The 144,179-nt window shown below is 43.2% G+C and overlaps 2 protein-coding genes, 1 long non-coding RNA gene and 1 other non-coding gene across 5 annotated transcripts; 1 reads left to right on the top strand and 3 right to left on the bottom strand.

Annotated features, from left to right (window-relative positions):
• Positions 1-33,072: 33,072 nt before the first annotated feature.
• HSPA8 (heat shock protein family A (Hsp70) member 8) lies at positions 33,073-37,772 on the bottom strand. The gene is made up of 9 exons (XM_058544978.1): positions 37,670-37,772; positions 36,730-36,939; positions 36,158-36,363; positions 35,738-35,890; positions 35,091-35,646; positions 34,668-34,870; positions 34,242-34,440; positions 33,785-34,017; positions 33,073-33,493 (listed from the first exon to the last, which is right to left on the bottom strand). The coding sequence occupies exons 2-9, from the start codon at positions 36,932-36,934 to the stop codon at positions 33,308-33,310; spliced, it is 1,941 nt and encodes a 646-aa protein (XP_058400961.1). The 5' UTR covers positions 36,935-36,939; positions 37,670-37,772; the 3' UTR covers positions 33,073-33,307.
• LOC131409193 (small nucleolar RNA SNORD14) lies at positions 34,524-34,609 on the bottom strand. The gene has a single exon (XR_009220872.1). It is a non-coding gene; the product is annotated as a small nucleolar RNA SNORD14 (small nucleolar RNA).
• Positions 37,773-42,971: 5,199 nt separating the features above from the next.
• CLMP (CXADR like membrane protein) lies at positions 42,972-127,249 on the bottom strand. Of its 2 annotated transcripts, none has more exons than XM_058544977.1 (7): positions 126,903-127,249; positions 60,095-60,252; positions 46,713-46,914; positions 45,843-46,010; positions 45,251-45,373; positions 44,544-44,685; positions 42,972-43,699 (listed from the first exon to the last, which is right to left on the bottom strand). In XM_058544977.1, exons 1-7 carry the CDS (start codon positions 126,928-126,930, stop codon positions 43,399-43,401), a joined length of 1,122 nt encoding a protein of 373 aa, XP_058400960.1. In that variant the 5' UTR covers positions 126,931-127,249; the 3' UTR covers positions 42,972-43,398. The 2 variants fall into 2 exon arrangements, with proteins under 2 accessions (XP_058400960.1, XP_058400959.1); XM_058544976.1 differs by lacking the exon at positions 126,903-127,249 and adding an exon at positions 66,136-66,232.
• A 499-nt stretch (positions 127,250-127,748) lies between these two features.
• On the top strand, positions 127,749-137,096 carry LOC131407886 (uncharacterized). Its single transcript, XR_009220681.1, has 4 exons — positions 127,749-127,964; positions 128,402-128,527; positions 129,495-129,645; positions 136,080-137,096. It is a non-coding gene; the product is annotated as an uncharacterized LOC131407886 (long non-coding RNA).
• The last annotated feature ends 7,083 nt before the right edge of the window (positions 137,097-144,179 follow it).

Raw genomic sequence — 144,179 nt, 5'->3', positions numbered from 1 at the left:
CTCCTAATCTCATTTAATTGTTTGTCTGTGTTGTCTCGTATTTCGTTGAGTGTTTTTATGATAGCTATTTTGAAATCTCTGTCATTTAGTTTATGGATTTCTGTGTCTTCGGGGTTGATTTCTGGGTGCTTGTCATTTTGTTTCTGGTCTGGTGATTTCATATATTTTTGCATTGTGGTTCCTGTGTTGGTTTTGATTTTCCTCATCCTGGAAGTCTCTGGTTGCAATTTCCACCTGCCGCCACTGTCTGGTGGTAAAGGGCTGTGTAGTCTAAGCCCCCTGCGCTCTGCCCCAGTTTTTCTGCTGCGATCCGCAGTTTTGTTTTGTTTTGTTTTGTTTCTTTTCCCCACTGCGATCCACGGGTCCAGTCCAGTTTATTCAGGTCTGCCTCAGACCGCTAGATCTGGTCGAGCTGCAGACTCCGGGTTGCGGGGAGGGGGGAGCTCTCTCTTTTGCCCTCTGGGTCCCTGACGTGGGAGGCTTCTCGTTTGCCCCTCTTTATCCGCTCTCTGGGTTGCTCAGATGTTGATGGTAGCCCTGTGGCTCCTCTGAGCCCTCTGTGCGGGAGTTTCCCACTGGCTGAGAGCGCCCGAAGAGCTACAGTTTCCCGCCGAGGGCCGCCCCACCCCCCTCTCTGGCATCCGCGCGGACCGGATCGCTGATCTGATGGGGAGGGAGCGGAGTTCTCCTTACCTCTCCCCACTTCCTCCGGGGACCCAGCACGTTCCGCTCTCAGATGTGCGGCAGTGTGGATCCCTCCGCTCCAGCTTTTGACTGTCTGGGATTCCGTTGTTGGTCTGTGGCTGTTACTTTTGTTGTATTTTGTGGGGGAAGAATTCACGGGAAAGCTCACTCCGCCATGATGCTGACGTCACTCGTGGCTGGTATATTATAAGCACTCCAGACATGTTAGCTGTAACTGTACTAACCGGCACCAAAAAGGCCACAAACCCCAAACGCCATCCACCACCTGCTGGCTGGTGCCTACACTCTGCATGGTTAAGAGTGTGGGCTGGGGAGCCAGACGGCCTTGGTTCAGACCTGCTCCTCTACTCACTAGTAGTGTAGCTTTGGGTAAGCTCCTAAACCTGAGACTGTATTTCCTCATCTTTAAAATAGGGAAGATGCCAGGCTAGCCCCAGTGGCCTAGTGGTTAAGTTCAGTGTGCTCCGCTCCGGGGGCCTGGGTTTGGTTCCTGGGTGTGGACCTACACCACTTGTCAGTGGCCATGCTGTGGCAGCAGCTCACACACAAAAAGAGGAAGATTGGTACAGATGTTAGCTCAGGGCGAATCTTCCTCAGCCAAAAAAAAAAAAAAAAAAAAAAAACGGGGAGATGCTGATAATGTACTCTCTCTTAAGGACGTTGAGGATCAGATAAGTGGATACATGTAAACTGCTTAGGATGGTGCCTGCTACACAGTAAATGCTCAGTAAATATTAGTATTAATGGTATAGCCACCACAGCTTCATCATATTGCCAAAAGTTTTGTCCATTTGTTCACACCAGGGTGGAGAGAACCTATTTGTTCTGGTCTGTCATTTACCCCACAGTGATAATGACTCTTCAGCTCCACCCTATTAGATAAGTATAGCAGGAATCTGAAGCAAAGCTGACTAAGATGTGATTCCTGTCCTCCAGGAACATTCGATCTGGTCCCGTGGGTCTGGTCCATAACGGCTAATAACTATGTAGCAACTCACAGTTTACAAAGTACTTTCTCATTTACCAGTCTGTGCTTGTTCACAAATCTGGAAGACAGACGTTATCAGTCTATTTTGAAATTGAGGAAATAGATTTGTTTAGTATAAGTGACTCACAAAGGTCACACAGCTAGTGAGTGCCTGAGTCAGAATTAGAACGTGTGCCCTCTCCACAAGGGATGCTTGCAGCCTCCAGAGAATGGATTTTGACAGCTGGGAGGAGACCAAGGACCCCGGATTCCTGAGTGAGCTCAGAGGCAGCTCAGAGAGTGGAGGAAAGAGAGAGCAGGATGCGAGTAACAAGTTTCTCCTACTTCATCTGCTGGCAGTGGAAGGCAAGTGACTCTTTTCATATAAATAGCCTCCAGGCAGATGCTGGGGGAGCATGCGGGAGAGGCCTTGTCTGCAGGATTCCCCTCCTTTGATTATTGGCCTCCCCCTCCTTCCTGTCTACCCCATTCCAGTTTTATCAAAGGGCAATTAAGCCCCTCTCTCCTAACGTCTGAGGAGCCTGCATTTGTCATTCAGGTCTTTTAATTTCAGGTCTGCATTCTCCTCCCTTGTTTAGCGGCTGATGAGTCCTCCCCTAATTAGAGTTTTACAGTCACCTATAATTAGGCCTCTTTAGTGCTTTTGAATAGGATACTTTTAACCTATTTCGCCTTGTAATTGAGGGCATCCATCCAGGTGTACACACATAGGAAGCAGACACAGGTGAGGGTAAAGGGGCTAGGTCAAAGGCACACACGCACATATATAAATAAGTATTATATATACATATATATATATACATAGACACACACACACACACACACACACACGTTGATACATGGGACTGCCTGCTTGTTGGTACATGCGTGGGGATGTGTGTGAGTACAGCAGATGCACAGCTGCCTTTGTGCACATACTCGGGCTGTGAGGTTGTAAGCGAGAGCATTTGGCTATATGTTTACTGTTCAAGTGTACATGTAGAGAGTTCTAGTTGTGTGTGAGTGTGGTAAGGGAAGGGAGTAGGGAAGCAGAAAATTGTTGGGGAGCTCCTACTATCTTTTTCCAAGAAAGGAATTTATTTTTAATAGATAATACATGTACATGATTAAAAAGGTACAAAAGACATACAGTGAAAAGAGATCTCCCTCCCACCCCTGCCCCCAACCATCCAATTCTCTTCCCAAAAGGCAATCTTTTACCAGAGATATCTTTTTTTGTAACAGAGTGATAGCTAACTGTACACATTGCTCTTTTCATTTAAAAATAGACCTATCTTCTGTTATTGTTAACAATCTTGGTATTCAAAAAGATGCTGCTAAGACCTATGACCAAGAGTGTGCTGCCTATGTTTTCTTCTGGGATTTTTATGGTTTCAGGTCTTACATGCAAGTCTTTAATCCATTTGAGTTAATTTTTGTGTATGGTGTAAGATAATGGTCTACTTTCATTCTTCTGCATGTGGCTGTCTAGTTTTCCCAACACCATTTATTGAAGAGACTTTCCTTTCTCCATTGTGTGTTCTTGGGTCCCTTGTCAAAAATTAGCTGTCCAGAGATGTGTGGGTTTATTTCTGGGCTCTTAATTCTTTTCCATTGATCTGTGTCTGTTTTTGTGCCAATACCATGCTGTTTTGGTTACTATAGCTTTGTAGTATATTTTGAAGTCAGGGAATGTGATACCTCCAGCTTTGTTCTTTTTGCACTGCTATGTTCATTGCAGTATTATTCACAAAAGCTAAGACTTAAAGTGCCTATCAATGGATGAGTGGATAAAGATGTGATGTATATATATATACATACATACATACACACACATAATGGAATACTACTAAGCCATAAAAAAGATGAAATCTTGCCATTTGTGACAACATGCATGGACCTTGATGGTATTATGCTAAGCGAAATGTCACATGGAGAAAGTCAAATACCATATGAGTATGATTTCACTCCTAAGTGGAAGATAAAAACAACAAGAATAACAAACAAACACATGGATATAGAGATTAGATTGGTGGTTACCAGAGGGGATGGGGGGAGAGGGAGACAAAAGGAATAAAAGGGTACATGTGTACAGTGACAGATGGTAATTAGTCTTTGGGTGGTGAACATGAAGTAGTCTACACAGAAATAAAAATATAATGACATACACCTGAAACTTACATAATGTTATAAACTAATGTTGCCTCAAAAAAACAAAGCAAAACCATGTGACATAAAAAAACAAAACAATCTTGGTCAGCGTTCTACATTTATATATAGAGTGCTTTTTTCTATCTCATTAATGACTATATAGTATTTTATTTTTATACCATTATCACTCAATTAACAATACTCTTGTGAAGTAAGTAGGTTTCTTCCCATTTTAAAAAACACATTTTTCTGGGCTGGCCCCATGGCTTAGCGGTTAAGTGCACGCGCTCTGCTGCTGGCGGCCCGGGTTCGGATCCCGGGCGCGCACCGGTGCACCACTTGTCCGGCCATGCTGAGGCCGAGTCCCACATACAGCAACTAGAAGGATGTGCAGCTATGACATACAACTATCTACTGGGGCTTTGGGGGAAAAAATAAATAAATAAATAAAATTAAAAAAAAAAAAACAATAAAACACATTTTTCTTTCATCTTCCTCCTAAAGAAGCTTAGTTTGCTCTTATGCATGCTCACCAGAGCAACGCAGGCAACTCTAGACCCTGAGAACACAAGGCAGGACTTCCAACTAGCGGCTGGCGGGAGGGCAGGGGAATTGGGCAAAAGACCCAGAGGACCTGCCTTAGGGAGTGTGAGGCTTCCTGCATGGTCTGGATTCTGCAATGCCAGAGGTCAAAGGGGCCTGAAATACCCCTGCTCGGTTTAGTGCCCCAGGGTAGCCAATCAAGCCCCAGACGTTCACTGAGCACTTACTCTATTAGTGACCTATGGCTGCATAACACGCTACCCCAAAACTTAGTGGCTTACAACAATGACAATCATTTCTTTTCTCTCATGATTTCTGTGAGTCAGGAATCCAGGAGCAGCTTGGTTGGGTGGTTCTGACTCAGGATCTCTTGTGAGGCTGCAGTCGGGTTGTTGTCCTGGGCTGCATCATCTGAAGGCTGGACTGGGGCTGGAAGATCCACACCTGAGATGGCTCACCACATGGTTGGCAAGTGGGCACTGGCTTTTACCCAGGAGCCTTAGTTCCTCTCCATGTGGGTCTCTCCACAGTGCTGGTTGAGTGCCTATACAAGATTTTTCTTGCTACATAACAAATTACCACAAACTAAGTATCTTAAAACAGTACCCATTTATTATCTCACAGTTCTGTGGTCAAAAGTCTAGTCAGGTTCAACTGGGTTCTCTGCTTAAGGTCTTATAAGGCCAAAATCAAGGTGTCAGCTGGTCTGGGCTGCTACTTGGAGGCTCTGGGGAAGAATCTGCTTCCAACCTTGTTCAGGTTGTTGGCAGAATCGTTCCTGGCAGTTATATAGGATTGAGCTCCCCATTATCTTGCTGGCTGTCAGCTGAGGGCTGCTCCCGATTTCTGGAGGCCACTTTCAGGCCCAGTTAAGGCAGCAACGATACATGAAGTCCTTCTCATATTTGAATCTCTCTGATGCCCTCTTCTGCCATCAGCTAAAGAAAACTCTCTGCTTTTGAAGGACTCATGATTAAATTGACCCATTCAGATAATCTCCCTGTCTTAAAGTCAGATGATTAGTAATCGTAGTTACATCTGCAAAATCCCTCTTTCCGTGCAACATGAGATAATGATGGAAAACCACTAAAGGAAAAGTTATGGGGGCCAGCAGAGTACGAGAGTTGCTCCACATATTCCCTAACACTTGGTATTGTCTGTCTTTTTTATTTTCATTATTCTAGTTTCTATTTAATACTATTCATTCAGCAAACAATTATCGAGTCCTCACTACTATGTGCTAAGTGTAGCACCTAAAATCATGCCCAGCACAGAGTAGGAACTCAGAAAATATTTGTTAATGGTTTTCCAGATGATAGAGATACAAAACAAAATTAGAGATGAATTCTGCCTTCAAGGAGCTTAAAAATGTATATAGAGAAGCACTGACAACCAGCATGTAAATAACCACAACACTGTAAAAAAGCAATCAGGGCCATGAAGAGGGTACATTAGAACATTAGAACAATTCAGAGGAAAGAGAAAATGTTTTCCAATTTATAGAGAGATAAATGAAGGGAAAATTCCTGGAGTAAGTGGTATTTGAGTGGGTTTTGTAGGAAGGAATTAGGATTTAGACATGCAGAGGTGATGGAGAACGATGGTGATAGCTAATGTTCCAAGCAGACAGAAGAGCATGAGCAAATTACAGAGTATTCACAGAACCTCAGACCTAGAATAAACCTTAGTGATGAAGTGTCTCTAGTCCATGAACTGCAAACTGGCAGCTTTCTGGACACATTCAATGCCCAGACAGATTTTGTTTGGTCTACTCAATGTTTTTTAAAAGTTTAAATTTGAATGCATTTTGGTAGGGCATGTGCTTTCCAATTCTAGTTTAGTCAATACAACTTCCTGTTGTCTTAAACCACTCGTCAGCCTCTTCATAGATTTACATTGCCCCCTGGCTCCTGAGAGATTTGTGTTTGAGACCATGAAGTTCAATAATCCCTTCATTTTACACATAAGAAAACCAAAGTCCAGGAAAATTAAGAGATCCCTTAAGAAGTCACTGATAGTGGTGGCACTTCAATATAATTTCCAGCCTCTTGATGTCCTATCTGAGCTTCCTTTGCAGAACGGCTGATAGACCAAGGAGCTCAGTCACACTTATCGTGAAGGCCCCCTGGCAGGTAAACCCATTATGGTTGTCAACAAACTTGTACGTTTTTCCATGGAGTAAGTTTTAATGAAAGGCAAAGGGAAGGAGCCCAAGGTTTCTAGGCAAAGATGAGGACAGAGGCTAAACTGTACTTCTTTTGTCATTTTGCTGAGAGCTGAGCTGAAGACCTAAACGGCAAGAAATTTCTCAACTAAATTAAAAATAACTAGAATGTCTCTTCCCTTCTTAGAAATGCAATGGCTTCCCAAAGCCAACCTAAACCACTTTTAAAATGGGACTGCAGTGGACTCTGAGGCGCCACCTGGTGGCCTCTTTCAGCCCAAGAGAAAGGAAAAGGAAAGGAATTAAGATGTTTGATCCAGGTAGTAATGATGTTTGGATAGAAAACTCCCACAGATGAAGGCGGTATTACAGGTGTAAAAGGGTTTTACTTGGGCTGAGGCTAAAGCAGTGGGGAGTTCAGTGGAGGTGGCCTAGACTGAAATTCAAGACTTTTAAAGCACTCATGAGAATTTCTTCCCAGAGCACTAAAGAAACAGGTGATACAGGAGCAGAGAAGGGTATTGGAGAAAGGAGCAGGGTGGGAAGGGATCAGGGTTCGAATCTCCCTACAGGCTGTGGAGTACCTAGCCCAGGAATATTTCTCCAGAAATAAACAATTCCATACACGTGGTATTTTTCAAAATATTTTTACAAATCTTATTCACTTTTAAAAACATGTATTAACTATAACAAATTAATAACATAACCACAGTAAAGAGTGTGAGGAAAAAAAGAACTAACCTAGGTAACTTTGGATAGTAATTTAAACTATATACTCTAGGGCTAAAGAGTACACAGTATTGTACTCAATTAGTAAACTTGTTTTTCGAATAGGTTATAGGTGAGCAATCCTGAGACTGCTTTATGTGTAATCTAGGGTTGAGTAAAAAGTAAATACATCGTTAATAATAAGCACCAGGCTTTTACTGTCCAAGAAAGGAATTACAAATAAGAAAGGGAAAGGACAGAACGACGTCTGAGTGTTGGAATGGAATTGGAGGTATCAGCATAAAGTCATGGTTTTTAATAGACAGACAGATATGGAAATAAGTAGAGATGTGTGTATATGTCACACATGCATATATTTCCTAGCTCTGTCCACTAAGTGAAGAAACAATGACACTCCAGTAGCCATGAGCACCTAGTGTCCAGATCTTTGCTTCTAAACGTTATTCTCAAAAAGGAACCAGGTCTGCTTAAAGAGATGGCTGATTACATGACTGGGGCAGGGAAAGTACAGAGTGAATCTGGAACATCTGCGGTACCAGCAAGTAAGGAAGTGCTCAAAAAATGATGGGGACATATTGAAATGATACAAGCTAACTTGACGGGGCTCTGAAATCTGGTACAATTTGGGCAACAAAATAAGAAATGATAATGATGAATTATAATCCATAGACTAAAACAAATATTCACGAGTCTATATTGATATAAATAAATGATTGAATAAATAATTAGGTAGATAGATAAATGGATGAAAAGGGAAAGTTCTTTCTTACTGTAGCACTCCAATTAATGATGGGATGATAGAAATAAAAAATCACCAATTGCAAACCCCACAGTAATAACTGTTTCAAGGAAGTATCATCAATGAATGCTAAAATTTGTGGGTAAAAATATGACCAGAAACAGAATTCTTACACAGTCTCAAAGTATCTCTCCAAAAGATGCTTATCTGTTACAGGGAGAATGTGATAACTTCACAGTGAAAAATCCTGGCAGATATCTCCTTAACCAAGTGGTCAAAGTTAATGTCACCAGTAATGAAACACAGGGACATTATGTGCCTCCTGATATGACGTGCTGACAAGGACACAGCAGCACTTATGTGGTATCCGTACCAAAACACACAGCCTGAATTTAATCATGAGAAAACTCGTACAAACTCAAATTGAGGGATAGTCTACAGTTTAATTGACCAGTGCTGAAAAACCGAGACCCTGTCTCAATTTAAAACAGACTAAGGAGACATGACAAATAATGTAAAGTGTAATTCTGGCTTGGATCCTGGACCATAAACAAGACTTTAGTGGGACACAACGAAAATCAAGTAAGAACTATAATTAGTTAATAGTATATTAGCAATATTAATTTCCTGGTTTTATCATTGTATTGTGGTTATGTAATATGTTAACATTTGAGGACATTAGGTAAAGTATATTGTAATTCTTTGTACTATTTTTGTAATTTTTTGTAAATCTTACATTAATTGAAAATGAAAAGTTAAAATAAAATTAGATAAGGATTATTGATTATTTACTATGTATAAGGCACTTTACCAGAACATAAGTTCTCGAGACATGTAACTTGCAAATTAGAGATCTTTTAACATAATATCAAATAATTAACAGAGCACTGTTCTACTAGCTAGAAACCCGAAAACTCTTTTCTTGTATGTCTCACATATCTGATCTTAATTAATTAATTGCTTTGTTCAGTTATCCATTTTTTTTTAAATTAATGGACTATGGACTAAGCCTTGTGCTGGGAACACAAGAATGAATAAGCCCAACACAATCCTTACTTTCAATGAACTAAAAGTCACATGGAGATATAAGTAAACAGCCAATTACAATATAGTATAATAAGTGCTGTGATGTGTTAAGCACTATGAGAGGAGAATTTTTTTAACACCTTTATTGAGATATAATTCACATACATACAATTCACCTAATTAAAGTGTACAATTCAATGACTTTTAGTATAGTCAGAGTTGTGCATCCATCATCACAATTTTAGAACATTTTTGTCACCTCAAAACAAAACCCCATACCCGTTAGCAGTCATTCTACATTTCTCCCCAAACCTCTTCCTCAGAGTCCCTCCACCCAGCCCTAGACGACCAACAGTCTACTTTCTGTCTCTATGGATTTGCCTATTCTGGACATTTCATAAAAATAGAATTATATAATAAGTGGTCTTTTGTGACAGGCTTTTTTCACTTAGCACAATGTGTTCAAGGTTCACCTATGTTTTAGCATATATCAATACTTCATTGCTTTTTGTGGGTGAAGAATATTCCCTTGTGTGGATATACCATATTTTATTTATCCACTCATCAGTTGATGGACAGCTGGGTTGTTGACACTTTTTGGCTATTATGAATAATACTGCTATGAATATTTGTGTACAAGTTTTTGTGTAGACATGTGTTTTCATTTCTCTTGGGTATATAAACAAGAGTGGAGTTCCTGAGTTATATGGTACCTCTATGTTTAACTTTTTGAGGAACTGCCAGACTGTTTCTATAGCAGCGGCACCATTTTACATTCACACAAGCAGTGTATGAGGGTTCCAATTTTCCAACATCCTAGTCAGTATGAAATAGTATCTTGTGGTTTGGAGTTGCAGTTTTCTGATGGCTAATGGTGTTGAGCATCTTTCCATGTGTTTCTTGGACATTTGTATATCTTCTTTGAAGAAATGTCTATTCAGATCTTTTCCCCATATTTAAATTGGGTTATTTTTTTTTTATCATTATGTTTTAAGAGTTCTTTATGTATTCTAGATACAAATCTCTTATCATATATATAGTTTGCAAAATTTGTCTCCCATTGTTTTGGTTGTCTTTCACTTTCTTGATGATATCTTTTGACATGCAAAAGCTTTTAATTTTGATGATGTCCTGCTTATCATATTTTTTCTTGTTGCTTTTGTTTTTGGTGTTATATCTAAGAAACCATTGACCAAACCCAAGGTCACAAAGATTTATACCCAAGTTTTTTCCTAAGGGTTTTATAGTTTTATCAATTACATTTAGGTCTTTGATCAATTTTGAGTTAATTTTTGTACATGTGTGAAGTAGGGGTCTAAATTTATTATTTTGCATATGGATATCCAGTTTGCCTGTGGGTATCCAGTACCCACCTTGATGGGATTTTGATAGGAATTGTGTTGAAACTGCTCCCAAGAAAAGTGGGAAATGGAATCCAGGAAGGAACCCTGAGCGACACTATTAGTTAGGGAACAGCAAAGAAAAGCTGTTATGTCAAAGAGTTTGGGAAGTGGGCAGACAGAACAGAGACAGTCCAGGAGAGTATGGTGTCAGAGAATCCAGGGGAAGAAAAAGTTTTGTAGACAGGGAGAAGTCAACAATGTCAAAATTCTCAAAGAGTTCAAGCAAAATAAGAAGTGAGAGTATCCGTTGAATGTAACGACCAGCTGGTCATTGGCAATAGGGAGAGAGCAGTGTTAGTGGATAGGTGGGAGTTCACACCAGAGTCAAGAGCGAAGGAGATAGGGAAGTAAAGATGGCAAAAGTAGGTAAGTCTTTGAAGTAGTTTGACTATGATGGATATTATGAAAGCCTGAAGTAGAGCAACTAATATTTATCATGCATCTGCTATGTGTCAAGAGCTTGCATAAATATTCCATCATTTATTCTCTTAACTACCCTATTATGTCAAGACTTCCTGTGTCTGGAGCACTTCCCTGTTTGATAACAGTCAGAATGAAATTATACCTCATTCTTAGTGACCCACTATCTTTTCTCAAAGGTTCACCAAACATTTTTATCATAATTTATTCTGGAACCTGGCCATGATCAATTTCAACATTGTTGGTCTATACATTCCAGAATTTACCTTTCTCCTTCCATATTTACCTGTCTTTTTTTTTCTGGCACCGATTTTCTTCATAGTTCTTTAGCCAGGATTTCCATGATTAAGTGGATTCAAGTGTCTGGTTTCAGAAATACACAAGACCTAGAAATAAATACCCCTCTGTCCTTCTTTCTTTACTTCTCACCCTCTGTGAATTCCCACTGCCTCCATCAGCTTAAAGAACACAAATGTCACTTTACTGACAACTCTTGTAGAGACTCCTCAACTTCTCCTTCCTAACATTAAACACTGCTTGACATGAAAGCCAAACCAAGAGAAACTGGGCAAATTTTGTTACTCAATTTTATCCATTACCCACGTTCCCGTTTCCTTGAGGCCCACTGCCTGGTTTTTAAATGGGGTCAACTCTGATTAATTTTAGGCATATGGGGCCAGGGCTGATTTTCCGACTTGTTTTCAGCACAATAGGGCATTCTCATTTCAAACAAAAAAACCCCATCAAGCTTTCTTCACCTGCTCAAAGATGCAGCCCCACCATCCCCATCTCCCTAAAAGCTTTCTGCAGCCCACTAAAAATATCCAATGTTGACAGATGCAAGCTATCAATACAGAGACTCAAGATCCCAGGGTGAGAAGTGGCCAGAGGCGAAGTCTTGATAAACAGCTCAAATTGGCTCTTACTCCACAGGTGACGCCTAGTTTATCTGGGTAATTGTAAAGGGCATTTTACAGCAAATCAATTAAATGAAAATCTTTTAAACCCTTTTTAAATGGGGGCGATGGGGGAGGGTGGAAAGGGCCAACCTTTGTAAGCTAACAGGTGATTTTAATTGGAACCAGCAGTGTTATACCACGTTTTTGACCCATTCGGTAAAGGCAGAAAAAGAAATCAATAAATTTCCATCAGCATTTGCCCTCCTGGAGTCTTATAAGTAGAATGGAGACACGAACCCCAGTTAATGGCTTCATCAAGCACCTCACTGATTCTCTAACAGAATTAAATAGGTTGCAGGTCTCTCACCGTTTTCCTCTACTGTTGAGAGTCAAAATACCCCAGTGCACTGGGTGCTGCTAGGTGACACGTCGGGTACCATCCTCGTCTTTATAAGCATGGGCTCCCCTGCCCTCCCCTAGGCCCCATCATGACAGAACCAACTGAAGCAGTCCTATGTCAGCGATGTGAATCCACCCACAGATGCTTTATTAAAAGCAAAACACAGGAGCTCCAAGTTTCACTCCTGGGAATAGATCCATATAGAATCCACAGGGCCTAACAGTCTGTCAGCTTGACTTCAGCCACATATTAGCTGTGTAACCTTGGGTAAATTACTTAACATCTCTAATCTGCCATTTTCTCATCCTTATAAGGGGGAGGAATGATACCAACCCCTACCTCATTAGGTTTTTGTGAGATTAAAGGTTGTTTTATGCTAGTATACTTGCAAGTCCATGCAAAGATTTGAACAGGCAGAAAAAATTAAAACAGCCATCTCACACATGAGAAGATGCTCTACCTCACTCATAATATAAGAGCAATGCAAAATAAAAGTATATTGAGATGCTACTTTTCATCTATCAGATTGGCAAAAATCCCAAAGTTCGAGAGACTATACTCTTGAAGTGGTGGAGAAATAGACACTCATTCATTGTTGTTGGGGACTCAAAAAGGCATCACTCTATTCGATGGAGATTTGTGAATATTTAGAAAAATATGTGCATTTACCCGTTAACCCAGAAGCCTCACTTCTACGAATCTATCCCAAAGATATGCTAGCAAACATTCAAAATGACTTATACACAAAGTTAATCTTTGCGGCATTATTTGTAACTGCAAATGATTGGAAACAATTCAAATATCCGTCAACGACTAGTTGAATAAGTATGGTATATTCCATGCAATAGAATACTCCGAGGCTGTATAAAGTAATGAGATAGAATTGTATATGCCGACGTAGAGTGATCGCTAGGATATATTAGGAGGACAAAGCAAGATGCGGAACTTATATGTGAATAGAATGCCATCTTTTGTGTAAAAAAGGGGGAAACGTGCAAATATACGTATATGTATCTGCTTATATTTGCAAAAAGAAACCCCGGAAAAATAGATCAAAAGCTCATAAAAGTGAGGGGAGATTGGGAGGATCATAGTTGGAAGCAAGATTTATTTAAATACACCTTATATAAATTTGACTTTGGAAACATGTTTTATGTATTCAAAAATAGTATTGTATAAAAAAGCAATCTCTAAAAATTAAAAATGAGCAAAAATAACTATAAATCAATTAGGTGAATAAACAGTCAGAGAAAATAATTATTCCAAGTGACTTCAGACCACAGTAATAGAGGAATGTATTCTAAAGACAAATAAGGCTGGAGAGAAACTTTAAACTTCATTTGGTAGTCTAATTGTTAGTAATAATATTAGTTTGATTATTTTAAAACTATTTTATATATTATAGAATAATGCTAATAGGTAATTATATACTAATGTTGTCAGGAACCAAGATTTTCAATGTAAGAAAAAAATGTAAAGGATAAATTTTAAAAAGCTAACAAAGGTCTTGGCAAATAGAAAGAGATTATGCAATAAATCCTAATTTCTTTACTGCAAAAAAATTTTGGAAAGAGATCCTCCACCTAGGGAGGGTGTGGACCAAGGGGTCCAGAATACACTGAGTTTTTTCCTTTGTTTGGAGTTCTCTTACACTGAGTATTCATTACAAGCAACAGCAATACACTCCGGCTGCCTTGAGGGGGAAAATGACTTCTTAGGAGGATAGTCACAGGATCAAAGGAAGGGCTGACCCATCACACTTGGGAGAGCTCTTGGAGCAGAGCAGTCTGGGGGCTGTTTCATTTCTCTACTGCAGCATAACAAACCACCACAAAACTTAGTGGCTTAAAACAACAACAACATTATTTCTCACAATTTTGGGGGTTGGCTGGAAATTCTTCTGTTGGTTTCTCCTGGACTTACTTGCATAACAACATCCAGCTGCTGGATAGACTGGGGGCTGGGAGCAGCTGGGAAGCCTGTGAAAACTGGGCCTCTCTCTCCCTGTGGTCTTTTATCCTCAAGGAGGATGACGCTGGCTTCTTCACACAGCGATGGGAAATGTTCCAGGGCGAGAGTGGAGCTCCAAGGCCTATTTTGCAGTCGTACATCACTTCTGCTATGTTCTGATGGTCAAAGAACATCACCAGGATGTCCCAGATTCCAGAGCTGAGGAAACAGACTCCACCTCTGGGAAGAAGCCACAAATAATTTGTGTCTACTTTTAATCTGCCAAAGTCCATCCTCTGGCCACAATTATTTGCAGCTCCTCGCATCAAGAAATGGAGTCTATGTCTCTACCCCTTGACTCTGAACTGGCCTTGCAACATGGTTTGAATGGTAGAATGCCAGAGAAGAACTGGGCTATAGTGTCCTAGCAAGGTCTTGCCTTTCCCTCTTGGAACACTGTCTGCCATGTGAAGAAGCCTGGCCTGGACTCCACGAGGATGCAAAACCACCTGAAAAGAAAGCCATCCCGGGCTCCCAGCTGAGCTCAGTTCCCAGTCAATCTGTCAACTGAATGCAGCTGCGTGAGTGGGCCCAAGCAACTCACAGAATCATGAGCAATAATAAATTGTTGTTTTAAGCCACTATATTTTGGGGTAGTTTGTTACACAGCAGTGGATAACTGCTACAGAGGCTCTCTGCAGCAGGAGCTGTGCAAAGTCTCTCTGAGGTGTCATTAACACGACTGCTCCAACGTCTGGCGTCCAAGTCTCTTGACTCTGAGTTTGAATGAGGAGTCTACTTCTGAATCAACCAGCTATGGCAGGGAGGTGAGAGGCCAAGTCTCCCAGCACAGGCCGTGGTCCTAGGAGTCACCCACATTGATATTTCCTGTCACCTTCATGCTGTGTCCAAAGAAGTTTGCTCTCTCTGCTTTTAACCTTCAAAGCCCAGCCCAGGTAGGATGATTTTCCTTCCTTGCTTCTCTTTAACACAGCTGAAAAATGCTGAAACTTAAAAAAATATATATTGCCAAGACTTCAAGAGGAACAAAAGAGACTGAAATAAAGGAAAACAAGAAGTATTAAATAGGGGCTGGCCTGGGCGTAGTGGTTAAGTTCATGCCCTCTGCTTCGGTGGCCCAGGGTTCGCAGGTTCGGATCCCGGGTGTGGACCGATGTACCACTCATCAAGCCATGCTATGGTGGTGTCCCATATAAAGCAGAGGAAGATGGGCACAGATGTTGGCTCAGGGCCAATCTTCCTTAGCAAAAAGAGGAAGATTGGCAACGGATGTTAGCTCATGGCCAAGCTTCCTCACACACACACAAAAGAAGTATAAAATAATCTAAATAACAAGGGTTCTGATGTGTGCTGTCTAGACAGTGATGACAGACACGATGAATTATATCAGTACTTACCTCTTATATGTTGAGAATAATTTTGTTCCTGTTGCAGATATGACAGCATATCAACATCTTGACCACACAATACACATGTCTGTAGAACATGGGTCTGTTCTGGGAACTTTCCATTTACAAATTCCACTAGGGGATGTTTTATTTGGGGAGAGAGTACTGCACAGTGTTTAATGTTATGAATTAAAAGATCAGACAGAGTAGTCTGCTTATTTGTAGATAGGAATTAAATGTAAGACCTAACTCCTAAGGTTATGGTGAGGATTAAATGAAAAAAGCAAGTATGGTATTTAGCATAGTTGGCAAATAGTAAGTGCTCAATAAATGTTTATTGTTAGTAATAAACTGAGAACAGCTTTGAGCACATGGGCATGGTTCATTCACCTTTGTACCCTCAGAATCCGTCATGCTGCCCAGCACATATTAGGGATTCAATAAATGTTCACTGAGTGAGTCACTATATCTGGGGGTCAGGGAGCATGAGGACACCTAGCAATAAGGTCATTTGCCCAGGGTCACTATGCCACACTGCCATTTCAGAGCAGAACTTACGAATCTCTACAGGGTGGGTTTCCCTTTAAGTCTCTTGCTTCCTAAGTGTTTAGATCGTACCTGACTGAGCATAAGTCTTGGGGAAAAAGATTCAATCAAAGTTCCAAGTCTGATTCTATTCCAGCCAGAGCTGAGTAAGTGTCTGTCTCTCCTTTTCCCTGGACCTGTGACAATCACAACAAATAGGCTTTTAAATTAAGTAGTGATTTGGAATGTAAGTGAGTGCATTTAAGATGATAAGAGACAGAGAGATCCTAATGGCTGAAATATTTGTCATATCACAAGTAAACGGAGTGTTTCGGGGAGTCACTAATATAGCTAATTTTTTCCAAATCCTCCTCTGCTCTGTGTGAGAAGATGAGGTCAGTGCAGGTTGAGCCAGCCCGCCGTGAGCAGCTGTCGGGGGACTGAAAAGAATACTGATGGATGGCTGAGGCGTCCGGACTGTTTTCCTCGGGAAACCAGAGCCCAATTGTTCAAATTAAGCTGTGGCTGTCCAACAACCAGTGGCAGGTTGCTGCAAATGAAAAGGTGGGGAAATGAATGTGCAGCCCAGCCTGCCTCTCCCCAGAGAGTAGAGATGTGCGGGTGGTTTGGGCTTGGCCCTGCACTGGGGGTGTCTGCAGGGAAGTTGGACATAATCTAACGCAACTCCCTCTTCCCCATTCCCACCCCCAGTTCCTTTTTTTTTTTTTTAATTTTATTTATTTATTTTTCCCCCAAAGCCCCAGTAGGTAGTTGTATGTCATAGCTGCACATCCTTCTAGTTACTGTATGTGGGACGCAGCCTCAGCATGGCTGGAGAAGCGGTGCGTCAGTGCACGCCCATGATCCAAACCCGAGCCACCAGCAGAGGAGCAAGTGCACTCAACCACTAAGCCACGGGGCCGGCCCCACCCCCAGTTCTTGAATCTCCTCTGCAGCAAACCCAAATCGTGTCAGTCAAACCTCCTCTTGACGGCTCCCAGAGCCTGAAATCTCACTACTTCCAAAGCAGTCCATTTCCATTAGCATGCTCAGTAGAACCCAGAGGCCTCCTCTGTGGCAGCCATATTAACATTGTCTGAGCAGTGAACTGAAAGGTGGACGGCCTGGTCCCTGGGCTTGCTGCTGGGAGAGTTTAGGCTTACAGCCAAAAACCTGAGTTCAAATCTTGACCCCACCACAGAATTTGTTCTCATATCTTCAGCTAGGAACAATACTCGCTGAGACTCTTCTGGTTTGTAAAAACAGGGATGATGTCTGCCCCATGGCCTTTCACAATGGGAAGCGTTGGCGGAGAGGGAGAAATCGTTATTTCACCTGAACCTCCTGTTAATGAGGGGCCTCAAATTTAGATTTTGACATTATCTCAAAATAAATCTACATTCAGCCACAGAGAAATAGTAACAAGATTGAAAGGAGATGTGTATCATCCAATTTGAAACTTATGTGTTGTTTTTGGACCACACCTTCTGCCGTACACTCTAAGGAATTTTTAAAATAAATTTTGTCTAGGACAAGTATATGGCATTGCATTTTTTGAAGCATTTAATCATTCAATGTAAAATTTTAAATATGCCACAATTTTTGTAATCTCGATTTGGCATTTCTTAATATCTTAAAGGCCAAAAAAAGTGGAAATAGTCTGGGCCACTCTCTAAAAGGCTCTGTCTTGCCTGCTTATAAGATTATTGTAATACGATTAATAATATAAAATTACTTTGTTAGAAAAAGGTTTTATTTATTACATGAGGTATCTAGAATAGTCAAACTCTTAGAAACAAAAAGTAGAATGGTAGTTACCAGTGGCTGGTGGGAGGGGGAAATGGGGAGCTGTTGTCTCATGGATACAGAGTTTCAGTTTTGCAAGATGGAAAAGTTCTGGAGATTGGTTGCACAACAATGTGAACATACTTACTGCTGAACTATACACTTAAAAATGGCCAAGATGGGGGCCGGCCCCGTGGCTTAGCGGTTGGGTGCGCGCGCTCCGCTGCTGGCAGCCTGGGTTCGGATCCCAGGCGTGCACCGACGCACCGCTTCTCTGGCCATGCTGAGGCTGTGTCCCACATACAGCAACTAGAAGGATGTGCAGCTATGACATACAACTATCTACTGGGGCTTTGGGGGGAAAATAAATAAATAAATAAAAATTATTAAAAAAAAAAAATGGCCAAGATGGGGGCCAGCCCGGTGGCGTAGCAGTTAAGTTCACATGTTCCACTTCAGCAGCCCAGGGTTCTCTGGTTCGGATCCTGGGCGAGGACCTACTCACTGCTCATCAAGCCATGCTGAGGCAGCCTCCCACATAGAAGAGCTACAACTCTACAACTATGATACACAACTATGTGCTAGGGCTTTGGGAAGAAAAAAAGAAAAAAGAGGAAGATTGGCAACAGATGTTAGCACAGGGCCAATCTTCCTCAAAAAAAAAAAATGGTTAAGATGGTAAAGTTTATGTTATACATATTTAACCACAACTAAAAATATTTTCAATCTTAAAAACCTTTATTTTTAGAGTTTAATATAAATATTTGGTGTGGCTGCTACTAATAATACTAACAGTAATTATATACTCAGTCTTTCTTTAAATATATAGTGAGTATCTACTCTGCACAGTGCCAGACCCTGGGCAAGGCTCTAGAGAACTTTTAACTATAGATGCTGAATAAATATAACATAGAATTTTTTGAGGTAAGTAACAGAAGTTTACAAAAATGCAATAGAAATTAGCATCTGCATGTTGGGAGGCTCAGCAAATGGTAATCTTGTCTACAGTGGCAATCTGCCTTACCATCAGCGTGGCAGTAGGAGAATGCAAGCATCAGTTGTCTAAACTCTAGTCGGGGCACTGCTGCTAGTTCACAGCAACACAGAGAAAATGGGTACAAGTAGGAACTGAAGCCAGAAGTCTTTTGCCCAAATCTCAGCTCTGCAATTTACTATCTGTGTGACCTTGGGCAAGTTACTTAACCTCTCTGTATCACAGTTTCCTACCCTAGAAAAGGGGGAATAATAATAGTACCTACCTGAGAACGTTGCTATGGTTTAAATGAGCTATTTATCATAGTGTTCAGAACAGTGTCTCCCATATAGGAAATGCTATATACATGTGTTAAGTGAAATAGCATACTTTTCAGTAAGCCAGTTAATTTTCTGGGCTTTGGTAAAATAATGGGGTGTGATAAAAGATTTCTAAGGATACTTTCAGGTCTATAAATTCTGTGATTCCATACTTTTAGAGATGAAAACTTTGTAACCTCCCAAATCATGCATTTAGTTTTTAACCAATCTAATTGGTTATAATAAGAGCTTTCTTGATAGTAATTACGTCAAGGTCCAGTTAAGAAACCAGAAACCGCACTAGGGTCTCAACGCAGAGAATCTCCTGTAAGAACTGGCTAAACAGGTAGAAACTGACAAAGCTCGGGGTGGACACTGAGATGATAACTTCAGGAACAGTCACCCACTCTATGGCCGGGGCGCGAAGGGAAGAGGAGGGGGCTACTGGAGCCTGGAAGCTTGGAGGAGGGGTCCATAGGCTGCAACCCAGACCTCCAAGGACGGGCACTCCTCGGTTGTTGCTGGTGCCTCAGGAGCTTAGAGGAGAGCGTCACAGAGCAGGACTCAGACCTCTGAGGAGGTGGTTTCACCTAGTACTGATAACCTCTGAAGGGGCACAGTGATATTTGTTCTGGGTGTGCTGGAAATAAGCTGGAAACTAGAAGCAGCTGCAACCGTCATGGTGGAGGGCCGTTGTGGGGTGATGCTATCAGTAACGGCAAACAGGAAGCTAGAAGTCCCCTACCCTTCCTCCTGCTTTCCAGTCTCCCTTTGATGCCCTCTAACAGGGGAACTAAACAGCGATCCACTCGGCATGGAGAAATGTGGTTTTCAGAGTCCCGGGCCCAACATAAAAAGCAGACTCTAAAAGAGTAGGTTTGGAGCTAGAGATAATAGCTTAATAACTGGCATAATAATAGTCCCCAAATTGCTTCTTGTTACTTCAACTCAGCCATGGATGCTGGTTCTGACCTCCAGAGAAATACTAATATATTCATACTCTTCAACTATTCAAAAATAGCTATCCTAACCCCCTCGTGCTCTCCTTTTCCAGCCTGACAGAACATTTTGTTGATTTCTCTCCTGTGGGCTCCTTGGGACAGGGAGTCTGTCAGACTCATTTCGTGCCCCTCTCGATTCCGTATAACGCCATGGAAACACAGGGGCTTTATCAGTGTTGATGTGAATTGCCAGATTGCTCTAAAAGTTACAAAATTAGTCTTTGTATTGAGCCCAAAAGAAGTGGCCTATCCAATTCAGCCAACCACCTCACCCACTCCAGGCCTCATTTTCCCTGGTATGATTACAGTTCCGGCATTCTCCAGATGAGAACTCTCAATCCCACACTCAAGGGAGTGGGTTGAGAAGGAAATGCAGAAGGGATTGGTGGGATGGTCTGCGTGCCCTTTGCCCCTTTTCCTCTCACTTGGCCTAACTGCCCTTTCCTCCTCAGATCGTGTCAGCATTCTGGAGAGTCAGCCAGTGGAGACGCTTTACAAGAGTGATGAGCTTTCAGGAGGGATTAAATCTTGGCAAGTTGCAGGGACAGTATCTCACAGTGAGTCAGTGTAGTGTGGAGGGTAACCAAACAGGCTTGGGAGTCAGACTTCCGTGTTCAGATGTCGGCCATGTCACTTCCTATGTGACCTTGGGCAAGTCACTTGGGACTCATTTACTCAACTGAAAATCAGAGTTAATAATGGCACTGAACTCAGAGGGTTGTTACTATTCATGACAAATAATAAATGTTCAATATATCTTAGCTATTTCTGAGTGCTAGGTACTTGACACTGTGCTAAGTGTCATTTACTACCTGTCATTTAAGCCTTTACACACCATGTGACTGGGTATATCAACCCCTTTTATAGGTGAACAAGCTGAAAGTTAAGTGGCCACAGAGACAAAAGAGGGGCAGTGCCAGGGTTTTCGAACCCAGGGCTAACTCCAGAATCAGGGATCAGGCGTGGTACTACCCCCAAAAGGACCCTTAGAAAATTCGGGGGAACATTTTTAGTTGTTGCGGTGATTGGAGGCACCAGTGGCCTTTAGTGCTTGGGAGAGAGGGATGCTTGATATCTTGCAAAATGCAGGTCAGTTCTACACATCAAAATTTCCACATCTCAAGTGATTCCTGAATATCTTCCAGATATTCATGTAGGTGAAAAAAGTTTCCATAATTAACCATGTTGTACAAAAATAACAAAGTATTTTTTGCACAATTTTAAAATACACTGAATTTTCCAAGAATGTAAATACCATGTAAAATGAGAGATAAATGTCCTTTGTTTCATTTGGGACAAGACAAAAATTTATTCACCATTTCAGAAAAGCATGTTTTGATTGCAATGCCACTGATGTCTGAGCCACTGAAGCATTGGCCTGCATCAGTCTGCATTTGTAACATGCTTTCACCAAGTTTCTGCAGAAGGACTGAGCATCTTGCTAGTTATTTATGTCTTCCAGTTTAACTGAACTTGAACATTTATCTATTGAAACACATGTTATTTTTATTGTAAGTTGTTTTTCTTTAATTTTGCTTCAGATTTATAATTAGAACATTATATGGAATATTTTGGTTATCTGTGAATTTCATTCCAGGATAGTAAAGAGGATGTCACAAAATATTTGTTATAAAAAAGAGGTTTGAGCTCTAATAGGGCTGGGAACCCCACTGTGTTACAATATACACTTTCCAGAGCCTGGTGGGATTTCACTAATCAAGTTTCCACTCAAATTCACATCCTGGTTTCAGTGATCGTGCAAGATTGTCCCTTTGTTCATCTCTAGGCCACACCTTTCTTCCAATACAAAATTGTGTCCCTTCATTCAATAATATGCACTAGGTCCCAACCCAAAAAAGAACAGGTAGCAGCTACCTCTAGGATTGGTATTATTATTCCTTTTTTATTGATGAGAAAACTGAGTCTCTGAGAAGTAAGTAACAACCTTGGTACAAGTTCTTAGATGAGAATATATTTTAAAGAAAAGCATTTTCAGAGGGAAAACTTGTTGAGGTTTGCACAGCTGAGGGAATATGGTACACAAACCCTAGAGCTCTGACTCTGCTCCATGATTCCCAGAGAGGCAGGGCCTAGATGAGGGGGATATATGAAAATGAAGAAGCCACAGTCCCTGCCTCAGAGGATCCCACTGTCCAGGGGGGAGACAGCCAGGTATACAGACATCTCCAAAATGTGAGAAAAGTGCTATACTTTACAAGTGCAAAGGGTGTAGGGAGCACTGAGTGTGGGAGTCACTAGCTTTGCCTAGGAGAGATCCAGAGAGGGAAGAATTCAGCTGGCTTTTTTTTTTTTTTTTTTTTGCTGAGGAAGATTCCTCCTGAGCTAACATCTTTGCCAATCTTCCTCTACTTTATATGTGGGTCACCAGCACAGCATGGCTGATAAGTGATGTAGATCCACGCCCAGGATCTGGAGCAAGCCAAACTTAACCGCTATGCCATGGGGCCAGCCCCTCAGCTGGCTTTTGAAAAGTGAATAGCTCACCAGGTGGACAGGAAGAAGGAAGCCACTCTAAGCCCACAAGTCCCATCCTGAGGATTTTATTCTCTCTTGGCTCTATCTACCTCCATTCTTCCAGGTTATCTCCAATAGCTACGTCTTGCAACAATTCTTGCTGCTTCAGTTTCAATCATTTCCTGTGATTGAGTACCTATGTTTACCTGCATTAGTCCTCTTTCTCCATCCTGTTCTCTGCTGGCAGTCTTGTCATGGATAGGTTGCCATGCTTAACAAATTTACCCTTAATATAAGCATGATACCAAACCCCAATTTGTTAAAGAATATCTATCAAAAACCCAAAGTTAGCATCATACTTAATGGTGAAATATTAAATGCTTTCCTCCTAAGATCAGAAACAAGGCAAGGATGTCCACTCTCACTATTCTATTCAACATTTTACTGGAGGTTCTAGACAAAGCACTAAGGAAAGAAAAAGAAGTAAAAGGCATACAGACTGGAAAGGAAGAAATAAACCATCTTTACTCACAGATAATACGATTGCTTATGGAAAAAATCTTAAAGAACTCTTCAAAACCATTACTAGAATTAATAAGTGAATTTAGCAAGATCAAACAATACATGGTCAATATTTAAGTTCAACTGTATTTCTACAAAGTAAGAGCAATTAATTGGAAAATGAAATTTAAAAACATTTCTAGTTGCAATAGCATAAAAAATGTAACTAGGAATCAATTTAACAAAAGACAAAAGATTTCTTCATTCTCAACTACAAAACATGGCTGACAGAAATTAAAGACCTAAATAAATGGAGAGCTATACCATGTTCATGGATTGGTATTCAATATTGTTAAGATGTCAACTTTACCCAATTTAATCTATAGAGTCATTAAAATCCAATTATAATTCAAGCAGACTATTTTTTTTGTAGAAATTGAGTTGATTTTCCAAATTTACATGGGAAAGCAAAAGATCTAGAAAAGTCAAAACAAACTTGAAAAAGCAAACAAAATTGTAGAGATTCATACTACCTGATTTTAAGACTTACTATAAAGCTATAGTAATCAAACTTAAACACAAACTTAACCAAATCTAACCATTCCAATTGTCTGTCACTATGTAACAAATCACCCTTAAACAATAGCAATCATTTATTTTGCTCATGAACCTGGGGGTGGACTGGGCTCAGCTGACCAATTCTCACTCTCTGCATGAAGGTGTAGTCAGTTGATGGCTGGGGCTGGAGTTGTCTCCAAGGCTTCTTCACTCACATGTCTGGTGCCCAGACTAGGACCGCTCAACAGCTGAGGCTCCTCAAGCACCTCTCTTTCTATGTGGTCTTTCCATATAGAGGCCACAGGGAAGCAGACTTTCTACAGGGCAGCTGAAGGCTCCTACAGTGAATGTCCAGAGAACCAGGTGGAAGTAGCATGGTTCTAATAATCTAGACTTGAAAGTTACTCAGAGTTACTTTCTCCACATTCTATCAATTAGAAGTCAGTCCCTGAGGCCAGCATGTATTCAAGGGGAGAGGAATTAGATTCCATACCTTGATGACAGGAGTGTCAAAAAAAAAATTGCAGACATTTTTAAAACCCCATATGAACCAAACAAGAGGAGGGCATGAAATAAAAATCTCTTGGCCTAAAAGAAAGTATGGTAGAAATAAGAATGCATTTGATAAAATTATGGGAAATGCCACCTGGGACTCTGAGCTTTGCCAAGGCTTCTGATGAGATTCATCAGCAATGGCAGGTGGGTACAAGACAAGAAACTGGGGTGGGGAGGGATTTTTTCCCCACCTCATACAAAATGTTGGCCTTACTGAATAGATGAGGTCCCCCAAATTTCATGTGCAGAAGGCTCTCTTTCACTTCCAGGCCTTTTAAATATGCTGTTGCCCCTGACTAGTATGCCCTTCCTCTTTCCTATGACTATCTCTCACACATTCTTCAGGTTTAGTTTAGGCATTTGCCCCTCCAGGAAGCTCTCCTTGACCCCTAAGCCTGGGTCAAGTCTCCTTCCATGGGGTGCCATAACTCTCTGTCCTTTGCCCCTTCTCAATGCTCAATAGTGTCTTGTTGCTATCTCTTTATTTATTGATCCCTCTACCCCTTACTAGAGTTGAAGTTTCCAGAGGGCACAGGCAGTGTTTTGTACTCCTCTGTATCCACAGCACCCCAGGAAGGTTAATGAATGACTTAAATGAGGGTGTGGAATATTCCTGAGCTACAACGGGACTCAAAGTCACACAACAAAGTGGCTGCAAGATCTCTCGCTTTGTCCCAAGGTATTATGCATCCTTTCCCTGCACAAGCCAACTAGAACTGGGCAGAGCAGAACTGATGGAGTGATTAGCTAGTCCCTTAGTGTGAATAACCAACACTGCAATCTGCTCAACCGTGGCCTCCCCTTCAGCCTCCCCAAATCAGCCAACTCCCCTTCCCAGCTCCTCTCTGAGAGTAGATCGACCTGCTTCCCACAAAAACCATAGACGCGATAATAGGAGAAAAAAAAAAAAAAGAGTTGAGGGTAGGACAATTGGTGGCAACGAGATGAACACAGATTAATGATGTAGACCTCGCCCTGGCCACCCCAGCCTGGGCTGGGGAAGGTTCATAGTTGATACCCATTAAAGGGCTTAATGAAATAATTATAATTCACACCCCAGAGCATCAAAGAATCAATACTGGGGAACTTTGGGCCGCTCTGGGGGTGGCATCCCACTGGCTTCACAGTTCAGCGCAGCAGGCAGAGCTGGTGGAAGTAAATGCAGTTGACACGGAAGTTGCATTAAAAGAGGGCAATAATAGATTAAAAGCTGCCGGGATCCTGGTGACTGGCTGTCGATATCCTTTATTCCCTACCTCGCCCCAATTCTGCCCCCTCCATGCACTATTAGCCCAAATCAATGGGCTGTCAATTGACATCACCAGCTCCAGCATTAATGCGAGCTCACAAAAGAAGCCGGGCCCTATATTATCGCTTCTCTCGCTTCCAAATTACCACATAATGCAGGCCACGGGCAGCTTGTGACATGTTAACACTATACACGATTTGTTGGGATTGGACTAAACATTTCATGGCTAAAGATTTCATCAGAGACTTGATGACAGAAATAAACTGCTGCCCATGGGGAAATCACTGGAAATAATAGAATTAGGCATTGTCTGGGAATCCGGAGAGATGATGGGCTGGTAAGGGGATAGAGAGGAGCACTGCCCACAGCTGGTGGCCTGCGGTGGGACCTGCTGCAGGGAAAGAGACTGTAATAAAAGGTCTATTTGTTGGTCCCACGGAAGACCAGGTATTTGGATTTTGTCTAGGGCTTACTTCCTATTTTTGTGCAAAAGCTGGAGAAGGGATTTCTCTTCTGTGATAACAGGGAATGTGATTGTTATGGGTTGAATTGTGTCCCCCTCCCAAAAAAATATAGTCAAGTTCCAATCCCCACTACCTCAGAATGTGATCTTATTTGAAAATAGGGTCTTTACAGAGGTAATCAAGTTAAAAAAGGAGGTCGTTAGGGTGGGCCCTAATCCAATATGACTGGTGTCCTTATAGAAAGGGGAAATTTGGACACAGAAACAGATGCTCACAGAGGGAAGACAATGTGAAAACATACAGGGAGAAGACAGCCATGTGCCCGGAGTGATGCACCTATAAGCCAAAGAACACATAAGGCTACCAGAAGCTAGGAGAGGGGCCTGGGACAGTTCCTTCCCTATTGCATTCAGAGAGAGCATGGCCCTGCCAACACTGTGATTTCAGAGTGCCAGCCTCCAGAACACTGAGAAAAAACATTTCTGTTGTTTTAAGCCACACAGTTTTTGGTACTTTGTTATGGCAGCCTTAGGAAATGTTAACAATAATTACTATTTAATTAATAATAGTAATAATAGTCCTTACTGAGCACTTATTCTATGAGTCAGGCACAGAGCTCAATGCTCCACATATACTGGCTCACTTAATCCTCATAACAAACCTAAAGGTTATGATAATCCGCATTTCATAGGTAAAGATACTCAACTTCAGAAAGAATAATTTGCTTAAGGTCACACACCTAGTAAATGGCAGAGCTGGTCTCAGAGAGAAACATGAGAAACACTAAATCAACAACCAAATACAAAGGTTTCTGGTGAATACTTCCCATGTCTTTTCAAGAGGTTACTTGCTTGCAGCCTGCTTTCTTTTCAGTCCAATCTAATTTTTTTCAACTCCTGGGTGTGGAACCTGTATCTACGTGGTTTGAGAGTCCACAACATCTTGAATGGAAGTGTAGACACGAGAAAACAACAGCACAGGGGGATGGAGGAATGGAGCAATGTTAGTCAAAGGGTACAAAGTTCCAGTTATAAGACGAATATGTTCTGCGGACCTAATGTACAGCATGGTGACTATAGTTAACCACAGTGTATTATATTCTTGAAAGTTGCTAAGAGAGTAGATCTTAAATGTTCTCACTACAAAAAAGGAAATGGTAATTATGTGATGTGATGGAAGTGTTAACTAACCCTACTGTGGTAATCATTTCACAATATGTAAGTGTATTAAATCAACATGTCGCATACCTTAAACTTACACAATGCTATGTCAATAAAGCTGAGGAAAAAAAGGAAAACAACAGCAGAGCCATGATTACTTAATTCCTTGAGAGTAAGAACGTTATCTCATATTTCTACTAGTCCTCCTCCTCCATCTTCCCAATTACCACGGCAGGACACACATGCACATTTGCAGTGCTCTCTCTCTCTCTCCCCTTCTCCCCTTGGGGATGCCAGCTCTGCAGCCTCTTTCTCTTCTTTTTTAAGTTAAAAAAGAATCATAAAACTGTTTTATTGACATATAATTCATATTCTACACAATTCATCCATTTTAGTGTACAATTCAATATTTGTAGTATATTCACAGAATTGTGTAATCATTACCACAATCAATTTAGAATGATTTCATCATCCCGAAACAAAACCCCATACTCATTTGAATAACTCTGCATTTCTCCCTAGCCCTCGGCAACCACCAATCTACTTTCTGTCTCAGAAGATTTGTCTATTCTGGACATTTCATATAATCATACAAAATGTGGTCTTTTGTGACTGCCGTTTTCAAGGATCATCCATGTTGTGGCATGTATCAGTACTTCATTCCTTTTTATGGCTAAATAATATTCCATTGTTTGGCTATACCATATTTTATCCATTCATCAGTTGATGGACATTTGGGTTATCGTCACTTTTTGGCTATTATGAATAATACTGCTACAAACATTTGTGTACAAGTTTTTGTGTGGATGTTTTTCATTTCTCTTGGGTATATAACTAGGAGTGCAATGCCTGGGTCATATGGTAATTCTATGTTTAACTTTTTGAGGAACTGCCAGACTATTTTCTAAAGTGGCTATGCCATTTTACATTCACACCACCAGTGTGTGAGGGTTCCACATCCTTGCCAACTTACTATCATTGGTTTTTTTGATTATAGACATCCTAGAGGTGTGAAGTTCTCATTGTGGTTTTGTGTTGCATTTCACTGACGGCTAATGATGTTGAGCACCTTTTCATGTGCTTATTAGCTATTTGTATATCTTCTTTGGAGAAATATCTATTCAGATCTTTTGTCCATTGTAAAAACTGGTTTGCCTTTTTTATTATGGAGTTGTAAGAGCTTTTTTCTATATTCTGGATACCAGTTCTGTATTAGATACATGATTTGCAAATACTTTCTCCAATTCTGTCGGTTGTCTTTCTTCACTTTCTTAATGATGTCTTTGAACCACACAAGTTTTTAATTTTTATGAAATCCAATATATCCATTTTTTCTTTTGTTTCTTGTGCTTCTGGTGTCATATCTAAGAAACTCTTGCCTAATCCAAGGTCAAGAAGATTTGCAGCCTTTCTCTTAGGGCTCTGGGGCTGGCTGCATCCTCTGCATCTTCCAAACTGTGGTCCAGCTTCTTAAGACAGACCCTGTTCTTCCAGGCAGGCTCTGTCTGACTGTCCTCTCATATTGCAAAGACTAGCTGTGTGGCCTCTGCTCAGCCTACTCACTCCACATACTGCCCAGATCTCAGGGGCGACCTAAAGTCATCAGGTGGTCCTTTACGCCAAACATTTTGGCAGTTCTATTATTGCCAACTTCCATTTGGCTAGAGCTACTCTATGCTTGATCATTTCCAACTCATCTCATGTAGCCCTGATATCAGCTCCCCAACTCTGCAAGGAACAACTGTAGCAAAGATCTGTAGGGAGCCTGAGCTCAGCCAGCCAGTCACCCTCTCACCACTCCAAGAGCCATGGCCATGACCACACCATTATAAAGCCCAAAGGGAGCACATCCTACCACTAACCTCTTGGGTGCCTGCTCCATCCCTTTTTTATTCATTTGATGAATATTATATGCTTATAATGTGCTAGACACTGGGAATATAGAAGTGCGTGGATATTCTTGCATTCTCGCGTTTGAGTTTGGTGGCGAGTTCAAGCATTTCATACAAGTGTCATGAGAGTCTCAGGAGTGGAAGTTCAGGGGTGATGAGAGAAGTGATATAGGGGCTTAAACTAGGAAGAGTGGATCAAGAAAGTCTATTTTCTCTTCCCATTGAGATTTGTCTTTTTTCCCTCCATATTGCAAAGCTCTGTCTGTACCCACCCCCGCCAAATGCCCTGAGATCTCAACTCAAAGCCACACCCCCAAGCAGGGCACTTGCTCAACTTACTCAGCTGAGAATGCTTTGCCTGGAATGTGAATATGAAAATTTGGGGCTGACTTTCTTCCTCAGCATTTGCTATGCTTCTAGTTAAGTAATGTGTGAAACAAACAAAAAGCACAACCCTTAGTGAAAATGTTCCAGAAGCTTCTCCCAGCTACTCTTGTAATTATTTTCTAAATAGTTACTGCCATCTAGCGGACAAAGATGTCCTTACATCCATAGGGAGACCACAGAAGTGAAAATTCTCAACCTTTCCTATTTATGTCCTACCAATCACCCCCATTCCACCTTAACAGAATCCCAAAGGCTATTTTTCCTACAAAAGCATAGGACCTGAACTATATAGTTACTCAAATATTGTTTGAGCAAAGGGTTGTTTGCAGGCCATTATCATTTTCTTTTTATTTTAACTACATAAGTATTGCAGTAATACTGTTGAGAGTAAATGTATTGCTGTAGCTTTAAAGACAAAATTATTCCCTTCGTTTAAAAGTGCAAAATTACTGTTAAGTAAAACTTGAGCTACAGTAATAAAAACATTTTAAAACACAACCATGTTATCGCTGAATAAGTTCAGCTGAAACCAGCATGTAACTCAAAGTTGGTTATGGAGATTGAGGGACAGTGAACTTTCTGCTCCCTCTTCCCAACCCAGTGGTGCCCCATGCAAAATTTAAGAACCAGCCGTTCAGGGCCACAATATTCCTGTTCACAACCACAACATCCTTACAGTAGTTCACGCAAAAGTAAATTGCTTTTGCCACCCTATATAACATTTATGCATGCACAGCTTGGCCATCTAGCCATCCTCACCTAAGTTGTTAGGAGAACCAAATCAAGTAAGAGAAGTGGAAGCCATTTCTTAACACTAAACTGAATGGAAAGTGGTAGATATTGCTATTTCCTACGGCAGCCTTCTCTGCATCTTCCTCTAAGCTTTCTGTAATAAACAACTGACTTATAATAAATACTTCTTGCCCAAGTTTTCCCACACTAAGTATGCCATTTTGTACTTTTTTGTTTTGTGAGCAAGATCAGCCCTGAGCTAACTTCCATGCCAATTCTCCTCTTTTTTGCTAAGATTGGCCCTGGGCTAACATCTGTGCCCATCTTCCTCCACTTTATGTGGGACGCCGCCAGAGCACGGCCTGACAAGTGGTGCCTTAGTGTGCACCCAGGATCCGAACCCAGGTCACCAGCAGCGGAGCGCGCTCGCTTAACTGCTAAGCCACCGGGCTCGCCCCCATTTCGTATTTTCTAATGTCACTTTGGAATTGTCCTCAATTCATCTTGTGATGTATTTCCTGCTACCCTATAGACAAATATAAGGCTGGAACACATCTTTACCAGCTTTTGTTTATCTACTGCGGCAATCACAGCTTAGCTCACAGCAGCAATATAATTAAAAACAAAATATAGCAAAGTAAAAGAGTTGATTTGAGTCTTTGAGATCCTCAAATCCCCAGATTGCTTAGAATTCTGCTTGCAAAGGATAAATTCGTCCTGAAGACAGTGAACTCAAACAACAGGGAATTATCAAACATCGGGACCAAGTTATTAAGTACATAATTGCCTGTGTTTTGAGCAAAATTACAAAACTCCTTTAATTAAAAAAAAAATTCCTTCCAGTAAGCATTGAATCCTAGATGCTCTGTATTGATGAGCTGACGCTTTGTAAATCACAACACTGTGACATAGGGGCAAAAATACAGGTTTTAGAGTAGTCTACCAGAATCCGAATCCACTGTGCAACTTGAAGTTACTCAATCTCTCTGAACCTCATTGTCCTCATCTGCATTCTTATTCAGATTAACTTGGAGAAAACCTAGCAAATAGTTAATTCCCACCCTCCTCCCAAACCCCAATTATTTATTACACAGGCCTAGCAATGTATTGCTTCTCCTATCTGTGTAAGGGATACATTTCCCATTTTCTCTCCAAATTTTTCACTGATAAAATTTATACATCATTAATCTGAAGTTCAATAATTTGGAATAGTTACCACTGATAACCTTCGATGGGGCTAGGTCTTGTGCTGTTTTTCACTATCACATTTGACCCCCACCCTGGCCCTGTTTTCTTACCAAGATCTCACATGACTTCAGAGATAAAAAAGGAATGTTGTACACATTCCTTTTCAGCTGAGTGGTCTCAAAATCAAACGGTTTGCTCCAGTTCATAAAGGACACAGTAACAAAAATAATTAAAACCCACATCAGATTCTTAGTTACCAAAAATAAAGGTGGAAAAAAACATGCTAATTATACACTCACACCTGGGCATTCCCCAAGGATCATGCATTGTTCTCAAATTTCACTTGTGACCCTTGGAGAAAATACGGGAAAACAAACAAATAAAAACCAAGTATAGTGGTATAAGCCCCTGGAGACTCCAAACATTACAATACTGATACACACTTAAGACACTAAATTTAGTCAATGTAATAATGTATTAACCTTTTAAAGGAGAATTAAGTTTACCTGTTTTGTGAGTGACAGCCTCTCTGCCATGCTCACTAAACCAAACTACGGTAATGCAATAAGAACTGTGTAGTCCTTGGGGCAGGTTCTTATACTATGTAATACCAGTTGAGTCAGGCAAGAATGAACAGTTCCATGAAGACAGAGAAAGGAGGGCTCACGAGGTTAAGCTTGGGCCACTTTGCTGTGAGTATCAATTTTAAGACATCTCACCATGTCAGGATTCAGCGATTCTTCTAAATTGACCACCAGGTGGCAGACTGCCAAGCACTGTGAATAAACTTAGCAATCAGCTGCAACCCATTTCCCTGCTTCAACCTTGAGGAAAGAGGCCCATCAGCGCTGACTCACAACTGATTTTACAGGATTCAGATTCCAAGGTGGAGTACCTTTGGCATACAGCCCAACACCATTTCCTATGTAAGACTTGATTCTGAACTCAAGTTCTTTTCTAACACATTGATAACCCAGTGAACAAAGAAGCACCGAAGCCAATCAAGACCTTTGCTCTTAAGGCAGACTGACTTGACAGTCCACCATGAACAGATTTGGTAAAAAGAACTATTTTCAAATTCACCTTCTTTCTAGCCTCTCACTTGAAGATTAGGTTGGAGGTGATTAAGTCAGATGAAAGCAGAATTCAATGCCCAATGTCTTTCCTTTTTTTGAAGTTTTGATTCTAAGGTGAAGAAAGGACCCTTACCACGTCAACTTTACAGCCAGCTCCACAAGTTACCACCAGCCCTTTGACTCAAGCTGAGAAAAAAAACAGTAAAACTTTGCCATGGAGAACAGAGAGCTTCAGAAGGAACACACCTTAACAGTCACCTCTACACACTCCACTTCAATTGAGTTCTTGTCCAAATTTTTTCCTCAAGACTTTGAGCCCTCAAAAGGTTAACTTCAGAATTTGTTCAGTGAAACAGATAGACTACCCAAACATTTAAGATTCTTTCCTCCAATTTTCCCAACCTTCCTTTCCCATCAACCACCTATCCAAAACTGGAAAAGCACAATTACTGGTATCTGCAATTCAAACTGCTTTCAAGTTTGCACTACATGTTATGTAATAGCTATGAACCTAGCTGATACCTAGCTGATGACAAAAGGCCCACATTACAAGTTCTCCCCATGTTTTACCCTAAGTCAAAATCTTCCTTAGGCGTTTGCTTAAGCTGAACAATCTTTGACAAGCCAGATACTGTTGTGTGAATTGTAACACTTAGGCCAGAGAAATCCAACCCCAAAACCAAACGCTGCCTGGTGCCCTAGCAAATATGGAAGACAACTATATGGTGCCAATTTTAAATACAGTTTTATTTAAGACATTGCATTTTCCACGTACAATACAGTGCTTATAAAGTGCAATGTTATTTTTCGTTCCCTGTGCATATATTCCATATTCAAGTATCAAGAATGCCCAGTTATTTACTATAGCAGTTCAACTTTAAAACTGCCATGGAATTTGCTACAAATTTGGGTCCTTCAATTGTTTTGTGTGGAAGAATGCTAAATCTATGCTCAGGTTGGCTTAATCAACCTCTTCAATGGTGGGTCCAGAGGAGGCACCACCAGATGGAGGAGCTCCACCACCAGGGAAACCCCCAGGCATTCCTCCTGGCATGCCTCCTGCACTCTGGTACAGCTTGGTAATGATGGGGTTGCAGACTTTCTCCAGCTCTTTCTGCTGATGTTCAAATTCTTCCTTCTCTGCAGTCTGAGAAGAGAAACAAATTATATTAGTCCTTAAGCCTGATATAATCTGGTTCACGTGAAGACACTAGACACAGAAGCAACCTACTGTCACCAAATAACTATATTGGCTATATGTGAAATATTGGGTCACTCAGACATCCAAGGAAGCTAACTGCCAACATATGGAATTCTGGTGGAAACTGCGAATGTTTGGACCATTCATCACTGTGACCCTATAAATTTGGAAACCCATCTAAAACTTGTGCTTAAACCTTACACCCACTTCACCCTCAATTTAGTAGAAATTACAAACCTGGTTCTTGTCAAGCCAGTTGATGATTTCATTACACTTGTCCAGAATCTTCTGTTTGTCCTCATCATTGATCTTGCCTTGAAGTTTTTCATCTTCAACAGTTGCTTTCATGTTGAACGCATAGGACTCAAGAGAATTCTTGGAAGATACCTTGTCCCGCTGCTTTTCATCTTCAGCTTTGTACTTCTCAGCTTCCTGGACCATGCGCTCAATGTCTTCCTTGCTCAAACGACCTGTGAAGTTAAAATGTTTTAGGCATGGCTTCAAGACTGAACATTCAGTTATCCATCATGTCTATGACCTACAACCCTGCAACTCCCTTAGCAATTAAGAGTGATTAGGGAGCTTTCGGTTAAATGCTTTCAGGTAGTATAACACTTGGCCAACAACTATCACCCAAAACCCTATCTGTTTAAGACCAGATGGCAGTGCCACTCAAAATTGTGCCCAAACTTACCCTTGTCGTTAGTGATGGTAATCTTGTTCTCTTTTCCTGTACTCTTATCCACAGCAGAGACATTGAGGATGCCATTGGCATCAATATCAAAAGTGACTTCAATCTGGGGAACACCACGGGGGGCAGGAGGTATGCCTGTGAGTTCAAACTTGCCCAGCAGGTTGTTATCCTTGGTCATGGCACGCTCACCTTCATAAACCTTGAAAGAAAATAGAAATTACTAAATTACAAAGGTTACTGTATTAGTTTTACATTCATTTAAATTAAATTAGGGAAGACTGATCGCTCAGACATCCAAGGAAGGAATTGGCCAACACAAAACTTCTGGTGGAAACTACGAATGGTTCTGGAATCCATCATCACAGCGGAACAAGTCTTTCCCTACAGGACCTCAGTGAGCCAGCCCAAGACAGTACAGAAACATACCTGAATGAGCACACCAGGCTGGTTGTCAGAGTAGGTAGTGAAGGTCTGTGTCTGCTTGGTAGGAATGGTAGTATTGCGCTTTATGAGGACAGTCATGACTCCACCAGCAGTTTCAATTCCAAGGGAAAGAGGGGTGACATCCAACAGCAGCAAATCTTGAACATTCTCCGATTTGTCTCCAGACAGGATGGCTGCCTGGACAGCTAGATTAAAAGGGAGTTAGTTTTGAAAAATGCAGTGCAACTCATTATATCCCATTAACAAATCTCAGTCGCTCAGACATCCAAGGAAGTTGGGCCATCATTAGCTAAACTTTTGGTGGAAACTACGAATGTTTAAGGATCACTCATCACAGCGAGTCAATTAGCTTGCGCCTCCTGAGAGACTACCCATTTGACCTGTTTAACTAGAACAGTAGATTACCTGCACCATAAGCAACAGCCTCATCAGGGTTGATGCTCTTATTCAGTTCTTTTCCATTGAAGAAATCCTGTAGAAGCTTCTGAATCTTGGGGATACGGGTAGAACCACCCACCAGGACAATATCATGGATCTGGGACTTGTCTAGCTTGGCATCCCGAAGAGCTTTCTCTACAGGGTCCAGGGTGCCACGGAATAGGTCAGCATTCAATTCTTCAAATCGGGCACGGGTAATAGAGGTATAGAAGTCGATTCCTTCATAGAGTGAATCAATCTCAATACTGGCCTGGGTGCTGGAAGAAAGAGTACGCTTAGCACGTTCACAAGCAGTGCGCAGGCGACGGACAGCCCTCTTGTTCTCACTGATGTCCTTCTTATGCTTGCGCTTGAACTCTGCAATAAAATGGTTGACCATCCGGTTATCAAAGTCTTCTCCACCCAAGTGGGTGTCTCCAGCTGTAGATTTAACCTCGAAGATTCCATCTTCAATAGTGAGAATTGACACATCAAAAGTGCCACCTCCTAAGTCAAAGATCAGCACATTTCTTTCAGCTCCAACCTGCAATTCAAATACAAATTACTCTTGTTATCTAAATTTCTGATGGCTCAAAACCATCTTAAAATAGATGTGCATCACAGATGGTACATACCTTTTTGTCTAAGCCATAAGCAATAGCAGCAGCAGTTGGCTCATTGATGATTCTAAGCACATTGAGACCAGCAATAGTTCCAGCATCTTTGGTAGCCTGACGCTGAGAGTCATTAAAGTACGCAGGTACTGTGACAACAGCATTGGTAACAGTCTGGAAATACAAAGCAGAAAAAAGATTAAAGTCAAACTATTACATTCTGTTCATAAAAAATGTCAGCAGTCCCACGACCACCGTCTACTTGGGCATGCACTCAACATACAGCAGCAAATTACAGCAATGGTATCCTCAACCAATTTGAGAGCCGCTTACTATGTATTCTTGGTCATTCAAAACCCCACCTTATTCCTCAGGGAACCTGGTGCCTAATGTTTCAATCTCCAGCTATATCTTCTCTCTGGGATACTATGTACTACTCACCTTCCCAAGGTAAGCTTCTGCGATTTCCTTCATCTTTGTCAAAACCATAGAAGACACCTCCTCTGGATAGAAGCTTTTTGTCTCTCCCTTGTATTCTACTTGGACTTTGGGCCTGCCTGCATCATTCACCACCACAAACGGCCAATGCTTCATATCAGATTGGACAACAGCATCATCAAATCTGCGTCCAATCAGGCGTTTGGCATCTGTAAGAGATTATCAAACGCAATGTCTTACTTTGAGTTGCATTATATACTAAACCCTTCCCGGAAGGATTCTCACCCAAGATTACTCAAGAACAAAAACCACATGCCCATTCAAAGTCCACAGCAGTAAATGGATTCAATTCTTGTAGAGCCAAAACCTCATCCGAGTTTTCTCCCTGATACGAAGACACCTCAGACTTTTTAGCCCAAACAATTCCGAGAATCAAAGCTCTTTAAAAATAGCTTTTCCTGTTCGCAGGGCTTTCATGGCTGCCTCATCTTTGACAAACTCCTCCAAGTTTCTCAAGTTACACGCTGCCTAAACTCCTTAAATGTAAGCTGTATTATTTAAAGTTAGAGGCTTACCAAAAACTGTGTTGGTGGGGTTCATTGCAACTTGGTTCTTTGCAGCGTCACCGATCAATCGTTCGGTGTCAGTAAAGGCGACATAGCTTGGGGTGGTTCGGTTTCCTTGATCATTGGCTATTATTTCCACTTTTCCGTGCTGAAAAACACCCACACAAGAGTAGGTGGTGCCAAGATCAATGCCAACTGCAGGTCCCTTAGACATGGTTGCTGAAAAAAAAAAGAATCCCAGGGGTTTGAAAAACCGATTTTAAGCACTAGAAACGTTTACCCCCAGACATCAGGTACGACTGCGGCAAAGAAAATTGTATTTGGCAGTTCCCCGAGAAACACCGCCATTGTCTGAGATAACCACGCGGCAGGGTCAGAATAAGCAATGCTGCAGCGAACTTGCCGTGCCAGCCGCAGCCGAGCCCGCCCCTGGCTGAAGCACGCACCTGCCCGGAGGTCTGCGACATTCCGGAGCACGTGGTATCGAGCTCGGACCCGAACCTTATCCCTCCCACTCCCCCACACCCTGCGCTCCAGGAGCAACGAGACGCCTGCCTCGAAGCGCTCGGAAGCCCCCTCCCCCAACCTGGGCGCGTGCCAATAATGGTTTCCTCCTTTAAGAAAGGCCAGCCTGAACAGCGAGCCCGGAAACGGACAGCTCCAAGGCGCTAGCTTCACCTCTCGGGCCCCGACAGAGGACGCGGCCCCTCACCCTCCCGCGGGCGCCGCCCTGCCTGCCCTCCACGCCCTGCCCTTCCGCCCCGCCTGCAGCCCAGGGCCGCCGCCGCCGCCCGCCTGGAATAGAGCTCACATCCAGGCAGAAGGCTCCCCGCACGCTGCCCACACGCAACGCTCAGGAACCTCCAAGCCACAGCTAGTCCGCGCTCCCGGGCCCAGGCTGCACGCTTCTCTGACACACGAACACGTCTTACAAGAGTAGAGGCCTTACCTTCAGCGTAGGCTCAGCTCAAGTTACGAAGAAATCAGAAATCTAAAAAGCTACCACCCAGTTCAATGAGACCGGATTTCGCCCCCCACCCGGTCTCTTATACACTGCCTCAGAACCTTCCAGAAAGGGCCCGCCCCTGCCGGCTGCCCGTCATGGCTTCCTCGGCCAATGGGCGTGCGGCTACCTCTCCTAGCCCCAATGACTAACCGGCTCTACCCCTCTGGCCTCGCCCCTTCCCACCCCATCCCGCCCCGCCTCGCGATGACGCACTCACCGCAGCGTTCTGGAACTTTCATTCTCGCCCCCGCTCTCTGAACAGCTCTCGGGAAAGGGAGGGTGGGGCCGAGAGAGCCCGCGCGCGGGAGTCCTCAGTCACCCCCGGCGGGGGTCGGGAGCGTCCGCCTCTGCGCATGCGCCGCCCAGAGCGCGCAGGCGGGAGAGGACGGAAGGAGGTGGAGGAAGAGGGGCGGGCGAACTTGTAACCGGCCAATGACAGCAGCTCTAGTCACGCTCTGGCTCGGTGGGGAACCGGGGGAGGAAGAGCGCAGGGCCTGAAGGGCGGGGTCCGGAGCCGGCAGCCCGGGAGAGAAGACGGAAGTGGAGCGAGGACAAAATGGCCGCGAAGGTTGTTGCGCCCCTCCCCCACCCGGGTCCTCATTCTCCTCCCCCCAACTGCCACCCGGCATTGTAGACAGGCCTCTAGGCCCTGCCAGGGTCCACGTGCCCTCATTTCGTAGTTAGCCTGAGTTTGGGTGAGGGGTGGCACCGAGGGGCGGGGGGAAAAGTTCCGACCCCAGGGCGCTGCTAGCTAGGGGAACTTGCCCGGGGGCGCGCGGCCGCCGCGGGGTGAGACACGTTAGCCGGCCAGATCCCCGGAACCCTCAGTTCCCTGTGGTAGCTGGAGGCCGGCAGCCCCCGACGCGGAGGTTTGAGGGTCCGACCTCTCAACCCCCAGGGCCTGATGTTGTGTCTGGACCCTCAGCGAAATAAGTGGCCACACTCGCCTCCCTGAGCCCGGCTGCCGCCCGCCGACCACAGATTCGGCTTCCTGGCCCACCCGTCCTCCCCGCGCCTCTCACTTATTTGTAAAAGGGAAAACGGGAGCGGGCTTTTCCTTTGTACGTGGACCGGGCGTTAGAACCTCGGTTCCGGTAGCCCGTGTCCTTGATTCACACTTCCTGAGTCTCCTTTATTTTCAGTAACATGAGGTCGTATCTTTCCTGTCTTGACTTATTATCAAGAACTAAACGAGACCCCATGCAGAGACGCCTTGAAAACGTTACTGAACAACTGCACAAAAGAGTGGTACCTAGAATTTTAAATTGCATGGTGGCAGGTATTTGGCGCCTTGTCATTCTAAGAGCCTTTCTCAGTACCTTGAATGCTTTCTTTCAAACAGGCAGAGCAGCTAATATTCGTATTTAATAGATAAGTGGGCACAGATAGGTGAAAAGGTGTTTTGAGAATACCTAACAACTTTTAGTGGGGTGGCTGGAATTAGAAACGTCTGCAGACTGCGGAAAAGCCTGTCAGAAAAGTGAGGACACCTTTTCCTTGTCAAAGCCAGTAGAGCCTGGAGAGAGATTCAAACATAAAGAATTTTCTTTCTATATTTGCGTTTTGGTGGGAAATGTTGGCTTGAGTCCATGGGGCTATATACTTCTCCCCACCTCCCAAGAGGTTAATTTTATCTGATACCTTTACGACGTATAAAGTGCTTTCATTTGTTATCTCATTTAACCATCAGAACAATTCTCTGAGATATACCTCGTTCATCTCTGGGTTAGGGGAAAAATGAGGTTCGGAGACGTAATTTGTGGGAAGATAAACAGCTGGCTGAACTGCAGTCGAACCTAGCTCTTTTGATTCCAGATTTTTTGGTCTTTTTTATTAGTTACACTATAGTGTAATTTCCTTTCTAGAAACACATGTAACTCCAACTTCAGGAAGAGAAAAGTGTACTGTGGGAGGCTCCTTTCAATTTTCCTTCGTATCTGGAAAATCTTTTCCCATTCAACTTATCAAATACAATCACCCTACATTTTGCAGCTTTTGTAACTAACCTTTGAACTACCTACAACATTTTAACCATTGAACCAGTGGAAAATAGAACTGGGGCCCAAATCCACAGGTTTGGGGTATCCCACCTAATAGCAGTGATTAAAGAAAGCGGAACAGGCAACTTCTGTTTCTGTTCACTCTCAAAGTGTGTTCTAGGACTCAGACTGTGCTCTTATTAAATAGAATGAGTCAGTTTATATGTTTGAAGTTCAGAATGGGATGAATATCCTGTCTCCACCTCTTTAAATGAACAGGGTTTCAAACACATTCAGGATGAAAAATTAAAGTCTGGGTGCATGGGACTGCAGTGGAGGAGTCTGAGGCTTAGAGTTTCTGGGGAATAGGGTCATGAGTAACATTTTTTAGTGCTTGTCACATGCCAAGCACTGTCCTAAGTACTTTGCATAAATTACCCCATTTAATTCTGTGAAGTGTTTATTTGGGATTTATTTGGATCTCTTAGTGTTTACTTTTCTGTTGCTACTTCATCTTGGCATGCAATACTTGCTTAGTAAATATTGTTATTTTGATCAAGTCCTTAAGGGCAGGAACTCTATCATGAACTAGATCATCATTTGCTATCTCCAATGCTACTTAGCATCTTGCCTTGTGAGAAGAAAGTACTTGGTATATTTGTGACTGAAATCAATAAATAATAGATTATACTCAGTCTGAGTTGTGTTCTTCACTTGGCAGCAAGCTAATAAACCAATGTCCGGTGCAGGTTATATGAGCTTCAGCCTCTCCTACAGTATCACCTTTACTTATTTTTTAATTGCTGATACAGATGCATCTGTAATAAATATTTGGTTTTTGTGATCAAACAGTCCCAATTACAAGGCAACTTAGAAGTTAAAATTGAAATATAAACAGCTTAACACCAAAAATGAAGCAAAATTAGGTCTTTATGCAACAGCAATTCTGAAATTATTTTTATACAGTGTAACAAGAAAGGCATCAACTTCATTATTTTACAATTTTAAGTTTGGTTTATATATTTTATTGAAATGGTTATTCTCTAAACATCCACATCATTCCATCTGTATTTTCTTCCTATAAACATTTTTTCTTCCATCATTTAGTTATCTTATCCCTTTTGTTTGTTTCATATTAAAGAATCAAACTTATTTGATTTGCAAGTTAATGGAATATGATTTGAAACCATTGGTGGCCCAAACTTTATCTTGAGCCCTGAACCTGTCATATCTGAACCTGAAAGCCTGACTCGAAGAGAAGTGCGCTCTCATTGCTAAGACTTTAGCACCTCAGATCTTCAATTCCTAGAATTTCTCAGATTTTAGGTAGTAATCTGTTTTGTGACTTTTTTGTAGATTTCCAATGTGAATAGATTTCCAAATAATCTGGATATTCAACTGGTATTTTAGTTTTCTAATAACTAACATGTTTAAATATCTAAACCTCCTTTTCATGCAAAGTGAACTGTTTCCTGCTTGCAAAGCATAGGCAGGAAACCTTAGATTCAATGGTAGTAAAGAATGGTAAGAGCAAATTGCTAGTGACGGGACAGCTGCAGCCTCCATAGTGTACTTGTTTGGCTCAGGTACTCTAGGAATGAGAATTCTCAGAATTACATAGAAGTGATACGTTGCCTGGATACCACACTATCAGAGGAATAAAAAACTAGAGTAAGGGGTTTTATATCGTATGATGAGGCAGTTGGTATAAGAAGCATTCCAAATATGCCAGCTCTCTTAAATTGAACTAAATTACTTCCTTAATGTCGCTTATTTTCCACCTTTTTTTTTAGAGGAAGACAAAACTCAGATGAAAACTTTCACCCAAGGATAAATCTCTGTTTCTTAAAGGACTTTTAGAAGGAAATGCATTTGCACTATTGAGGGCAGTATTGTGAGAATTAAATGTAGAAATGGAAAACTAGAGAAATGGGGCAAAATTCCAGATCAGCCATTTCCCTTTAAGCATCTGATTTCTATTTTAGAAACAATGCTTTCATCATCATATTCAGCATTACTTTTTCTTTCCTATAGCCTGCTGCCCCTTTAATAATAATAAGTATTTTGCTCTCCCAGTGGTGGTCTGTTGACATTTGCACTAGGGTCCTTGAAGGGTTATTTCAGGTTTAGCATTCTTGCCATAGGATGCATTTGACTAGCACAGTAGTCAAAACTATTAAGAAGGCAAGTTATTGGAGGCTGCCGTTTTCTTTTTATTTCTCAGACACCTTTCTTCTCCCGTGAATCACCTCTTCCGAGAGCTATCCTGGTGAATCATTTCTGCTGATTCTTTCCAAGGTGCAGATAATTAAAATGCTAGTGGGCATTAACCCAGCCCTCTTCAGCCACCCACTAGTTATCCTCACCATCTCTTCCCTAAGTGTTAATTCCCTTTCCTTCCAGCCCAGAGCTAGGCTGCCTTAGAGGCTAAGCTGGGAAAATACCAAATTTCTCCGTGCCTCACCCTCTCAGGTGGGTATGATTATGACATATGATGCCATTAGGAAACGTTGGCAGTCCTGATCTTTTTGATAATTTAAGGCCTAGAATCATCAAAAGTGCCGGGTTTACATCCTTCTACGATGAAAAAAATGGGGGAAGCTCCAAATTTGTGCAATACTAAACTTCCTTATACCACTCATTGACATATTAAGAGAAAACTGATCTAATCTCCCCTTTTAGTCTAGTCAGTCTTGAAATTCTGATTTCATATGTTCTCAGAAAGAAGAGAATATAATGGTATGTCAGATGATCTTTCAGCATCTTTAAAAGATTTCTTTTCCTCTAGAAGACTTCTTTCTAAGGACATTGTTAAATGACATGTAGTGAATGTTTTCTTGCTCCAGAGATACCCAGCAGGAAAGTCCTTAGAGACATCTGATTTGAGGGAAAATCCACAATTATTCCAGTATATATTTCTGATATTTGTTAGTGAACCTCTGAACATCATTAAGATGGAAAGTTTTTCACAGTCCCTTGTCACACATTTTGGATTCCTTTTTTAGTTCTTTTATGGTTCAGTGTAAGTAGGAAGATTAGTAGTGGATAGAGTGGGAGAAAATCATTCTTCTCCATCTCCCAGTATTTCAACTTCTCTTGAAATTAATATTCAAACCTTATGGTAAATGAAGTCAAGTCAGAATAGAAGAGATATGTCTCCTTTTGGGAGTTTCTCAGAAGCGGTAAGCCCAGTACGTGGTGCAGATAGGTGTAATATGAGGCTGTGGGTTCTCCTTGACTCTGAATAATCACAGTAATCCAGTAGGTTTGCAGAAATGCATAGAAAATTTATGAACAACACCTTATTTCTTCTTGACAATGGTGAATCGAAGTATTGATACAAAACATCTCAGGTGAGAAGTTTTAAGTGTGTTCACTTCCCCTTTCCCCGGCCTTTCTCACCACAGGTCTTGGTCAACAAATGCACAGATTTGGACTTCTGCTTTCCCCCACTGTACTCTAAAGGCATGATGTGATGCCTTTTTGGAGATGATCGGCTTACATCCTTTTCCTTGTTTCGTGTCATATAAGGAAAGTGCTCATTTGAATCTGTCCCATGCAATGCTCACTGCTACTTAAATGACCTCTCATCTGGTTTGAGGGGGTTGTGTGCCTGGTGACTGCGCTTCAATAACTAGAAGAGTCCTAAGATCCTGACTCCTAGGAAAGCATGAGAGTCAAGTCCACTCTAATTCAGACAGTTTGGAAGGCTCTGCTCTGGTTGGGAATCATGCTGGGTGTGGTTTCTGCTTTGGTCAGGGTAGCATGGTGGACTTTCTTTGGTTCCAAACCTCTCACCTCTGGCCTCACTAGGCTGTATGCATGGGTGGCCAGCCCTGGCTGGGGTGCTGCTTCAGTTGACAATGTCCGCTGGCTGCGTGAGGCACTATTTGCTGTGGAGCGAGTGGAAGAAGAACCGGAGCGTGAGCTCCGAGAGCCTGAGGAAGAGGAACTAGGCTTCACGAGGCGAGCTTTCGGGGCTTCGGCATCTTCTCTGAGGAGAAAAAATAGCAAAGATAAATTTTAATACTGGCAGGACTGTATTGCTTCCACTATGGCTGCTTCCTTCTGAGGTTTCCTAATAAATTCCTCAAGCTGTAAAACCTCAGATAATACTATTGGAAGGCAGCCATTTAGGGAAATAGGGACTTTCCCATTTCTTGAGACTTAATGGTTGGCTTAGGCCAATGTATGTTTTCTTAGCCCAGAGGGCAACCCTGTTACTCTGGGAGAATACCAACTCACCATTGAGATGGTCTAGACAGCACTCTCCTTGATTTGGGGTTTGTCTACGGAAACCCTTTTGTGGCCCATAGGCTATGCCCAGTCTTTATTGTATGTACTTTATAAGTGCAAGTGAATCAGAAGTACTGTAAAGTTGATCTTTTAAGTCTCTGTGAGGATAGTTTCACAATGAAATCAAGGTAAACCAGACCTTCTATCCCTAGGCTGGAACTCCTTACCTACCAGAATAATCCTTTTTTTCTCTCTTTTTTTTTTTGGTATCCATTGTCAATCTTCCTCTTTTTGCTGAGGAAGATTAGCCCTGAGCTAACATCTGTGCCCCTCTTCCTCTATTTTGTATGTGGGATGCCGCCACAGCATGGCTTGATGAGCAGTGCATAGGTCCCACACCCGGGATCCAAACCTGCAAACCCTGGGCTGCCGAAGCAGAGCACACAAACTTAACCACTATGCCACCGGGCTGGCCCCAGAATAATCCTTTTAACAGATTGATGGTTAAGAGGAAACAGGACATTTATGTTGGCTGGTCATTATGGAGCTGGCCCTAGAAAGGAAGCCTAGTAGAAGAGGGGATTTTGGAGGGAGGTTTTTACCGAATTTCATTAGGTCTGTCTTCTTCCTCATATCTTTCTTTGTCTTTCTTTCGGATTAGCAGCCACACCAAGAGGAAAATCAGCAGGGCCCCAGCCACCATGCCTGTTACTGCTCCTGCAACCATGCCGATACTTTGTACATCTATTTTCTCAGAAACAAAAGCAGAAGTAAAACCAAACATAAGCTAGGAAATACATGAACTTAAAAAACATAAGCCCTGGACAGGATGAGTATTTTTCCAGGTCTTTATATCTAGCTTCCTGAGTTCTCTGTTTACCCTCTCTTGGTATATGATTATCCATCTTGATTTTGAAAAGTAACAGAATATGCCACCTCAAAATATGCCTCTTTGCTATTAGGATTATTTTAAGCTGAGTATTTTTGAAAAACAGACACAGAAGAAGTTCTGAAAACAGTGGAAGTAACCCTTTTGTAAGGGAAATTTACATTTATAAAGGAAATCTCCATTTGGTCCCTTCCTGGATGTAATAAATTTCTTTAGGGGACTGGTAGATTCACACATATATGTAAATATAGAGTTAGTTACAACTGTTGAATGGTCTTTGCAACTACTGAATTTATTTTAGTGATAGTCATGTCCTTCTGGAAATAAAGATTTTGACCTTGACCTTGCACTAACTCGTGATTAAAAATGTTTTACACTGAACCACAATGCAGAAACAAAACAAACCTTTTGGATACTTACACTGTACGGTCACTCGCACCACACAGCTTTCCTTCCCAGCCTCATTGCCTGCTGTGCACTGGTAGAGTCCAGAGGAGGACATAGTGAGATTCTGCAGCAGAACGCGTCCAGGGTTGTTGTAGTCTACACAAGCAGAAAGAATGACTGTAGTCCTCTTAGTGACATGGTCTATATTGTTTACTTTATTGCATCATTGACTTAAGATTCTTTAATAAAATTTGGTAAGGATGAGATGATAGAATAGATCCCTTTTTGGAATGTGGGAAGAAAGGTGAACATTCTTTTAAATTGTAGTGTATCCTCAAAAATTACAAAATATTGTGAACATTTAAGGGATACCAAACATGATAATTAGATAACAATGGATTTATATAATACATTTCTTCCTAATCTCTTTTACCACCTTTGAGTGCCATTTGAGGAAAGAAAAGATAGATTTTTCTGTCCCAGTTGACACATGAAAAATGGGAGTTCAAAGAAGTTCAGCAGTGTATTCAAGGTCACCTGGTGAGTTGGTGACAAAACCAAATTTAGAATTCATAGATAGAGTACTGTCCTCTTGACTCAATAGACTGGTAGAAAGATGACTTACCAATCCTAGATTTGGGAGGCAGATGTTCATCCTCTCCCTCCTTCTCTGGGATTCGCTGCCAGTAATATACAATGGGCTTTGTGCCAGAGGATGACTCACACTGCAAAGTCAGGTCACTTCCTTCCGTCAGCTCTCCTTCCATTTCACACTTGGGCTTTGATGGTCTCACTGGCAAAAAAAAACAAAGAAATATTCAAAGATCCCAAACACTAAATTCCATGGAAGAACTATGTCCTGTTAAATTGTTTCTCCAGCCATCCCTTATGGTCAACTTGTTGGGATTCAGTAGCCTTTTGCTACCTAGCCATGCTTTACATCACCCACAGAAACACACCCACCTCCATCCCCTGCACACATACACACCCAATTCCAGCTGCTTCCAGTGGTGCTGTTGTAATTTTCAGGGGCTGCCTCAGAAACCCCCTCATCACTTCCCAAAGAATAGACACTTTTTTAATTGGAAATTTTAGGAAAGTTGAAGGTGGTTTTACTAATACTGAAACAGGGATAGAAGTTCATTTACTTGGAAGCAATTAAGTAGAGCTTAGTAGCTCTTGCTGTCAAAAAACAAATGGATTTGAATCATATCTGAGAGATTTAAGTTAAATACAAGGATACCATTTAAATATTAGAGGATATTTAAATTTTGTAATAGGCTACCATGGAAAATTGTAATTATTTTTTCTTCTTTCATTATGGCTAAAATACAGAACATATACACTTCTTACCAGGGAACTGGACTAGGTGACATCTGAATATGTGATGCAAAGTATTGAACAGGAAGTTTTGTACCACCATGATGCATTTGGCTATCCCTTGCAGAGATCTTATTAATAAGATATAGGCATTTACCATGGCATTCCATCTTACCTAAGACTTTTAAGATGACGTAGCTCCACACATAGCGCCCTGAATTCTTCACTTTGCAGGTGTATCGGCCCTCATCACTGGGCTTCAGAGGCTCAATCTGCAGGGAAGCATCTCCTGCCAGGAAATTGGAAGCAAAGGCCACTCGGCCCTTGTGTTCCTCAGAAAAGTTATTGTAGACATGACGGCTGGAGTAAGTGATCACCTATGGGACAGACCAAGGCAGGGTCAAGCAGTGTGGCTCTCAGCCTTCCTCTCCTGCTGATGTCAAGATGAGTTAAGGAATACTCCTAATGGAACAAAGTAGTCAAGCCTGGGGCTGATTCTAAGGGTCTAAGAGACCTCTGTTCTAAATAAAGTTACAAGTACAATATGTTTGTCTAGGCCTTGCTTCTCCTTCTAGAAATTGTAGCATTTTAATTATAAAGTAGTAATTATTTCATTAAATGCTCAGAACCATTCCATTTTATAGGTAAGGAATTTTAAGTTTGAGTTACATGCTCAAGGTCACACAGCTAAGTCAAGGAAAGAAGGAAACGCACAATAAATGCACATAATGGTATCATGAGTTAACTCTGAGGAGAATTGAGAGAATAGAGGATAAGGATGGGGAGGAGACTCACCTTTCCCCTGCATACCCTTTCTAACTTTTGCATTTTCTACCACTTGCATGTGATCTGTTTAAAGTACACTACACTCTTTGTGCTAGGTGCTTGCTTTTACATCTCGTTTGTTTCTCACACAATTTTTCCAAGTAGTCATTATCCCCATTACACAGACAGGTAGCAGAACCAGGATTTGAACATATCTGTCTAAAGCCATCTAGTTCATTGTTCTGTATACCACAGTTATCTCTCTCCTGCTTCCTTTTCCCACCTACATTCATTTCACTGCTCATTAACTGCTCTTCCAGAAAGTCTGGAAATGAAGGAGAAAAAGTGAAACTAAAAAATCAATTTGTTTTGTTCTTAAAAAGTTTCGAGTCCAGCTGAAGGGATTGGAGGAGTTAAATAGTAGAAGTTAATACTTAAAATTCAAGTCTGATACTGAGGACTTCATTGTTTGGCTTTCCTTCTTGTTTGGCTTCCCTGCGGATTAGTAAGAGGAAACTGTGTCTTTTGCTTTCATAAAATACACGTGAGCTTCAGGTCTTTGTTTTCCCAGGTAGGGAGACTAATGTTTAGATTTCCCCAATGGAAAAAAAAATCTTAATTTTTACTGAATTTTCATCAGCCTGCACCACAACCTCTGTTCTTGAACCTTTCTCTGGTTCTTTTAGTCTGTTGTCTCATTCTTTGTCTCACTTCTCTTAGTCCATTGTCTCACTCCTGTTAGTCATGAAAACCATGCTAATCTAGTCCACCATGGCTTCAAGCTATATAACTCCAGTTTTGTCCTCCCTGCCACTTAGCAATCATATCTTAAACTCATTTGATTTAAATGTCAGCAAACATTTATGGAATGACTGCTTCCCATTGGGTCAGGAGGAGACTATTCAGATGGGTAAGACCCTTTGCTTGTCTTCAAGTAATTTATAATCTAATGGGATTAACAAGGAGAGAAGTATAAACATAGAAACAGGAATGATTAACTTGAAATAGTATCAGAGAAAATGTCCCAGAAAAGTTAGTGGCATTTGAGTTAGGCTTTGAAAGATGAGTAGACTAAGATGATAGAGGCAGGGAGAAGAGGGCTGGAGGGAGCATTCCAGATGCACAAAATGGCTCTAAAAAAAGGCATGCAAGCATATGGGAGTCTCCTGAGCACATTTCTGGCTGCAGCTGTTCCAAATTGTTTCACTCTGCTTAAGCCCTTAACCCTATCCTCAATCACATGATACTCTGCAACTCATCAAATGCTTTCCTGAAAAGATTTGAGGCCATCCAATAAAATGTCCATCAGTTCTCTCTCCACTATATCAAAACTCTTCAGTATCATCTAGTTTGCCCTTACCACCTCTCTGAGAAAAGTGTTTTCTCCTTTCTCTGCATATTTTTTTCTTCAGCAAGTATTTATGGAGCTCACATGCCAGGTACTGTGCCAGGTGCTGGAAAACAAGCAGGAATAAGACACAATTCCTACCCTGAGGACCTCATAGTCTTGTGGGGAAAAAAATGGGGGAGAAGCAAGTAAGAAAATTAAGGAAAATACAGTAATAATATAACTTAAAACATTTTCAGTATTTAATTTTGCCCCCTCATTTCAACCAACACCACTATTGTGATAATTCTCGTATCCTTATCTCTAGCCCCAACATATTTTTGAGCTCCAGTTTTATATTTCCAGGTGCATGGCTGCTGTATGTTGCTGTCCTCTCCAATCTACTCTACATAATAATGGAAGTTAATGCTAAGTTAATATTGATGTAAAACTCACATTAGCTCTTTTCCAGCTCAAAAACCTTTAATAGCTTCCCATCACCTCTGAATGATGACCAGATTCAGTCTGGGGTTCTCAAAATGACCTCTGCATTATCTTCCCGATCTCGTTTCCTATTTAGTCCACCTTACATACCTGGGTGCAATCAGATTACATTGTTTCTCTTTCTTTAATAGAGGTTGTGCTTTCTTTGTACTCATATGCCTTTGCCCACTGCATTTTCCCACTTAGAAACTCCCTTTTTTCCATCTCGCCACAAAAAGAATCCCTATTCATTCTTTCCAATCCAAAATCAATGTTGGGGCCAGCCCGTGGCTTAGTGGTTAAGTGTGCACACTCTGCTACTGGCGGCCCAGGTTCAGATCCCAGGCGCTCACCGACGCACTGCTTCTCTGGCCATGCGGAGGCCGCGTCCCACATACAGCAACTAGAAGGATGCGCAACTATGACATACAACTATCTGCTGGGTTTTGGTGGGGGGGGGGGGAAGGAGGAGGATTGGCAATAGATGTTAGCTCAGAGCCGGTCTTCCTTAGCAAAAAGAGGAGGATTAGCATGATTGTTAGCTCAGGGCTGATCTTCCTCACAAAAAAAAAAAAAATCAATGTTAACTCCATGAAACCTTCCTTTGTATGACACTTGGACTAAGAATAGTCTCTTCTCTTTCCTCTCATCCATAGCATTTCTTTGCATCATTTTTGTGAGGAGAAATTGTGACTGGGCAAATAGGTAGCTGTGTCCCCTTTCTATAATGCTGGGCATTGTCCAGGAGATCCTTTGGGCATTCTAATTTTATTTGTTTCTTGCCCTTGATTGTCTTTGGCTAGGCTATTTTGCAATTCTGCAGTCCTTTATTCAATAAACATTTACTGAAAACATACTCTGTGCTTGGCGCTGTGCTAGAGAGGATAACAGTACAAAGAAATGAGGTTTTCTGTGTTTTTTTTTTTCTGAGGAAGATTCGCCCTGAGCCTACATCTGTTGCCAGTCTTCCTTTTTGCTTGAGGAAGAGTCACCCTAAGCTAACATCTGTTGCCAATCTTTCTCTGTTTTATATGTGGGCCGCTGCCACAGCATGGCCACTGACGAGTGGTATAGGACCATGCCTGGGAACTGAACCTGGGCCACTGAAGTGGAGCGTGCCAAACTTAACAACTAGGCCACTGGGGCTGGCCCAAGAAATGAGTTAAAGTGTCGTTGGGGACCAGGACATGCCACCCCAGAATCTGCCACTTTGCATGTGCATAAGAATTAATTTCATCTGAAGGCATATGAGCTCCTGAAATCCCTTATCTGCCTAAAAGCAGAGCCTCCCAGAAGACTTTAAGTGTCATAAATTCCCTCTCCTGGAATAACTCTAATATTCTCTTCTGGGAGACCAGAAATCGGCACCACACCCAGATAGACATTGTCACAAACTAGCATGTCTCGCATCTGTTCTAAAGGCCCATTTACCTTTCCAAAAAGTCATTTGCTTTCCCATGAGTGCCCGTTCTCCCTCTCCCTTTCCCCAACTAAGTTAGGTACATAAGCCTAAATCCTAACTACCCCTTTGAGTTACTCATCATTGCGTACTCCCATGTGTTATGTACACAATGCATGCCTTAATAAACTTCTGTTTGTTTTTCTCTTGTTAATCTATCTTTGTCAATCTAATTTACAGTGCCCCAGCCTGAGAACCTAGGAGAGTAGAGGGAAAAAGATATTTTTTTCCTCCTCTATAGTTTTAAAAGACAACTTTTTTAAAAAAAAGGTAAAATGATGACTTTCATATACATAGAAAAGAAACATGTGTCACAGATTTTATTTAACTCACTAATTAATGATGGAACTAGAAAGATATTACAACAGGGTCAAATAAGAATTGGACTACAAAGATTTATATTCTTTGGACAAAATTCATTTGCATCTCTAAGGATAGGAAACATGGGCATCACCATCAGCATTCTACAAGTTAACTTCTATTTCTGTGGAAATTAATACATGAGGAAAATTAGACTGTAATTCATCTCCAGAAAACTTGGACTCTAAGCGTGAAGATGATGTTCAGGAGGCACCTCCCTATGGTATTTGTGCGGGGTAGGGGCAAGTTTTCAGCCTAGGGTAGGGAGAGATCCTCTACTAGTACGATAATGAGGGGAATTAGATCTCTTGAAGGTTATGTCCCCTGTCCCCACTGGTCTACTGTCTCCTCCCTTAGCATGTGGTCTCCTGGTTCAACTCACTGAGTCTCTGTGTTAGAGTCCTTGAAGGGCTACTGGGAAGAGTCCTGGGGGAGAGTGTTTCTTTCTGGCTGGGATGGGGGTGGAGGGGGCTGGGAGTAGCTTTACCAGGACAGCATCATCAGGCTGCTCCTGAAGGCTAAGGTGAACTTTTCAAAGACTTTTGTCAGCAAATTGGTAAGCATGACCAATTAGAGAATATTTAGGAGACAGAAGAGTGGGCAAGAGGAAGAGGAGTTGTCATCCAGAGGTAAGGCTGGAAATGTGAGCAAAGGCTGGACTTGAATGTTAAGCTAAAGAGATCCAAGATGATAGTTGTTTTACCCTAGATGGTGGTATTTTACTCTGAGTTCTCATTTTTGTGTTGAGATATCCACTATTTGGGTAGCTTCATTTTCCCTTCTCTTTTCTTGGTCTCTGTATTCATGCTCTCATTGATCTAATCCAGTCTCATGGCTTTAAATACCGTCCACATGCTTATAATTCCCAAATGTATATTTCCAGCCCAGGCCTCACCCCTGAACGTTAGACTCATATATATGTAACTGCTTACTCAACACCTTCTTTGTGTGTCTAATAGGTGTCTGAACTGTGGTAAGTCCAAAAGTAAACCTCTGATTCTTCTCCTCGCCCTACACACTCTGACTCCAAACCTGCCCTGTCTAGTCTTCCCCCTCTCAGTTGATAGCAATTCTCTGGTTTCACAGGCTTGTGCCAAAAACCTGGGAGTAGTCCTTGACTCCTCTCTTTTTCTCATACCACAAGTATACATTTAAATAAGGTGGTCAGTCTATTGGGAAATCCAGTTGGTTCTGTATTCTCTGAATGTATTTTATTCAGAATCTGATCACTTCCACTGCTACCATCCTGGAGGCAGCACATCTCTCGCCTGGATCTTTACTACAATAGCCCCTTGACTGGTTTTTCTGTTTCCACTCTTGGCCTCCTACAGCCTGTTCTCAAAACATAAATCAGTCATGATACTCTTCTGCTCAGAACGCTCTAATAGACCCCAATATCCTTCAGAGTAAAAGCCATCATCTTTACAATGGACCATGAGGCCCTACATGATCTGCCCCCTCCGCCTGACCTCATCTACTGTTCTGGCTCACTCCAGCTACCTGGCCTCTTTGCTGTTCCTCAAACATGCCAGGCACCCTTCTACCTTAGGGCCTTTGCTTTGGCTCTTTCCTTGGCCTAGAACTCTCCTTCCCTTAGATAGCTCTAAGGCTGGTTCCACATCTCCTTCAAGCGTTTGCTCTAATGTCACCTTCTAGTGAGGTCTACCTTGACTACCTTATTTAGATTGCAATCTGTTCCCTGGCCCACCATCCCCCTTCCCTGCTCTGTTATTTTCATAGTATTTCATGCTGTCAAATGTACTATATAATGTTTTTCTATGTCTGTTTTCCACCACTAGAATATATGCTCCTCAAGGGCTGGGATTTTTACATGTTGAGTTCATTGGTATCTCCCAAGCACCTACAACAGGTGCTGGCACATGGTGGAGGCTCAGAATTTGTTGAATAAATGATGTCATCTTGGATCTATTTAGTGTAACATTCAAGTCCAACCTTTGCTCACATTTCCAGCCTTACCTCTGATGACAACTCCTCTTCCTCCTATACTCTCTTCTGTAGAGCCTCAGTGAGTTGAGCTCAGTGAACTGTCAGTGAGACCACATGCTAAGGGAGGAGGCAGTAGAGGAGTGGGGGCAGAGGGAACAGCCTTCAAGAGATCTAATTCCCTTCATTATCATACCAATAGAGGATCTCTCCCTACCTGAGCCTGAAAACTTGCCCCTGTCCCCCCATACTCCATAGGGAGGTGCCTCCTGAACATCATCTTTATGCTAAGGAATATTCTGGAAAGTACAGGAAATGCATGATTTCAGTCAAATGTCCAGTGTTTATTCCCAGACAGATGTTTTGTCTTGAATTTCTACATTCTTTTCAATAGAAGCTGTAAGTTATGGGGGGAAGGGACAGAGGGAAGGAAAGGGATTTAGCTCTAGGAATCTTGGGTTCAGATCCTAGCTCTGAAATCCATCTTGGGCAAGGGTCTTCACCTTTTAAAGTCTAAAAGGTTTAAAGTCCAAGTTTTCTGGAGATGAATTAAGGTCTAATTTTCCTCAAATATTAAAGGAAAATTACTATAACAATTCTTATCCTACTAACTTCATAGGCTTGCAGTAAGTATTTTAAGAGACACTGCCTGTGAAAGGGCATTGTTCCTTCACTCAGTGACCATTTAGCGACAATTTTGTGCCAAGCACAGTGCTTGGCTCTGGGCTAAGAAATGTAAATTAGATGTAGAAATGAAAGTCCATCAACAAAATGCAATACATTCAGTCAGGGATTTTTGTTTCTATTTAACAAACATTTATATGGTATTTATTTTGTGCTAGGCACTGTTCTAAATGCTTTACAAATATTAACTCCTTGCATTCGAGAAAAAAATGGCAGCATGATGCAGTGAAAAGTTTAAGACAATTAAGGAGATTAAGGAAATTAGTCTCTCCAATAAACTGCTTAGATTTAAGGCCATTCTTTTGTTTCATAAATATTTGTAGAGTGCCTTCTATGAGGTGGGTGCATATATCTTAAACTGGGGTAGCTGCAGTGTAATCCTGCTGGAATGGGGGAGTTCTTTTGGGCCCTCCGGTATTCACTGATTAATAACTGCATTTCCCATTGAGGCTGGACACCCCAGGGAGGAGTTCTTGAGCCAGGGAGAGGTTCCTATCTTATTCTGATCCCTTAAAATGCAACCAACCTCATTTGCCAGGCTGTGGCCGGCATCATTTCTGAGTAATTTCTTAGTTCCACCTCATTGCTTTTTGTTTTTCTCCCAATCAGATAAAACCTATGAACTCTGACCCAGAAAAAAGGTACATAACATAATAATCCAGAGCATTCCTAGCATTAAAGTAAAGCCTTGTGCTTCAGACTCAGACCAGGAAGAACTAGGATCACAGCCCTTCTCCCCACATGGTACTTGTTTGTTTTAAATGTTTGCAGGGCGTTGTTGGCCCCACATCCTGTTGCACTTCATAAGAAGGATATGTTTCGGGGCCGGCCCCAGGGCTTAGTGGTTAAGTGCGCACACTCCGCTGCTGGCGGCCCGGGTTCAGATCCTCGGTGCGCACCGACGCACCGCTTCTCCGGCCATGCTGAGGCCGCGTCCCACGTACAGCAACTAGAAGGACGTGCGACTATGACATACAACTATCTACTGAGGCTTTGGGGGAAAAAATAAATAAATAAATAAAATTATTAAAAAAAGGATATGTTTCTTGTGGGGTGGAAGGAGCTGCCATAGAAATGCCAAGCTGGTGGGACAACCGGGAGAGGAGGAAATACATTAGCAACAGGAAAAACTGGAAGCTTTAGAGCTTATCTCCACTCTAAGGCTGAAAGTAGAGGGCTGATTTTGGAGATAGGACAAGTAAGCTTGGAACACTTAATAGGCATTCAATTAATGTTGTTTTCTTTTTTTCTTTCTGTGTTTTTTGGTGAGGAAGATTGTCCCTGAGCTAACATCTATGCCCATCTTCCTCTATTTTGTATGTGGGACGCCACCACAGCATGGCTTGAGAGCACTATGTAGGTCCGCACCCGGGATCCAAACCTGGGAACCCAGGGCCACTGAAACAGAGTGCGCGAATTTAACCACTGTGCCACCAGGCTGGCCCCTAACGTTATTTCCCTTCTTTCTGATTTTTCTGTATTTTCCCCAGGTGTATAGTCACCTATAAGGAAGTCAGTTTGTGCTTCTTTGGAAGAATGAAGAGATTCTAAACCTAAAAATCAGTAAAGACCTGGGTAATTTTTAGGAACTTTTGGGGTTTTCAGGCTTTCAGACGTTGGTGACCCTTTTTGGTCTGGGGGATTTCTTTCTTGTTCATGTTAATATTTGGACTGACATTTGGAAATACCTTTGTCTTGAAAGGTACATTTGACTTTAGAGAGCCTTAGTAGGTGTGGACCAGAGTAGAATCTGGCTGCTTTGGACAGCTGGAAGTACACTACTGTAGGAGTTTTCAAACTTTTTTGAGCAGATTCATAGTAAGAAATACATTTTTCTTCCTGACCCAGCACACACACAGCATACACATATATAACTGAAACATAAGTTTCATGAAAGAGTGTATGTGCAATACACTCTGATATTTTCTAGTCTATGTTAAAACGAAATGAAACAAAAACAAAATGTCTGGTCGCTTAGGATCCACTACTAAGTCCTAATTTTTAAAAATGCTGCACCAGGGCACAGTGATTGAGAGAGCTGGCTGGGAAATCCACTTTTATTAGGCTGATTCTGGGTTCAAGAAAGCCTCTAAGGTTTCCAAAATTGTTCAGCCCAGTACCCCAAGAATATTAATCAGTCCCTACATTTGTATAGTAAAAATCTCCTTGGCTAAAAGCCTCCATCTGGTTTCCCATCACCTGTGCACACTGTGGACTAAAACTTGGCCCTCTGAATGTGGCACCTAAGGCCACTGCAGCCTGGACCATGCCTCATCTTTGGCCCTTGCCCTCACATCTCTGAATAGCCTAGTCCCCAAACTCGATGTCCCTTGATTCTGAACAAATAATGTCTTCTGATGTGTCTTTGTCTTTGATCATGCAGTCTTCTTCTGAAATGCCTCTCCCTCTTTCCTTTTTGCCTAAACAACACTGACACTGGCCTCAAGATCAAGTTCAAGTGCACCTTCAGTGTATACAGCCTTTCCTGGCTCCCCAGTTAGAATCATGGACTCCCTCCTGCGAGCTTCAGCCTAAGGGCACATCTCTACCATAGCACTTGAGTACATTCAGGAAGGGCTGACTCGTTTGCTTGTCTCTCCCCCAATCCTGTCCCAATACTTAATGAAGAAAAAAGGGATAACTAAGATAAATGTTTAACATCTTTGGAAAGCAGACATTATACAACTCCAAAATAATCTTAATATAATTAAATAACCATTACTTAATATGAGAATTTCACACACACTTCTGACATGGATTCGGGCTCATTTCCATCCTTGCAATTTGGCTGTTTTTTTCAGACATACATTGAATCTGAGATGCTTGTGTGTCTCTTTGTTTTATTTTGTTTTTAATCTCAGAAATGTAGTGCTGAGACTAAGCCGTTGATGGGGTGTGATGGGAGAACAATGAACATAAATTCTTTTGCAAACAAATAGGATATTAAATATATGAATTGCAGCTGCTGTAGGGCTGTTTGTCTTATGACATTCCTGATGGACCTGTTCCAGATGCAGTTTTAGCAAGAGGAGGCAGGACAATTTGTTAGGCCTCGGTATGGAACAGATAGATCAGCTCAACTTTCTGGCAATTGCTTTGCTGTGCCATATCCTGTGTAGCAATTGTGAAACTGCTTTGAAGGAGATGGGTGTAGGCCCCTCTCTCTATGTTTTAGATCAGGATTTTTTCTTGGTCAAAGCCAAAGAGAAAGGGGAAAAGGTGAAGGGAGGGCCAAGAGGCTTGTCATGGGAATTGGAACATCTCTGTCCTAATTTCTCCATCTGGAAATAGAGGGGAAAGGTTTCTGTGGTGTGTTCCTGACTGACCTTGGAGGAGGTGATCACTCTTACTTTGGAAAGTCTAGTGTGTTTCCATCCCTAGAACCACGAGGAAAGCTCCAATGTTCTAGTGGCCATGCTATCTAGGCTGAAGTTCAGGTATTCCTGAGACTGCCTACCCACTCCCAAATGTTTCCTGCATATCTGAGCATCCTACACAAAAGGATGAAAACATTTTCTCCTCAGATCGAAATGCAAAGCTAAACTTGGGATCTAGGTCACTGGTTAGCCTACTTTAAGCACTGCATCCATTCCAGCCCTTTCAGTCACCCTCACTCTCATTCGCAACACCCTGGCAATTAAAAACCTTTGGCAACTTTACCCACTAAATTTTTATTATCCCTTCTTGGTATCCTACTGTCTGTGAGTGTAGTTTAAGCCCTTATTGTATAGCCTGAAATTATTCAACTGGTCCTGCTGCTACTCAAGTCCCCCTTCAATCAGTGTGCTACACAGTGCCAGAGCGATTGCTCTAAAATGCAAATATGTCCCTTTCACTCTTAAAATCCGTTAAGAACTCCATAACATTACAGGAAACATTCTAATCACCCTAGTGTGGCATGCAAGACTTTCCATGTTCTGGTTCTGCAACCTCGCAGGCTCACATTTTGCCCTCCACCTATTACTAGCTGCTTATGATCTCCCAGAATTTTCCAGCCTTTGTTTCTGTGCTCTTGTGATTTCCTCAGGGCAGTGCCTTCCATCAACACTCAGATCAGCTGTGCCTTCTTATAGGAAGCTGTCCTTGACCTCTCCCCTCCTCCAACTACTCTTGGCCAATGGCTCCTCCTTTGTATTCATCTAGAACACTCTGCTTATCACTATCATGATATTTGTCACTTAGTTCTTAGTTCTCTTTAGGAATTTATCTTTTCACCATAGGGCGTGTGTATAGTGGGAATCCAAGAAATAGTTATTAAATTTAACTAAATTGATTTTGATCTTTTAGAACTTCCAATAGTGTCAAGCTTTTTCCTGCATCAAGGTCTTTGCATAATTAGTTCTGCCTGGAATAATCTTCTCCCCACATTCTCCTTATTTCCTACATAGCACATACTACAATTTCAAAATATTTATGAAGGTAATATAACTAGTGGTTAACAGCCCAGGCACTGATATCAGATTGCCTAATTTCAAAATGCAAAATGGGTAATCTTAAGCAATTTTCTCACTTTGTGTGTGTATATGTACATGCCTCAGTTCCTTATTTGTAAAATGGGGCTAATAATCCTGGTTATGAGGATTAAGTTAAATAAGATAATATGTGCTAAACAGACTTGTGCCTGGCATGTAGCTAACAGTTATTGCTCTCTACTTTTTCTTTTTGTGAGGAAGATCAGCCCTGAGCTAACATCCATGCCAATCCTCCTCTTTTTACTGAGGAAAACTGGCCCTGGGCTAACATCTGTGCCCATCTTCCTCTACTTTATATGGGACGCAGCCACAGCACTGCCTGACAAGCAGTGCATCGCTGCGCGCCCGGGATCCGAACCCCGGGCCGCCAACAGCGGAGCGCGAGCACTTAACTGCTACGCCATGGGGCCGGCCCCTATTGCTCTCTACTTTTAAAACATTTAAAAAATTTTTTGAATGTCATTTCACTGTAAACTCCAAGAAGGCAGGGGCTCTGATATTGTCTTCACTATTGTATCCCGGTGCCTAGCATGGCATACAGTAAGTGCAAAATAAATTCGTGTGACTAAATAAATAAATCTGAATGACTGAATAAATGATGACCCTTACTTTAAAGTATTAACTGAAGATAAGTAGGGAACTGTGACTGCTTATCAGAGTGTTCAGAAGCCATACCAGTCACCTTCTTTAATCAACAATTAACTTCCTAACTCTTGTATTCACTTGGCTACATAACCAAGCAACTCTTTTTTTCTTTAGTTTAAATGAAAACACTGGGGTGAAAGATGAGTGGAGTCATTCTTGGCTTTTCATTAACAGAACATGGGCTCTTATTTACTTCATTCAGAACTGAGAGTATCATGTCTAGGACTGACTAAGAAGTTGTTGGAATAAATATGCTCAGGTTAAGGTGACCTTGTTCTACAGAGAACAGAGAGAGTCTTAGGATGACGTACTATGAGAACAAAATGACAAACAGTATCAAAATAACAAGGCAATGTAGGCAGTTATTTAAGCAGGTTAACCTCCAAAATGATCCTGAAATTTATTTTCAGTGAAAACCTTAGCTTCCTCCAGCACAAACCATCTTATAAAATCAGTGGTATAGACAGAGGAGAGGAAAGGAGAACTTTTCACTTTTTAGTAGGGAAAGAAGTAAAGCTCTGAAAAAGAAGGAAAGTCTAAAGTCAGCTTCCCTAAGTTATAGATTTTTTAAAATCACAAAACTTTGAACAAAAAGTTAAAAAAAAAATAAGTCAGTGGGTAAAGGGAGTGAAAATACTTATGCTAGAAAACGTGCGTTGAAGAAAGTTACAGTGGCTGAAAGCAGCCAAGGCAGAAAAGATGATAACCGTAGATTACTTAGTTCTCACTCTCTAATAAAGGCCAGCCCAGTGGATCATCAGGAGCAGCATGCTACAAGTTCTGTTCACACTGCCAAAAGCTTATAAAAACCAGTGGACTATCATGGTGGCCCTCCCTAACCTGAACACTGAAGACCCAGGGACAGCTCCTTTATTTTCCAACTCTAGAACTAGTATCAGTTCTTTTGCTGGCCAATTATATATGTGTTAAACATTCATTCATGTCCTGTACTTGTTCCTTTGTATCATATGTTTATCATATTACACAATCTTAAAGCTCGGAAGTCATGGCTTTGTGCAAAGCTTAAGCATAGGCATACGGTAATGGTTTCAGAGGAGAAGGAGGGGCAGGCTTCCTAGTATAGGTATAGTTCTGGCTACTGGACTAGAGAATCAAGCTACTGCATCTTAGTCCTCTTCTTTGGAAAGACACTAATCATGCAGATTCCCGCCATGGGCAAATGATAGATGGCTTTCTAGTAGTTCTTGCTTACCCAAAGAACACAGAATCTCTTATCCTCACAACCCAAATACCCTTTCTTTACAGTTTTGTATGTAGAGTCTTTCAGCTATAAGCTGGATGAGAAAGCAATTCTAGCCCTTTCTGACCCAACAAGAAAGAATGGAGGACTGAGGAAAGGCAAATGCAGGAGGCCAAGAAGAGAGGAGGAGGGGGGCTCTAGCCCGGTGTGTACTTACCACATTTTGTTTTCCTTCATTATCGGTGAGCAGCCATTCAATATCCAGCGTGTCTTTTTCTGGAAGCCCCAGTTGATGGTGACAGGGCAAAGTGACCTTTTCTTCTGCCACTCTCTTGATCTCAGTGTGAGTCCCCAAGGTTCCAACATAGTAGGAAACTGGAAGAGGAAAACCTCTAATGAGTAATGCAGTGTGTGGAAAGCAAATATTACAACTAATAGTTATTGGATGTTCCTGCAGGCAAGGGGTAAGTCAAGGTGTTGGAAGAAGCCTAGACAAGCAGTGCCAGAAGTCCCAGGGTCTCACTCTGGCTCCTCCATTAAACTGAATTAATCATGTCTTCCTTAACCCTCTGAATTACACTCCTACTAATGCCTGTCTTTCCTACCTTGCTGAGTTTTTATGAACCATGAAATCACTCAGGTCAACAACAACTGTCTTTTGATCTTTCTGTCTCCCACTAACAGAGGCTTCTAAAAGGATGGAAACCAAAAGGGAAGGCAGGGCTTGGCATCCTCCCCAGAACAGGCTCCAGATACCAGTTTACTCCTTAGAGCCTTCTTAGAGATAGGTTTCCCTCCCAGACCTCTGAGTAAGTGCAGGAATGCCTCCAGGAACAAGGGGGCTCATATAGGCATTTTCTGCTTCCCTTAGGGATACACATTCTCTTATCTCCCCAACTTCTATCTCTCATTCTTTATAGTTTTATATCATATGGCTTTAAAATTTGCAGTAGCTCTTTCTATCAAAAACGAAATTCTGAGTTACCACATTTGGATCCTGTCTCTCCATCCATCTGTTATCCCTTTGACCAATAGGAATTCTGTTCCACTTTTGGCTTTCTTTACCTCTAACTTTCATCTTTTTCCAGGAATGGTATTCTGTCAGCAACTTTGGACTCCAAGCTCACCCTCTCTCCTTCCTATTAATCTCTCTTCATTTCTGACTAAGGCTCTGACATTGTTGACTGTTAAATCTACAGTAGTGATGACTGATGAACTGATGAAACTTCACTGGATTCTAGGGATGATGTATCTGGCATTCAAGGTGTGCGTTAGCTCTGGATCCTCCTTTATTTCCTTACACAGTAATAAAGAGGCTCAGCATGAAAATGATCTCTTTCAAGCCATTCACGAGGTAACAGAGTCATACAATCTCCAGGTTGGAAGAGCCCCAAGTGTCAGGGCTTGTGTGAAGTCCTCTCTCCTGGAGAGAACTCACTCTGCCACTTCAGAGGGTGTTAAGCAGGGAAGACCAAGGATCATGACTAACAGAAGCATATAAGCCACCTCTTTTATTCCCTGTTCATTTCCCAAAAGTGAATAGCAGCAAGTCTGTGGGAAGGAAAAGGGCCTGTATTCTTGCCTGCAGGGAAATGAAAGGAGGAAGAAGGGAGCAGGGGAGACTGTGGTTCTCTCTGCAGGGGGGCTGATTGGGCTGAAACTGCAGGGTTAGAGCCCTCAGAGGCATCCACCCTAAGAGAAGCAGCAGGTGGATTCCCAAGCTCCCTGGCAAAGAAAGGAGACTAGAGAAATCTGCTTGCCTAAGGAGGGGCCTTCACAGCCAACAGGATAAACCCCTTGTAGGGTCTTAACTGACATTCTCAAGAAAGTTTCTGTTATTTCTGTTTAGAACTTGAAACTGCAATGGGAGTGGCCACCATTTAGTTACCACTTCCTGTAGTTTGGCTCTTCACTGAGCACTTAACCCTATGAGGAAAGGATTATTATCCAGATTTATTGAGGAACTTTAAAGAGGAGATTAGTAACTTGCCCAAGATCACAAAACTCGGAAGTGACAGAGCAGGGACTCCACCCACATCTGTCTCACTGCAAAGCTCACACTCTGACAGGCATGCTATGCTGCTCATGCCCTGTGTTTTATGTGGCTTCCCAGATGTCTAGTTCTCCCATTAGCCTGTGAACTCCTCAAGATTAGGTGTCATTCACCACTGCATTCCCAAAGCACTCAGCCCAGTGTCTTACACACTGCAGGTGCCCAATAAATATTTGTTGGATTGATTTGAATCTAACCCATACACTCATTTTACCAACAAGCAAACTGAGGCCCAGGGATAAAAGAGCCAGCCTATGGTCCTACCACTCATTTAGTGGCTGAAATAACCTATATAAAATCCATTCTCCCTCAGTCCCCATAAAGCAACTATAGAGCAGCAGGGAAATTAGGAGTTTGCGCTGAACTAAGCTAAGCGTATAAGAAGGAGCTCTGGCTTCTCTCTCTGATCACTTTCCACTGGACACAACAATGCTCAAATGAAACCAGTTCTCCAGACCCCAAGCAAAGCTAGCAAACCCAGCACCAATTTGATGCTTACAGTAGGCACTTAACTACACATTGAATAAATAAAAACAAAGAATCAGCTATGAAAGTTGCCGATTTGAGCCACTAGAGGGAATCAAAGCCTCAGATTTGGTTGCTATCCCAAAAGGAAAGGAACACAGTGGTGGGTGGTGTGCTTTGCCAGAGCACCAAGTTCTATTTATACCACATTCAGAATTAAATACAGCATTGCAGGGAGGGGGGCACTCAATGAATAAAAATGACTTCACTGAAGCAGGGAGCCTCAAGATCAGAGTGCATGCACCTCTAGTCTTCCTTGAACCTTAGCCCCCTAGACTGCAGGAGGCCATGGGGATCCCAGCAGATTTCTCAGGTCCTTCTGTGCTTTTTTTGCCCACACCCGTGTTCCATAGCCTAAGCGGACAGGGGCCTTGGCTCTTTGTATAACTCCCAGGCTTGGCAGTGCGTGTGGGGGCTGCTGAGCATGTGTCTGCCGCCTGGCGGGTGAGTGAAAGGGGCAATCCAAACACTCAGTGGCTAGCCCTGGGTTCCCTGGGTATTGAAGGAGTCATCTTCCTTAAGAAAGACCTTAGAGATCCCCACAATTTAACTTACGAGGAAACTGCAGCCTGGAGAATTGAAATGTCAATCACAAGCTAGTTAGTGGCAGAACTGCAAGTAAGGGAATAGTCTCCCCTGGGTGTCTGGGACTCTTACAGCATTTGACAATGAGGAGAGGTGCTGGAAGGTGCCAGTGGTGAGGACCGCCTCCGTGTGCGTGTGCAAAATGCAGTCATGGAAGCCTAGGGCTCTCCGGAAGTGGAGGCTTCCGCATGCAACTCAGGCACTTAACAAAGGACCTTTGGGAGCTTGGGAGAATTACCCTCTCTGAGATTTAGTGTTCTCATCTGCAAAATGGGAATTAAGTGAGACACTGAGGTAAAGCGCCTAGTGATGGCACATAGGAGTCTCCCCCTAAAATGCTCTTCTGTACTAGAAGAAGGGGCTTTTTCTGAGATCACTGCTGTCTACATTCAGTTAAGATTAGTTTGTGGTGGGGCCGGCCTGGTGGCGCAGCAGCTGTGTGCGTGCACTCCGCTTCAGTGGCCCGTGGGTTCGCAGGTTTGGATCCCAGGTGCATCCCGGGTGTGCACCGATGCACCGCTTGTCAAGCCATGCTGTGGTGGCGTCCTATATAAAGTAGAGGAAGATGGGCACGGATATTAGCTCAGGGCCAATCTTCCTCAGCAAACAGAGGAGGATCGGCATCAGATGTTAGCTCAGGGCTGATCTTCCTCACACACACAAACAAAAAGTTTGTGGTTTTATTTTCTAAAGGGCATTTACATTTATTAAAGATTCTCATGAACCTTCAAGCCCTCCTGCAAAGAGATGGGTTAGAGGTAACTTTTTTCCCAACGTGAATACTTTTATATAACTGAGGGAAACTAAGCCACATATTTTGAAGATGAATCTATTGAGAAGATAATAGTAAAATTTTTAAAGGCAATTTCTATGACCAATTGACTATTCATTGACATTAAAACACTCACAATTGAAGTCTTTTTAAAAAATTTTATGTACAAAGCCAGGCGTAACTTTTAATAGAAACTAGGATGTTGCATTTAAAATATCTATTTGTCTCTTATTTCCCCGACAGAGAATTCTTCTGCGTCTCAAATACTTACTGAAGGCCTACAGGGCACAGGCTGCCTGGGATCTCATAGTTAAGTCTGCATGCTTACTCTCCAAAGAGATCCAAAGAATGGATCCTCCAGTGCTACCTCCATCAACACAGGCACACAACATTCCCCAAGGCCCCATCTAGGAGAGGCCACAGTGCTTGGTGCACAGGTTGAGAACAAGTGGGTTCTTCCTTTACAATTGAGTTGTTGGTTACCAGGCTGTGTAGACATGCAGTTTAAAAGTAACAAAGTTAGAGAGCTATAGTAGTGAGTGTCCCATGTTAGGTTCAGGAGCCGTGCCATTGACACTTTTTAAGGTACAGCAGGGCACCCGCTAATGGGCAGTTGAGGCATGCAGGCACCTTCTTCTACTCAGTGATTGTGCTTTTCTCAATGGACTTGTTCTCTTACCTGAATGGGAAGAGAATTTTCTTGTTTTGCTTTACACAGAATATTTGAGAAAGTGTCGGGGAAATCAAAATCACTGAATGTCAGTCAGAAAAATAAAAAGGACTTTGGAAATTTTAAATCAACTTCTCTCACTTTATGGATCAAGAAATTGAGGCTGAGAGAGAAGTGACTCACCCAACGGCCTCCTGATTTCTATGCTAACATATATAAAATTCTGTAGAGGTGTGTGGGTGTGTGTGTGTGCAGGCATGTACCTTCCAGACTGTTTCTGGAATACTGTATGCAATTCAAGATACAGCATGATGGATGCAATGGAAAGAGCATGGACTTTGGTGTCAGATAGATATGGATTTAAGTAGTGGCCACAAGACCAACTAATTCCCTGACCACTCTGAGTCTTTTTTCTTCTCTCTAAAATGAGCATAAAAACATCAACCGTGAGAGATTGTTGTAAGGATTATATATGATATATGTAAAATGCCTGGCACTGGCACATGGTATACAGTACATACGCAACAAATGGTAATTACTATTAATAATAATTGTACACACTGTACTTTGAAAAACAAGGAAAACCAGAAAAACATGCTGAGGAGGTGAAGCAGAATTGTGAGGAGTTTGGAAGTCATTTTGCTTGATAACTGTTAATATTTGGCCATATTTGCTTTGTCTCTTTCTCCGTATATATATTTTTTGCTGCACTCGTTAAAAGTAAGTTGCAGATAGCGCGACATTTTACCTCTAAATGTTTCAGCAAGCACCTCTTAAAAATAAGGATGTTCTACACAATCACAATGTCATTATCACACCTAAGAAAATTAATACTATTGTATGGAAGATGATTTCTGACAGGAATGGTTAAGGAAGACTCCGATGAGTAAGTGGAATTGAGCTAGTTCTAGAAAGACAGACAGGCTTTTCTTGCACAGACTTGAGGGAAGGAACAAAGCTTTCCTGGTGAAGGGAGCAGCTTGAGCAAATGGCAGCACCTATCCTCTCCTATCAGCTTCCTTCAAGCTCCCTCACTGTGAACTAGGGAAGTTTCTCTTCTGTATATTTTGTCTTCTCAACCCCATACCCAGCCCAACCCCAGAATCTCTCCAGCCAGCTCACTTTATGAGGTCTTTGGAAAAGGAAAACCGCATTCACTATGAGCTGCTAAATGGCTGATATATTTTAATATCTTCTCAAATACAAACGTGTATTTGATATTTAGAGAAAGCCTAAAGCTAAAGGAATGAAGCTTGCAGGTTATCAGTAGACTTGCAGACATCTGGAAATCAGTGTGGTGCCTTCTTATTTTTTCCTCACAGGAGGTGAGTATTTGTTTCTGGAGTCCCTAAAATTAGTGGTGTAGGTGCAAGGACCTAGGCAGCAGCCTGAGCTGTGGGCTTCAGCGCGGAGAGGGGAGGCAGATTTTGAGCTTCCTCCCCCTTCCCAGTCTGTAGGTTGGTTTTAGAGGAGGAGAGGGAGTGGAGAAGGGAGGAAGAAGATGGAGTAGGGGAGGAGGCTGAGCCAAGTAAGAGAGCAGAGCGGAGCTAGAGGTAGGAGGAGAGAAGAGGGAAAAAGGGAGAGCCTTGTACTGACAGAAGATAGTTGAAGTTTTCAGACTAAACACAGGCTGATTAAAAATGATCCACTCACCTCCCATGCCCTCTGTAAAATACTGTCTCAATATATACTCCATGTGTATTTAACCACATTAAAAAATCATGTTGAATTCTTCGCTTGTCAGGTATAGTCCTGGGAATACAAAGATGATAACAGTTTCTCCTCCCCCTTCAAACCATTTGAAAGCTAATGATTAAAAATACTTTACATTTATTTAGCAATTAACAACTCAGCTCATTCAAATGCAGTATCTCACGTGAGCCCCATGACACACGGTGAGCTAGTGTTATCACCTCTGTTTTACAGAAGAGAAAACCGAGGACCACACAGCTGAGGCCACACAGCTGATGGGTGGCACTGTGGCGACATGATCCCACCTCCAATTTTTATTCTATTCTCTTGCCCACACCAAAGGGCATTACCTTTGCCTTGAAATTGGCTGGCTGTAAACAAAGATATCATGTTGATTAAATGCAGATGGCACAGAGGTAGGTAGCAGAGCTGATCCGATAGGACACACTTAAGATCTATAATTATCTTGCTAGCTGGGATCCTGAGCCAAAAGCAAGATGAAATTTAATAGAGAAAAATGTTAAAAATTACAGCTAGACACAAGTACAGGGTGGGAAAGACCTGGAGGACCTGGGGTGCCACAAGATTTATATTGACCAGTAGTGTGATGTGGCTGCTGAAAAAGCCGACAGAGTCCGGGCTGCATTAATAGAGGTTTGATGTCCCAAACATGGGGAATGACAGCTTCATTGTACTCTGTATTAGCCAAACGAGCACATCCAGAACATCTGTGTTCAGTTCTAGATGCTGTACACGAGAGGGACATCGACCAAAAAGTTGGCATTCAGAGGGTTGTGACTAGAGATGATGGGGTCTGAAAAACATATCATATGAGGAATAGTTGACACAATTATAAGTGAAAAGTTAGGAGGAAGAAAAACTAAGGGGCAATAAGGTAGCTACCTTCCAACATTTAAAAGGCTACAAAACAAGTAATAGGCTTATTGGATATTGTTCCTGAGGGCAGAATTAGGTCCAGATGGCATAATAGATTCAACCATAAAATGATAGACTGAGACCTACAACACCTCTTTCCAGTTCTGAAATGATATGATTCTCTTGCAAAAGACTTATTCCATTTTGGCTTAATATGTTGATAGACTTTCTAACAGTCCTGTGTGATAGGAGAATGAGTTGGATCATTTAGTGCATTTTCCATTACTGGAATCATTCAAGTGGGAGTAAGTCAGGAGCTGTGAAGAGGATCCTTATATGTGGATATTGAACTCAATATTTAATGTCTTTCCTAACTCTAATATTCAATGAAATATTTATTGATAAATTTAATAAATATTCAAGGGACTGTCCTAGTTGAATGGGATGCAAAGTGTAAGCTACAAATGTATACTAATATCCGTTAATGTATTTTGTCACCATCAGTCTGCACTTACACAGTTTATACAAATGGTCTAGTTTTGTTCCATTGTCAACGTTACTTTTAAATATTGTTGAAGGGCTCTTTGAAAGAACTAAAAGGAACTGGCCCATGCAACTATAATATTTCTTTCCTATCTGTGGATGTTTTAATCCACAAGGGGGCAGAATTTACTTACAGAGGATTAGCCATGCCTCATCTTTAATATAGTTCTTATATTATTAGTAAAAAGAATTATAATTGACAAAGAATTATAGACTACCTTGGATTTAAACTTGATAGGCACTTTGTTGCCATTTGTAGTCATATGCTAAATTTCAGACCATCTGCATTTAATTTTGAAGGGCCATGATAAAAAAGGAAATCTTAGAAAATATAGTCAGATATTTGAGAGGAAATTTATCAAAGAAATAGAAACATACACTATTTTAATAACTTAAGGTCACTGTTTTAACTTTTTCCAACTGAAACGGATGTTTACTTTGAGACCAAAAAACTTATTTTAATTGCAGAATTTATTATGAAACAAATCAGTTACTCAGGTACTGTGACGTATTGTCTGTAGAGAGTCAATAGGGAAAGGCAAAGAGGGCAAGATCAAACATCTGTCCCAGATGGCTTAGAGGGACTGAGGAATCAGCAAAAGAATTCTCAGGGTCTTTGCGATCTTGGAGTTTGGTCTTTGTTCTAGGCCAGTATCATACTGAATTAAAAATTCCTGAAATGCTTTGGTTGTATGTAATCTAGGATCTCAAGCTTGGGAAGCCCAGCAGAAGGTCATTGTCTTGCCTTCAGGGCAATTTCATATTTAAAACTAGTCTGCTGAAATGTATCAAAACGTTCATATTCTCCTTTTATCACTGAGAATCTGAAATCACAGCAAAACTATTCCAAGATCTTGACGGGTCTGTTAGTATCAAATTTTTTATTATAGTATAAGACAGGATATTTCAGGATACCGAATTCTACAGCATTTCCTTAAACAAACACCTTATCCTCAATGCTTCAGATTTTGGGTGCTACAAACAGGAACATTGAAAAAATAGTTGACACCCAGAGGTGAGTAACCAGGAGTGCACATTTGTTCAATGAATATGTGTGGCACTCCTGTTACCATACTAGATGCTGCTGGGGATACAAAGATGAACAACATTGTCTTTTGTCTATGAAGAGATCACAACAATAGAGAAAACTGGCAGCCAGCAAACCTAGTTCAAGGCAGTGTGTGATCAATTTCGATGTGAGAGTCATAAAGGGCTATAGGTAGTCAGAGGAGGAAGATCACCAAGGTGGTCAGGGATGCTCCATAGAAAAGGAAATATTTTACCTGAGCCTTAAAGAATAGGTTGGAATTTTAGCAGCTGTAAATGATAGGTGATGCCAGTCCAAAGACTGGGAATGGCAGCCTGCCTGCTTAGGAAACCAATTGCTAAGCTGACCTCAGCACTTGACAGATTGGAACATTGCCGTGCGCCCTTAATCCTGACAAATTCTCAAAGACTGATTAGTAATATCACCTAATTAGCATGTAAGCTGTGCCACTGTCCTACAGACTGGGCGTTGACTATCTGGGAGTAATGTTTTATTCTGATTTCTCTAATAATAACTGTCGGGGGAAAAATACCAACCTGGTCTACAGGGATCACTCTGCGACTCAGAAATACACCAGTTATCCCTCAGAATTCTGTCCTCAGTAATATACTAGTACATGTTCCATGCATGTATTCATGTTCACATATGCATACACATACCTGTCTACAGACCCCACAAGCATGCCTGTGTCAGTACACAGATCAGATAAGAAGGTGTGCCTTTGATTCTGAGACTCTCTGAGAACTAGATCTCTTGCTAACCTATTTCATTGGCATGTCTATTTATAGCCTCTATCTCATTCTAAATGCTAAGTCGCTTTCTAAATCTAAATCTTTTATTACCTTCGGCGAGAGATTTGAATACAGGGGGAAAATTAAAAATAGACACAGACTTACTCCTGAGAGGGCAATAGTCAATTTTTAGGGATTCATGGCAATGGAGAATTGAGATTATGCTGGTAACTAAAATCCACTGATAAATTAAAGCTTCAATTCAGCCTTTAACTTTACCCTCCCTCTTTCATCTTCCTATTAACAAAGAAGATGACTGGTCTGAACTTATCTCTTTTCCCTCTCAGTCACCCTCTCTAGGGACAGAAGAGCCAGGAAACAAACAAAATGATAGATAGTACAAATTTGCCATCCAATATATTTTAAAATCCCCATATGGAAGCATGTATTAATAATAGATAATTTTTGAACACTTATTATGTGCAAAGCATTGTACTACTTGATTTATATTGATTTCCATTTTTAATCTTCTCAGCAATCCTGTGAGGTAAGCACTATTATCCTCATTCTACAGACAAAGATACTGAGACGGAGAGACTAACTTGCCCAAGATCAGAAAGTTAGTGAGGAGTAGAGCCACGATTCTAATCCGGCCATTTTAACTCTAATACCTATACCCTTAACAGTATATTATACTGTCTCCCAGTATATGTATTTAACAAAAATTTTATTGATCTAGAGTTATGCTAGTATTTTTGTGAGTTCCCTCAAAGCTTTTTATCATCTTCTTTTCTACTCTTGGTCATGTACAGAAATGCTGTTAGAAGTCTAGATAGTGGTTACTCTTGGAGGAAAGGCTAGTGAGTTGAAGGGAACATGGGGAGGCTTCTAAGGAGGTGGCTATGTTCTATTCCTAGATTTGGGTGCTTATCACTTGGGTATGTTCATTTTATGAAATTCATCAAGCTGTACACTTGTGATTGTGCATTTTTCTGTGCGTATATTGTACTTTTTATTAATTACCTATTGTTGCATAACAAACTTTCCCAAAATTTAGTAACTCAAAACAACAAATATATCTTATCTCATAGCTTCTGTGGGTGAGGAATTGGGCACAGCGTAGCTAGATAGCTCTGGCTTAGAATCTGTCATGAGGTGCAATAAAGCTATTGGCCGGGGCTCTGGTCTGATCTGAAGGCTTGACTGAGGTGAGGAGAGTCCATTTCTAAGCTTACACATGTGGTTGTTGGCAAGTCTCAATCTCTCGCCACATGGGCCTCCACAGGGCTGCCTCACCACATGGCAACTGGCTTCCTCCAGGGTGGGTGATCCAATAGAGAATACAAGAAAATGACTAAGATGGAAAGTCAGAGGAGACATCTCATCACTGTGACCATATTCTATTTGTTATAAGCTATTAAATAATTCCAGCCCACACTCAAGGAGAGGGGAACACTAGGAGGCAGGAATCATTGGGGACAATCTTAGGGGCTGCCTACCACAGACTTTAATAAAAGTTTAAAAATTATAAATTAACTTCTTCTGCCTCCTTACTCACAACGATAATCATTGTCTTATAGAATTGAAAATGCTTTAACCAATTCACTAGTTTTTTGGTAACTACAACATCCCTGAAGAGTAGATTATGACATGAATTCTTCTTTCTGTTTTATAGAAATGTAATAATAAGCTTGATATTACTACTTTTATGTTTGTATAGCACTTTTCAGATTTCACAATTCTTTCCCATACATATTTTGAGTTTTGTTTTGCAGAAAAAGTGGGAATTGTAGTTTAGTGTTAATCTGAAAGTACTCTGAAAATTATAAAAATGCTTTATAATATTAATAATATCTAGCATTTATTGAGTGCTTACTATATGCCAGTTATGTAGGCTAAGGGATATGTATATATATAAATATATATTTATACCTAAAAATTCTTTTAATCATTTAACCCTATGAGGCAGGGCTTTGCCTCATTTTACAGAGCAAAACCTAAGACTCAGAGAGGCTAAGTAATTTGCTAAGATCTCAGAGCTAATAATTGGTAGAGCCAAAATTTAAACTCAAACAATCCGACTTCAGGCCTCCTATGTTCTACAAATGGTGTAAACCATAACCTTCGTATCACTCTGGTAATACATTTTCCTGGAATATGTCATGGGGAAATTTTTACAAAAGTTGTCCCATCCTGATCTCAGGTGGGATAAAAGGAATTATCTTGAAAGATTATGGCAGATAGAATGTGCAAGACAGTAATTCCCCATATGGCACTTGTATCCAACATTAAAGAATATGGTAGTCTTTCTCCAAGAGGCTGATGCTACTGACCTATGATCATTTGAATAAAGTGGAATAAATTCTTACTAATTTGTTCATGAAAAAGATGACCATATTCATCAGACCATTCATTTAACACAGATTCTTTTAAAAAGGCTTAAAAATAATCAGTGTGTTAGATAAGTCCTTAAAGACTACAATAAGCTCTAATATGCTTCTTATATCAAGTGTGTGAGCATAACTATAATCAGGCCTAGCTCATGCTTCACAAGAAACATCTCAGAGCTTCTCTTTTCCCAGAAACAGATAATGGCAATTAAAAATCTGGACCTTGGGGCCGGCCCCATGGCTTAGCGGTTAGGTGAGCGCACTCCGCTGCTGGCGGCCCGGGTTCGGGTCCCGGTTGCGCACCAACGCACCGCCTCTCCGGCCATGCTGAGGCGGCATCCCACATACAGCAACTAGAAGGATGTGCAGCTATGACATACAACTATCTACTGGGGCTTTGGGGGGAAAAAATAAGTAAATAAAATCTTTAAAAAGAAAAAAAAATCTGGACCTTGATCTGTATGCTACTTAATGATGTTTTGCAGATAAATCGGCTAAACCAGACTTCAGCTTCTCACATTAAGGTGGTAAGAATAGACCCACCATTGCAATTTAGCTCCATGCACCCAGTATAAATCCCTGCAGAGAATGTCAGGTCTCAGCAAGGGAGGATTTGTAATGCCAAGTAATTTCCCCTAACTTTACTTTCTTCCTGTCATTCACCCACACCCAAATGACTCAAATGGGTGCTTCATGCTTATTTATTCATTCACTCACTCATGTATTTATTCAAATGACCTAACTATGAGTCTTGGCTTTGGCTTGCCAGAGGATTGTCTTCCAGATGATCTGTGCATTTTCACCAGTGCAGCAAACAGGTTCTGGCTGACGTCCCTTTCTCCCTGCCTTCAGACTCAGTGTACTTCATACTTGGAAGAGAGGAGTGAAGAACAAGAATTCACCCAAGTGCTTTATTATTTAAGATGAGTGGTTCCCAAAACCAGTTAATTATTAGCATCATTTAAAAAGCTTTAAAAAACTTTTTTGAATAATGTAATATAAACATTCTATTCTATTCTGTTCTAAATTTTATTTATTTTTTTTTCCCCCAAAGCCCCAGTAGATAGTTGTATGTCATAGTTGCACATCCTTCTAGTTGCTGTATGTGGGACGCGGCCTCAGCATGGCCGGAGGAGCGGTGCGTTGGTGCGTGCCCGGGATCTGAACCCGGGCCACCAGCAGCAGAGTGGGCGCACCTAACCGCTAAGCCACGGGGCCGGCCCACATCTGTTTATTCTTTTACTTTCATTTTAATGAGATTTGGGGAGGAAACAGAAAATCACCTGTGTTCAATCTACCGCATTACCTAAAATACCAGTAAGTGATCTGGGGGGCAGGTATTGTCTTCTATATGGTAGGCATTTTCTCTGCTCCATTTTTGAGAATAACTAAAAACTTGATAATATCTGTGGCTTTTTATCCTCCCACTTCCCCTGTTCAACAGATAGTCGTCTTTGCAGGGTTCTGTCCCTCAACTATGATACTGCTGTCTAACGCTGTGCCCAATAGGACAGTCCTTTGAGAACAGAACTGCTTGTCCTTGTCCTCAAGATGCTCCTGTCGGAGACAGGGTGGTCACATTCTTGCTGGAAAGCATTTCTGCTGCAACACTCTTTGCTCAGCAAGATAGCAAAGGAGAAAGGAAGCTTCTGTTTCCCAGCAGATTCTCTCTTCTCCATAAGAACTTGCCTGAGAGAAGGGTACCAGAAAAATGTGAAAGCAAATCCTCATCTAGAATGAGGAAATTATCAGTCATTTTGCTAATTTTGACCTATGAAACCCATAGAGAAAAAGTGTGTGGGGACTTTTGTAATGTCGTTTCCTTCCTCCCTCCCTCCCTCCCTCCCTCCTTCCTTCCCTCCCTTTCTTCTTCCTTCACTCTTCCTTCCTCCCTGCCTCCCTTCCTTCCGTCCTCCTTTCTTTCCTCCCTTCCTCCGTCCTTTCCTCCCTCCCTCCCTCCCTCCCTTCCTTCCTTCCTTCCTCCCTCCCTCCCCCCTCCCTCCCTTCCTTCCTATTCACCAGGCATGTTGTATTTAAGCTATTTTGGTTCAGGTGGGGGGAAAATGAAGCAAGGTTTTTAGAACACATTAACGAAGTACTGCAGAAATCCTAGGGATGAAGCCGTCATGCAGACATAAATGAAGCCCTGTTCTGCCCGGCAGAGCTCCTTCCTCCACTCTCATCACTTTTGCTGCATTTGCAGCTTGGAAACCCTACCAGAGACTGAGGGCTTCCTAGGAAAAATATTTGTTTAAATCTTTCATTTTCTCTGTGGTCTTTAAAAGCCACTGTGGTTCTAAGTCCTGGAATCAGCTTTTCTGGGCATATCATATTGGCCTCCAGCTGTGACCTTTCTCAGGGCATGAACTCTACAGAACTCTAGCAGAGATCTGAAGATTTTCGTTTATGAGAAATTGGTGGCAAGCCCTATGAGGAGCTGCATGGGACACGCAGGCAGATTTCCTTGACCACTAGCCTCCGTGTCAACCACTGAACCAACAACTTGACCATGTATTATGTTCCAGTGTTGCACAGAGAGTCTGTGAAAGATACAAGAGTAGGATTAACACCGGATTCCTGATTCCTGCCTACATGGAGCATCCAATAGAGCTGTAAGTTGTATGAAAGAATCAGAGAATAGGCAGATAATTAGCACAAACTCTAAAGCCACAGCTCAGAGGAGATGGCAACCAAGGAATAATGAAAATCAGTGAAGGAAGTGAGACTTCCAGTCGGATGAGCAACAGGTCGAGGGGAACTTTGCCAAGGCAGAGAGGCAGGAATAGTGCTGGAGTGAATTGATCACTCAGGTTGGATTGGAAGGGAGCACAGAGGAGAGAGCAAGTCATTTGAGGAGAGATTCAAGAAAGGGAGGCTTCTAGAGAAATACTATTTGAATTGGCCCTTAGAGAACAGCTCTATGTTTTTTTGGTTGTTGTTTTTAGTTTAACAATAGTCTCTGTTTTTATTTTCAATTTTCCCAGCTGACTGGTTTGCCATTCTTTGAGATTAATTCAGAGGCAGCTGGAGACTTATTTTTGCCCCTCACCCACCCACCTAACCCCTCTTAAATCTCCAAGCTTTTGGTGGGCTGTAGTGTCACAGGTGAGTGAATTGAGATAAAAAGGGATTTGGATATATTTCATTCAGCACAGGTCTGTCTGGCAGCAGAGGCCTAAAGTGCCAAATCCCTACTTCCCTGGGTTGTAACTGTGAAATAATCTAAGAGCCATCGGCCCATGTCACTTTTTTGTCATATCTTATCATTTCATGTCCATCATTCATTCATTTAACAAATACTTATTGAGTACCTGCTGAGTGTCAGACACTATTTGAGGTGCTATGGATACAGCAGTGAACAAAATGGATATTCTCTCTTTTTTGTACTTCTCAAAAAGATATGCTCATCTCCCTGGGGGTCATGGGCAATGTGACAGGGCCACACAGAGTTATAGAATAATCATGCAATCAGTATTTTATTGGAGTGTCATTTTACTAAATGGCAAGTAATTGAAAACAATGCCCTGTATTTAAAATATATATATGGAGTAGAATCCAAAATTCATATGCATTTTTAAGCTAAAGCAAGACTTTAAATAAATGCCCTCGTGGCAGGTTGTTTTGGATTGTGTTCCCAAATCCCCAGAGGGGCACATGCACGCTTCTCTGCTTTTAGGAGCATTTTGGTGAGAAAGTTCGCAAAGCATTGCCCTACTTAACAACCTCTAGTGGCCTCACCACGGCCTGCAGGATCAAGTGGAAACTCCTTCGTGTGTGTTCAAGGTTCTTCCAGACACGGTCCTAGGCTACTTTCCAGGATGCACTCTTCTTGCTTCCTACGGCAGGAGTGGCCATTTCCTAAACACGTCAATTACTATACACATATGGAGCACCCACTAGGCTCCGTGCTGGGGTGGGGGTTCATATATGACAAAGACACATCCTGTCCACAACCCACAAAGAGTTACTCATGCTCTTTATTGCCTCACCTTCCCTTCCTGGAAAATCCCTCTCCTTCTTTCAAGGAGCCAGCCCAAATATGTTGCTTTGCCTGAATAGCATGAATTTCTTTTATCCATTTTGCATAGTACTCAATGGACACTTCTATTCTAGTTTTTACATTTTGTTGTGCCTATATATTGGCTCATCGTTTCTCCCATTAGACATTAAGCTTCCCAGGCAGGGACATTTTTGTATCCATCTCTGTAGTTATGTAATGCTTATCACCAAACAGGCCTTCAATGAATGGAAGCTGAACTAATTAATTTTTCAGAGGGACATGCAAATTCTCTGGGAAGCTCATCTGAAAGCTTTAATTAATTTATTCATCATTTATCCATTCATTAATTAAATATTTACCAGCTTTCTACTATTGAGCCAGGTTTATAAAGATAATAGTAAAGAAAACAGAATTAGTCTCTTCCCTCATGAAGCTTATAATTATGTGAAGAAGATTCACAAGAATAAAAGAAAAATACCTAATTATTAAGTATTTAATTATTAAAAATGTGATAAATTAATATTAATTAAATCAAATCTGTAAATGTTATAAACGAAAAGTACAGGAAGCTATGAACATATAATTCCATCCTTAAATATTCTTTGATTTCTTAATATCCACACAGTTATATTGTTTGATTATAGTAGAATTCTTCATTTTTAAACTTCTCCTTAACTTATTTAGGCCCTTTTTGAACTGGATTATTAGACTGTTCCACCTCTTGGATAATGACTTCTTTTCCATGTTGGTAAATAAGACTTCTTGTGTAGGGAAGGGGGATTGAGAGGGGCAGTTTCTTCCACATTTTAAAAATCAGAGCGAAACCTTCCTAGAGAGGAAAAATGATAGCAATTCTACACAAACTCCTTAAGAAGATAGAGGAGAGAACACTTCCCAACACATTTTATCAGTATTACTCTGATCCCCAAAACCAGATAAAGAGATTGCAAACACACACACACACAAATCACAGACCAATATCCCTCATGAACATAGATGCCATCATCCCTTAACAAATCAAATCAAGTAATTAATACAGAGAATAATGCATCAGACCAAGTGGATTTTATCCTCAGAATGTAAGGTTGGTTTAACATAAAAAAATCTATTGTAATTACTCATATGGATAGAAAAGGAGAAAAACTATCATTTCAGGGAGATGAAGAAAAAGAATTTAACAAATTCAACACCCATTCATGATTAAAAAAAAAAAATTCTCAGCAAACCTAGAAGGGAACTAATTAAAAAACAAAAACAAACCCAAAATGAAACTACTAGTTAAAAAGTGAAAAATAATTAAAAATTTAATCATCAATGACTTTTTTTCAAATCGAGTCATAAAATGGCTAAATGTGGGAAGAACTTTGTGGAACTTATATGCTAATAGCTAATTTTATTGAGCACTTGCTAAGAGCTCTATGCACATTATCTTGCTTAATCCTTACAACCACCCTATAAAATAGGCACAATTTTTATTCCCATTTTACAGCTGATGAAACTGAGGCTTGGAGAAATCAAATAAATTGCCTAAGGAAATACAACTAGTAAATGGCACAGCCAGTATTCAAACTGTAGATCTGTCGTTTGGAGTCAACTGAGTTTCAGGTCACACTGACGCAAGTTAATGGCAAAACTGAGACTAGAACTCAGGCCTTCGGACTCCTGGGGCACTGTTTTTTTCCAGAAACTGTGTTACTTTCACATCTAATCCACCCACCCCTTCCTTTTCAGCAAAACACACATTTTTCTTCCTTGGAAGCTCCAGGCCTGAAATACTAGAGAAATAAATATAATTTAGAGAGCCAAGGGTTGAATTTCGTCTCCTGCTCTGTTTAGCATTCAAAACCACTAAGCCACACAGAGGACATTGCCCACACTCAGAAAAGAGCATGTTAAAGCAAGATTGAGTGGAATCCTCCCTTCATAGGAATGCAGATGGTGAGAAAGAAAAAGTATTAAAGGAAAAAGAAGGTAAAGAAAGTTAGGGGTGGGGGTAGAGAACACTGTATGGTATTCATCTCTCTGAAATTTGAAACGGGGGGACCTGAACCAGGGAATCCAGGGGGTGTAAGTACCCCAGGAGGCCTCAAACTGGCCCTTTTGTGAGAAAAATCAGTTCCCATCTTCCTACTCACAGCCAGCAAGGCCTCTTAGAGCAACCAAGAGGTGCTGGGAAGCGGCCCCAGGGGCAACAAGGCCCAGGAGCTTTGCCCTGCCCTCTGGAAAGGTTTGGCAAAGTTAAAAAGGAAGAAAAAATTCTTCACCATCCAAGGAGTGTGAATTAAGAAGAAAAATGGTGTGGAGTGGATGGTGTCTAAGCAGGTCAGGAGGGAGAAGAACAGTGTCAGCACCCTTTTACACAAGTTGAAGTCCCCTAAGCCATGTTCTCACGCAGACGCAAAGGAGCCCACCTTCCCTGGTAGGCACCCACTGTAACCTGCATCTTTCCTGTGTCCTGCATGTAGGGGAATGTAGAACAAGCATTTTGAAAATGGTTGGAAAAAAAAAATAGTTCAGAACTCAGAAAATAGTTCACAAATCTACAACTTGGTTGAAAGTTGCTTCTGAACAGCACATGGTACACATGTGCTCGTGATATTCACACACGGCAGAAAAAGTGTGCTAAGCCCTGCGTAATCTTTGCTTTTCTTCCCAAGTGGATTTCAAAAATAATATACATCATTCCAAATTAGGATGTAGATGATCATTTTTCCTTCCCCCAAAATACTTGGACCATCTAGTTTTAGTTCTTTGTTCTCCTCCCTCAAATATAAAGGGTGTAGAAATTCACTTAATGGCCCCATCAGGTCCATTAAGAAATATTTCCTTGTAGCCACGGAGGTTAGAACATAAATATGGAAAGGAATATTTTGAGTCTTGGAGGGAATTCTTAACTCCTCTTAGTTTAATTTTATGTTTTTAAGATTGGGAGCAAAACAAAACAAACAAACGGACAATAACAACAAAATAAGCCCTAAACTTACATCCTCCAAACTCTTAAAATAGTGGGTTTAAAAACAGTGTGAAGAGTGGTTACCTGAGCGGCTTAGGTTGGATTGGAGTCCTGATTCTACCATTTACTGTGACCTTAAGTGAGATCCTTAACTTTACTAAACCTAGTTTTATTATCTGTAAAATGTATAAAAATAGTCCCTATTTCACAGGGCTATTGTAAAGATTAAACACAGTAATACTTTTTGTAAAGTCCATAGAAGTTAGTATGAAATAGATCTTTGCTATTATTATAAGGAGTACAAAAGTGGAAAGAAAGTAATAATCCTAGGGGGAAGGAGGACATATATGTAAGAAACCTCTAAGGAAGGAGCAGAACTGACCCAAAGTGCTGAGGCAGGGCCTCTGCTAGCACAAATAGCACCTTTTTTGAGCAAATCGCAGAAAGATATGACATATCTTCCTCCAGACTGATTCAGTCCCACACCAGTGGACACAGCTGGTGAGTGGGCAGCAGCCCTTATTAAGGGACTCAGCAAAGGAATGATTACCTTGGGGAAATGTCAAAGACAAATACTGTGTGATTCCACTTGCATATGGAATCGGGAAAGCTGTTTGGAGGGTCGCCGTGGAGAAGGCTATTTCCTAAATAACAGTTTCTCCAATGTTTCCTATTTCTCTGTGCTCTGAGGTTATAATTGCCCATTAAGGAATTTCAGAGTTGTTGGGATGACCTGGAGATATGTTAGGGAAAGATGAGAAATTTCCAAGGACTTCAGTATGGAATTGACAGGACCTAATAACTGGAAATGAGCTGGAAAAGTAGGATAGGGCTAGACCAGGAAACGTTTGCATGACATACTAAGGAGATTAGAGTTCACCCTTGGGGCATAAGCAATGGGGAGCCAAAGAGGTTTTTAAGCAGAGGTGCTTCATCTTCCAATGTACACTCTAGCATGAGAGCGGTGTTGGTGTGACAAATGGACTGCAAGGGGAGGGCTTGGCTTCACAGAGGCAGCTGCAAGAAATCTGAGAGCAGCAATAAACAAATTAACTGTTTTTGATCCTGTGAAATTTTTCCTTTTTCCTCATTCACCTCAAGAACAACAAAATACCCGAGAAAGTTGTCCAACATTGTTATCAGAGGTTCGGGGATTCGATCAGAGATGTAAAAGACACTTTCCACTCCAAACAAATGGACTAAAGGTATATTTTATTATATAGAGGATAGTAAAGGTGACAGTCTGCAAACAGATCTAGATAGGTCAAGTATTAGAAGGGAAAAAACATCAGCCCGACTGGAAAGGGAAAACACCCACATCGGCTGAAGAGAAAATGACACAAATCAACCAGAAAGAGAAACACCAGGTTGACCGAAAAGAGAACACATCAAATCAATTACTTCATATCAAATCAATTACTTCACATCAGATCAGTTATTCATAACATCCACGCCCCACTGCCGGGAGAGCCCTGTCAATCGACGCGGCTGGGCAAGGATCACACGTCCTGGGCAAGGTGTCCCTTCCACAGGTGGAACTCTCTCTGGGTCTCAGTTTCCAGCAGTTTTTATATCATCAGTAATTTTCAGAGTAAGCAATTACAGAGTTTGCAGAGCAAGCATTTAGTGTTCCCATGCACAAAATGGTTATCAGTGGCGTACGTGCATTGAGCCCCCTGGCTAACGTCCCAGCCCAGTAGTTGTGTACGTGCATTGTTCTCTTTGGTTATCGTCCCAGCCCGGCATAGATGGCCAGTCCATCCCGTGCTACGACGCTCCAAGAGCCTTGAAATGTTACAACCTGCAACTCCCTCCGTGAGAGAAGGGCCAGTTCCCACCACGCAGAAAGCAGCTTTTATATTTCTTTTTGTGCTGGTGGCTGTAGGTCAATGGAGCGGCCAAACATGGCTGCACTCATGTCAAGACAAACATCTTTGCAATGTTTATGCTGATGTTCTCTAAAGTATTTCTGTGAAAATGGCAATCTTGATTTATAGAGTCTATAACCTATATGCATGTATGGTCAAGGCTAAGGACTTGACAGTTAATGTCCCAAGAGGGAAGAACAGTGAAAAAAATATCCTGAACGAGGTGACTGTCATAGATATTTTTCAGGAGTGCTGGCTGGATGTTGAGTTGTTTGAAGTAAGAGGATTGCCCACAGATTTTTATTTCCAGTCTAACATTTCATGGCTGGAAACTAGATTATTAATTTTAGGCGATACTTCTGAAATGTAGGCCCAAAGCATAATTTTAACTAATAACTTACCATAAGTGGAATGTTACTTATGGGCTGGCTAAGAGCCTTTGGTTTTGGGTGTGACTGCTGCCAACATAGACTGACTGGGTTTGTGCTCATTCCAAACTAGGTAAGTAAACCTCTGTGTCCAGTTCCCATAGCCCCACAGAAGTTTCCATGCAACCCCTTCTTTTCTAGAAAACTAAATTAACCTTCCACGTTGGAATGCTGAATTTTCCTTGCAGACCCTTTTTTTAAAGTTCACAAAGTGGTATCAGATTTGGAGGAAAGCGTTTCAGAAGGAGGAAGGGGGAGAGGGAGTGTAAGAGGAGAAAAGGCTGGTGGAGCCTGCGGGGTCCCAGAGGGGAGATGGCCATCTCCTAAGAATAAACAGTTTCACCAGAGGCTGCGCCGGGACATCTGCTCGCTGTTTGCTTTGGACAGCGCTGGCCGAGAGGTCTCAGGGTTACGTTCTCCCCGGAGATCCAGAGCGGCCCCAAGCTGCCCCGGCTCCCCGAGCACGCTGCCTGCAGCCTGCAGCCTGTCCCTTGGGGCTGCCTGCGATTTCCGGAACTTGATAGAAAGGAGAAGGCTGAGTGAAAACTGCCTCCTGAGGGCGGCCACCCCCGCCGGGCCCAGCTCCTCGCGAACAAAAAAGTCAGTTGGGCGCCCCGAGCTGCTGGGCTTCTGCGCCGGGCGGAAGGCGCCAGGCTCGGTGATTGAAACCACATGTGCTGGAGGTTTCCGAGGGCCGCGACCCAGACACCAGGGAACAGGCTCCTGCCCCTTACGTATCCCTTCTCTCTCTCTCTTTTCCCAAGTCAGATCCTCCAAGGGCCCTAGACCATCAGTATCCCGGCAGAAAGAGCAGTATTTGTATTTTCCTTTTTTTTGTTTAATGAAAGGGCATCCCCACCCCCTACCAGCCCAAAAAATAGAAAATGACTAGAAACCCCCAAGGTCTGGGGGCCGCCGCCGCCTCCAGAGCCCCCTCTCTACCTTTGGGAAGTTCTGCAATTCCATCAGATAAAACAGCAAGGAGGGATGGATTAGTCATTTTTTTTTTGGTGGGGGAGGGGGGGAGGGTGATGAGGCAAATTTATCAAACTACTGTGAGATATACATTAACCCTTTTTAAATTAAAAACTTTAAAAAGTTACAGAACTAATACATAAATATTTTCTTATAAAAAAATGAAAACAAAGCCTCCTTTGACCCATTCTCCTCAATTCTCCCTCCCAAGTAACTCCTGTTATTATTTTGTGAATATTCTTCTAGATTTTCCTCTATGTAGTTATATATACCTGTGTGTATACATATAGAAAGAGAAAACTTTATTTTACATTGGACAAAAACTGGATTTTATTGTATGTATTGATTATTTTCAGTAGGTTTTGTAAGTTTTTCCATGCTAGAATATAGAGATCTACCTTCAGCTCCCAAATGGGAGTTATAATTATAAAAGGTGAAAAGAAGGCAAGATAGAGGGATTAACCATAGGAGCTCATTGGCAGTTTTGTCCTATGGGTCAAATGCAGCAACATTCTGCCTTCCCTGTCCCCTGTGTCGGGAGAGAGGGAGAATCTCCCTCTGCCCTTTTTCTTAAGGTTCTTATGGCTGGCCAAATAATTAACAAGACAGGTTAGCAGGAGAAAATAATAGCAAGTTTAATAACATGTATACATGGGAGAAACTCAGAAATGAGCAACTCTGTCTAAGCTGCCCGCTTAAGTATTGTAGCTAAAGGCGAGGAAGGTGTTGGGGGTGGTTAGTGGTCTGGGACCTCAGAGGGCAAGAAGACCACTCACATGGTGATAGAAATGCAAATGTTTGCCTGACAACTCTTCGCAGGGTCATCTATAGATAATGTGGTCAGGGAAAGATACGGTTTTTGATAAAAGGGGCTTGGTGCCTTTCTTATTGTAACCTCTATCCTACATTATCTTTACAGCCATCATGATAATAACTCCTTCCTGAAACAGATCTTTTGTTTTAAATTCTTTAGGCAGTTTGGGAGGGGAAACTCAAATATTCTTCCTGAGTTCTCTGAGTCCTTATTGTCTTCAGCTTGAAATAATCTGCATACCAGAGTGGTGCCTCCTGGGGTAGCTTGCCCTGAGCACCATCACCCGCCTTCTGTATGGCCTGGAATTAAGACTGGTTTTTATATTTTTAAACAGCGGAAAAAATAAAAGAATAATGTTTCCTGACACATGACAATTATATGAAATTTAAATTTAGAGTCCATAAATAAATTTTATTGGAACACAGCTACATTCGTACATTTACTCATTTCACACGGCGACAGCAGAGTTGAGTATTTCCAACAAAAATCGTATGGCCTACAAAGCCTAAAATATTTACTCTCTGGTCCTTTACAGAAAAACTTTGCAAACCTCTGAGCTGCAGAACAGTTTTCAACTCAGTAGGAACCACCTTGGATGAGAGATATTCAAAAGGTTATTGGATTATTAGACATAAAAAATAAAACAGAAGAACGAGGACTAGCCTGTGAGTTAGGGGCCTGGGTTCTATAGCTAGTTCCTCTGTTCAACAACCTGTATGGCCTCAATTCCCTCCATTTAGGGCTCAGTTTCCTTATCTGTAATACCAAGGGGTTGGACTAGAGCTCTAAGCATCCTTTCAGTGGTAACATTTTACGATTTTCACTTTGTAATTCTTAGGTTTGTTGTTGCTGGTGATCCATATATCAACAGATGGGTTGTCATTAGTTGGTGGAGAGAACCCTCTAGATTAGAGTGTGGGGTGGTGGTCTGGTGTCTCTATTGTTCCTCCATCTGCTTCCTCCCTACACCCTTCCCTTCCCTCCAACTTTTGCTAAATTAATTCAGTACTCTGCCAACTCTAGACCTGAGTTTTTCAACTTCAGCACTGTTGACATTTTGAGCCAAATAATCCTTTGTTGTGTGGGGCTGTCCTGTGCATTATAGGATGGATAGCACCATCCCTGGCCTCTATCCACTATATGCTAGTTACACCTACTCTATAACCCCTCCCCCACTTCGGTTGGGACAATCAAAAGTGTCTTTAGACATTGCCAAATGTTTCCTGGCGAACAAAACTGCCCCCATTTGAGAACCACTGCTCTAAACCTAGGTCTCTTTCTAAGCCTAGCTCAAGTTACCAGATTCTGTTTCACAATGGGCTCTTCTATCTGTCCATTGGTAAGGCATTTCCCTATATTGTAACTTATTATTTAGCCATACAAAATTAATTTTTGGTTGTTAGTGCCATCGAGTCGATTCTGACTCCAGGTGACCCTGTGTACAGCAGAGTGGAACCCTGCCTGGTCTTTTTGCGCCATCTCATCTTCCAGGGCTATCTCAGACAATGCTCCACTGCTATTCACAGGGTTTTCATGGCCAGTTTTTTTGGAAGTGGGTGGCCAGGTCCTTCTTTCTAGGCTGTCTTAGTCTGAAAGCTCCACTGAAAGCTGTCCACCATGGGTGACCCTGCTGGTATCTGAAATACCGGTGGCATAGCTTTCAGCATCGCAGCAACATGCAGCCACCACAGTATAACAACCGACAGATGGATAGTATGGTTCCCTGACTGGGAAACAAACCTGGGCCATGACGGTGAGAGCACAGAATCTTAACCACTAGATCACCAGGGCTGGCACAAAATTAATTACCGAATTACTTTTAATAATTGTTTATGAGGTGGCTTATATTGTCTTGTAGCCATCATTTGCACTGTACTTATCTCTTTCCCCAAAGCATAGCGAATGCATTTTGAAGACAGGGACTGTGTTTTGTAACTCCTTTGATTTTGCATGAGTGCTCGCAGAGACTTCAATAGTGCTTATTCATTCAAATTTTCTCCTCTCCATTATGGCCCAGCAGATGGGCTACTGTCTTTGGTAGAGCCAGAGAGAATTAAGTTGATTTAGTCAAAGTTCTTCAGGTTTGACCTTGATCCTGGGTATCTGGGGTGGGAAAGGGAGGCAATGGGAGATCAGATTGTCCAGGCACTCCCCTTAAGGATACTAGAATGATCTTAAAATTTGTTGAAATGTGAGCCTAAGATTAGAGAGTGCTTCTTTAGGGAAGTTTCCATGGCACCTGGCAGAGGGAATAGGGGAACGTTTAGTAAGTGGCTCTCACCTCAGCATCACATAATCAAAGCCTGAAGTGGGAGAAGGGGGAAATTGGGGGTTATGGAGTTCCTAGTGTAAAATCACCTAGGAAAAGTTGTGGATGAGGTTCTTGGCTGGATAGGATTTCTCAAAATAGGCAGTCTGCTCCTGGATGTGAGCTCACTGTTTCTTCTCTTCAGGCCAAAGTCTCACATCTCATTTCTGGTGTCTCTGCATAGGTCCAGGGAGGGACACATCAAGAACCCAGTGGAGATGCCTGACAACTTATTCCCTGGCCCAAGCCTCTCATCTGTGTGAGGGCACTGCAGAGTTCTGGGTGGTCTTATTTCTAACTCCCACTCCCCAATTTTTTAACAAGCTGCCTAAGGGCCAGATCCATGTCTCACTGTCCCTAAGTGGTGGAAGGAACATTGGCCTTAGTCCCCTACAAGCTGAGTGACTATGGCCAATCATCCTCCCTGACCCTCACTGCCCACCTCTGTTAAATAGGGGTAATACCACTGTGGTGGACAGACCCTAAGGACAGACCCATGATCTCCACCTCTTGGTATTCACACTTTTGTGTAATCACTGGCCCTTGAGTATAGGTGGGACCTATGACCTTCTTCTAACCAAGAGAATATGGCCAAGGTGATGGGCTGTCACTACCATGATTACATTAAATTACCTAAAACTCCCTCCTAGCAGCCTTGAAGAAGCAAGCTGCTGTGTTGTGAACTGCCTATGGAGAGGGCCACACGACAGACAACCAAGTGGTCTCTGATCAATAGCCAGCAAAACATGGAAACTCTCAGTCCTACAACCACAAGAAACTGAATGCTGCCAATAGGCACATGAATGGGGAAGCATATGCTTCCAGAGTTGAGCCTCCAGAGGAGAACCCAGCCCTGGCCGACACCTTGACTGCAGCCTTGGGAGACTCTTAGCAGAGGATCCAGCTAAGCTGTGTCTGGACTCCTGACCCACTGAAATTTTGAGAAAATAAGTGTGTGTTGTTTTAAGCTGCTAAGTTCATGGCAGTGTTACATAGCAATAGATAAGTGATACATCTGTCCCTTTGGTTTGTGTGTGAAGGGCTTTATAATCTGCAGTGCACCGTATACGCATAAGGCATTATTGGATCCAATATCCAGCACAGTGTCAGGAATACTGTACTCTCAATAATGATTTGTGCATGATGATGTGCTTGGTAAAATGGACATCAAGGTGAGCATCATGGCAGAAAAGAAGTCACATAAAGCAACAGATTGTGAGTTTTCTTTTTTTAAGTGTGTGAGTTTTTTTTTTTTAAGTGTGAGTTTTTTTTTTAAGTGCCGGGGAGTCTGCCACCTTGCAGATTTATGGGCTGATTGCATATGGACCTCAGGTTACCAGCTGGCGGATCCCTTTCTACCCCATCTCTCTGACTGTGTGTGGTCTGTCCCCATTCCACTGCCTGACTATGTGGCGGGGCCCTGACCACCCCTGCTGTCCCAGCCCCTCAGACTTATAGGTCTCTAGAGCTGTCCTAGTCACTAAGCCACATATGGCACTTGAGCACTTGAAGTGTGGCTCATTGGAATTGAGATGCACCCTAAATATAAAATACACATTGATTTTGAAGACTTAGTGCAATAAAAAGAGTGTAAAATATCTTGTTAATAATTTCTTATATTGATTACAAGTTGAAATAATATTCTGTATATTTAGGGTTAAATAAAATATATTACTAAAATTAATCTCACCTGTTTCTCTTTGCTTTTTTTGAGATGACTACTAGAAAATTTTAAATTACATATGGGCTTGCATTCTATTTCTATATTTTCTATTGGGCAGTGTTGTTCTAGAGTAACACTCTGGGGTTAGCATTGTGCTCTGATCTATTTTCCTGACAACTGACAGTGAGTGGCTGGTTGAGAGCCGCTGCCCAGGGCCACGGGAACCTGAAGTAGGAGGACACCCCTTTCACTTGCACACCACTGACAGTGCCAGCGTGCTGCCCCGTGAGTGGGTTCGGCTCCGCTAATGGTTTTAATGTGCTGAGTGAGCTGTGCTCCTCACCGTGTAATGCAGAACGACATCGCACTTCCCAGCCTTAGTGAGCTTGATGGATGCGCTAGGAAAAGCACCTACTGCATTACCCCTGTCACTTTGCATGTCCCCTCCCGCTCTTCAGCTCACACCTATAATCCTCCCTGGAGGAGAAGATTCATGACACCAGCAAACTTGGTTCTGGGCCAAGCGCAGATAGCTCCCAGCTGCTTTAGTTTCTCCCGCTCATTAATGCTGGTTAGGGTGGGGCTAAGTGCACAGTGACCGCTCAGATGAGAGGCTGTCAGGGATCCCTCCCAAGCATTATTTCCTCTCAGTTCTAATAGTGATGCTTATAATCCTGTCAGTTAGACAGCCATTCATAAAGGTTGTTTTTTTCCTGTTAAATCCAGATATCCCTGGGAGGGGTAATCCATTCAGCTGTTAGCTTTCATTTGTTGGAGGGCAGTATTATGTAGTGGTTAAAAACAAGGATGCTGGAGTTAGACTGCTTGGGCTTGAAATCACGCCGCATTACTTAATAGCTGTGTGACTTTGAGCATGTTTCTTAACTTCTCTGTACTTTGCTTTCCTTATTTATAAATGCAGATAAGAAGATCATGTACTTTTTAAAAAAATTTTACTTTTTGGTGGTAAGAACACTTAACATGAGATCCACCCTCTTAGATTTTAAAGTGTACAATATAGTATTATTAACTATAGGTATAATGTTGTACAGCAGATGTCTAGAACTTATTCATCTTGCTTAATTGAAACTATGCCAGTTGATTAGCAACTCCCATCTCTCCCTCCCCCCAGTCGCTAGCAACCACCATTCCACTCCTTGATTCTATGAGTTTGACTATTTTAGATACCTCATATAACTGGAATCATGCAGTATTTGTCCTTCTGTGACTGGCTTGTTTCACTTAGTACAATGTCCTTGAGGTTCATCCATGTTGTCTCATATTGCAGAATTTCCTTCCTTTTTAAGGCTGAATAATCATCCATAAAAAAAAAAAAAAAAAAAGGAAAAGCATGTACCAAATAGCGTGGGTGTAAGGATTAAATGAGATTATCCACGCAAAGTGTTTGGTGCTTGGCACATGTACGCACTCAATAAATGTTGGTTCTTATTATTTCCTTATTCCTCTTGTCTTAAGCACCTGCTGTTTTGGGAAAGTAGAGATGAATCAGGCACAACCCTGTTCTCAGCTCACAGTCTTGGTGGGGAGTCAGACAGGTAGACGAGGAGAAGTAGGCCACCCCTCGATTCTGTGACATGTCCTCATTAAAACTCTACGCTTAGCTTGTGTGACAACCTCTTCTCTAGGGTTCCCTCCTTTCTGGTCCCCGTCATTGGTTCTTATTCCTCACGGGCACGTCCTGTGAATGTTGGCGCTGCCCCAGCTTCCATCTTCAGCTCTCTTTTGTCTCTCCCTCCACACTCCCTCTGGTCTTCCCATCACCTCCAGGTCTTCCATGCACCTAAACGCTGACAACTTCCTAATCTAACCCTACCACCTAGATTCTTCTTCTAAGTCCCACAGATCCAGCTCAAGTTGCTCTCCTTAGATGTCTCACAGGCACCTTGAACTCAGAGGGTCCCAGACTCAGCACCATGCCTCCTGTATTCCTTATCTGACTGAATGATGCCATCCCCTGCGTCCTCAGCCAGAACCAGAGTCACGCTTGATCCCTCTCTCCTTTGCTTTACATTCACCCCACCTAGGTCCTGTGGATCAGCCTCCCCAACGCCTTTGACTCTGACCCCCCTGTATCCTCACTGCCCTGCTGGAGTGCAGACTCCCAGGATCTTCACTGAGTTACCTCCAAAATGGACTCCTTGCTTTCAGTTTTATACTTTCCAATTTGTTCACTACCTGTTTTCTAAAATGCCATTTGGTTTTCAGGCCCAATTTCAAATTCAGTGTGGTAGAAAGACCCTCAGAGACTGACTTTGCTTGGCTGGCCAACTTCATCCCTTGTAACTGTTCCACTCCGTGCTATGCTCTAGCTACACTGAACTGCTTCCTGTTCCGCACATGAACCGTTACACCTCGGTCTTTGCACGCACTACTTCCTCCACCTAGAGCACCCTTCTCTACCCTTTTATCTTGGCTGTGGCCCCATGGTCTACCTTCCACTGGCCCCTTGAGACTTAGGGGTCACATCCTCCAGCAAGCCTCTCTTGATTGCCCCTCCTCTGTGTTCCACAGCACTGTCTGCATACCTCCAACCCAGCACTCTGTGTTATGACGTCTCCCCTCCTAGACTGTCGGTGCCTGGAGGGTCAGGGCCATATCCTTCCCCACTGCATCCTCAGCATCTTGTGCAGTGCTGGTTCACAGAAGGTGCTCAGGAAATGGTTGTTAAAGAAATGGAGGTAATGTAACTTGCCCTGTAGGGAGGCAGTATAGAGTAGTGGTTAGGGACATTGAGTTTCAAGTCAGACTGTGTACATTCAAATCTTGGTTCTGCAGCTTACCTAGAAGCAAGTTACTTCATCTTTCCATACCTCAGTCTCTCCAGCTGTAAAATGGGGATAATAATAGTACTCAACCTCATGAGTTAGTGGTGAGAATCAAGTAAGTTAATATCTGTAGGACAGGGCCGGCCCCGTGGCTTAGCAGTTAAGTGCGTGCCCTCTGCTGCTGGCGGCCTGGGTTCGGATCCAGGGCGCGCACCGATGCACCGCTTCTCCGGCCATGCTGAGGCCGCGTCCCACATACAGCAACTAGAAGGATGTGCATACAACTGTCTACTGGGGCTTTGGGGGGAAAAAATAAATAAATAAATAAATAAATAAATAAATATAATTAAAAAAAATATATCTGTAGGACACATAGAATAGCACCTGGGATGTTTTAAGTGCTACGTACGTGTAGCTGTTACGTCTAGCTTTCAAAGCTGGCATTTGACTCAGATCTATCTGATCTCACAGCTTATGCTATTTCCACTACGCCATGCTGTTGCAGATTTGCGTGAACTCTGCACAAGGGCATTTAGATGTAATCTGAAGAGAAAGGGAAAGACCATCAGTGGTCCGAAGTTCTGGCAGCTTAAAGCTTAGCATGCAAGGATGTGCCTGATTGTGGCAAGAGAATAGGGAGAAAATTTGGCCCCGTAATAGGATCATCCTAAATTAACATGTTCATGAAATGAGTTGGTTCCTGTTCTGCTTTCTATCAGTTGCATAATAGCCAGAGATTGTCTCCTGACTTAGCTTAGCAGGTGGGGTGGGTATTGATGCCTAGGATTGTTTCTGTGAACAGTGGGGATCTTTCCTCCCAGAATTCAGACCTTCTAAGAGATGAACAGATTGTGCATTGAAGAACTCCAAATCTGAATGCCAAATCCCCCAAACTTCTGCCCTCATCCCATCTGTATCTCCCTGAAATTTACAGCAGGAAGAGAGCCAACTGGGTGCATGGCCCAGGTTTTGGTCATTACTAAAATTTTTAAAAATTAGCAAGACTTTTCGTGCCCCAACTTATTGCCTCTGTTCTATTTCATGGAGGCTGAGGTCTAGGAAGTTAGCCTGATGTCTTGGCTTCTCCTTGAAACATCAGTAGCACATTAAGGGCTACTTCCACCCTATCTTGGCTGTACCCTCACAGAACATTTGCTCACTGCTTTGTGAGGCAAGGGTTATATTCTATTTCCTGTATAATCAAAGTATGTGCTCAAACACTGGGAGGTGGTCTAGGATGTGGTGAGGAGTAGGCCCGATATCAGGGGCCCTGAATTTTCAGGAAGCAGGTGATAAGAAAGTGTTGCTTAGCTTCTTGAAAGCTTAGCACTTTTGCTGCATGCATAAGAATGGGATTTTCTCACTGTAGAAAGGGCCTAGGATAAGTTCAACATTAACCAGGAAGACATTGCTCTTCCCATGAAGAGAATAAATTCCTGGAAGGCAAGGACTGTCTGTTACTGGTCTTTGTAGTTTTCACAAAATCTACTTATTGAAAAAGACTGATTTAGGAACTCCTGATTATAGTTATAGCCCAGGGGAATAAAAGAACAGCAGGACAAGTGATTCCAGCCCACCTAGGCTTCTTGATAGACACAGTGAGAGGAGAACAATCACACTGACGTATTTGGGTCTCTCCATCTTATCTCACCCCCTTTCTCCTACAGCCAGACTTGTTCATTCAGCAGGGGCCCTGTTGTTCAGGGGCCCTGCCATGTGCCAGCCAGACTTGCAGCGTGCGGACAGCAGCAGGAAGGAGGACAGGAGACTATCTAGGGGCTCATGGGTAAGGACCTCTAGGGTGCGGCCATGGAGAGGAAACCATTGGTTTCTGCCTAGAAACCTATTCTGTAAATAAGTTATTTCACATCATCTGTGCCATTTCCCCAGCATTTCTGTACAGCAAAGTCGAAATATGAGAAAGGCTGCTGCCTGCAGTGACCTGGTGGTCAAAGCCACTTCCTTGAGGTTTCTTGGTCTCATAGAGGTCTCTTTCAGGTAGGATTTACCTGACTGCATATGAGGCTGTCCCGGGGACATTTGTGAAGTCACAGACACTCGTCCTCAAGGTCCTTCACCTCCACTTTTTATGCTCTTTCCCTCCCCTATGCTGGTGTCCCACCTGCTCACTCTCATTCATTCATTCAAAGGGTGTTTATTGGGCTTCTAACTACTGAAGCATTTTACTAAGTATTGGATATACAAAGATGAGTAAAATCAGGTCAGTTTCTTGGAGGAACTCATAATCTAGTGGGGGAGACATATATGAATTCATACTTACACTGTAATATACTAAGTGCTTATAAGAGATGTATGGGAACGTAGCTGCACTTACGTTCTCCTGTTCTTACTCAGCAAAGTCAGGAAAGAATCTGATAAATTAATTCATGCTGAGATACAGAAGTCTGATGAGAACCAGATGCGTTACCCTTCCCATGGGCATTTTTGCTTATTTCATAGCATCTTCGTTTTTAGCATGTTTATCAATCAAAACCAACATAGTCTGTCTGTTTAAATTTTCCCAGTTCTAGGACCACTCCCTGATTCAGGCTCTCAACACTTCACTCCTATCCTGATTTCCAATAGCTTGCTGCCCTGCCTCTTCGCTCTCCAAGCATTCTTCACAGCCGGTCAGATCAATTTGCCTGTAGCACAGAGCTGGTCGTAGCCCTTATATGGGCTGGTCAAGCAATTTAAACTCTCTCTGCCTCAACCTCCTCAGTTGTAGAATGGTTATAATGATGCCCTGCTGATTTGGAGGAAATGGGATAATGTTTATGAAAAATCATAATAATTGTAAGGAGCTATACACAGATGTTATTATTGTTATCATTTTACTGCCCAGCGTAAAAGCCTTCAGTGGGAGAAAGTCTGTCTGCAGCCCAGGCCTACTCACTGTAGTTTCAACTGACTTTCTCAAGCTCTTCTCCTCTCCCACAAAATGAGTGCTCCAATATTACAAGATTGGTCTCGTCAACATCCTCGGAGCATGTCTTCTCAGAGCCCCATCTGAACCATTTTCCATGCTGTTCCCTACCTGGAATGCTTTCTCCACTTCCCCTCTCCCTCATTCTGCCCTCATCCAAATCTTACTCTTCTTTCTGGCTAGCTCAATTCTCACCTCTTCAGGAAAGGCTTCTTCAAACCACTCTGGGCTCATGGCCGTTTCTCTATCTCCTGAGCTCCTTCCTTCCCATAGTACCACACACCTGGCAGGTAGCAGAGCAGCCTCATTGATTTACATACATTTTCACATGGGTGTGAATTGTTTCTTCCTCTAAACTAAACGCTCCTTGTTATGAGCTGAATTGTGTCCCCCTCAAATACATATGTCAAAATCCTAACCCCCCAGTACCTCAGAATGTGTGCGTATTTGGAGATAGGGCCTTTAAAGAGGTAATTAAGTTAAAATGAGATCATTAGGGTGGGCCCTAATCCAATATGACTCTTTATAAGAAGAGGAGATTAGGACACTAACAGCTACAGAGGGAAGACCATGTGAAGACACAGGGAGAAGATGGCCATCTACAAGCCAAGGAGAGAGGCCTCAGAAGAAACCAACTTTGCTGATAACTTGATCTTGGACTTCCAGCTTCCAGTACTGTGAGAAAATAAATTTCTACTGTTTAAGTCACCCAGTCTGTGGTACTTTGTTATGGTAGCCCTAGCAAACTAATACCTCCCTCAAGAGCAGCCATTTTTTATTTTCTCCAAAGCTCAAATGAGGGAAATATTTGCCGTGTACCATGTCATTTTTTTGCTTTGCCTCCATATTTCCTCCTGTATCTTTTCATGTTGTATATCATGTGTGTTGCAACCAGACTGTAAATTACTAAAGCACAGGGTTATATCTGCTATTGACATACTCAGTAGGGCCTGGTAAGGGACTTGAAGCACAAAGGTTATGTAAGAAACGCCTGAAGGGAAAGCATGTTGAAAAAAGTGTTTCAGCGACTCGGTTGATACAGATTGCCCTCAAAGGAAGTTCATTGAGGACCCGTGTTCTTTTTTCTAAAGGTTTTCTCTAGGAAACTAAATCTCTTGCCATGAACCGCATCTGGCTTAGAGAGTACAGAGCAATGACATTAACCGTAATTGACATTAAAGCATCCCCCTGGACGGCTGCTGATGGAGCTCCCAAGGTTTCCGGGCTCGTGGTGCAGCAAGCACTGACATCCAAGCTTGCCCATCGTCCGGAACACTGAACGCTTCTCCTCTCCCCAGGCACAGAACAGCCTCCAGAGTTTGAGCAAATAAGAGCTTCAGCTCTTTTCTCTTTATGGAGGAAGGCGCCACTGAAAACTTTTATCTGATCTTTTTCTCTGAACTTCCTTTTCTCTCCTGCCAGCTTCTCTCCTTTGAGTGCTATTGCCACAACTACATCTGTCCCCAGAGATTTACCTCTCCCTCTTAAAATTTTGGCCCAAGTATGGAAAATACAAAATCCTCTTTCCTTGTGCCCCTTAGTAAAGCAGAGGCAGGCTGGAACAGTCAGAAGGAGCTTTACTATGAACTAAAAGGGGAAGGGGCACAAACATATGCAGAGCATAAAAACATTTATGAAGTGTTTGTCTTTAAATAGCTGTCCCAGTTAACTTGCTCATAGGCACTATTCTTTCTACCTCTAGGCTGAGGAAATTCCTCTTTAATTCTTAGGCTTTTGTTCCTTTGGTTCTTTTCTATTCCCTTTTCAGAGAAGCCATTGGGATTAGATACCTGGCATATACTGATCTTCTGGCCAAAAAAAATGGGTCAGTGGCCCACTCCAGGATGAATGCAGAGTCCCCATACTTCTCAGCTCTCATTCTTCATGGCAAGACAGAGCCTATGCTGAAGCAGGCCCCCTCACCCCCTCCTCCACGTAGATAGTCTCAAGGATGATGTCCATGGCCCCTATCCTGTCCTCTATTTGTTGCTGTGATTGGAGTATGGGCCAGCAAACTTGAAGACATTAAACTAGCTCCCTATCCTAACACTCTGACTAAATAGCCCTAGAACTCAGACGCATATTGGCTAGTGAAACAGCCCTCCATGGAGGCCACATAGGCAATGGTCTGTTCTGTGGTATTTATAGGCCCACTTGTGGGTTTGGAGGTCTTGCCCATTTGTGCTATCCATGCAACTGGGGCTGTGAAAAAAATGTGGATATTTTATCCTGGAGTTTTATAGTGTTAGCCTGGAAGAGACTTTAGATTTTTTATCATGTCAGATATCATGAAATATAGCACAGCATGTCAAATAAATAAGGTGACACTCAGAATTAGGGAATGATGATTGGTTTGTAATCAGGAGGTCCAGGTTTGAGCTGTAGTTCTATCAATAACTAATCAAAATGACCTTGGATAAATCCCTTTCATCTTTCTGGCCCTCTAAAATAATCATTGCTTTGCTTTTCACTGAAATTATTACAAGTCAGTGTGGGAACACTGATGGTCTTTCACTGATCAGTTCTGATAGGCAGTTATATATGCCTTTGATGAATGTAATGGGAAATGAAATATGTCCTTAATGTAATTTGTTTGGTGATCAAAAGCATTTCAAAAATGGGGCTTATTGGGAGAAAAACAATAGAAAGAGCCTTGGTGGTTAAAAAAGTTGGGGATGATTAGACTACATGATGCAGAAGTTCCTAGAACTTTGACATCCTAGAATTCTTGAACAAGAAAAGTATGTCTAGCCTGGACAAGCACTGAAGGTGGGAATAGCAAGGTGGTAAAAGGCTAGAGAAGGTTGGGGAGGGATGACCACTATTTGTGACACAGCAAATCTATTCTCTCATTTAATACAACCATCCTATGAGGAAGGTATTATTATCCTATTAATGGATAATCAGGCTCAGAGAGGTTTAGCATTTGCATAGCTTACAAGTGGTGGAGCTAGGATTTGACTCCAGCTCCAGGTCTGCTGGCTTTTAAAACACACGTCTTTTTCCCAATACCATAACGTCTTTTCATCCAGAGATGTGGTAGCCAGCCACCAAGATAGCCCCCAATGACTCTTGCCTCCTGGCATTCATGTCTGTGTATAGTCCCTTCCTACATCGAATACAATTGATATTTGTAACTAATAGGATTTTGCAGAAATGATATGTGACTTCTGAGGCCAGGTCATAAACACATTGTGGCTTCTACTTTGCTCTCTTGGATTGCTCTATCCATGGCATGAGGACGATAAAGCAGTTCATGGAGAGGCCCACATGGAAAGGAATTGAGGCCTCCTGCCCACAACCAGCACCATGTAAATATGTCATCTTGAAAGCTATTGTGAACTGAATGTTTGTGTCCCTCCCAAATTCATGTGTTGAAGCCCAACCCCCCAGTGCAGCTGTATTTGGAGATGGGGCTTCTGGAGAAGTAATTAAGGATAAGTGAGGTCATAAGGATGGGGCCCTAATCTGATAGGATTAGTGTTCTTATAAGAAGAGACACCAGAGCACTCTCTCTCTTTCTCCCTGTCCCCATGCCCCAAGCAAAGGCCATGTGAGGTCATAGTGAGAAGGTGGCCATCTGCAAGCCAGGAAGAGAGCCCTTACAAGAAACTAAATTTGCTGGTGCCTTGATCATGAATTTCCAGCCTCCAGAACTGTGAGGAAATAAATGCCTGTTTCTTAAGCTACACAGTCTGTGATATTGTTGTGGCAGCCCAAGCTGATTAATACAGAAGCAGCAGATCCTTTATCCTCAGCCAAGCCTTCAGCTGACTGTAGCCCCACCTTGACTGCAAACTCAGGATCCCAAGGCAGAACCACCTAGCTAAGCTGCTTCTGAATTCCTAACCCACAGAAACTGGGAAATAATACGTATGTTGTTTTAAGTCACTAAGTTGTGGGGGGTGGTAATTTGGTATGCAGCAATAGATAACTGACGCAAGAAGTAAGGGAGAGGGCTTTATCCCAAGGCAGTATACTCCACAGGGCACTTGCATAGCTGGAGGAAGGAAGCATCCTTTGCAAGACTTTACCTGTGGAATAGAGTCCAGCTATGCCCCACCCCACAGATAACATCTCCCAAATGATGTTTCCTTCCTCCCAGAAAGATTTGCTAAGCATCCCCACCAGCAGTGCATACAGCTCCAGGAAAAACCTCCAAGGATATCACCACATGGACACTTTCTTTTCAGGACTCTGTCTTTTACTTTGTTAATGAATTATTTTGGTTAAGATTTCTATTGAATGCTGAGGCTTATGACCAAATTGATGTTTAACAGTTTTAGGAGCAGAAACACTGAGGGATAGTTACTCCTGCGAGAATGAAAAAATCATAGGCATTGAATACCTGGGACCAATTTATCAGCTGGCTCTGCGCTCCAAAGTAAAATTTAGAGGAACTTGGAGCGGTGATCGTCACAGTGGTGGAATATTCTAAGTTTAGGTCATCAGGCCTAACCTTAAATAATCCCAGTTCAGGAGAATCTTGGAATGTCAGAGTTAGAATATCTTAGAAATCAATAGGACAACCTCTGTATTTTACCAACAAAGAAGAAATGAAGGCCCAGAGGCTGAGTCACTTGAGCCCAAGTGTAAGTGATGTGCGTGTAAATGATGGAGCAGTGACCGGGGCTCTGGCCTCTGGATTTGAAGTGCAGATGGTTCTATCACCTTTCAGTACTGGGGGGAGAGTGTAAAGCCATCGCCGCCTTCTGAGGGAGACCTCGGACCTGAGTCAGCACTGTACCACTGCCCTCCCTGCAGCCATTTCTTTTTCTTTTTTTTTTTTTTTGGTGAGGAAGATTGTCCCTGAGCTAACAGCTGTGCCAATCCTCCTCCATTTTGCAAATGGGACACTGCCACAGCACGGCTTGATGAGCGGTGCATAAGTATGTGCCTGGGATCCAAACCCACAAGCCCCAGGCCACTGAAGCAGAGCGCACGAACTTAACTACTATGCCACCGGGTTGGCCCCACCATTTCTTTATTAAATGAATTTTTTTCCTGCTCCTTCCTATGTGGTTCCTTCTGCACAAAACCCCCAGGTTTGGTCTTGCAGGCTTTCTCACACAGATCACTCAACCCGCCTGAAAAGTACTCTATGCTGCTTTGCTCAGACTCTGACACCCAGCAAGCCTTTGTCAGGGTAGGAAGATGCTGTAAGGGAAAGTGTCCTGGGGGCAGGGTTAGGTGACTGGGGTGCTAATATCGGCCACCTAAGATCCACCCTGGGATCTTAGGCAAGTCACGTACTGCTTCTCAGCCTCGAAGTGTCCTTCCAAATATAGCCTGCCATCTCATCAATCAGAGAAGCAATCCCTCTTAATGAGTTAGCTGGCTAACTCGCAGCGTGCCTAGATAACATAATGCTCCAATCCTGATAAAATGCCTCTCTCCTGGAGAAGCAAGAACACGGTGGAGAATTCAGGCACTGCAGAAGGTTGGAGTATGTCTCCACTGCTATAAATCAGACTCAGGGACTCTAGGGACAATACTACCATGGCCTACTGGCTTTGGGTGGACCCATTCACCTATCTGGGCCTCACTGTGTCCCTCTTTAAAAGGCACTGCTCATTATTTTCTCATACATGTTATGCTATTGGGTACTATATTATTTTCGTTTTGCAGTAAATCACAGAGCCAGTAGACTACCCCAATTTTACAGTCCCTAAAAGCATAGTTAGTTCAACTGTTGTCCTTGTATTGTGCTGTATTAAATACAAGACAGAACTGGAACTAGACAGAACTGGATTCAAAATCTGCTTTATCACTTCTTGGCTTTTGGACTTGGGCAAGTTACTTCACCCCTCTGAGCCCCAAGTTGTTTTCATCTACAAAGACTGGTGCTAGTAGTGCACAGCTCTCAGGGTGGTTATGAGGATTAAATGAGAGCATCATGTACAGGACTTTGCAGTGTGCGGCACAGAGAAAAGGTTCAGTGAATATTAGCTATGACTATTGCTATTCTATATCTAGTTCATTAGGCCCCTTTATGTGCCAGGAATTGTGCTGGGCACTGGGGATTCAAATATAAAGACAGTCGTTCCCTCAAGAAGTTCATGAAGCAGTTGCTATGCAGGCCTGGTTCTAAGACATTTGGAAAATGTGGGAAAGACCAATGATCTGTCAAAGCATTAAAGAAATCAATGTGCTTAAATATGGATGTGTGTGTGTTATTTTAAAAAAATTATTAAAACAGTGTCTGGAAAGCCCAGCAAAACCCCTGGGAACTATTTGACAGCTACTTTCAGTGAGAAGATAAATATCAGGATGCAAACCTTCCAGAATGTGCTCATAGCAGATTACTGTGCACTACTGTGAAGACAGAGCCGTGCATTGCCGCATAGGGCAAGCCTGGGCATGAAAGGAAGGAGGAGGAAGAGATAGAGACCCAGTGGGTGAGAAGGGTAAACAGTGTCTCCTAGTGTCTCATTTGGGCCCCCATGCCACAGGCAAATGATACCCTCCAAGCAGGTGTGGGAACCATCGGAGTATGTGTAACATCTGAATGAGACCATGAGAATGTGTAACTTGCTGGGTGCAATCACCAAATACTGAAAATGTATGTGCTGTATCAGGTATAATTTATATTAGCTTTACTGCTTCAATCTTTGGATAACTATCTCATGCTTAACAGAATAGGGGATGGTCAACTGATAATTATAAGGCAGTGAGGTAAGTGCTATTACGATGGAGAGAGGCTGAGCTGTGCCAGGGGGGCACGAAGGAGGGGCAGCTCCCTGGGCGAGGTGTGGGAACACCCAGTGGATGGCTGTGCTGCCCTGAGTCTGCAAGTGTGAGTAGGTGTTTTCCATAATTCTCTGCATATACTCTCAGTCGATTAATAATTGTTGCTTTAAGAAATTCTTTTCAGTTTCTAGTCCAAAAGGGAAAAAAATGAGGAGTGCATCCACTTTTTATTACATCTACCATGTTTGTTTGTTATAAAGACCTCCTGCCTAATGAAGATGATGATGATGTTATTTTTATAACAAGCTATTAAATGCTCTGAGAACCACAAAACAAACCCTGGTGATAAGAATTTATTTCAATAATCCAGCTCTACCCTCATGAACTTAATTACTTTTCTGAGAAGGTAAATAAATATAGACATTTTGGGAAGGACAGTCCTTAGAAGCATAACTCGCTGAGTGGCTTCTCTACACGTTTTAATGATTTCCTAAATGCTGGCTCACAAGAACACTAACTGTTTAAAGGAAAATTAGAGACCACAGCAGATACGCAACACCAGAACCTTGGAAGCAGTGGCTGAATTGTGCTGAATTATTTGGGATGGTTTGGGTTAGAGACAGGTCTTCGATTTACTGATTTCCTAAGATGTATAGAATGCTTGGGCCTGCCGCACTTCTCTTCCTTAGGAACCTCCGCCCCTGTAAACATCTCAGACATGAATGCTTCAGAGAAGTTGACAAGAAACTTGCCCTCCTCCTATTTATTGATTGAAACAGGCAACTTCAAGTTTCCCTGGCTTTCCTCTGACAGCAAAACTGAAAAGGAGCAGGAAAGGTCACTGCTCATTCAGAGATAGTACTGAGGACAAACTTGGTGCCCAGCCTGGGTCTGCCTGATGGAATTTGAAGAGAAGTAGTCTAAGACTTGGTCTCTAACTGCAAGTTACTTATAATCTATTTGAGGAGGTAGGACTAAGATAGATGGAGCAAATGATTTAATCCATTAAATATTTACCAAGCCCCTACCATCCACTACACCAGTCACGCTCAGCCTGCCTGTGAGGAGCACTGTGATTTCTTTTCTTTAGATAACGAATGGCTGGGCCTCACCCCCAGAGTGGTGGTCGTCCAAGAACCTTTCAGACCTGCATCAACATTAGCTGGGAACTTGTTACAAATGCAAATTCTTAGTCCCATCCCACAGTCTCAGGGGATGGGGGTGGGGGCAGCAATCTGTGTTTTAACAAGCCCTCCAGGTGCTCATGATGCACACACGCTCAAACCTGAGAACCATCTGATTCAACAGGTCTGCTGTGGGAAGTGGGGGTTTGGGCTCCTGAATATTTCCAAAGCCGAACAAAGGTATTGATGCGTGGTCAGGATTGGGAACCACTGGGCTGGTAATATGGGTGATGCAGGGATGCAGAGAGCATGGCCTCTGACATGAAGGAGCTCACAGTTTAGTGGACGGTATTAAACCAAACACTACTGAATGCCTCGGAACAGCTCTGTCTGGGGGAAGCTCCTGGAGGAGCTGGAGCTCACCCTGCGTCTTAGAGCTGAGCAGGATTCCAGAGGGCTGCAGGAGGACCTTTTCAGGGACAGGGGAGCAAAAGGGCCAGAGGCAGGATGGAGTGGGAAGAGCAGACAGCAACCTGCTCTTTACTCAGCCCTGAAGAAAGCATCCATTGCTTCATTTAACAGACATTTCCTGGGTGTCTCCTCTTGCAACTGATTATCTATGATTTATAGCTCACTAATTTTCAAAAAGGATTTGAGGTGGTTTACAATGTTAAAACACATCTAACACAGAAACAAATAACACAAAAACAGTCCCATTAAAAGGAACTGGGAGACAGATCTTTCAGGCACCTGGGATGAATTAATTGACGGCTTTCTGGGAGCAAGGCCCCGTGAGAGGTGCTATGGGGTTTGCCAAGACAGATGAAGGAGCCACAAGGGAAGATAAAAGTGCACATAAATAACCCTATGTGGGCAAAGAGCTATGGTAGTTTCAAGATCATTTCTGGCTGTGAAGTGGGTGCCCATGCCTTGAAGGAGCGAGAGGGTGTGGGTGCTGAGATTAGAGACACAGCTGGAAGCCGGAAGGAGCATCAGTGGAAGGAAGAGTATCCACAAGTCCCCTAGGTAAAGAGCAATGGAGATAAAGGGGAGGAGAAATCAACGGGAATCGTGAGATTTCTCACAACAAAAAAGCTGAGGCTAAATCTTAGAGGGGCTTAACTTCAGTTGGAGAATCTGTGTCCAGTTTGTGGTAGTAGGGAGACACTGAAGGTATCACAGCAGGGGAGTAACATGAGGGAGGTTATATTTCAGGAAGATGAATGTAGCAGAAGCATGTAGGGTGGAGTAGAAGTAGAGAATATAGGAGGCAGACCACTTGGGAGCTTGGGTCTAACCTAAGGAGGAGTTCGGATGGCCTGAGCTGCGGATGGCAGGAGCAAGAGGAGGGAGGGTAGTTGAAAGGAGGCTTTGGAGTGATGATGGACAGCTCGCTACTCAAAGTGTGGTCCTGGGACCAGCAGCACCAGCAGCACCTGGGAGCTCATTAGAAAGGCAGGACCTCAGGCCCCACTCTAGACCCCCAGTGAATCAGAATCTGCATTTTAACAAGAATCTGCATTTTTCACACAGTAAAGTTAGAGAACCCCTGGTTACCAGGACCTGGCCACCTACTGAAGGTAGGGAATTGGGGAAGAACATTCTAAGATAACGTCAGATGTTTTGAGGATTGGATCATAAGGCCTTGGAGGTCGAGTCAGAATCAGTTTGTGTTGAGGCTGAGAGGACCAGAGTAATGGCCACCTTGGGGGTTCAGGGGCTCACAGCTAGAGGGATATGTTGTGAGCCAGAGTGTTTGCTTAATTTTTTAATTTTTATTCCAACTCATTTTATGGTGGAGCCACTTAAATCATACTGTGTAAAATTTTCTCTGTTAAATGAAGATATAACAATATTGCCCAGATTTTGTTTTATATGAAAAAATCCAAATAAATGCACCGAGTGTTTGCCAACAACAATAACGATGATAACAACATATACTACCATTTATTGAGTGCTTGCTCTGTTCCAGATAAAGCACTAAATAATTTACTTCTATGTAAATCAACAGTAATATGTTTACCCCAAACTGCCCTTATTTGTTATAAATTTTTACCTCTTTTGTACCAGATAATTTATCTATTTATTCATCTGTCTCCCCCAGTAGACTCTTCTTGGTTTTCCCAATAGTTAACATAGGGCCTTATGATGAACTCATTTTTTTTTTAGTGAATGAAAAACCAGTCGAGTGAGAGTAGATATCCGTATGGTGCTTTAAACATCATGATGCTTTGGCACATATCATTACATTGCACTTGCTTATGCATCTGTCTCGCATGGGAGGAGACAAGTTTAGTCCTTCTCCTGTTCCCAGTATTGACCCAGTGTCAGACATACAGTAAGTGCTCCATAAATTTGGATGAATGAAAGAATTTGTAGTTTGCACTAAAAGGTTTCTAAAATGTGATAATAAACTCATAAAGTTAATAAAAGGGACCTCAGAATCCTCGGATTTGAAACTAACCAAAGAATGTTGTAACATAATCAAGTATGTTTTCATTTGGCCAAGGAGGAAAGGATGTCATAACAGAAGAGTCATGATTTCTATAAAGTTCTAGAAAAAGAAACCAGAAAAATGACATTTTGATAGTGTCATTCCACACTGTGCAGGGGACAGGCTGTTCTTCTGATAAAAACAGACACCTCTTCAGACTGGAGACAGCTTCTCCAGTTATACGAGCCTGGTGGGAGGATCCTCATATCTACTGTAGCAACTTCTGGTCTGTAACCTGGCCTCCGGAGGACATAGGACCATCTCTGGCCACCCCCGCAGTGGGAGTGTTCTGAGCAGGCAACTAACCTTGGGATACCTGCTAAAAGCAGCCTGACAGAGTAGAAAGAAGTTTGAATCCTAGCTCCACTATATGCTAAATCTGAAAGCTTGAGCAATTTACTTGGCCTCTGTGAGCCTTAGTTTCTTCATCTGTAAAATAAGAATGAAACTATACTTTCAAGATTATGAACATTAAAAATAAAATAGTGTATAGTGTGTATAAAGCTTCCAACCCAGTATCTGGTACCTAGCATGTCAATATTAATGCTCCTTGTCCATCCCCTGCCTCTGCCCATCCCTCCCCCACCAACACCCAGATGTCCCTCTCATGGTTAACAAGGACATTATTATTCTGCATTCCTGCAGGTGCATGCAGGCCCACGGCGACCACCTCAAAGTATTGTTTTCCTGTGGCTTCGGCATCCACAAGCCTTCTCCTTTTATCATCATTATTTGTAGTTTGCTGACTGACATGCTAGCAATTCATCCAGCTGGCTTTGAGGACAGTGTTCTTTTTACCTAAGCCTGTCTGCAGGACTGTTTCCAAACCCTCTTCTTAATCTTTCATCATCCTAGGCATTAAGAGAGCACAGAGTCTACCCAGGAACCATGTAATCTAGTGCCCTCTCTCAAGAAGATACCATGGAGATCACAATGATGCAAAGAGGCAGAACTTGCCAGAGGTCAACGACCAGAATGGACTGTGGATGCTATCAAGCTGTCTTTCCCTTTCCCAAGCTCTGTTAAAGGTTTGTGAATTCCAATATGCATAAAAGGGTCTTGAATTACATTTCAAGGGAAAATAAAAGAATAATTCTAAGGGCCTAGGGACTGAATCGCCTACCACAAAACCATATGGTCTTGTCCTACATTAAAACTCCACTAAAAATTCATGATTGTCGCCATGATCTTTCATTGCTTCCACCCTCCAACCTCCCTTTGGCACTGGCTTGCTCTTACATCGCAGGCCTGAAGGGGGAGCAGTTGAGCCCAAGTTCTGGGAAATTCGTAGTGTTTGCAGGTAGGGAGGTTTCTAGTAGTTACTGCCTGCCTCCCCAAGGCCAGGTGCCTCTCCTCCAGCTTCATCACTTTTGCCCAACTCCAGGACTACATGCGCTTCAGCGGGATTGACTATAAATGGTCATCAGGGGGAAGCGGCCAGAATGCCAAGAGCTACAAGCCTGACAGAGCTTGTGTATCAGCCTGACAGCTTCAATAGCCCAGAGTCTACATGGAATCCCAAACAGCCCTTGTTTCTTCCTCCCCAACCACAGACCGCCTGCCTGCCTCCCTGGCCTTGTTTAAACAAGATGAGAGCAGGCTGTGTTTGGACTAGAAGGCTGGTGACCTTTCCCCGGCGCTGGGGAGCAGGTCACAAGTCACTGCTCAGATGGAACGTGAACTACTCTCCTGCCTGTGGGTCTTCCTGACTTGTAGAAACTGAGAACTGTAGGAGTTTCGTCATCTCAGAAGTCTGCTGCCAAAGGTGAGACACGTCCATGAGGAGCACCGATTGTTTGGGTCTGTGTGTAGTAATAATTACAGTGAACGTGACTGTGTGCCGGGCAGGGCACTAGGTACTTTGGGGTAATACGCATATAGTGCTCAGCATGGCACCTGGCATAGAATAAGTACTCAATAAGTGATAGCCATTATTACCAATAATCCTATAGCTCATCCACTCATCCTACGAAGAGGTAGTATTATTATTATCTTTTTTTCTTTCTTTTTTGTTTTTTGGTGGCTGAGGAAACACTCAGAGAAGTTCAATAACTTATTCAAGGTTTCATTGCCTTCAGGTCAGAAAGATGGAGTGGAAAGCCAGGCTGGTTTGATTGCAGAGACTCTGTTGTACCTCCATTCTGTGCCACCTCTACCAGAGTGACAAGGAGATGACCACGGATTACAGCCCCAGCTCTGAAGAAGTCACCTCCTTACTCTGGGCTTGCAGTAGGAGTTGAAATTATTGACCTCCAAGGATCCTTCCAACGTAACCTTCTGTGACTTCAAGTTGACGATCTCAGGGGAAGGGGAGCTCCTCCCTAGTTGAGAAATCCGCCTCCTTCCCCGTCCCAGAGAAGGCTGTTGCAGATGGGGGAAGATGATCGCGTTCCATGAGAAGCAAAGGAAGAGTTTGGGCTCTCTTATCAGGCCCAGGGAAGAAAGACGGACAGACTACCTAGGGTGAAAGATGTGTCGGAAAGCAGAACGCCTGCTCTTACACCGACTAAGGGACGCCAGTTGGCCAAGGTCAGCCAAGGAAGTGGGACTGGGGAAACCTCTTCCAAAGAATCTGAGCTGAAAATGCTGTCAGAGCTTGGAAATCGGCCACCCTAATTTCCTCTTTCCACTTCATCCTCTGCCCTCCTCTAGTCCACTAAGTGATACGTGGGCTTTTTTCACAGAGCAAGCTGCAGAGGGAGGGTCATGTTTCTAGCCAGGGGAGCAGCACCACACCCCGAAGCTGGGGCCAGGGCACTCCAGCCTCAGCCAGAAAGCACCAAGGATCAGCCGCCCACACAGTCTCTCCGTATACATCGAGATTTAACTGGCTTCATTTCATGGCTATTCTCTGAAAGCCCTCCTTTCCTTCCAGGCTCAGAAACAATTGCGGTGGTTGGGCTAGTTACTTTGGAATGAGACGGGCTGTTCTTGGGAGTCTGAGAACCTCTGGAGCTGCTTATCTTCTTGCCACTCCAATTGCCCTGCAGTGCCCCTGGGAGGAAGACAGGGCAAACCGATCAGCTGTCCCTGTCCTATAGTCACTACCCTTCCCAACTCCATCCTTTTCCTGTCAAAATTCACCTCCTCCAAGAAGTCCTCTGAGATCCAGCAGCATTTTGTTCTTGTCCTGCCCCCTCTCCGTGGAATTTACAAGGTTCATATACTTCTAATTAAGTTCTCATTTACATTTCTCTGAGGTTGGTGCTGTGTCTCCGGTTTCCACTTTTTGATTTTCCTTCTCTATTTTGTATATTCCATTAGATTGGGAGTCGTTTAAGAACAAGAAGCCCCAAGTGTCCTCATATCCCTCAGCCCCGAGTTTTGCAGCATCCAGTCTGGGGTTCGCAGGAGGCTATGCTGCATCCACGCAACGGATTCACTTTGCCTTCGAGTCTCCATTATTGGGGCTATGAGAGGGACAGTGGAGAAATCTCTAGTTTTCAGAGACCCTGGACCACCATGAGGAGGGGAGCAGAACAGCGCTGCTCCCCTAAATGATCAAGTGTCTTTTTGCACCCTGAGAATGAGCTGTCGGGCCCCTGCTGGGGAATAGCCTCACAACACTGGGCTCCCCAGAGGCAGCTGGGGTCCGAAGGCCCAGGAGGAGGTGCAAAGAGGGAGAGATTTTGCTTTGGCTGTGAGGGCCTCCAGAACTCCCAGGGTAATCCACAGGCCTCATATATATTTATGTGAACTTAAGATGCTAATGAGTGTTGTGGAGACAAGAGCCCTGCTGGGCTCTGTGAGCAACTGGCCCTCCTCTTAACACAGTCTTCTTTGTCCGCAGGGCTTTAGGTTCAAATTGCAGATCTGGGTTTGGAAGTGCAGCTGACATGGAAACCTGCCCGGGCCTATAGCAGAATCACATTGGGATCTGGGAGAAAGTGGAGCTTCCCATCCTGTTTCCTAGGACGACACACTGAAGCCAAGGGCTGGCGGGGCTCACCTTGTCCACCTTCCAGTCTCCAAGGAGGACAGTGTCCAGCCCCTCCTACAGAGGGAGGTTTTTACCCTATTCTGAAGGCATCCCCACTAATAATGTGTGAGCATTCCTGGAGGGATGTTCTAAAAGGGCTACAGTCTTCCTCTTCACTGTTTTGGTGACATCTTTCCAGGGTGCAGGACATGTCACTCCTTGCACCTTTGGGTACCAATCAGGAGCTTCCCTCTCCTCTTTATCATTTCCCCAAAGCCAACCCTCTCTTTTCCCAGACTTCCCCAGAATAATGATCCATAACAGCAGACATGGTTAGCTTTAACCTCTTAGAAAGAACTCATTTCTGGGACAGGATGGTTAGGACTAGGGTCATCCCAGAGTGAGCCATGTGTCACTCAGGCTGGGAAGATCAGTGCTGGTGTTGGTCAGAGCACGAGCAATTGTCCACCATCTAGGACTGCTTTTCCTATGGCTGGAGCCGCTGCATAGCCTGGATTTCTGGGAGAGTCCCTGGTTCTCTCCTGTTATTCCTAAAGTGTTCTCATGCTAGTCAGACCACAAACTTGCTGGTATTTGTAAAGCAGTCTTCCATGAATGTAGATGTGGGCCGACACGTCTGTTTGTATACGCCAGATGGAAGTCTGTGCCTAATAACCACGAGGGACTGATTGCACAGTGCCTGGCTCATTACAAACATTTTAATGCATATGATCTCATCTTGGTGTGGTTAGGGAAAACAGCACAGGCTTTGCAACAACATATAGACAGGACTAGGTTGTAACATTGGCCAAGTTTCTGAATCTCTAAGAGCCTTACCTTCCTCCTTGGCAAGATGGGAGTTAGTATCCTCATTCTGCAGATAAGGAAAGTGAGGCTCAGGGATAAGTGACTTACCTTACCTAAGGTCACATAGCTGATAGAAAAGGGAGCTATCCAGGGCTCCCCTCTCTCTGAGATTTTAAAAATTCCAGCTCTACGAGTCTAAACTTCTATGAACCTGAAGCTTTCCCCCTTCAGGATGGAGAGGCCAGGACTTGTCCTTCAGAGTCAGCTCTTCGTACACTTTCTTAAATGCTCTATCTACTATAATACGCTTCCTCAGAAAAAGGAAGCTTCCTCTATTTCCCTCCAAATCCAGTTCTTTGGAAATAGGAAGTAGTTTGAAAAATTTTTGTTGCCTACTATGCATAATAGGAAGTTCCAATTGTCTCCTTTCCTATTCAGGGAAGCATATGGTTAAGAGGAAGCGATGACACAAGGAAAGATCATCTAGACTTAAATCACATGCTGAATTTGGCTCCTTTTCCATCCGGACACTAAACGGCTATCTCCTGAAATGTAAGATTTCACATCTAGGCCTGACATTGGGTCTCCTTGAGCTGATTTGTTAAGCACTGAAAAAATAAATAACAGTGCCTCCCACTTGCTTCCTCCTTTTGAAGACGTGTCTGGTCTCGGGGGAGACTTTGCAGTGGATGACCTTGCTGGCCTGTCCATCTTCTGAAGAAGGCCCTTCTGCCGAGAGGCAGCATCCTAAGGTCCTTTATATTCTCTTTCTATTTCAGGCCCCCATGAATTTCCTTTAATCTAGACATTAGGAAATACTTAGGATTTTTTTTTTTAAATGATTGTTTAAATGATTGTTATTTAATTCATTCCCCGTTACTCAACCCAGCATTTTTTCCCTTGGCTTAAGCCATCTGGTTTGTGTTCACTGTGAAACACGATAGTAGGATGTTAAGCTTTTGAAAGCACAGGCAGGGAAAAGGGGGAAAAGGCTCTATCTTGCAAAAGTGGTGGCTTTTCCTTCATCTTTCATGATCCAAAAATGTAGTTGGAAGCATTTTAGCTTTGGCTGGATTATGATTTACTTGGGCCATTGCATTTATTGATAAAGACTGCAAGCTTGTGAGTCTCGGTTGCAGCTGGAAACAGAACTCAGTGGGTCCTAATATCAAAGAAAACTTCAGAGGAAGAAGTTTATCATCTGGATCCTGCATAAAGAGCTGACTCTGAAGGATCACGTCCTGGCCTCTGCATCAGGTGGAAACTTTACGGTTCATAGTTTTGACTCCTAGAGCTGCAAGGTACCTCAAGAAGTTCTCTCATCCGGTGATTCTCTAACTCCAGGGTATAATTTGGTGCCACTGGTCCATGATGAAATTTTCATAGCTTCATAGGCAAGAAAAAATATAGACAATGTAATATGTATGGTGTGAAATGAGATAATGGTAAAGTACTTAGAATGGTGCCTGGCATACAGTTAGCACTCAGTAGATGTTAGCTGTTGTAGACAGAGAGCTGTTCAGGTATGGTTGTCAACTGTCTTTTTGTTATTATTATTGTTGTGGTTGAAATGCCATTTCTTTTTAGGAAAAATTTTAACAGCAGGATGATAGTTTGTATTTTTGTTGAATATCTATAGTCAGCAACATTTAAAAAGTGGGCCCAAATTTATTTTTGAAATTTTACTGGTCCCTGCAATCTAAAAGTCTGAGAAACACTAATCTAGGCATGCCTATACCCCAAATCAAATATTGTCTAAATGGGTTGTTTTTTGAGTGACCCGAGGAACCTTAACCTCTTGGGCCTTTCCACATTTGTCCACAAGGAATGGCTATCTCTGGAAGAAGAGTTAGACTGGTGGCCCAAAGGCACCATGATTCTGTAGACTTCTTTCTTAGGTCAAGATTGAGCAAATGGAACCCTAGTCACTGAGTACTGCTCCCCCCCCCACCACCAATCTTGCTCGGAACTATTCTCTCCCACTTCAACTACCCATTCTCTCCTGGCTCATTTGCACCTGCTGGAACCACTGGACATGGGAGCTGTGTCTCCCATCTCCCAAGAGACAGCCTCACCAGTGACAGCAGTCCATTTCCTTCCATGAGCCAAGCCTGTCAAGCCAGGCCTCACCTTAGCTGAGAATTAACAGTGTATGTAAAGAAGACAGTGTGTATATCTCCTTGACTCTGTTTATATCATACAAGTGAGAATCACCATTTTGGATGTAATATACTAATACTTCATGTGTGACATCTGGTGTGAGAGACACCCAGGGTAACGCTATGCTCAGCTCTGAGCCCTGCTCATTGCAGAGAGACACAGCCCTTCCCGGAGGTTTAGGACAAGATGAGTCATTCATTCATTTGTTCAACAAGTACTGTTGAGTACTATGGGTTAGACACTGCAGGGGAAGCAAAGAAGGAGCAAACCTTCAGAGAGCTTACAGACCAGAAAGAGAAAGAAGATATGTGTGTGATTAATTATATCCCAAAGGGTAGAAGGTGATTGGTGACATAATGGAATGTTTATGGGAGTTTAGAGCAGACAGAGGTTACTTCAACTGAGGGGACTGAGGAAGGTCTTTGATAAAGATGGTATTTAAGCCATTTAGCTATCCTGGAGCAAGCCTCTGTCTTTGCATTCAGAGTCCTTCCAAAAATCCTCACTACTTTGGGGGTGTTTTTCCTCCCTTTGATGCAATGCGTATTTGGGGAGGGGGTTTCAGGAAGCAGCGTGAGGGAAAAGGGGGCAGCTGGGAAGATGGGAAGTGGGCCTGTGCCTCCTGTCTCCTGGGTATCCTCTTGGAGGCTCTGATGGGTCACCTCATCCTTGCTGAATGGAGAACTCTGAAAAGAGGGGCCCCTGAGCTGGAGGACCAGCCCCACTTCGTTTCACTTTACTTCATTTTTCGGCCCCAAGAGCTTGATGGTCAATTTATCTTGAACCCAAATGGCAGGTTCATGGGAATCAGAAGTGAAACAGGGCTGGAAATGTAGGCCCTGGCCTCAAGTTCAAAATAGATTAGACAACTACAAAATAATACAGAAATCTAGAAGCAGAGGGAGGCTGAAGGGGCCTACAAATCTGGATTACAGCTGCACCTCAGGTCTAAACCTTCCCCAAGGCTGTCCAGGGATTGGAGATGGGTTTCCAGCCTTCCTGGGTCCTTCTACTGGCCCCTCCATGAAGATCAGAACCTCAAAAATTCATCACTAGGGAAGCCATCCTTTTGGATTTATGACATATATTTAAAATATCTTGATTGAGGTGATGGTTTCATGAGCATATACATATGCCAAAACTTAACAAATTGTACACCTTAAATATGTACAGTTTACTGGATGGCAATTATATCTCAATAAAGCTGGGGTTTTTTTAAGTACCCAGAATTGGCGTCAAATAACCCGCTTGATAACAATATCCTCAATAACTCAAGGCCCTACGCCCCTGCACAGATTAGGCTCCTGAAGGCCCTGTCTAGTGCTGAGTTATTCTGTAGGGGGGCCAAGCCTGCCAACACAATAGAGTTAAAACGGGAGACCATCCAAGTTTGCATCATTTCTCACTCGGATTCCTGCCGTCCTCATTCCCTCCCTTCACTCCAGCAATTTTCTCATTTTCACAATCTAAGAGACCGGGCTCAAATCCTTGCTTTCTGTCACTTACTAAATGAGTGACATCAGACAAATTCCCTGAGTTTCAGCATTTTGCTCATCTATAAAATGGAGATCTCTTAGGGTTCTGATGGAGATTAATTCAGTCTACATTTGGGTGCCTGGCACATAACATGACTTCAGTTAATGATGGTTATCCTGATTATTATGATAACTGAGGAGAAAGGTTAAAGGAAACAGGAGTGTTTGGTTTGTAGAAGAGAAGAGCAGGATGAGACAAAAACGTGAAAAGACTTTCTTCAACTACCCACAGGGCTTTTGGGTAGAGAGAGGATATGTGGCTACGATGTAGCAGAAATGACATTGTCTCTGAAGCTTATTGGCCGTCTGTCTTGGGGCAAGTCACTTAAATCCCTCCCTCTGGGCCTCCATTTCCATATTTGTAAAGTGGGGGTCATACTACGTGCTTCAGGGTGTGGTTGTATTACATGAGGGGAAGGGTATATGGAAATGTCTAGCACAGGGCCTATCACTGATGAATGTTTTTAAAACATCACTTTATAAGTTGGAGTAACATCACCCTTTACTTTAAGGTGATTATGGCAGCTACTAATCTTTGTAGCCTCCGTTGGTGGCAGTTTCCAGGGAAGGCAACTCCAGCTCAGAGTCGAAAGTCCTTTTCAGCGGTAAGAGCTGTCTTAGAGTGGAGAGGACGCTTTGCAAGTATTGAGCTTCCTGTTGCTCAAATGGAGGATGGATGATCATCTTCCAGAAAGGATTTCGGCTGGGTAGAGGGGGAACAGACAGACTTGTAAAAGTTTTCAACAGGTTGACATGTAATCTTCCGTGAATAGGGAAGGCTGGGGAAAGATGGAGGCTGCACACATGAGCTGATGCATTATCATAAATACTGTAATGGCAAACACTATAGCGGCCAGAGGGAACCTGGTAAGCCCAAGGTAAGGGCACTTTCTTTCCATGAGGCAGTGAGAGTGGCAGTGGGGACGCTGGAGTCACACACCTGAGTGTCTGTGCTAGGAGGAGGTCTGAAAATTCTGGGAGAAGCTCTCTTGTCTCTCAAAACAAGAACTGTCATGCCCTGTCATGGGAAGCCCAGCAGCAACCAGGTACCCTGGCCGTGAGGTACACAGGGACATAGGCAGGGGCATAGGCCAGTATCATGGGTCCCTTTTGCAATCTCTAACTCAGGGGGCTATATTCCTGCAAATGGTCTTTCAAGATGTGCGTTTACTTTAAAATCCTTGGGGTTGCTGAGCTTTTGAAAGAGCTTTGGGCTGGAAGCCAGGACACTGGGCTAGAGTCCCAGCTCTGCCGCCATTAACTAGCTATATAATCTAAGAAAAGCCACCTAACCTCTGTGAGCCTCAGTTTCTCTCCCTCCATCTCACTCATCCTTCCTGAGAGGTAGTTTCCGTGGGCCAGCAGTATTGGCTGGGAACTTGTTGGAAACAAGGACTCTCGGGCTCCACCCCAGACCTACTAAATCATATCTGGCATTTTAACAGGATCCCCAGGGGATCCATAAGCACCTTAAGGTCTGAGAAGCACTGGCTTAGATGCCTTGAATAGCATATTATCTTATGGCACCAGCTTTAAAGTCAGACTGCTTGAGTGCAACGTCGGGGTCTGCGGATTACCAGGTGTGTAACCTTCCGCAAGGACGTGCCCTCTGTAACATTCCGGTACCTCCTCTGTAGAGTTGTTGCGAGGCTTAAACAGCAATAATGTATACAAAGAGCTTGACACATAATCAGGGCTCATAAAGTGACTTCTTTCATTTATGAATTTCTCTGTTGCTCTGCATGCCTTACAGAACAGAGCATACATTTTATTCATCATGTCTTTATCGAGCATCTATCTCTGCGTCAGGCACTGTTCTAAGCACTGAGGATACAGAGTCAACGATATAGACAAAGTCCAGGCTCTTACAGAAACAGACAATAGACAAGTGCGTGAACAGAGGTAAAAGAATATTTCAGATTGTGATAAACGTTAGGGAGAAAATATAACAGGGTAATGTGAGGGTGACCAGGCAGAGGCTCTAGTTAGAGGGTAGGTTGGGTGGGGCTCAGGAAAGGTCTCACGGAGGCAATATTTGCACTGAAACCTGGAAGGCAATGAGCCAGCCTTGCAAAGAGGAGGGAAAGAGCATTCTAGGGCGAGGGAGAAACAAGTGCAAACACCCCGGCACAGGAGCGACTTTGGCATCTTCAGGGGCAGAGGCTTGGGCAGGGCCAGACTTCCTGGGGTCTACTCTAAGTGCAAGGGAAAGCCCTAGGGGCAGAGCCAGAGCAGTGGCCCGGGAGCCTGCAGGGGCGGGGAGGAGCTGAAGGGGCGCAGGTGCGCGCATCAGCTCCCACTGCCTGCAGCGGGAAGAACAGGAGCAATCACTGGGCAGAGCCCTCTATCTGCAGAGCGGGAAGGACCTAGAAATTCTCCGTTTCAACCTTTCCTGGTGCGGGGTGAGGCCCAGAGAGTGAGATGCCCAAGGTCACTTAACACCGACTACGGTAGGTCCCCAAACTGGCTGTAAACTATGAATGTGTTATTTCTAGAGTGAGACTGAACAACTATAGCACAACCCGCTCCACCCCGCCCGCGTACCCCCACCCCGTTCCTATGCCCCAGGCTCTGTGTCTCCACGCTCCTGCCCCCTCACCCACGCCCTGACGCAATGCCCTCAAGTCATTGTGTATTCATTTCATTACACACACTCTTGCTCCACTGTGAGTTAAAGTAAGATCTTACACCTTAATGACGATCCTTTTCCAAAACTCCCATTTCACTTCCTGTCTGTACCAAACATTTTGGCATTTAATTACATCCTGGCTGACATCTTTCACCATTTCCTTTTTCCTCTGTCTGGTCCCTCACCAGACTGTGATGAGCAGGGTCTTGGGTCATGTATGGCTCCATCTCCACCCACAGTACCCAGCACACAGGAGTTGCTCCATAACGGAAATCTGCATCTTCTTATAAAATCCACCCACAACCAAGCCCTTGGAGATCCCAGGGAAACAACACACGCAGAGAAATTGTCATAAAACCAACCTCATTCGGAGACCTATTAGGAGAAAAGGGATGGTTTGATTTCTTGGTGTCGGGGTAGGATTAATATCACAGTGGAAATCAGCTTTGTCTGAAACAGCTCTAACTGAACGGATGAACACATTCGTCTCCAGGCCTGCCTGTCACTCCCTCCCTTGGGCTGCCCTTATTTTGGAGTTCCTGCCGGGCATGTGACTGGGAAGAGAGAGAAAGTTGACAAATGTGGGTTATGCTTCTTTCATTTGAGGCTGCTCTGCAGTCCCAGAAATACAAATGTCTTTTTCTGCCTTGCCTGATGCCTGTTTAACATCTGACAATCAAGTTTTAGAGCAAAAAGATTAACAAGAGGTGACACAACACCATCATTTAAAGGTGAACAACTTGAACAACTGCTTGACCCAGCTCTACTCTGACGTAAGCCAAGGCCTAGAGAAGTTGATGAAACATATGAGGAGCTGGCCAACCCCTCCTCACCTGGAGCAGATTCGATGACTTCTATTTATGTCCGCGCAGGGATCGCCATGGGGAAGGATAGGCTGGGTAACCACTGACGACGTGTTTGCAAAGCGGGGTTAGGTTCCTATGATGAGGAGCCAGGCCTCAACCAGGAAAACCTGGAGGTTTGGAATACTGCTCTTACAGCTTCATTATTCCTTCAGCAAATGACATTGGAGAATCTACTATTTTCCAAGCATGGCTCTATTATATGCTTTGTCCTCTGTGCTTTTATTTCACGTGTCTGAGTCTCCAGGCCCCAAGAGTATGGCCTGCTGCTGTCTTTGCACACACTCTGGTTAATTTGCTGTCTGCTCCTGACAGCTCCAGCTTCTCCCCAGGAAGAGGGCCAGTGATTGCAGGAAACTTCAGAGCCTTTATAAGAACATCATCATTTCAAGGATAGACAGAAGAGCTTAACCATTAATCACTTCATGCCCATATAGCATCAAGACACCCTCCAGCCAATTGGGTCAAATATGAGACGGGTAACTCCTTTCTTCCTCAGCCTATAAAACTAAGTCTTGTAGGTCAATGCACATCACCCGGGGTGATAGCAAAGCTTTTTCCAGGTGAGCTAATTCAGGTGCAAGTCTTCTATTTCCCCAGCTCCTGTCAAAGGCACCTTAGGTCCGGCTCTAGAGCTTCTCAGATGTTTCTTATGTTCTAGGGTGGGGTTGGGGGGAGATTCTGGTTCAGTGGGTCTGGGGTGGGGCCTGGGATTCTGCATTTCTAACAAGCTCCCTGTGAGACCACTGCTGCTAGGCTGAGGATCACACTTTGAGTGGTAAGATATTCTACTGCTGGGGTGACCAGTCAAATGGTTTTCTCAGGACTGTTCTGGTTTTAGCACTGAAAATCCTGTCCTGAGAAACCTCTCAGTTCTAGGCAAATCAGGATGGTTGGATACTGTACATATTAAACAAATCTCAAGCCTTCCCAGAGTAGAGAGCAGCAGTATCTGGCAACGATCTTTCAAAGGAAGCTCATTCAATGTCCACTCAGGGAGCTGGAGAGGCGATGAGACAACAGAAGAGGGAAGCCAGCGAACAGGCCTGCTGAGAGCTGTGGTGCTGCTGCCACTCATAAGGGGGCTCAGGGTCATGTGGAGGAGCGGGTCGAGCAATGATTTGGGAGCCAGAAGACCTGGCTTCTCGTTTTGATTCTGCTACCACCTAGCTGTGTAACATCAGGAAAATGTCTTAACCTCTCTGGTCCTTTTCTGTAAAATGGAGGCTGACAATATCTGCCTCACAATGCTGTCATGAAGACTAAATGAGCTGACATATGCATAAGCACTAAGCCTGGAAATAATATTTTTTAAATCCCACCAACACTTTCTGTAATCATTGACTGACTTGTGTTTCCTCTGCTCGCCCTGCCTCAGTGATGTCTCAGTAGAGTTAGTGATATGCAGGGTGAATCCACCAAGACAGAAGAGGAAGAGGACCTTTAACTCCATGTGCCTGGGAAGAGGCCACCGCACTGGCTAATGACCCATACATGACTTGTCGTTCACCCCCAGAGGACCTGAGAAGGGCCAGAAAGAAATCGGTCCGCATGGCTGGCTGGCTTTGTCCACTAATGAGGCTAAAGTTCAGAATATGCTGGAAAAAGAAGCCACATGCCCTAAAAATTATTACATAGAAAAGAAATCACTGAAGTCTAGAAGGGCGGAACTGCTACAAGCTTCCCACGACCAGATCTAGAGCAAAGGGTTTCAGGATGTCATGTCACCCCCCCCACCCATGGACCTGCTCACAGCACAGCTCTAACCTCCCCTTGCAACACTTGGGAGTCCGTCCTGTTCAGGGAGCAAGTGGGCTGAACTCCCAGGTGGGAGGGTTTTGAGGCCTGTTGGACAGGCCCCTCTACCTGCAAATATTTCCACCCTCTTCTGTTCCGTGCCTAAAATTACCATTTCCTCTTTGGGGTCTTTTGGATGATGAAGAATCCCCATTAAAGATACCCTAGGAAGGGGTGACATTCTTTCTTTTATAAGCTTACACTTTACATTCACTAACTTGTTCATGCATAATTTGTTCATTTGTTCACTCATTTATCCGTTATCCAAGTATCTAACATGTACCAGCCCCTGGGCCTGGGATTACAGACACTACGATACTGTCCCCTGCTCGCAATCACACAGGAAAGACAGAGAACCCCAGACTATACTGTAATGTGACATAGCTATTCCACTGTAAAGTGCCATGTGCCATGGGAGTACAGATGGGCGAGCAGAGCTCTCTGCCTGGGAGAACCAGGGAAGCCTTTGCTGATGAGATGATAGTGGACCCGTGGTCTTGAAGGATGGATGGGCGCTGGTCAAGGAGATGTGAAGAGGCAAAGGGAAATGTGAGATCAACGTATGGAGGTGTTGAAGAGAGGTGTGAGGCCTGAGGGCAGACTGGGGGGCAGACACCACCAGTAGCTTAGACTCAGTTGAGAGCAAAACCTTTCAGGAGGGGGCTCTGTGCAGAAGTTGTGGGCTGTGAATTTGGAGAGGTGGGAGTGGGGACAGGAAGAAAAAGAAGCAACACATGAGAGAAGAGCTTCACAGAGTTCACACTTTCTTCTCTTTTCTGTCTCTGTGGGTACGTATGTGTTTCCTCTCTCTTTCTCTCTGTCTCTGTCTCTCTGTCTCTCCCTCTGTCTCTCTCTCATTAAGTGCCAGATCTGAGAGCAGGCCATATTGGGCCGAGAGAAAGAGAGAGAGAGAGAGCAAAGAGAAGGTCAGGCTAAGTGACAGCCATGTGTGGGACTGTCACCTGGACTCCTCAGGGCCTGGGGAGCTGCAGGACTCTGAGAACAGGGGGTGAGAGGCAGTGGAGCAGAGAAGGTGGCTGTGGAGAGGTGGCCCCGTTTCCAGCTCTCCTCCTTTGAGGGTGGAGAGGAGGGAAGGCCAGAGCCCACTGCCCCTCGCTATTGGCTGGAGCCGGGTGGGGGCCGGAACTCCCCCAGAGGAAAGCAGACAGAGACCAGGCCTTCCCTGGAAACCCAGACTCTACCTGCCTGGCCCAAGAGTGCACTCTGGGTGGGAATTCTAGGTCTGCAGAAATCTGGGACACTCCGTTTAGCCCTCCTTAGTGAGGAGGGAAATCACACTCTTTGCTGTTCAGGTCAGTGGAAAAAAACAGACATTTTTCTTCTCACCTTGAGGTTTTCCTTTTCTCCCAAATTTAAAAAGGAATATAATTCAACACATCTTGAATGTGGGCGTTGGGTTCATTGGAGTCTAATTTTGGTCAGGACAAATGACTGCCTGAAAAGTGGAGAATGCAGGGACTTGCACTTCCTTGGTAGGCCAAATCCTCCAAGACCAGGTGGATCCTGGTCCCCGAGTGGCCCCCGTCTGTGCATCACTATATGTATGTTATCCATCTATCTCTTCATTCCTGTCCTCCCCAGATCAGTGCTGAAGCAGAAGGCACACTCAGCTCCAATCTCCTGTTTTCCTGTACAGCCTAGGACGGAACACCTTACCTCTTCAGTCTCACTTTTTTAACCTGTAAGATAGGGCTAATAACACTTGCCTCACAGGTTGTTGTGAGGATACAAGGAATTACTTGGATGAAAGTCCCTAGTACACAGTAGGTGCTCAGTATAACATTCCTTGACATGGAAAGCAGAAATGAACCACCCAGTATTTGCCCAGGTGTTCGGGAGCATGTAGTACAGAGGGGAGCCTGGGAAAAGAGGGTCTGCATGCTGTGGTGTCGTTCCAGCAACCTGCCGACAGTACGCCAAGCAGCGTAAGGAAGGGCACCTCTTGCCTGGGGCTAAACAGCACAGAAAGTTAGTCTCCCAGAGCAGCTGCAGATAGCTGGGGCATAGACAGGGTCTGTGTGCCTCTTGGGTCCTGGAGCAGGATGACATTCCCCGAAGGACATCTGGGAGCTCGTTTCCAGGGGGGAGGAGCAGCAGTGGCTGGAGCTCCAAGGCTGGCCCTGCTGGCCTGGTCTCTGCTGACTTCACGCAGACCCTCCAGATATCCACGGGCTGAGCCTCTCCCAGCAAGGATGCTCATGGTAATAACGACAGCCATTTGTTCACGGTGTATTATGTACCAAGCAGGGTGTTAAAATTCTTGATGTGCATTGCCTCATTTAATTCTCACAACAAACCTATGAGAACTAAGGTCAGGAAGGTGAAGTAACCCGCCCAAGGTCACACAATTATGGAGTGGCCGACCCGGGCTCCAAAGCGGAGGTCTGAGGACCCCGGGGGCTGTGCTCTTACATGGTCCGCATGGAAGCCTTATTCGCCTTCCCCCGCTCTTCCCTTGAAGAGTGACTGGAAATAATTGGAACTGTCACTGGAAGTAATGAGAAGTGACAGAAGCTCGGTTAGAAGGCTTATTGCTCCAAGTCTGAACGATCCCCACAAACCCAAACCTAAATTTAAACAATGAAGTCACAAAGCAATTCCCTTTCCAGGATTTGATCCTCCCACCCTCACCTCTGAACAGGAAAAGAAGTAAGACTATGTCAGGGGTTGAGTCTCTGTTCAATACAATGAATTTCTTCTGGAACAGAAAGTTTCTTCTTTGCTTGATCCTAATCACGTTCCATGCGGAGGAAGACCATTAAAACCTTGGGTGAATAGACCACCATTCTTAATTAAGAGATCCAAATTCATTGATATATTTCTTTCTCTCTCTCTTTTTTTTTTTTTTAACATCCCATGAGGGATGAGGAAATAGAGGTAGCTGTGTAGCTGGCAGGTTGTGATGAAGAATGAGACCATAACTTTTAAGTAGGCAAGGACATAGAGAGATTCAATCCCACCAGGAAGCACCTGGCTCAGTGCCAAGGACATACACCACTTAATCTATACTTTCTGATGATGATGGGGGTGATCCATCAACCCACCAGCTGTTTATTTAGCACCAGTCTCACTAATGTGCAAGTGCTGTGAGGGATAGAGGACTATCAGACACAGTCCCTGAAGACCTACCTGAGAAGAAATGCCCTATCTCACAAGACAGCACGTAATTAAGTTGCTTCCTCCTTGGGACTCCTAGAAACCTTGGTACTTTCCTGGATTACAGCACTCTCATACAGCTGTCATTCCTTGTTGATGAATATGTCTTCCCCACTCGGCTGAGTTCTTAGATGGTAGAAACTGTGCCTTTTGTATTACTGGAGTCTGAGAGCCTAGCCCAGGGCGTACTACAGAAGGCGCCTCCCTTCTGTAATTGTTTTGAGAGTGAGAATGTGAATGAAGTAGAAAATGTTATAGTACACATGTGAGTACTAAAGAAGATCCTAACGGGAGATGAAGGAGCTGCTGCCGCATCCATGAACTAGAATGAGCTCAGGGAAGCTGCTCTGTAAACCCCAGGCGGTCAATGGTTTTAGCTTAGCTTTTTCATCCTCCACTGTTGCTATTTCTATGCCTTCCTCTTCCTCCTCTCCCTCCTGCTCTTCTCCTTTCTTCTCTGTCCCTCTCGTGACCTGAACTCTCCAGATCCCCTTTGCTGCTTCACTTCAGAAAAACCTCTGATATTCCACACCAACTGGGGAACCATTCTGAAGATGGTCGCCCATTTTCTCTCCTCAGTATGGGCACAAAGAGACAGCTTCCCCCTGCCTTCTAGTGAAACAAAGCAGCCTTCAGTCTTATCACCACCAGACTTTGGCTGAGGCTGCACACGCAGAGATCCAACAGACGGCCACTAACAAAATAAAGGTTGTTTGATTTGCACATTCTTCCCCATTTTGGTCTATATGGTGCCAAAGGAAATAACCTTTTATATTTCTAGATTCCAGACAGTTAGGAAGCTCAGATAACCAGAATTTTTTTTTTTGGACAGTCTGCATTCTTTTTGTGTGTATGTGTTGGGGGGGGGACAAAGAAGTCAAAACTGCTGAAAACAGGAATTTAACCAGAAAAAGCAACATATAGGGCAAGTCATAGCCAATCATACACCTTCACCATGCACAGCCTCAGGACTGTGTGCTAATCAGGGGAGCTCAGGCATCTGACCCAAAAGCAGGGCAAGGTCTCCATAACAACAACGGTGAGTACTACAAGAGTCTTCTGATTAATTAGAAGGAACTAGTAATCCATGTACGATATATGTAGTAATTCCGGGTTATAAACAACAGTCATCAACCCAAACAAACCGTTTCTTAATTACTTGAACGAAGTGGGGGAGGGGGTGGGTAATAAATCTTCTAACTGGATTTTCCACTGTGGCATTTGTTGTTCAGCATCCCATAAACGAAGCCTCTGCTTCAGCTTGACCCTCTCTTCTTGCTGACACAGAAGCCTTGATTTCAGAATTGCCTCCTGGTAAACGGAAAGCAAATGGTCTTTGGAATCCAAAGTGCTGGGTTGGTGTCCTGGCTCAGCTGTTTACTAACAGGGTAATCTTGAGAAACATACTTTATTTCTCTAAGCCTCAGTTTCTTTATCCATAAAATGGCATAATAATGATATTTACTCTCAAAGTCTGATTTGAGGATGAGCTAAGGTATGTTACTATACTTCGTAAACTGCTAAACCATATACAATGTTAGAAATGAATTATACTGTCATAATAATCCTACCCATATAATCCTCTCTCGGGTACTACAAGTGAGCTAATAATATACAATTCATATTTCAAAACCCAACCACAAGTTCAAATCCATGCAAGGAACCCATTAAGCTGTCCACTTAATGGATGTACTTTATTATATGTAAATTATGCCTTAATTTTAAAAATTGAAGAAAATGCTTAATGCTTGCAAATAGTTTCACACAATAGACCCTCTACAGAGAAGTCTATCCTGGGTGTCCATGCTTGGGGCTGCTTTGTAGGTAACTGCTTAGGATGAGGTCCTTTTGGTGAGTATTTCAGTTACTAAACTTTCTGGGCAGAGGTCTCTGGCCACCCACCCTGATCTTGAATGATGCCCCCTGGCTAACAGTGCCACAGTGAGTTCCAGGCTGGAGTCACTACTGCTCTCTTCACATTAGGTAGTTGGCCCTTCTGGATTTATAACCATATGCTACCAATTGCCATAAGTGAGCAGTGCCTGAAAAAAATCAGATAAGGATAGTAACACCCATGTGTTCCTGATCACAACCACATCTAGACCAGCTGGCGAATTCTCAGAATTAAAAAAAACTGGAGAATGTTAGTGGTATAAGGAAAATTAGAGATAACCCTAGTCTAATAATCTCATTTATAGTGAAAGAAACTGAGGCTCAGAGTGGTATGACTTGTCCAGAATAACACAGTAAAATTATGAAGGAGCTAGAGCTATTGATTTCCCGTTCTATTCCTTGTAGGCACACACCCACATCTTTGGGACTCTGGGTATAGTCCCCTTTTCCTGAACACATCAGACATTATACAAGGCACTCTAGAAGTTTCCCAGATTTCCAGTTACGATGGCTAAATTGAAATGTTACGACATCTGCCCTATTTTTCAGGCAATTTCTCAATATAAAAACCAATGCCAATTATTCAGCATTTAGTTCATTTAACTGAAGAGCAACTGTGATCTTGGAGCTTAACTACATGAGCTGAAAAGGAGGGAGAGACATTTTCTATTTCAAGAATGTGTGACAGGACAGATCATGGATTTAGGGTTCTAGTCTTGGCCCTTCTACTAGCTGTTTAACTTTAGCCAAATCTCTCTGAACTTTGGTTCCTTCATCATAAAAGAAGGGGAAGGTTTAGATTAAGGATGTACTTGGGTTCCAAGGAAGGGTATCAGGAAGTCAATGAACCCCTAGAAGTTATAGGCAAAATTTGATGTATATGTGTCTTTTTCTAAGAAGTGGATTCATGGTTCTCATCGGATTCTCAGAGAGGTCTGGTACTCAAAAATTTGAGAACCATTTATTTAGATAGTCTCTTAGCGTGTCCTCAGTTCTGACAATCTTTGACTCTACTTTTGAAAAATGTCTGTGTAGTTCATCATCATTAGGTACATTCATGAAATATACTCATGTGTATACTGCCCAGCTGAGCACAAGACAAAAATAGGATGAGACAAGATATGAGCCTACTGGGAATGTATCGTTATTATGACCATCATCATTAATGTGAGAAAATGAGGGAAAGACATGGAATCCTACTGAGACCTGTCATTATACTTCGGACCAATGGACTATGCATCAAGCCTTCCTCAAACTTATATCCTGGGTAACAAAGTTCCTTCCCCATCCTGGCAGAAGTTTCGATGAACAAGTCTATTGTTAATCTGGTATAACACACTTGATATAGAAAAATATGTTTGTATAACAAATATATTATCTGGTCCCTGTCCATGTAATGTTCTACATATAATTCTTGAAAAATAGTACTGGTCTTATTTGCATTAACGGACAAGGAAGCACAAAGGCAAACTGAGGTAAAACTGGGCTCACAATTGTGTCGTCCACTGTCAAAGAGTAAGACTCCTCCAAATCTTTCAGCTTTCTTGACCTTAAATGTTCCAAATGTTTCAAAAGTTCAATTCTCATAACAAATAGTTCACAAAGTTTTAGTTTATGCAAGATACGGAAAGTGGTACACAGGTGAATGAGACACTGTCCCTGACAGCATGGAGCTTACACTCTGATTGGGGTATTAGATAAGCATTCAGATCACTATAACACAAACTAGCATAATAGAAAGGCTACCAAGATTCAAAGGAAGGAAGGAAAGAGCATATTCTGTTGGTGGAATCAGGGACGGGCGTATGGAGGAAGTGTTTTTTGAGGTGAGACTTGGCAAGCAAAAGAGATTTTGATCTGCAGGGGCAGAGAGTAAGAGGGCATTTTAGGGGAGGGATTATCATAAACAAAAGCACAGAGCCAGAAAGAAGCCTGGGGCACGTTCAGGGCACAGGAAGTAATCTAGGTTCCCTGGAGAGTTATCTGAGGGCAAGGAGGAGAGGGTATTGTGCAAAATTTTTAATATGAGAATGAAGTGTTTGTACTCAATATTAGAAGCCATGAGGACTACTAAAGGTTTATGGAAGAAAGGAGTAAGATCACAGAATTACATAAATTTTGAATTCATCCCCATTTTACAGACAAGGGAGTCAGAACAAGAGCCCAGAGAGCTTGCCAGATTCCTAATTCAGATTCTTTGCATTATACCAGGTGCCTCACAAGGTGACTCTGAGAGCAGTGTGTAGGATGGGGAAGAGAGAGTTCAGGCAGGAGACCAATGTGGCAGCCGTTACAGAAGTTCAGGTGGAATAAGGAGGACCTAAGCATCAGGGGAGGAGGGGCGTCAGAGGAGGGGCTGGGGCTGGGGAGTCCATAGTCTCCCTTCTCTCTCCTCCATGGGGCTCACAGCATTACTTCTTCCTTCACATCAGCGAGGCGGGGCATTTGATTTCACTCACTGGCAGGTCTAGAAAGCAAGGAGTCAACTGGTCTATCCTTGTTCAGACTATGAACTCTTAGCCCTCCCGACTCCCTTTCAATACTGTGCATTCTCTAGAAAAAAGAGGCCAGAAATCATGACAGCAGTGATCAAAAGCAGCCCTGGAACTGTTCCTTTAACGGAACAGTAGATGATTTTAGGATTCAGGCAACTCTGGAGTTTTTTTTCTGGCTTTGCTAAAAAGTGCCCGGGCATATCACAGCTCAAAACCACTGTGCAAACAAGGGAATTCAGCCCACAGAAGCGCTTCCCCCAAGGGCTTCTGACCCTTGCAGAGTGTCAGTCATAGAGGGGTTCCTTCAGTGTTGCTCCCCTCAGATGCCTGTCTCTGGTTCACCAGCCTCATCTCAAGTCTCCTGCCTTGTCCCTTGTCCTGAGCAGAGTTCATCTCCTGTGACTTCTTACTTGTACAGTTTATTCAACTTAGAGCTGGGATGTCATGAGTCTGAGTCTGTCTGACAAAGGCATAGATGTGGCAACAGCTTAATAGTAGGTATGAATGATGAACATCCAGTTGTGCAGAATTCTGAGTCAGTAGTCCACTTTTTCTCTTCTACATGGCTTTAGTTTGTGACGATGTTATAAAGACAGAACCGAGAAAGAAATCATGAGAAGGAGCTTCTATGAAAAGACAGAGTATCAACCCAACAGGTTATTTTCTCACCAGAGGAATGATTACACAGTAAAGAAGGGCCAGTGAATCAATAACATCTTTTGATCCCTGCCTTGGTCAGTTCCGCTATCTCATGCACTAAAAGGACAGCCGTCATCGAGGCCAGCTGATTCCAACTGGCCACGTGGGCCAAAGTCAATTTCCACTTTTCACTGTAAACTGTACCCAAACGCTGCTGAATATAGAGCAGGTGCTCAAAACCATTTCGTTTTGTTTCCCTTCCCCAGGCCCCTCCTGTAGGGCAGATCACACTAACATCTCAGGCTCGATGAAGAGGACTAAACGACTTTGCTACAGAGGACATCTTTAAGAGCCCTTCTGTAGTGACGGAAGGCTGTATACCTGGCGGTTTAGTGAGCAATCTCTGGAGGCAGCCAACTTACATTGGAAGCCCATTTCTGCTAATTATGAGCTTCTGGCCTTGAGCAAGTTATCTGACCTCTTTACACCTTGATTTCTTCATCTGTAAAATGGGGATAATAATAGTGGGTAGCCAAGAGGGTTGGTGTGAAGAATTAATAAGTTAAGATAGTACATATAATGTGCTCAGCATAATAAGTACTTAATGAATTCTAGTTGATTTTAATAAGGCAGCTCTGAAGTGAGTCTACTGAACATCTGGTGATTGGCAGTTTAGGGGTAGAAGCCAGTAAAGGTGACAAAGGTGCCATCCAGATATGCCAGCTGTGCACAGGGGTAGTATTGCAATACTTGGCTAGTCTCTAAAAGAGCTTAGAAAATAGTGGCTTCCCAACTGCCCTACTTGAGCAATAGTTTCAGCTAGTCCATCTCTTCTATTCCTATAACCTGGGTGGTGGTTGTTGGCCTGAGGCTGCCCTAGACACGCATGCATATGGCCTAGTCAGTTTGTAAGGTTTCAAAAAAAAAGACAGAGAGCTCTAGACATCTATGTCAGGGTGACTTTCTAGTGCCTCTTCACTTTTGTTTGGGGTTTTTTCTAGATGTCAGGCCCTCTCAAACTCCTGGTGTTCTAGGCTGTCAGAGCTAGAAGAGACTTAGGAGCCATCTAGTTTTCTTGTTTTGGAGCTAAGGAAACTGAAGCCTGGACAGTGAGTATGTTGTCCAAGGTCACCCAGCTAGTCAGTTCAAAACTGGGACTAGTCCTCAGAGGCCTGGTGTCCAAGAAAGCACTCACTCTACCACACCCGGCTAGTTCTTTGGCTTCCTGAACTCTGGCTAACTTTTGGTCTGGTCTCTGGGTGGACCCGGCGCTTTCCTGGTGCATATCCTGACTTTTCTTCAGCTCTGCCGTCTGCCTTCCCTGCCTCTGGTGCCTCAGATATTTTCAGTCTCCCTCCTGCCGTCTCCTGCCCACATACATCCTTGATGCGTACAGTCCTGCCCCGTCCTGCAAACCTGCTTCCAGCCCAAGTCAGTCTGTGCCTTATGGCCTCTGAGGCCAGAGGGACACACGGGAGGGCTCTTCTCTGTCCCAGAACCTCTTTCTCTCTGGTTCTTCTCTTCCACTCCGTTTTTTTCTGTCTTCTTCACACTCGCTTTGCTCAATCTCCTCAGTCTTACTCTTCTGCTTCAAATTTTTCTCCTCTTTTCTCTCTCTCCCAACCTTTCCCTTTTCCCTCTCCTTCCTTCCCTGAGTCTTTGTGTGTTTGCATCTTCCTAGTGCTCCTGGTTCTCTGCCCTTTGCCCCCCCCCCCCCCCCCCCCCGTCTCTTTCTCCATTCCCTTCGTCTTACTCTTCAACACATCTGTTTCTAATCTGAGCCCTCGAGACGCCTGTTTGAAACAAAAAAGCTCCCCCTACCCTCAGGAACCTGGCACAAAAATTCCTGAATAAACCTTCCATCCCGCAGTTCTCCAGTTTCCCCAGACACTCCTGAAGCTGAACCCCACCCCCAAAAGGACCCTCCACATCCAACGGTTCACGGACAAACTCGACCAGGAAACACCCCCACCCCCAAGCTTGCTTCAGGGCCCAGATGTGTGAGATGTTTCCGATGGCCGACTGGGCGGCCCTCGGCTGCCAGATGTGCTCCACCGTAGCCGCGAGGCAGGGACAGAAGAGTCCGGCTCACTCCAGGGGCTGCGGGAACAACCGTTCAGAGCCAGTGTCCTGGCCCAGACGCAGGACAGTGTTCGCCCGGGGCCATCCGATCTCCCGCCCTCCCCAAGGCACTCACCTAGCCAGAGGAAGAGGAGGAGGGTCATCCCGATCCCCGGACGCGGGCACTTCCCCGCTCAGCCGCTGCCTGGCTCCGGGGCGGCCGGGCGCAGCCGACGGACCTTCGGCGAGCTGGGCGCGGCGCCTCGGGGTGCGCGCGGGGTGCTTGCGGCCATGTGCCGGCGCGGGAGTCGCCCCCGCGCCCCGCGCCCGGGTTCCCGCGCCCCGCGCTCCCCGGCGCAGAGGGGCTGCCGGCGCTCGCCCCCACCAACTCGCGCCCGGACCGGAGCGGGGACCAGGTTCAGGGAGGAAAAGGCGAGGCGGAAAGGCGCTACCGCTTCGTGGAACACTTTTCCCTGTTTGGAAAGAAAAAGGAGTGAAGAAAGAGAGAGGAAAAAAAATAGAGTGAGCTGGAACCACATGGTTGCCTCCCACCGGCAGCCCCTCCCTCCCTCCCTCGCTCGTTCGCTGGCTCCCTCCCTCCCAGTGTTTGGGGCGAGCAGCGGGGCCCGTGGGCCGGCGGAGAAGGGAGTCGGCCGGGCCGCCTCCGCCTCGGGGCCCCAGGGAGCGCGCGGGGGGTTCGGGGCGCGCAGGGGCGGGGTGGTTGCGCGAGGTGCTCGGTGTGGGGTTGATTCTATGTGGGAGAGCATCGGGGACACCTCGGCCAAGGGCCGAGGGGTGAGGCCTCAGTCTTCTGTCTGTCCTCACTTTGTCCTTCTCTCCGCTTCTCTCTTGATCTCTTTTTCTGGCTCACACACACTCTGCTTCCATTTCTCTCACAAATCTGCCCTTTATCCCTCTTCCATCTCCTTCCCTCTCTTATTTACCTTCTTCTTGCCTCACCTCTCTCACCTCCTCCCTCCTCTCCCCTCTCCCCTCTTTTCTCCTCCTCAGCCCTCCCTGTCTGGTTTTGTCAGCATGAAACTACAGAGCCACCACACAATTAAGCGTGGAAGTGACAGTTAAGACAGTCAAGCGACCGGTCTGGTTGTGGCACTCCTGTCTTCGCCACCTGTTTTGGCACCACAGCCACCCTTTGCCTCGCCTTCCCTTGGCCTTTTGCATTCGCTCTCTTTCTGAGGTCAGTATTTACAGTAGCCCGCCCTCAGATCCGGGCAGGGCTAAGCTAGCCATCACCCCAGGGAGTGGGGGTCCAGAACTCAGTGGAACCCCGTCCTTTATGCAGCCCTGGAGCAAAGCGCACTGCATGTGGCCCTGGCCAAAATATACACCACCCCCCTCACTCCTTTTAGAAAGAAAAGAAGGCAGAGGGCATGGAATTCCCTCCTTGCAAGGGCGCCAGGGACTTAGCCTAGGAGGTCTGCGGAGGGCTGGGGGCCGTGCGGGGGGGTGGGTGGGCTGGGGGAGCTTTGCCACTGCGGGTCTGCCTTCTGAGAGGGGACTAGAAAAGGAAAAGGCAGTGATGGCCACGCTCAGGTCTCAACTGTCTGGAGCTCCTGCTGTGCACACGTGTCCTTGGGCCTGAGAAAACTTGGACGTGCACTCTCTGGTCCCCAGCCTCTGGACGTCCCTGGAGCAGTGGCTTCTCCCTCAGCCACACTAAGGCAGGAGGAACCGCTCACCTTCAACCTCACCCGCACCTGTGTTGGGAGTCAGGGCCAGCGTTCTGAGAAGCCCATTCCTGTAAGTGAGATTAACCCCTCTAGGCCCAGCAGGCGGCTGGATCACACATCTGCTCTGTTTTTCCAGTCCTCTCCCCAGGGGTCTTAGATCCCAGGAGCTGTATAGCCCTCTCTAATTAGCTAATCCTTTCCGGTTGTAATGAAAACCAGCCCGTTTCATAGATGAGGAAAGCAGAGGCTCGGAGAGGTTATGGGGCTCTCACAAGGTCACTCAGAAGGAATGGCAAAAGCAGGGGCTGTTGCTGAGGCTTTGGGGTCAGCTGTAAAGTTGCTGTAGTAGAATTCTAGCACTTATTCACCTCCCCCTTCCTCAATAGCTATTCATTATGAATCTACCCTGTGCCAGATGCTTTTTTAGGTGGTGAGGACACAAAGTGACTAGAACTTGGTTATTGACATTTTTTAAACGTTTGAAACTAGTGTGTCATGGCACCACCTGTGGACTGGGAATCATATTAATGTTTTAATATTTACCTTTTTATTTAATTCTTATGACAATGCCAAGGGATAGGCATTTTTAATTCCACATTAAAGATGTGGAAACTGTAACCTAAAGAGGTTACATATCTTGCCCCAGATCACAAAATATTAAAACTCTTCTATTCTACTATTAATATTATAATTTAATATTCTAAAATATTATTATTTTTATATTATAAAATATTTAAAAGGTTGCTTTGACTCTTACTACTTTCATCTTCCGTTTTGTACTTCTTGTCTAATAGGGGAAGTAGAAATATTCACAACTATAATTCATGTGTGAATGTGTTGAAAAAAATGTTAATTCTTAAAAGCTGAGGAAGGTGGGTGGGAAACTATAGAGAGAAGGTGACTTTTTGTTATTTCTGCTTTAAAATTGTATTTAATATTTTGATATAATGTCAGCCTTGCAGAAAAGTTGCAAAAATAGTACAAAGAATTCTTGGATACTCTTCACTTAGATTCTTCCTTTTTATTTCTTTCTACAGGAGATATTTTCGCAGCAGTTTTAAAGCACCGTCTCTAACCCTCCATCGCTGGTGGCCTTTCTCAAGAACCTGGTGACACCATTTATTGCTTGAGGGCGGGTGTGCACATGAAGACAGATGTGTGTTTAAATCCACATTGCTCAAGCTGAAGGTAACAAGATGCCTTCAGCTTCAAGTCGTTAGTCACCAGCATAGGAAATGGTTTGGCTAGGCTGAGATTGGGTCATAAACACTCAGTTTTCCCAGGTCCCAAGTCTTACAGCCAGTAGATGTTTGGCATAAATTCCTTGGGGAGAGTCCTTGGGCCCCTGGAAATGACTGTCCCTAAATCCGAAGCCTCTTTTCCATTGTCATGCATTTGTGGGTCAGAAGAGCAGAGTGCCTCCTGGGATGGCTTATAACTCCGCAACCCATTGCCTACCTCCGCTGTGTCCCACACTGATTGGGCTGGGTGCCATGGGGATCCAAAGAGGTATGTGGCAGTCCTTATCCTAAATGGACCTCTCAGTCCAGTGGGAGAGAAAACATCAATATGTGAAATGTTTCAACAACAGTACAAGAAAGTTGTGTAGTTAAGTGCCAGAATAAACTATCCTGACAGTAAGAAACCCTGGAAATTCCAAGAAAGGAGGAGCACTGTAGGCTGGGGTAGTTGCGAAGGTTCCTTGAGAGGACAATTCTTGAGCCAGGCTTTGGGAGATGAATACAATTTCATTAGATGAGAGGCACTGGGGAGGACCACTGTGGGGGTGGAGGGGTGAGGGGCAGGGGCACTCCTGGGCAAAGACATGGAGTTAGCAATAGCTTTGGTGTATTCAGGGGGCATTGAATGAAATGAGAAATTGGTGTTGGAGCAAAATGCCCCGGAACAGTCAGCCTGAAGCAAAATTGTGAAGAGTCCCGAACGTGAGGCAAAGGATCCTGGAACTTGTTCTGCAGCTTCTCCAGACTCATTGAAAAAATTTAGCAAAAAGGACCTTATTGAGAACCATATTTTAGGAAATACAAATTGGCAGCTTCTGCCCAGAGGTGCCCCCAAGGGCCAGCCAAGGGTGGAGAGCTTTAGCATTCCTTTCTACCAAGCTTCCTACCCCCATGCTTTAATATGGACAATTGATATTGTCCTCAATATTTTGTAAAGCGATGTGCATATGCAGCTTCGAGACAAGTCTCTTATCCTCCCTACTCTGTGGAGAGCCAAAGAGTGCCACCCTAAATGTCTTCTCTGTAGGAATTTTAGAGCCACTACAGGGTGCTCCTGAAACATTGGAAGACAAACCTGAAGCAGAGGAACTGATTAGAACCTGTTGCATTAAATGGGGAGATGAGATGACGGTGGTGAAACAAACATAGAAGGTATTTGGAAGAAAGATTAGACAGGTTAAATATCCAACGGTTATTCTGGGTGGGAGAGGGAGTGGAAGATAAAAGAGCCACCAAAGATAAACATAAGTGATCTAATATATTGTTGTATATGCTAAGATTAATGGCAACTATTCATTGAACTCGTAGTATATTCCAGGCACTGTAAGCATCATCAATAAGCCTCACAATACCGTATTACAATGAGGAAGCTAAGGTTCAGAGAGAGTAAATAAATTATTTATTATTCAATGGTTAGTAAATGATGGAGGCAGGATTTAAAGTCAGAAGATTGAAAGTCCTTATACGTCGCCATCTTTTGATGGTACTACTCACAAACTAGGGAAGTCAAGTTAAGTTAACTTGTCAGGAGGGGAAAGATCACTTTAATTTAAGATGTGGTAATTTTGAGGGGATGATAAACCATCATCCATCTATCCTTTCATCCATCCATCCATCCATCCATCCATCCATCCTTCTATTTTCTCTTTCAATCAATAATTCAGTAAATCTTTGTTAAGCACCTACCATGTGCTAAGCCCTGGGAAATTAATGGTGAGCAAAGCAAAAGTTGTCCTTACCCCCCAGAAGCTTATGGTGAGTCAAGGAAGATGGACAACCAACAAGCATTCATAATGTAGAGTGAGAAGTACTCAGAGGGAAAGTGCAGAGTGCTGTGGAGCTAATAGCAGGGCCCTGAACCTAGTGCAGGAGATGTCAGGGAAGACCTGGAGAAAGTCCTGTAAACCAAGCGGGAGGGGAGTGCAGTGTGGAAGAGGGAGATCTGTGCTATTGTCTCATTGCATAGGACACTGGGGAACCATGGACCATGTCTTTTCATCCCTTTGAGCTCCGGTATCCAGCTGTGCCCATTGTCTCAGATGAAGCCACCTGCTCATGAGGGCATTCAGGAGAAAACAGCTGTAGGATAATGGAAAGAGCTCTGGGCTATGAGGCAGACAGTTTGGATTCTTAGTGGCTTTGGACAGGTCACTTGACTTCACTGAACCTTGCTCTTTTCCTGACGCTGCTATGAGGGAGAACTGAGATGATGATGAAAGCACCCACCACAATATTTGACACATAGGAGACTCAGTGAATATTTGTTCCAGCTAACACTTAAGTTGCATTCATAGGATTCCATTCGCTTCAGTAAAAAAGAGCCAACTTCTGTCTCATTTCCTTTTTCTATTAAAACAAGGTTATCTTTATATATTCTTTCCTGTCCTCCAAGGATACTTCTTGACTTGGCTGTTCAGTGTACTGGTTCTTTTTATGGCTGACATTAAGAGGCCCCAGCTGACTTTCAGGGTCTTGACTGGACACCTTTTCCTGAGGCTGGGTCTGGGAACCCTGCATGCTAATGAGGCTAAAGAGTTGTCACCAAGGTAGAGAAAGCAGCCGTGCCCCCCCAGGGGGCCTGGGAGTGGGGCAGCGGTGAGAACGCTGGGCCCAGCTCATCTCACCCCCTGAGAGGGCAGTCCCCAGCTTTGAGCTGTGTGGTCAGCTAAGACAGCAGGGATTTTGTGGGGCTAGTGTTTCCTGTAGGACTTTTGCTAGTGAAGAAACGACTTCTGCCACCATCTGCCTTCCAGGACCCAGGATGCCTAGGTCTGTCCCTTGACCCCAGTGGGGTTTTGAGGGGGCCAGTGGGAGAGCCAAGAGCCAAACAGAGAAGGTTTATGCAGCGGCTAAGCCTAAGGACTTACAGTCAGTCTGTGTTCTACGTCACCTTCTTCCCTGAGGTCGGCTAGATCTGGAGTTTCCCAGCTCCTCCCTGCATCCTACTTTCAACTCCTGTTAAAGTTACACCCTCAGAGAGGCAGTTCAGGCTTTGGAGGAAAACGCGCTGATTATGAATTCCTGGTACTCTCCTTACTGTGTTTAACTTGGGCAAGTTTCTTAACTTCTCTCAGCCTACGTTGTTTCATCTATAAAATTTCTCACATGGTTGTTGAGAAGATTACGTGAGACTGTATAAAGAAAGCCCCTAGCACAGGGCACATTCGTACTCAGCAAGGTTAACTCCCTTCTCTGTTCCCCCTTAATTAATGCAACAATATACGCCATGACTCCAGGATACATTGTAACTGGATCTGCAGGGCATCCTTTTACCTCTCAAAGAAGGGGAAGATAGCATCTCCTTCCTTTAAGGGTGAATTGAAGTCTAGCTAGTCTAGTTAGACTAAACTAGACTAGACTAGACTAAAACTAGACTAAACTAGACCAAAAGTAGTCTTTTTCCTCAGAAACACACAGCAAAAGGGGTAGTCAAAAGTATTCCTGTGCTTTCTCCCGTCCTCACATCATTTCCCATCTCTGAGTTGAGATCCAAGTCAGAAGGTTTTTCTTTGGTTAATAATAATCAGAATTATCCACAAGACAAGTTGTCGTAAGGAAGCCGTAGGAGAGGGGAATAAGGTTAAGCACTAAATTTCAGATTATTAGATTGAAAAGGGGATCAGAGGCTTCTGATCTAACTTCCTTGTTTTACTGAAAAGGACACAACTCAGAGAGGAATAGCAACTTGTCTAGGGCCACACAGCTAGTTAGGGGCACAGAAATTATAAGAACCTTAGTCTGATTCCTAGTTCAGGCCTCTTGGCATTGTCTTATGCGGGCCTGCTGTGATCCCTGAGTGACCTCTCCCCGAAGGCAGAGGCCATCAGGCAGGTGACCAGACCTATGCCTGGCTTCATTCTGCAGCCAGAGACCTAGGTGATTTTTCTGAGAATCCAGCAGCATGTTTTCTTCTGTGACACGTGAGCACATGGCAGAGAACACAAACCGCCAAACCAGAAGACAGAAATAGTTCATATCTTCCCAGCTGGGGATCGGCAACTTGCTGTCCCCAGCTAGCATGGCCCTCGTGGACTGTTCGTTCATGCAGGCCGAAAAGACGTGTCCCAGTCTGTAAGCCTGCCTACTTCCACCTCTTTGCAGCTGCTGGCTCCACCATCCAGCTGGATGGGTCCGTAGAATTCCTTTTGGTTGAACTTCCTCATTTTCTAGACTGAGACCCAGCCAGGGGACGTGCTATCTCAGGGTCGCACTCAAGTTAGATGCAGAGCCAAGCTTGAGACCGGTTGCCTAGCAACCAGCCCCATTCTCTTTCCAGCAGTGTGGAAAATTATCATACCGAGTGGCTCTGCCTCTTCCTAAAAGGTCAGGAATGAGAACAGAAAACTCCTTGGTGTCTGCTGGCAGAAACAGGTGTGATAGGGCCAGGGAAGAGCTGGGATTTTTTTTCTAGTAATAGATGATGCTGTCAAAGCCGTAGAATTAAATTGAGGACAATATATCCAAAGTCTGAATATGCCACTGATATCCTGTGGGGAACTCATATTTTTGTGGACTGAGATGCTGGAACTGTCAGCAGCTGCTTGCAGCTGCTCACTGACAAGACTGATGTCTATGGTGGCCAGGCTGAGGAGATGGGAGGGGAGGAGAAACATCCCCCAGCTTCCCAACCACCACACCCACACAAATGTGTCACACAAACTCAGACCACTGTCTTGCAGCCTCTTGCACTACGTTGTATCTCCTCTGACTATACTTTCCCAGGAGATGGGTGAGGTATAGGACAGCTGTGACTTGAAACCACTGTCTGAGAGGCAGTGGAGAACGGTGGACAGAGCATGAGGCGTGACATCAGGAAACCAGGATTGAGCCCTTCCTGGCACTGTCACTTACTGAGTTATCTTGAATAAATTGTTTACCCTCTCTGAGTATCAGTTTTTCACCTGAACAAAATAGGGATGCTAGTGTTTTGTAAACTCTTAAGTTCTTTATGAATGTGAGACAAGTGTTATTAGGAGTGTATGTTGTAGGAATTGGTGTGACCTAATTTGAGTTGGTCATTCTTCACTGTTCCCCCTGTTTTTCAGTTAGAGTAGAGAATCATTCAATCCAAGAGTGTCTAGTGTGTACCCATGACAGACACGGGGGGGCACACAGTAGAAACAGAACCTGGACATGAGACTCGGGGTGCGGCTTCTCCCCTCTGACTCCCCGAGGATGTGCCAACAAAGACAGGTCTGGGCAGACCCTGTTTACTGGATCACCCAGCCTCATTCCCAACACATCTCTACCACAGAGGCTAAAAAATCGAAACATTTTCCCAGCCTTCTTTGCCCCAGGGAAGGCCATGTGACACAGTTCTAGCCAATGGGTCAGGCATAAGAGAAATTTGCTGGCGAGCTTTTGGTAAACATTTGCTTTATACTATGTACAAAGCAGGACTGGATTTTGCCTCTAAGGGGCATCCAGTTTAAAGGGGGGATATATAATATGCTCTTAAATAACCGTAAACCTAAGATAAAACATAGCATTTAGCTTAAAAAAGGCATAGAGGAAGTGCTGTCGAATTTGAAAGGAGGGAACTATTTCTTCCTGTGTAAGGATCAGGACTGCTTCGTGCAGGAGGTGGCATTTGAGCTGGGTAGGGCTGGAACATCCAAGGGTGGGGGATTCAGACATGGTTCCCTGTCCCAATCTCACCAGCCCCAAGCTTGGCCACTATTCTGAACCACATCATAGGGAATTCAACAGTTCTTGCCGGGTGATGTAATTATAACTTTGGACATAATCAGGTATAATTACATCTTGTACTCACAGAGTACTTTCTTCAAAGTCCTTTAAAGATACAATCTAACTCATCCCTCTGAAGTGGGCAAGGGTGGATAAAGAATGAAGAAGGAAACTCACGGACATGAAGTGACATCCCAAGATTCTAGAGTCATTTGGGAAGAGAGCCTGCTGGTCCCCTCAGCCATGTCACTTAACAATGGTTATGCAGATAATTTTGTATCATATGTATCTTACTACCATAAAAGAATCATTCATCTACATCACTTTCTTTCAAAAAAATCTGCTCCTAAACTGTCCAAATCAGACGTGACCTAGTTTATCTTTGGGAGAGCATCCTGGTAGAATTCGAAGAGCTAAACCTTGAATCAGAAAGCCCAGATTCCAGTCTCAATTCTGCTGCCTATTAGCTGTTTGCTCTTGTTCTCCCTGAGCCTCACTTTCCTTGTCTTTGGTCAGATTTAATAATATTGACTTTGACGACTTCCCCAGGCAGATGTGAAGATCCAATGAGATAATTTATGTGCATGTGCTTAGTGAACCACAAAACACTAAACAAATATAAAAGATTTTTCGAGAGGATGATGAGGTTCTCTCTGGGACCTATTGTAACATTTTCCAACTTTTCTTGCCCAGAAGTTCCTTCGATCACACCTAAATTCCTTCTAATGCAGCTTCAGCCAGCTTGGAAACAGTCTTTCCATTGGGCCGTTTCCAAATCCCTGATTTAGAGCCCCTTCCATCTGGCTGGCGTCAAAGGAACAGGAGGAACCACAGCAGAACCGCTTGGAACCACTAACTTTTTGGGCCAAGGACAGAATTCTTCTCCAGGTCCGGTTTGGTTTGCAAATTCCTGGCTGTCATAGCAACCCGAAAAGCAAAGGAGGGCTGTTTAGTGTCGTGTTTGACTGCAGCCTGGGCTGGGAATGCACTCAGGTCGGTCGAGGAAACTGTTCACTGGTAACCACTCTGTGCCTCTCCCTCCGGGCCCAGGGACCGCAAGGCAGGGAGCTCCCCACCTCAAGCCCTCTTGCTGCGCAGCTTCCTGTCTGGTGTCGCTCAGCTGTGCATCTGCTGCTCCTCCCCCAATGGTTCGGCCACATCCAAAGTGGGAGGGGAATTTCCAGAAGAGGCCTCCTGGGAGATGGAATTAACTCTGTGACAGCAGCAGTCAGCACCTTGTGTGAAGAAGCATGAAGATGGCTTGGGGAGGCGGTGGCTGATGGCACTTCCGTGGTACAAGCATCTCCGTTAAGTTCCAAGCTGAGCTCTGCTGACCTATTCAAACACTTGCAACCAGGGCTGTTTATCTCTAGGGCTGGCGTTGGTGACCTAAACATGTTGAAGATCTAAAAAATATAACCAGCTTCACAATATAAAAAGAAAACTGTGAAAATGAGATTAGTAAGTAGGTCACTAAATCTACAAAGATGTTATGATGTCATTTTCTTGTTACATTCATTATCACAAGATTTTTACCTGCTTGAAAACAATTCGCAGGCTAGTTTCACATCATTGGCAGAATTCCTGATTGTTAGGAAATTTTTGTTAGGCCAAATTTCAAAAGTAGAATTGTAAAAGAAAAATTGCAGTATTTTTATAGTAAAAAAAAAGTTAGAATGAGATTGGGTATATTTTAATACGCTTCATATGATGTGGTGTGGGGCCTCTCAAAGGCCTATGAAGGCCTCAAAACGTCCCTGCTTATTGCTTATAAGCTCTCTCTCTCTTTTTTCTTTCCTTCTTCCTCTTTCCCTTCCTTCCTCCCTCATGTCTCTCTCTCTCTCCCTTTCTTTCTTTCCCTTCCTTCCTTCCTCTCTATCTTTCTTCCTCTCTTTTTTTCTTCCTCCCTTTCTTTCCATCAAAGGGCACAGTATCATTGCCATCTGACATCGAAGCCATATGAAATAGTGGAGAAGCTCTGTGGACTCAGCTTGTGTTATTGCTGTAGGCACCTGGGCGCATTACCATCTCTCTGGTCCTCTGGTACTATCTATCCACTTGTAAAATGAGGTAATCACAACTGCTTCCAAGAATTCTCTTGAAAATTAAATTGGATTTGTAAAAGTGTTTTGTCAAATGCTGGTTGTTATTACCATTACTACTAATGGTAACACCCACCCACACTTCATTAGTCATCACGCAAACACTGATATGCCCTCTATCCATTGGAACATTTGTATTCTAAGGTGTGCAGGAACCATGTCTATGTTTTTAGTTCTTTCTGTGCTCAGGCAAGTACAATATCCTGTCTAAAAGTCAATTTTGTTAACCCCATTTGATTGTGCTGTTGCTCCTCCCCGTGGATGATATATGAAATCACTGTGGAGGTGTCAACTAATTCTGGAGACCTTTTACTGTGTGAAAAATCATCTCTTTAGTTGCTGGATCCAGGTGGGGGGCATCTAGGGGCCCAGGTAGTAGCTGCTTAAACTTACCAACTAGAATGGAAATATTCCAATATTTAATATTGAATATTTAATAATCAGTGTACCACCTTAATATCAGCCTTTCTCACCCCAATATAATCTATTATTAACTTCTTCATTTATTCAGTCTATTAACATTTATAGTTTTTGAGCAGCTTCTTTGTGCAAAGCATTAGGTTAGACACAGTGGAGGATATAAAGAAGAGTAAAGAAACATACCCTAAAGAAATGGATGATCTAGTAAGAGAGCTATGGCATATAATTAAATAACCTCAGTAAGAATAGTGCCTGAAAAATGTCATAAGAAAAATATAGTCATCTTGGTAGTCAGGGGCACGAGGTCCCATCCGGCTGGCAATTAGGGAAGTCTTCATGCAGAAGGTGACTTTTGAGTGGGGGTTTGAAGGATAAGTAACATTTCAATACATGAGTAAGAAGGAGGTGTAAGTCTAGGAGGAAATGACAAGAGCAGAGGTTCAGAGGAATAGGAATGGGAGCGATTTTGAAGGATCTATGAGTGGTAACATTTTGCCAGAGCATAGGAAACATGGGTGGATGTAAGCCAAATAGGGTGGAGTTGGGCCTGCAGGGGAACAAAATTTGCTACCCCAAAATGTGTCTCTCTAACATGAGGATTGTTTTAGGCTGATTATTTTATTTATTTATTTATTTTTTCCTTTCTCAAATGGTCCTTAGTTTATTGACAGAAATATCGAGAACTTGCCTTTGTCCAGTCATGCCACCAGGAATGCAAACCAGTGCTTATGCTTAGAATCAACCACACCACAACCCCTACATATATAAGACATGTCCCAATTTTAGAGATGTTAAAATATGAAATAAAAATGAATCTTAGGATCAGTAACGTACGGAAATTAATTTCCTTCAATTCCACATGTATTTCTAGGAGGCTAGATAAAATGTTGAGTGAATTGTAGTTCATCAAAGCTCTGAAGGTTCTGCCTCCTTTTTAGCATTCTTGGAGAGTGACAAAAGAAAAAGCATCATCCGATTCCACTATGCATATTAGTGGATAATACTCCTGAATTCACTCTGAAAGTTGCCGTGAGACAACTGCAAGTGAAATAACAGCAAAATATGAAATATGACTGCTTATAGTGAAATGTGTCTAATATAAATGAGGTAGATGAAGGGAGAATTAAAAATCAGGAAGCCAGATATTAGCAAGGATTTTAAAAAATGTGTAATTTTATCATTATATATGTATGTATCTCTTAACAATATATTGTATAGTCACACAGTGAAATATTGTACATCAATGAAAATGAATGAATGATAGCTACATACAACATGAATCTTAGAAACATGATGTTGAGTGGAAAAAAATCAAATCCCATAGACTACATACAGTATGATATCATTTTTATAGAGCTCAAAAAGGAACAAAACTAAAAAATATGTCACTTTAGGGATACATACATATTTTAGGTTAACCATTACAAAGAGGGAGGAGGGGGGTGGGGAGAGACAGGAGAGGAGATGAAATAGATAAATACGGGTAAAAATATGGGTAATGTTCTGATTCTTAAATTAGGTAATGAATTATTATTATGCTTGATAATTTGCATGGCACATTTATCCTTTTGTGTGTCAAATATTGCATTAAAATATAAGTGCAAAATTATGCATGAAGTATAGACAAAATTTATGTTTGCATTGTTTTTTAAAGTACACTTATTTTATCATCAGCGTTCTTAATTATAGGGAATTGGGTTAATTTTTTTTTCTTTTTTCTTTATTGTGAAATTTTTGTGGTACATTATTGTTTGTCAGTCACCATATAAATGCATCCCTTCACCCCTTTATTTATTTTTTTGAGGAAGATTGGCCCTGAGCTAAAATCTGTTGCCAATCTTACTCCTTTTTTCCTTTTTTCTCCCCAAAGCCCCAGTAGATAGTTGTATGTCATAGTTGTACATCCTTCTAGTTGTTCTGTGTGGGATGCCACCTCAGCATGGCTTGAGGTGCAGTGCGTAGGTCTGCGCCCAGGATCCGAACCGGCGGAGCTTGCGAACTTAACCACTATGCCACCCGGCCGGCCACTAGGCTGATTATTTTTAAGAAATGGAAGACTCAGGAAGTTTTCCTTTTACCTCCCCCTTAACTGCCTAAAAGAATTTGAATAAATGGCCTGTAACAGGAACAGAACCATCACCAGAGATATCTACAAAGAATATGGGCTAAGTGTGGTGGGGACGACTGGACAGGGCCTAGAGATAAGAGTCCTCTCCATGTTCCATTGTCTCTGCATGGCATGGCAAACATTTGTTACCAAACATTTGCTTTCCATCTCTGTGTAAATGGCCTGCCCCCGCTTTGAAGCCCTAAACCACAACCCCCAACAATCTCTTTTGTCTTTAGCTGAAGATGGTATTTAAGGTGAGGGCTTTGGCCATTTTAGTGTGGTACTCAGTTTTCCTGGGTCTCTCCCATGTATACTATTTCTCCCATGTTATTAAACTTTGTTTGATTTTCTCCTGTTAATCTGTCTTATGTAATTTTAATTCTTAGACCAGCCAAAAGAACTTAGAAGAGTAGAAGAAAATTTCTTCCTCTCCTACAGGCCAAATCATTGAAAAAATTTCCAGGCTTTGTTCAGTAGGCAAAGGAAGCTGTTAAAGGTTTTTGATCTGGGGAGTAACATAGTCTTTACAAAGATTGGTTAGATTTACTTATAAACACCTTAAAGGAAGGGGGTGGGATTGGAAATAGTTGAAGGGAGTCGGGGGAGGGCGTTGGGACCAACTGGAGATGGAAAGTTCACCTCTAAGGCATTCAGTGTTCCAGGTGAGTGGTAAAAAGGAGCTGGGTCAGAGGCCGTGCCCCTAGAAGGAAGAGATGCCGAGTGTAAATTTTTGACTAAAGAGTGAGATTTGGTGATTGATTAGGGAGCATGGGAGATGGGGAGAAACAGAGAGAAGTCAATCATAATGTTGATTCCAAGCCAGGATGACAAGAATTATAGTTCTAAGACCAGAAAAAAACATAGAAGCCAGGAGAGGGAGCTGGTTGGGAGAGGAAAACCCAATGAATTCATTTATGTTCAGTTTGAGGAACCTAAAGGACACCCTGGTGGGGATGCGCCGTGGTGTTCTAGCTTGCATTTGGATTATTGGTTATCTACATCATGAAGGGGCAGCAGGGCACAACCAGAGCTGCCCATGGGGACAAGACTGCTAAAAGACAGAGAAAACTAATAAGCAAATAGGGTAGTTAAGGGGATACGGAGATCTCCAGGCACCATCAGTGCAAACAGTAAGCCAGTAGTGGGGTCCAAGGTGGAACAGCAGGTTGAACCAAACTTTTAGAGCCAAAATCATCTTCTAGGTCAGACTGGCAGCCCCAGCAACCTGAGGATAAGTGCTGGCCTGCTGCAGTGGTTCCCACATCTGGCAATGCAGCAGAGTCACAGGGGAGCTTTTAAAATGACCTATTCCTACCCCCCCCCAAGGCTGACTCATGACTTCTAAGGTAGGGCCTGGAAATCTGTATTTTTAAGTTTCACTTCAGATTCTGGTTCTCAGGCATTAGTCTAGCAGGGAATAATGGCTCTGTTCTCTGCTTAGAATTGGTCTTGGTTGCTCACTGCAGGGTGGATCCTGTAGACAAGACCCTAGTGATCCTGGTCTCCTTCTGCCTCCCTGCTCCTTCTGAGTGGGGAGAAGAGACCTAGTAGAGAGGCTAGTCCTCAGACTGGCAAGGGTTTGGCAGAGACGTGAAGGCGAGAGCCCTGCCAGGGAGCCCTCTGCAGATACGTGATCGTGAAGCTTTGGTGGGCGACCAAACACCAAAGGGCAGAGCAGAGAGTGAAAAAGAAAACTGGGAGTAAGCACGGTGCATCCTGCTGTGCACAGATTCTCTCACACGCCTCCTTTTGAAAAGACAATACAAGCTCTATGAGGGCAGGGATTTCTTTAAAATCTCTTATGGAGAATTTCTAACCTAAAAAAAATGTAGAGAGAATAATGTAACGAACCCCCGTGTTCCCATCACCCCACTTCAACGATCAGCCACACCAGGCTAGTCTGTCTCACCTGTTCCATCCATTCCCCGCACTCCCTCCCCAACCTCCGCCATTTTGAAGCAAATGGGGAACGATATTTTACATGCTCTTCAGGTCTCCTATGTTGCAATCCACCAGCCTCTTTGCTGGTAATAAAAACAAGCTCTGAGGATGGGAATAAGGGATCAAGGATGAAACATCAGCTTACCCCTAATTCCTCTTCTAGACACAAAGAGGCAGTCATAAATTTTGCTCCTTCAAGTTATCACCAAGTCTCTGAGCAACATAGGCTCTCACAATGGGAAATACACAAGAAGCTCTTCCCTGCGGCCGTTAGAAACAGAAGGGCTGCAATCTGAGTTTACTGGAGTGCTTTCTGCATTCAGCAGCCTGGTCCTAATCATAAACAAATGATAATTCTGCTCCAGATCCTGGAGAGCAGGGATATGTGCATGGTTCAAGGGACTCAGTGCAGTAGGCAGGGGCTAGTGAGCCTGGGTGGTCTCCTAGTCACCGATTTCAGAGGCTGCTCTTTCCTCTCATGGAAATCTCTCTGTTCTGAGTCTACAGCACACCCCTCCCCTGCCCGGCCCCCCTCTAGCGCTCCACGTCTGCACCCAATTATGGAGCAGAAAAACTAAAGAGGGCAAAAGAATGAGGGTGAAGGAGTTTTGAAAAAACTCAAGCAGTCATAAATCTTAAACCAGTTAGTCCTCTGAGAATCAAGAAGGGGTCAGGTGGGAGGCTCTTGGTGGCGACAGTATGTGCAGAGAGAAAGGGCTGCAGAGCGGGCTGGAAGTAAGCATAGCTGTGGAGTGAAATTTCTGCATAGGGCATGTCCTCTTTTGGACCCCATCCAAGGAGTTCTGGTTCCTGAAGTGCCAGGTCAAGTGTGGAATCTTCTGTGCAGTAGCCCTTATCATCAAGATGTCATGAACAATATTACAGTAAGGTGCTAACATTATAGTGCTTTTCAGACTGGGATACGTAAGCCTCTTAAGTTATGGAAACCACAGAAGAAATATGGAACATTTTGATGGAATTCAATTTTACCAAAGATTTTTTTAAAGGCGGGAACTATTATTTTTAATGTGAAAATAATCTTGGGTATGTAATGGAATAAAATATAAAAATTTCATGAATTTATGAAGATAAACACAAGAATTGAAAGAAACGTCCCAAATATGGTGGCCTATTTGGAGAGTTATTTTCTTTCTTCTGCCTTTAGAGATATTTGGGGGAAAATTTGACAGGTGCTGCCCTGATGTTTCATGAGATCGGTGAGTTATTATGATTTTGCAGTGTCTGCCCATCTGACTTGTCGGCTCTCATCTCCTCTGAGCCCGTGAGGCTGGCAGTTTTGTGGTCTTCTGGGATGGGCTCTCCCTTTCCTTTCTCCGAGGCTTTGTCCAAACTGTCACTTAGGTCTGGGACAACCTCCCACCTCCTGACAGCCACATCACATCTCTTCCTCTCATTATAATGCAATTCAAGGTCATTTTTTCCAGGAAGCTTTCCCTAAGTTAAGAGATTTGACTCTCAAAAGAGAATCTAAAAGAAGTACCAGGCTGGGATGCCAAAACTCCATTCTGATACGAAAGATTTGTATAGTTTTGTATAGGACTTAACAGTGTATAAAACTGTCAAACACATCTTATTTAGTAATCATTACAACCCTGTGAAGTATATTAGGGCAAGGATTTTTTTTTATCAATAATTTTTAATATTGATTACATATTGAAATTACATATTTTGAATATATTGGATTAAATAAAATATATTATTAATTTCACCTAATTTTTTTACTTCATTTAATGTGACTATTAGAAATTTTTTAAAAATTGAGATATAATCGACATATAGCATTATATTAATTTCAGGTGTACAACATAATGATTTGATATATGTTCCTAAATGATCACCACAATAAGTCTAGTTAACATCCGTCACCATACATAATTACAATTTTTTTTCTTGTGATGAGAACTTTTAAGATCTACTCTTAGCAACTTTCAAATATGCAATACAGTATTATTAAGTATAGTCACCATGCTGTACAGTACCTCCTATGACTTATTTGTTTTATAACTAGAAGTTTGTGCCTTTTGACAGCCTTCACCCATTTCACCCATGTCCCACTAACCACCCCCCCACACCTTCCCCAGCCCCCCAACCCTCTGGCAAGGATTATTTTTAATCCTCAACTACTAGTCAGGCAAAGGAGCTTTACAAAAGTTAAGTAACTTCCCCAAAACCACACAACTAGGAAGCGGTTCTTTTGAC

Source organism: Diceros bicornis, chromosome 7 (genome assembly GCF_020826845.1).
Source record: "Diceros bicornis minor isolate mBicDic1 chromosome 7, mDicBic1.mat.cur, whole genome shotgun sequence".
Lineage (NCBI taxonomy): Eukaryota > Metazoa > Chordata > Mammalia > Perissodactyla > Rhinocerotidae > Diceros > Diceros bicornis.
Note: the sequence above shows the minus strand (reverse complement) of the source record. Positions and strands in the feature narration are given on the sequence as shown.

Excerpts from the sequence above, each read along its gene's own strand:
- HSPA8 (XM_058544978.1), bottom strand. The coding sequence starts at position 36,934 with ATGTCTAAGGGACCTGCAGTTGGCATTGATCTTGGCACCACCTACTCT. Across the intron at positions 34,441-34,667 it reads AGCCTGGTGTGCTCATTCAG|GTTTATGAAGGTGAGCGTGC; the intron begins GTATGTTTCTGT and ends TTTTCTTTCAAG. Across the intron at positions 34,018-34,241 it reads TACCATCACTAACGACAAGG|GTCGTTTGAGCAAGGAAGAC; the intron begins GTAAGTTTGGGC and ends TTAACTTCACAG.
- CLMP (XM_058544976.1), bottom strand. The coding sequence starts at position 66,178 with ATGGAGTATATATTGAGACAGTATTTTACAGAGGGCATGGGAG. Across the intron at positions 46,915-60,094 it reads ATGAAGGAAAACAAAATGTG|GTGATCACTTACTCCAGCCG; the intron begins GTAAGTACACAC and ends TCTGTCCCATAG. Across the intron at positions 43,700-44,543 it reads GACAGACCTAATGAAATTCG|AGAAGATGCCGAAGCCCCGA; the intron begins GTAAAAACCTCC and ends TTTTCTCCTCAG.